This window comes from Procambarus clarkii, chromosome 5 (genome assembly GCF_040958095.1).
Source record: "Procambarus clarkii isolate CNS0578487 chromosome 5, FALCON_Pclarkii_2.0, whole genome shotgun sequence".
In the NCBI taxonomy this organism is placed as follows: Eukaryota; Metazoa; Arthropoda; class Malacostraca; order Decapoda; family Cambaridae; genus Procambarus; species Procambarus clarkii.
Genome location: NC_091154.1, coordinates 5,757,544 through 5,901,722, shown reverse-complemented (window position 1 = coordinate 5,901,722; position 144,179 = coordinate 5,757,544). Strand labels below are relative to the sequence as shown.

Genomic DNA, 144,179 nt, shown 5'->3' with positions numbered 1-144,179 from the left:
GGCCAATAGGCCTTCTGCAGTTACCTTTGTTCTTATGTTCTTATGTATTATTGATTCAAGTAACTTTCCCATGATGACCACAATAGACGTTAGGCTAATTGGTCGATAGTTTGACGCAAATGATCTATCTCCTTCCTTAAAAATTGGTATCACATTAGCAACTTTCCATAACTCTGGCACTCTGCCTAACTCTATTGATTTATTAAATATGGTAGACAGTGGCTCGGAAAGCTCCTCTTTGCATTCTTTAAGCACCCTGGCAAACACTTCATCCGGCCCTGGGGATTTGTTTGGTTTGAGTTTAACTATTTGTTTAATTACATCCTCCCTGGTAACTGCTAAACTAGTCAACCTGTCCTCGTTCCCACCCACATACTTGTTCGGCTGAAGGCATATTGTTAAGTTCCTCTTTAGTAAATACAGATATAAAATATTTATTAAAAATACTACTCATCATCATTATCTGTTATTTGACCTGTCTCAGTTTTTAATGGACCTATACTTTCCCTAATCTTTGTCCGGTATAACTGGAAAAACCCTTTAGGATTTGTCTTTGCTTGCTCTGCTATGCGAACTTCATAGTTTCTTTTTGCTTTCCTTATCTCTTTTTTAGTATTTCTAACCAGTTGAACGAATTTCTGTTCTAAACTGACTTCCCCATTCTTAATCCTTTTGTACCATGCTCTCTTTTTACCTATAAGGTTCTTCAGATCCTTTGTAATCCAATTTGGATCATTAGTATTCGATCTATTCAATTTATATGGTATACTACATTCATGGGCTTCGCTTAGAATATTTTTAAATTGGTTATATTTTGAGTCCACATCGAAAACCCCTTTTACGTCACCTATCGCTGGGTTCACGTCTAGCTCCAAGACCGGCCCACACCCCATACCCAAGACTTTCCAATCCATTTGACTCAATAAATTTCTTAGGTTATTGAAATTAGCTTCTCGAAAATCAGGTACTTTAACATAATTTTCTCCTACAGGTCTATTCCATTCTATGCTAAATCTGATTTCTTTAAGATCACTGTTCCCTAGCTCACTCCCTATTTCGATGTCCTTAATTTGTGTTCCCTGTTAGTTAACACTAAATCTAAAATATTATTTTCCCGCGTTGGTTCCTTTATGTGTTGTGTAAGAAAGCAATCGTCAATTAATTCTAGAAAATCTTCTGCTTCATTATTCCCTGTTTTGTTCAACCAGTTTATTCCACTAAAATTAAAGTCACCCATGACATAAATACTGTTAGATCTAGATGCTCTAGATATTTCATCCCATAGATGCTTTGCTTCCATTCTGTCTAAATTTGGCGGCCTATATATAACTCCTATTATAATATTATTTGCTTTTTCGTTTAATTCTATCCAAATAGTTTCTGTGTGTGGCTCAGTTTTGATTCCCTCTTTGAGACTACATTTCAAATTGTCTCTAACATATATGGCTACTCCACCTCCTCGTCTAATATATCTATCTGTGTGAAATAGTTTAAATCCATTTATTTGATATTCAGCTAATAGTTCTCTATTTTCTACATTCATCCACGTTTCGGTAAGCGCGATAATATCTCTTTTTTTCTGTGCAGACAAGAGCATTTAATTCGTTTATTTTATTTCTTAGACTTCTACTGTTGGTGTAATATACCCTAAGTGAATTGTTATTTTGAGGCCCTTCTCTTTCCCTGATCATTTTGCCAATTCCTTTCTCCCCCAAACACATACTTTTATTACCTCCTTCCTCCAAATCAATTCCCATACCAATATCACCTAACAGTTTAAACCCAAACAAACACCTCTAACCACTGGTTCCAACGAGTTCGCAACAGCAACAACCCCAGCCCTCGATAGATGCACCCCATCACGAGCATATATTTCATTTCTTCCATAGAAGTGTTCCCAGTTGTCTATGAAAGATATTGCATTAGATTTGCAATATCTTTCCAGCCGGCAATTGATGCCACATATGATCGGGATTCCTCCCTTGCTCCTTACTAATTCTATTGCTGTCTTGAATATCTGTATTAGTTCCTCACTCCTAACTCGCCCAACATCATTACCCCCTGCACTAATACAAATAATGGGTTTGTTCCCATTTCCTGTCATAATATCTTTCATGTTTCCAACATTATCACCAATTCCAGCTCCCGGGTAGCAAACCCTTAACCTGTTCCCCTTATCTCTGGCACAAAACGTTCTGTCTAAATACCTCACCTGGGAATCTCCCACAACCAAAATTCGCTTCGTCCCTCCCTTTTCCTTTAGATCACTTTGAGGGACCTGCACTTCAATGCTCCTCGTTGCTTTGCCTTTGCCTCCTTGTTGAACTACAGGTTCACCACAGCACTCTTCCTCTAACACATCAAATGCGTTAGAAGTCCTTAGGCTATTAGTTGTCGGTTTTGCCAAGGTCTTCTTAAGACCCCTGTTCTTTACAACTTGCCAAGTAAGTAATTATCAAAAGAAGGCACCAAACCGGGAAGGCTATGTAGCACCATCAATTGCGCAGAATAATCAAAGGGCGCTAAATATCACCAAGGATGCCAATACGAGAACAAAAACGCATAAGGCGAACGATATCAAAAGTATCCAAGTCACCAAGAATTCTATCGAGGGACAGGTGACCGCGAGGGACGGTCGGAAAACAAGACACACGCTCGTCCTGGAAGTCAGGACATTCATACAACTTGCCAAGACGAGGTCTTTTTAATACTGGTCGCCTCCTTTGTTTCTTCCTGATGTTGTTTCAGCTTATGATGCTGATGTTCTTATGATGCTTCAAATGAACAAATCCACAAGGGCCGTGAAAGGATTCGAACCTACGTTCGAATCAACGTGTATACCCGATCAATTCATTGGTCTGACGAACCAATGATCTTGTATTGGATTAGCGCATTCCTAGATCTCCACGGACCCCATTCCCAGATCTCCAGTACCAGATACACATAATGGTTCCAAAGAATCTATACTTACGGGCTCACCATAGCCCGTGCAACTTAAAACTTTTAGTTCCGAGTAACTGAATCTAAAACAACATTAATCTTATGTAAATTTGGGTCAGCCTCACTATCTTCCAGAGTATACTTGGGAGTAGACGGAGGGGCCTCCTTGTGTAATGAGCATTGCCCGGCGGAGTATTAGAGAACCTTAAACTTTCCCACAAATCATTTGCCACTGTGAACCAAACGTGTAAAAGTTAGGGCTACCCCTCTAAACGGTCATGCTTTTGGAAAAAGTGAAATTCTGAGGATCCTCAAGGACGGGTCCGGCATCACACCCAATGATATTAGTCAGGAAGGTGATGATATCTCTCTTCTTCCCAAGTGCGGAGGACCTAGAAAGACTCCTGGGCTACGATTTTCCACTTCGCGAAGAGCACCACCTCCATTTCAACTACCGTCTGTGGGAAAACTTGAATCGTGTAAATCATATAAATTGATACCATTTCAATAGCTACAAAGAACCACCACTTTGAGAATAATTGGAAAACAAGGGTAGAGCAAATGGTTAAATATTTTACTTCATGAACTAGTGTCCTATGGATGTTTTAATTAATATTACATTGAATATTATAGGGACTGTATTCTGAGTCATTCTGTATACTCACCCAAAATGGGGCATTACATGATTGACTCCTCATAGCATGAGTCAGTTTATTAAAGCTACGTAAATAAATAAGGAATATAAAGTGGAATTATTTTACATTTAAATAATTTCCACTGGAATGATTAATATCAACTAAATAAGGGAGTTCCAGTAAACAGTAATGTGCTACGAAAGTAAACTTATTAATAAGCAATTATCCTTAGTAAAGGAAGTGATAAACTGGACTGTTATAAATCCAACTAAATGTTGAAAGAATTCATGTTTCAGCCTGTCGTTCCTCATGTCGTCACTCTGACTAGGAAGAATCTGGCATTATGGACCTAGATTCACGAAGCTCCATGTATTTCTTCGTAAGTAGGTTTGCTACGAAGGTTCCTAAGTATGCCCTAAGAAGATGCTTAGGTGCAATTCACGTAGGTCCACTTAAGAAGATATTTGTTGGTTCACCTGCGTGCCGATAGAGGTCACTACTGTGTTTCGTTTGGCCAGTCAGAGAGCAGCAACATTCTTCATATTGAAGATTTAGCGCAGGCTTATCGGAGCTCTACTGCCTCCTATTTACGCCGGATTTTCTTTAAAAATTAGTATATTTCGAAGTAAAACAATGTTTTTTCAACTTCTACAGCCAGCACCGACATAGTAAACAAATATGTTACATTTGTTGTTTACCTACGTAATTCTACGATACTGTGTAACTAATAAATAAAATAAATAAAAATAAAAGATACTGTGTAGCTGTCCTTGTTGCTCGGAAGATGCACTGACAATTATTGTATATATTTACTGAATTTACCCAAGGGCCACTAACTATCTAGTGGCCTCGAAGAGGACAGAAAGTCGGCGGCTTGTTAAAGGGCCCGTCAATTGCCTTAATGATATTTTTTAGCTGGAATTTGGCATTTACGGCTTCAGCGGGTAGGCGGTTCTATGGGTTTATAGCCCTCTTGGTGGAAAAAACATCTGTTTTCAGTCCTACTTGAGAGAACATACTCTCCAACACTATATCTGTGATTGCCCTGTTATCAGTGACTTATAATCTTAATCGGCCACGGGGACTGCAAGAATAGTAATCATCCCCGCCGTAGGGGTTCCAATCGTCGCCGGACAGCAACTACACTTAAGCTGTAGCCGATTGTTACGACCCTAATGGGACGCAACCGGGTTCTTTTCTGATATTATTTTTTTTTTTTTTTTTTTTTTGATATATACAAGAGTTGTTACATTCTTGTACAGCCACTAGTACGCGTAGCGTTTCGGGCAAGTCCTTAATCCTATGGTCCCTGGAATACGATCCCCTGCCGCGAAGAATCGTTTTTTCATCCAAGTACACATTTTACTGTTGCGTTAAACAGAGGCTACAGTTAAGGAATTGCGCCCAGTAAATCCTCCCCGGCCAGGATACGAACCCATGACATAGCGCTCGCGGAACGCCAGGCGAGTGTCTTACCACTACACCACGGAGACTGTAAATTAGTTTTGGGTATCCGGCCCCAAGTTAGTAGAGGCTTTCAAGGGGTGAGCTAATGCAAGTAAAATAAACAGGGGGAGGTACATTAAATACACAAGATTATCACTTATCTCTACATGTATTATTTTCATGCATATATAAAATAAAAGTCACAAATGGGAAATATTACTACACAATATATATCTTCGTCTCCCTCTGAAGACGCTGAACACTTGGCGACGCTCACTCCGTGTAGTCTTGCCTGGTTTCCTATTCCGTGGCACCTCTGCAGGTACCAGGAAACCACGATGAATCTACCCTGGCCACAGGCCAGCCAAATCACAATTCCACCGGGTGCCCCGTCGTGAAGGCCCACAACCACAGTCCAGCCTGTAGCTGGCAGGTACCAATCAGCCTCGCTGTTAGGCTGATTGGTACTTCACGATGAATACTAGGGTTACGAGCCCTAGGCAGGAGCCTCGTGTAACTCACTGGTTACTCTCCTCGTTCGGCACCAGCCCTGGTTACGGCGAATCCCATCACTGCCACTCCTCAGGCAGACTGTTGAACACTCTGCGGTGCTCGTCCAGCGGCGGCTCACTGCTTCTGCTAAGCAGACTGGTGAAGAGACTTTGGCTGCCTTGGGTAGACTGATTCATCGTACATCACAGCCGTCCTAGGTTGACTCTCTAAAAGCAGACACGTCATCAGTACTGGGACACTACATGGGAACCACTAGGAAACATCACTTACTGGCTTAGACACAAACGTCCACCTTTTCGCTCCATAGATGGCGTTCACTGTCTAAGCGCCACCTCACCAGAGGTCAGCAGCGGCTACTTCACGAGCCGACTAGGACAGGATCCAGCACCTATCCCGTCATCACTAGATGGCGTTGTCCATGTTGTGGGGGTTTCGGGAGCGAACTCACAGATGGCATTGACTTCACTGCTCCGTGCTCTGGCGAGGAATGTTGGTCCGTAACACTGATATTGCTCATTGAATCAATTAAAAGCCGTTGTCAGCAGTGTCAACAGATCGCTGGCCGGGGCGCGCTGAAGCTCGTCAGGGTGGCGCCGAGTTTTAAGCAAGAGGTGTCAGAAAAGTTACCACAGGGATAACTGGCTTGTGGCGGCCAATTAAGCGTTCATAGCGACGTCGCTTTTTGATCCTTCGATGTCGGCTCTTCCTATCATTGTGAAGCAGAATTCACCAAGCGTTGGATTGTCCACCCACCAATAGGGAACGTGAGCTGGGTTTAGACCGTCGTGAGACAGGTTAGTTTTACCCTACTGTTACGCGAGTCGCTGAAAGGCTAGAGTTTGCTTTTGAGAAACTCAACACAGATTATTGAGATCGTAACATTATACTGTGGATATTGTCCACATATACACCGAGATTTCACTTTAGTCCACATATATGCGCTGAGAGTAGACTTTAATCCACATGGGTATTCTCAAGTAAATTATATGTGTAGGACAAGTGTCCTTACTAGCTGGAGAGTAAGTGTTGGGTACATCAATCGTCCAGCGGCAGGCGAACTTAGGAGTGCAATACTAAACCTTAAGGGGGCATATCAATGTAAAATTAAAAGTGGTTCAATTTGCTTATAAATTTTTTTATGAAATGGTTATAGAAAGGGATGCAGCTGGTCCAAGTTTCATCATCACACCCTAAACAGAAAAGGAGAAAAAAAATAAACAACGAATTATGCAACGAATTTTCAAATAGTTTCAGGGAACACATGTGTCAACTAAAATCATTTCTATAACACTCAGATATTAAATTAAGCACATAATAAAGGATTCTAGTGATCAGTTTTATCAAAAAAGTGTTTAGTGCAATAATATAATTTTTCAAAGTTACCCTTCTAAAAACATATGCAATATATGATATTTATAAATTTTTATAAAATCAACAAATAGACTTTGGACTAAAATGTCTACTAGATTCTGTAGAAGCACAAACGCTACATATAAGGTGTAATTTGCATGTAAATTGATTAATAAATGAAAGCTCTGAAGTAATTTGAAGGTGTAAATTACTTTCCAGAGTAAAATAAAGATCCAAGTTCGGCCACCTGTAGCTGAGCTTGACTTCGACAGATTTCGTTCATAATTGGCACCCTTGCAGATAGGCATCCATGGAGCAAGGTGTGCAAGTTTCATGCAAATACCTTGATAACAAACGAGAAAAAAATATTGGCCCCCCAAAAAAAAGAAAAAAAAAAAATAAATATAAATATATTGCACATACATATTACAATTATTACAAGAGTTTGTGCTTCTACAGCACATAGTAGACATTTTAGTTGACACATGTGTTCCCTGAGATTATTTGAGAATGTTGAACATTCGTTGTGTATTTTTTTTCTCCTTTTCTGTTTAGGGTGTGATGGTGAAACTTGGACCAGTTGCAGCCCTTTCTATAACCATTTCATAAAAAAATTTATAAGCAAATTGAACAACTTTTAATTTATAACGATTTAGAATGATATGCGCCCTTAAATACATTTTCTTCAATAAATCAAACATTTATTCCATCTAAATACAAAATTAATTTTAACAATTCTAAAAATTAACTTTAAAAATTCTATATTTAAAATAAATTGTGGTTTTGCTGGCACAGGTTAAACCCCATTTGTTATGTTGATTATCATTGGTATTATTTAAACCCTTATACAAAGGTATAATTGGATAAACAGTTTATATACATGCACATATTATAGGCCAAAGAAGTCCATTAAGCATAGTATACTGGGAAAATATTCCACAATGCGTAAATCAACTTGGAAAATCAAGGCACCATACAACTCGCATCACTCATCACACAGAACCCCATAGAGCACGAAAAATATACTATGGAACCATTCAAAAGGCATGGGAAACTTGGAAACATGTCTTGCATAAAAACGGAAAAATAGACATAACAATGACCACACTGGGACGCACCAAAGCTTTAAATACATAAATGATCTTTGCATCCACTGCTGTGTCTGGAGACATGTTGCCAGTGGTGACGGGATTTTCATGAGTCAATTTTATTTAACAGGCTTCTGACATATGTGTAGAAGCCACTACAACTCCTAAAGGTGTTACGGCATCACTTCATTGTTAATAGTAATTGGATTTTATTGGATTGATATGGTTTATTGTTTTCCATTACAATTGGGTCACCGTGTACTACACCATCAGTGGGTCGCTCCGAGCTGCGGAATCAACAGAGAAATTAGGAGCGGCGTCAGATTTTCCCCTTGGGTCTGCCAAGGGGAAAATCATTTGTAACAGGGTCCAAGATGAGGATCGTCATGGTAAGTGAGGATCGTGCAACGTAAGCGAGGATTGTCAGAGTGTAGGTAGCTATTACATATCAAAATAGGCGAGATAATTATAATGTTTATAATTTTTGCTGTTCATTGATTTTATTGATAAAAAAAATTACACAGAACTTATTGAAATTTAAGTGACAAAAGTTGAACAATATTATATATGAAACAGAAAACTTTCTTGCAGTGGCAAACACCAACGTCTACATCTTCTTTAATTGTTGACTTTTCCGTCATTTATATTATTCCATAACTGGGCGACTTTCCATGCAAGAATGTGGGCCTGGAGGTCGGGAAGGCGACTATGGGCGCCGGGGTCCAGAGGCCGCCCTCCATGCAAGAATGTGGGCCTGGAGGTCAGGAAGGCGACTATGGGAGCCGGGGTCCAGAGGCCGCCCTCCATGCAAGAATGTGGGCCTGGAGGTCGGGAAGGCGACTATGGGCGCCGGGGTTCAGAGGCCGCCGCGTGAAGGGGTCAGAGGGGGACTTCGCCAGCAGCAGGCGAACCAGCGTCGACTCGTCTATCACCATCTTGGAGGAATGCAGCAGTACCGGCGCCTCCATCACCGCCTGCGTCACGCTGTCTAGGAACTCCTCCGGGACCTCCCCCCATGACTCCTCACATGGTTCTGGGAAATGATGGAAGGAACAGCCGGAAACTGCTGCCTTCTTGTTAAGGGAAGACAGGTACTGTGCGTGGTTAAGTCGCAGAACCTGACAAACTAATCTACATTGTTCCTGTACTGATATTGTTTTGTAAATATCATCCAAGTTAGAGACGAACTTCATATATGTGTTTCTATGGTCATCTAGTACGATGGAGCCCAATGTAACAATACACAATGTAACCTCAACCAGGGAAGCTGCAGCGACCTGAGCCAGGCCGGGACGTCCATTAACCTCCATGGCCGGTGGTGTAATCACCAACAATGTATACATATCCAAAATGTCATTGAACAAATCGACAGCAAATTTTTCGATTTTATCGTCTTTATAGTCCTTGAGAGTCATCTCAGCCCTTGGTTTTAAGAGCTGCAATGGATGGTTGAAAAGGGATAATTCTGGTCCAACATTAATTCTCCTTACCTGGTCTATGGCTGCAGAAGCGACGGCATCAAGGTGCCCATATTTATTAAGTCGCTGTAACACCTTTAAAGTACAGAAAAATATAAAAAGCTCAGTATTCATATATTTCATATTCCTCACCAGTCCTGCAACTGCTTGTTTTCCCCAGGTGGCATCTTGCAAGAATGTCTCTGGCCAAACTTTGACTACGCAAATCATTTCCAGACGCAGGTGTGGGTTAGGGCAAACTTCCGGGTCGGAGAGCATTGTGAGTATCCAGGGCTTCAGGGCAGTAGACTCCAGTGCACTGAAATTCATGTTGGGTTTCTTATCTGCATTTCTTACTAGTTTTGTAATTTTCCAAAGGACATTTTCCCATTGTCCTGTCATCCTGACCAACTTCGTTTTCGTATTCATAGAAAGAGTTAATGCGCACAGCATTCCAAGCTCTGATTTGCTATCCCATAAGATCTTTGATTCGCTAATGTGCAAGCCATTAAGAATGTTTTTTGACTCCCGAATAAATTTAAAAACATTTTCCGGAGAAATATTTGACGAAAGGGCGATTGCCTCAGCTAAAATCAATTGTGGGAGACTTGGAAAATAATCAGCTAGTGTATTTTCTGTGGTATCCATTTTCTTGGAAAGTGTTACCAAGATTAACAGGGGATGCTTTAACGCACACTCAAAGAAATGTGAATAACTGAGCAACAGTTGTCAGCAAGAGATTCACTGATGAAGATTAAGCCACCCAAGAGGTGGGACGTTGTGGGATTCAGCTACTCAGAATCTAAAAGTTCCAAGTAGCACGGATGTGATGAGGTGACACCCATGTAGGTCTCTTATGTACTTTGTGAAGGTAAGGTGAAATCCCAGGAGAGTGAGGCGTATGTGCTGGCTGCTTGACGTTGTTCGTGGTTTTAGATTCAACTACTAGAACAAAAATTTGTTACATATTGAACACCTTTTGGATGAAGTACCTGAAGTCACTCTGCTTACCTCAACAGAACCAACCCATATTGGTGGAGGGAAGCTGGACCTCACTATTGTCTCCACCAGTATTTATGAGTTGTGTCAGTTGTTGCCGAGCTTAAAAAAAAGAGAGCTTGGTACAAAAGGATTAAGAATGGGGAAGTAAGGTTAGAACAGGAATTCATACAACTGGTTAGAAATGTTAAAAAAGAGATTAGGAAAGCAAAAAGAAACTATGAAGTTCGCATAGCAGGGCAAGCAAAGACAAATCCTAAAGGTTTTTTTTCAGTTATATCGAACTAAGACTAGGAAAAGGATAGGTCCATTAAAATCTGAGACAGGTCAAATAACGGATAATGACAAGGAGATGAGTAGTATTTTTTAACAAATATTTTATATCTGTATTTACTAAAGAGGAACTTAACAATATGCCTTCAGCCGAACAAGTCTATGTGGGTGGGGACGAGGACAGGTTGACGAGTTTAGCAGTTACCAGGGAGGATGTTCTTAAACAAATAGTAAAACTCAAACCAAACAAATCCCCAGGGCCGGATGAAGTGTTTGCCAGGGTGCTTAAAGAATGCAAAGAGGAGCTTTGTGACCCACTGTCAACCATATTTAATAAATCAATAGAGTCAGGCAGAGTGCCAGAGTTTTGGAAAGTTGCTAATGTGATACCAATTTTTAAGAAAGGAGATAGATCATTTGCGTCTAACTATCGACCAATTAGCCTAACGTCTATTGTGGGAAAGTTACTCGAATCTATAATAGCAAATAAAATTCGTCTTCATCTTGAAAAACATAAATTAATAATTGAGTCGCAACATGGTTTTATAAATGGCCGTTCATGTTTAACAAATTTGTTATCTTTTTATTCTAGCATTGTTGAGGCAGTTGATAGTGGTAAGGATTGCGATGTTGTATACCTTGACTTTAGCAAAGCTTTTGATACAGTGCCACATGAACGACTGATTAAAAAGTTAGAGTCTCATGGTATTGGGGGTGCTATATTAAGCTGGATTAGGGCATGGCTATACCAAAGGAAACAGAGAGTTAGTATAAATGGAGTCAAGTCAGAGTGGGAAAATGTTGTAAGTGGGGTGCCTCAGGGCTCTGTCCTGGGACCTCTGTTGTTTATAATATATATAAATGATTTAGATTCAGGTTTGAGTAGCAACATTTGCAAATTTGCCGATGATACGAAAATCGGTAGGGAAATTAATTCGGAGGAGGACTCACTATCACTTCAAGTTGATCTAGATAGGGTTTTGAAATGGTCGAAGGATTGGCAGATGCAGTTTAATGCTGATAAATGTAAAGTTCTGAGGTTAGGTAATGATGATAGAGTTACAAGATACGAGCTAGATGGTGTTGTGATTGCGAAGTCGGATTGCGAAAGGGATCTGGGAGTTATGATTAGTAAGAATTTAAAACAAAAGGATCAATGCATAAATGTTCGTAATAAGGCAAATCGGACACTTGGATTTATTAATCGCAGCGTTAGTAACAAGACACCTGGTGTGGTTCTCAAGCTATATCTTGCTCTAGTTAGGCCCCATTTAGATTATGCAGTTCAGTTTTGGTCGCCATATTATAGAATGGATATAAATTCACTTGAACGTGTCCAGCGTAGGATGACTAAGTTAATTCCCCAAATTAGAAATCTTTCATATGAAGAAAGATTAACAAAGCTTAAGTTGCATTCACTGGAAAGGCGAAGAGTTAGGGGTGACATGATAGAGGTTTACAAGTGGATGAATGGACATAACCGGGGGGATATTAATAGGGTATTAAAAGTATCAACACAGGACAGAACACGAAACAATGGATATAAATTGGATAAGTTTAGATTTAGGAAAGACTTGGGTAAATACTGGTTCAGTAACAGGGTTGTTGATTTGTGGAACCAATTGCCGCGTAACATTGTGGAGGTGGGGTCCCTCGATTGTTTCAAGCACGGGTTGGACAAGTATATGAGTGGGATTGGGTGGTTATAGAATAGGAGCTGCCTCGTATGGGCCAATAGGCCTTCTGCAGTTACCTTTGTTCTTATGTTCTTATGTTTTAGTTTTTCTAATTGTTTAATTACATCCTCCCTGGTAACTGCTAAACTAGTCAACCTGTCCTCATCCCCACCCACTTGTTCGGCTGAAGGCATATTGTTAAGTTCTTCTTTAGTAAATACAGATATAAAATATTTGTTAAAAATACTACTCATCTCCTTGTCAATATGCGTTATTTGACCTGTCTCAGATTTTAATGGACCTAACCTTTCCCTTGTCTTTAGGATTTGACTTTGCTTGCTCTGCTATGCGAACTTCATAGTTTTTTTTGCTTTCCTAATCTCTTTTTTAACATTTCTAACCAGTTGTATGAATTCCTGTTCTAAACTGACTTCCCCATTCTTAATCCTTTTGTACCACGCTCTCTTTTTACCTATAAGGTTCTTTAAATTATTTGTTATCCACTTTGGGTCATTAGTAGATTGATTTGTTGAATAGTAGATTTTTTCTACTCGCTAAGGTGCCAAATTGTCGGGCGTATTTAGATGATATCGTGCTGTTTGACAGTAATTGGGCTGACCACATAGCTAGGTTACGCCAGTTGTTTGCCATCTTGAAAAGGGCAAATCTTACCTTAAATGCTAAAAAGTGTCATTTTGGCCAAGGCACAGTGACGTACCTCGGTTATGAAGTGGGCCAAGGAAAAGTGTTACCTCGGCAAGATAAAATCAGTGCCATTCTGGAGTATCCAGTACTAAAGTCTAAAAAGGACGTTCAAAGATTTATCGGTATGTGTGCGTACTATCGACGTTTTTGTCAGAACTTTTCCAGTGTTGCCACTCCTCTCACAGACTTGTTGCGGAAAGCCGTTAAATTTAAGTGGTCATCAGACTGTGCAGAGGCATTTAAAAATTTGAAATTGATCTTAGCTTCCGCCCCAGTGCTTGCTAGTCCAAGGTTCGACCGACCGTTTAAAATTCATGTTGACGCGTCTGACTCGGGTGCTGGTGCAGTGTTGTTGCAAACTGGGGATGATCAGGTGGAACACCCAGTATATTATTACTCTGTGAAATTTGACAAGGCGCAACGCAATTATTCAGTGGTAGAAAAAGAGGCGTTGGCGCTAGTGTTAACATGTAAAAAGTTCGAAGTTTACCTCACAGGTAATATAGTGGAAGTGTACACGGACCATAACCCACTAGTCTTCCTGACTCAGATGAAGGGTAAGAATAAACGCATCCTCAGGTGGGCGTTGTACCTACAGGACTTCAATCTTTCCATTACCCACCTACCGGGCAGACTCAACGTGATAGCCGACGCTCTGTCCCGGTTGCCTGAATAACATTCATCTGAGCCACAGAAAGCCATTTACCAACCGTCATGCTTTAGTTAATTTTTTTTAGGTTCTCCTGTGACATTAAATATTCCGTGTCCAATTTATTTACTTCCCTGTTCTTTTATTTTTTTGTGTATGTTTTTTTTTCTTTCAGAGAACTCCTTTGTATTTTTTTTTTTGCAGAGAAATTGCTTTTGATTGATTTTTTGTTTTTGTCATATGTTTTTCTTTTTGTTCTCTGTATACTCTTACAAAAAAAAATATGACTACTATTCTAGTAGTCACATTTTTTTTTTCTCTGAAGGGGGGAGGAGTGTTACAACCCTGGGTTCTCCAGTGGAAACCAGAGGTCAAAATTGAGCTATTAAACTTCCTAGTAGTACAGTTGGCGCATTTCGAATGGCAATTGTTTGTATCTTCCCTGCCAGACGTAAGACTATTATTGTTTCTCAAAGAGCATTTAAAGACTGAGCTGGGGGTTGATTATTAAATAATAACATAGGCACCAACTTTGCTTACTAATACTTTCTAATCATTCATAAAGTAACAATACGTTGCATAGGGGAAGATCTTTAATGTGCTTAGCTGCACGATCAATTAGGCTCCTTCCGGCACCACGACATGAGGGAGGCAGCTGGTCGCTAGCTCGCTCTTCTCTCTGGCTGGTGTCGTGCGGATAAGACCTACTCTGTAGGTCTTATCCGCACCCCTACTCTCCTCCCTTCTCCTCTTACTTATTTCCCTTACCTGAAGTTCCTGTATCCTTAAGCTAAGTACGGGGCATTAGTAAGTGTACCTACTCTGGTAGTAACTATTGGTGAGACCTGGGGTTAGTATTTGCCAGTGTTTTGTTTACCCTAAGTGTTGTGTTTTGTATTAGGGTACCACATGAACATAAGAACATAAGAACAAAGGTAACTGCAGAAGGCCTATTGGCCCATACGAGGCAGCTCCTATTCTATAACCACCCAATCCCACTCATATACTTGTCCAACCCGTGCTTGAAACAATTGAGGGACCCCACCTCCACAATGTTACGCGGCAATTGGTTCCACAAATCAACAACCCTGTTACTGAACCAGTATTTACCCAAGTCTTTCCTAAATCTAAACTTATCCAATTTATACCCATTGTTTCGTGTTCTGTCCTGTGTTGATACTTTTAATACCCTACTAATATCCCCCCGGTTATGTCCATTCATCCACTTGTAAACCTCTATCATGTCACCCCTAACTCTTCGCCTTTCCAGTGAATGCAACTTAAGCTTTGTTAATCTTTCTTTATATGAAAGATTTCTAATTTGGGGAATTAACTTAGTCATCCTACGCTGGACACGTTCAAGTGAATTTATATCCATTCTATAATATGGCGACCAAAACTGAACTGCATAATCTAAATGGGGCCTAACTAGAGCAAGATATAGCTTGAGAACCACACCAGGTGTCTTGTTACTAACGCTGCGATTAATAAATCCAAGTGTCCGATTTGCCTTATTACGAACATTTATGCATTGATCCTTTTGTTTTAAATTCTTACTAATCATAACTCCCAGATCCCTTTCGCAATCCGACTTCGCAATCACAACGCAATCACAACACCATTTCAGAAAGTAAAGGAAGTACCTAAGCAAACATTAGTTGTGGGAGATTCCCAGATAAGGTATTTGGATAGAACGTTTTGTGCTAGAGATAGGGGGAACAGGTTAAGGGTTTGCTATCCCGGAGCTGGCATTGGTGATATTATAAACAACATGAATGATATTATGGCTGGTAATGGGAACAATCCCATTATTTGCATTAGCGTGGGAGGAAATGATGTTGGTCGAGTCAGGAGTGAGGAACTGATTCAGAGGTATAAAACAGCCATAGAGTTAGTTAGGAGCAAGGGAGGAATCCCGATCATATGTGGCATTCTTCCAAGAAAGGGAGTGGGAAATGAATGGATATCGAGGGCACTTGGTGTCAATTGCCGGCTGGAAAGATATTGCAAATCAAATGCAATATCTTTCATAGACAACTGGGAACACTTCTATGGAAGAAATGAAATGTATGCTCGTGATGGGGTGCATCTATCGAGAGCTGGGGTTGTTGCTGTTGCGAACTCGCTAGAAGAAGTGGTTAGAGGTGTTTGTTTGGGTTTAAACTGTTAGTAGATAGAGGTATGGGAATTGATTTGGAGGAAGGAGGTAATAAAAGTATGTGTTTGTGGGAGAAAGGAATTGGCAAAACGATCAGGGAAAGAGAAGGTCCGTAAAATAACAATTCACTTAGGGTATATTACACTAACAGTAGAAGTCTAAGAAATAAAATTAACGAATTAAATGCTCTTGTCTGCACAGAAAAAATAGATATTATTGCACTTACCGAAACGTGGATGAATGTAGAAAATAGAGAACTATTAGCTGAATATCAAATATATGGATTTAAACTATTTCACACAGATAGATATATTAGACGAGGAGGTGGAGTAGCCATATATGTTAGGGACAATTTGAAATGTAGTCTCAAAGAGGGAATCAAAACAGAGCCACACACAGAAACTATTTGGATTGAATTAAACGAAAAAGCTAATAATATTATAATAGGAGTAATATATAGGTCACCAAATTTAGACAGAATGGAAGCAAAGCATCTATGGGATGAAATATCTAGAGCATCTAGATCTAACAGTATTTATGTCATGGGTGACTTTAATTTTAGCGGAATAAACTGGTTGAACAAAACAGGGAATAGTGAAGCAGATGATTTTCTAGAATTAATTGACGATTGCTTTCTTACGCAACACATTAAGGAACCAACACGGGAAAATAATATTTTGGATTTAGTGTTAACTAACAGGGAAACGCAAATTAATGACATCGAAATAGGGAGTGAGCTAGGGAGCAGTGATCACAAAGAAATCAGATTTAGCATAGAATGGAATAGACCAGTAGGAGAAAATTCTGTTAAAGTGCCAGATTTTCGAAAAGCTGATTTTAATAGCCTAAGAAATTTTTTGGGTCAAATTGATTGGAAAGGCTTGGGTATGGGGTGTGGGCCGGTCTTGGAGCGAGACATGAACCCAGCGATTGGTGACTTAAATGGGGATTTCGATGTGGATTCAATATATAACTTATTTAAGAATATTCTAAACAAAGCACAGGAACGTAGTATACCATACAAATTGAATAGATCGTATACTAATGACCCAAAGTGGATAACAAAGAATTTGAAGAACCTTATAGGTAAAAAGAGAGCTTGGTACAAAAGGATTAAAAATGGGGAGGTCACTTTAGAACAGGAATTCGTACAACTGGTTAGAAATGTTAAAAAAGAGATAAGGAAAGCAAAAAGAAACTATGAAGTTCGCATAGCAGGGCAAGCAAAGACAAATCCTAAAGGGTTTTTTCAGTTATATCGTACTAAGACTAGGGAAAGGATAGGTCCATTAAAAACTGAGACAGGTCAAATAACAGATAGTGATGAAGAGATGAGTAGTATTTTTAATAAATATTTTGTATCTGTATTTACTAAAGAGGAACTTAACAATATGCCTTCAGCCGAACAAGTCTATGTGGGTGGGGACGAGGACAGGTTGACGAGTTTAGCAGTTACCAGGGAGGATGTTCTTAAACAAATAGTAAAACTCAAACCAAACAAATCCCCAGGGCCGGATGAAGTGTTTGCTAGGGTGCTTAAAGAATGCAAAGAGGAGCTTTGTGACCCACTGTCAACCATATTTAATAAATCAATAGAGTCAGGCAGAGTGCCAGAGTTTTGGAAAGTTGCTAATGTGATACCAGTTTTTAAGAAAGGAGATAGATCACTTGCGTCTAACTATCGACCAATTAGCCTAACGTCTATTGTGGGAAAGTTACTCGAATCTATAATAGCAAATAAAATTCGTCTTCATCTTGAAAAACATAAATTAATAATTGAGTCGCAACATGGTTTTATAAATGGCCGTTCATGTTTAACAAATTTGTTATCTTTTTATTCTAGCATTGTTGAGGCAGTTGATAGTGGTAAGGATTGCGATGTTGTATACCTTGACTTTAGCAAAGCTTTTGATACAGTGCCACATGAAAGACTGATTAAAAAAATAGAGTCTCATGGTATTGGGGGTGCTATATTAAGCTGGATTAGGGCATGGCTATACCAAAGGAAACAGAGAGTTAGTATAAATGGAATCAAGTCAGAGTGGGAAAATGTTGTAAGTGGAGTGCCTCAAGGCTCTGTCCTGGGACCTCTGTTGTTTATAATATATATAAATGATTTAGATTCAGGTTTGAGTAGCAACATTTGCAAATTTGCAGATGATACGAAAATCGGTAGGGAAATTAATTCGGAGGAGGACTCACTATCACTTCAAGTTGATCTAGATAGGGTTTTGAAATGGTCAAAGGATTGGCAGATGCAGTTTAATGCTGATAAATGTAAAGTTCTGAGGTTAGGTAATGATGATAGAGTTACAAGATACGAGCTAGATGGTGTTGTGATTGCGAAGTCGGATTGCGAAAGGGATCTGGGAGTTTTGATTAGTAAGAATTTAAAACAAAAGGATCAATGCATAAATGTTCGTAATAAGGCAAATCGGACACTTGGATTTATTAATCGCAGCGTTAGTAACAAGACACCTGGTGTGGTTCTCAAGCTATATCTTGCTCTAGTTAGGCCCCATTTAGATTATGCAGTTCAGTTTTGGTCGCCATATTATAGAATGGATATAAATTCACTTGAACGTGTCCAGCGTAGGATGACTAAGTTAATTCCCCAAATTAGAAATCTTTCATATGAAGAAAGATTAACAAAGCTTAAGTTGCATTCACTGGAAAGGCGAAGAGTTAGGGGTGACATGATAGAGGTTTACAAGTGGATGAATGGACATAACCGGGGGGATATTAATAGGGTATTAAAAGTATCAACACATAAGAACATAAGAACATAAGAACAAAGGCAACTGCAGAAGGCCTGTTGGCCCATACGAGGCAGCTCCTATTCTATAACCACCCAATCTCACTCATATACTTGTCCAACCCGTGCTTGAAACAATCGAGGGACCCCACCTCCACAATGTTACGCGGCAATTGGTTCCACAAATCAACAACCCTGTTACTGAACCAGTATTTACCCAAGTCTTTCCTAAATCTAAACTTATCCAATTTATACCCATTGTTTCGTGTTCTGTCCTGTGTTGATACTTTTAATACCCTATTAATATCCCCCCAGTTATGTCCATTCATCCACTTGTATACCTCTATCATGTCACCCCTAACTCTTCGCCTTTCCAGTGAATGCAACTTAAGCTTTGTTAATCTTTCTTCATATGAAAGATTTCTAATTTGGGGAATTAACTTAGTCATCCTACGCTGGACACGTTCAAGTGAATTTATATCCATTCTATAATATGGCGACCAAAACTGAACTGCATAATCTAAATGGGGCCTAACTAGAGCAAGATATAGCTGAAGAACCACACCAGGTGTCTTGTTACTAACGCTGCGATTAATAAATCCAAGTGTCCGATTTGCCTTATTACGAACATTTATGCATTGATCCTTTTGTTTTAAATTCTTACTAATCATAACTCCCAGATCCCTTTCGCAATCCGACTTCGCAATCACAACACCATCTAGCTCGTATCTTGTAACTCTATCATCCTTACCTAACCTCAGAACTTTACATTTATCAGCATTAAACTGCATCTGCCAATCCTTTGACCATTTCAAAACCCTATCTAGATCAACTTGAAGTGATAGTGAGTCCTCCTCCGAATTAATTTCCCTACCGATTTTCGTATCATCGGCAAATTTGCAAATGTTGCTACTCAAACCTGAATCTAAATCATTTATATATATTATAAACAACAGAGGTCCCAGGACAGAGCCTTGAGGCACTCCACTTACAACATATTTCCACTCTGACTTGATTCCATTTATACTAACTCTCTGTTTCCTTTGGTATAGCCATGCCCTAATCCAGCTTAATATAGCACCCCCAATACCATGAGACTCTATCTTTTTAATCAGTCTTTCATGTGGCACTGTATCAAAAGCTTTGCTAAAGTCAAGGTATACAACATCGCAATCCTTACCACTATCAACTGCCTCAACAATGCTAGAATAAAAAGATAACAAATTTGTTAAACATGAACGGCCATTTATAAAACCATGTTGCGACTCAATTATTAATTTATGTTTTTCAAGATGAAGACGAATTTTATTTGCTATTATGGATTCGAGTAACTTTCCCACAATAGACGTTAGGCTAATTGGTCGATAGTTAGACGCAAGTGATCTATCTCCTTTCTTAAAAACTGGTATCACATTAGCAACTTTCCAAAACTCTGGCACTCTGCCTGACTCTATTGATTTATTAAATATGGTTGACAGTGGGTCACAAAGCTCCTCTTTGCATTCTTTAAGCACCCTGGCAAACACTTCATCCGGCCCTGGGGCTTTGTTTGGTTTGAGTTTTACTATTTGTTTAAGAACATCCTCCCTGGTAACTGTTAAACTCGTCAACCTGTCCTCGTCCCCACCCACATAGACTTGTTCGGCTGAAGGCATATTGTTAAGTTCCTCTTTAGTAAATACAGATACAAAATATTTATTAAAAATACTACTCATCTCTTCATCACTATCTGTTATTTGACCTGTCTCAGTTTTTAATGGACCTATCCTTTCCCTAGTCTTAGTACGATATAACTGAAAAAACCCTTTAGGATTTGTCTTTGCTTGCCCTGCTATGCGAACTTCATAGGACAGAACTTCAACACAGGACAGAACACGAAACAATGGATATAAATTGGATAAGTTTAGATTTAGGAAAGACTTGGGTAAATACTGGTTCAGTAACAGGGTTGTTGATTTGTGGAACCAATTGCCGCGTAACATTGTGGAGGTGGGGTCCCTCGATTGTTTCAAGCACGGGTTGGACAAGTATATGAGTGGGATTGGGTGGTTATAGAATAGGAGCTGCCTCGTATGGGCCAATAGGCCTTCTGCAGTTACCTTTGTTCTTATGTTCTTATGTTCTTATCTAGCTCGTATCTTGTAACTCTATCATCATTACCTAACCTCAGAACTTTACATTTATCAGCATTAAACTGCATCTGCCAATCCTTTGACCATTTCAAAACCCTATCTAGATCAACTTGAAGTGATAGTGAGTCCTCCTCCGAATTAATTTCCCTACCGATTTTCGTATCATCGGCAAATTTGCAAATGTTGCTACTCAAACCTGAATCTAAATCATTTATATATATTATAAACAACAGAGGTCCCAGGACAGAGCCTTGAGGCACTCCACTTACAACATTTTCCCACTCTGACTTGATTCCATTTATACTAACTCTCTGTTTCCTTTGGTATAGCCATGCCCTAATCCAGCTTAATATAGCACCCCCAATACCATGAGACTCTATCTTTTTAATCAGTCTTTCATGTGGCACTGTATCAAAAGCTTTGCTAAAGTCAAGGTATACAACATCGCAATCCTTACCACTATCAACTGCCTCAACAATGCTAGAATAAAAAGATAACAAATTTGTTAAACATGAACGGCCATTTATAAAACCATGTTGCGACTCAATTATTAATTTATGTTTTTCAAGATGAAGACGAATTTTATTTGCTATTATAGATTCGAGTAACTTTCCCACAATAGACGTTAGGCTAATTGGTCGATAGTTAGACGCAAGTGATCTATCTCCTTTCTTAAAAACTGGTATCACATTAGCAACTTTCCAAAACTCTGGCACTCTGCCTGACTCTATTGATTTATTAAATATGGTTGACAGTGGGTCACAAAGCTCCTCTTTGCATTCTTTAAGCACCCTAGCAAACACTTCATCCGGCCCTGGGGATTTGTTTGGTTTGAGTTTTACTATTTGTTTAAGAACATCCTCCCTGGTAACTGCTAAACTCGTCAACCTCTTTGTCTTTGCTTGCCCTGCTATGCGAACTTCATAGTTCCTTTTTGCTTTCCTTATCTCTTTTTTAACATTTCTAACCAGTTGTACGAATTCCTGTTCTAAAGTGACCTCCCCATTTTTAATCCTTTTGTACCAAGCTCTCTTTTTACCTATAAGGTTCTTCAAATTCTTTGTTATCCACTTTGGGTCATTAGTATACGATCTATTCAATTTGTATGGTATACTACGTTCCTGTGCTTTGTTTAGAATATTCTTAAATAAGTTATATATTGAATCCACATCGAAATCCCCATTTAAGTCACCTAACGCTGGGTTCATGTCTCGCTCCAAGACCGGCCCACACCCCATACCCAAGCCTTTCCAATCAATTTGACCCAAAAAATTTCTTAGGCTATTAAAATCAGCTTTTCGAAAATCTGGCACTTTAACAGAATTTTCTCCTACTGGTCTATTCCATTCTATGCTAAATCTGATTTCTTTGTGATCACTGCTCCCTAGCTCACTCCCTATTTCGATGTCATTAATTTGCGTTTCCCTGTTAGTTAACACTAAATCTAAAATATTATTTTCCCGTGTTGGTTCCTTAATGTGTTGCGTAAGAAAGCAATCGTCAATTAATTCTAGAAAATCTTCTGCTTCACTATTCCCTGTTTTGTTCAACCAGTTTATTCCGTTAAAATTAAAGTCACCCATGACATAAATACTGTTAGATCTAGATGCTCTAGATATTTCATCCCATAGATGCTTTGCTTCCATTCTGTCTAAATTTGGTGGCCTATATATTACTCCTATTATAATATTATTAGCTTTTTCGTTTAATTCAATCCAAATAGTTTCTGTTTGTGGCTCTGTTTTGATTCCCTCTTTGAGACTACATTTCAAATTGTCCCTAACATATATGGCTACTCCACCTCCTCGTCTAATATATCTATCTGTGTGAAATAGTTTAAATCCATATATTTGATATTCAGCTAATAGTTCTCTATTTTCTACATTCATCCACGTTTCGGTAAGTGCAATAATATCTATTTTTTCTGTGCAGACAAGAGCATTTAATTCGTTAATTTTATTTCTTAGACTTCTACTGTTAGTGTAATATACCCTAAGTGAATTGTTATTTTGCGGACCTTCTCTTTCCCTGATCGTTTTGCCAATTCCTTTCTCCCACAAACACATACTTTTATTACCTCCTTCCTCCAAATCAATTCCCATACCTCTATCTACTAACAGTTTAAACCCAAACTTATGATAGAGTTACGTTCTTATGATAGAGTTACAAGATACGAGCTAGATGGTGTTGTGATTGCGAAGTCGGATTGCGAAAGGGATCTGGGAGTTATGATTAGTAAGAATTTAAAACAAAAGGATCAATGCATAAATGTTCGTAATAAGGCAAATCGGACACTTGGATTTATTAATCGCAGCGTTAGTAACAAGACACCTGGTGTGGTTCTCAAGCTATATCTTGCTCTAGTTAGGCCCCATTTAGATTATGCAGTTCAGTTTTGGTCGCCATATTATAGAATGGATATAAATTCACTTGAACGTGTCCAGCGTAGGATGACTAAGTTAATTCCCCAAATTAGAAATCTTTCATATGAAGAAAGATTAACAAAGCTTAAGTTGCATTCACTGGAAAGGCGAAGAGTTAGGGGCGACATGATAGAGGTTTACAAGTGGGTGAATGGACATAACAAGGGGGATATTAATAGGGTATTAAAAGTATCAACACAGGACAGAACACGAAATAATGGGTATAAATTGGATAAGTTTAGATTTAGGAAAGACTTGGGTAAATACTGGTTCAGTAACAGGGTTGTTGATTTGTGGAACCAATTGCCGCGTAACGTGGTGGAGGTGGGGTCCCTCGATTGTTTCAAGCGCGGGTTGGACAAGTATATGAGTGGGATTGGGTGGTTATAGAATAGGAGCTGCCTCGAATGGGCCAATAGGCCTTCTGCAGTTACCTTTGTTCTTATGTTCTTATGTTCTTATGTTCAAACAAACACCTCTAACCACTTCTTCTAGCGAGTTCGCAACAGCAACAACCCCAGCTCTCGATAGATGCACCCCATCACGAGCATACATTTCATTTCTTCCATAGAAGTGTTCCCAGTTGTCTATGAAAGATATTGCATTTGATTTGCAATATCTTTCCAGCCGGCAATTGACACCAAGTGCCCTCGATATCCATTCATTTCCCACTCCCTTTCTTGGAAGAATGCCACATATGATCGGGATTCCTCCCTTGCTCCTAACTAACTCTATGGCTGTTTTATACCTCTGAATCAGTTCCTCACTCCTGACTCGACCAACATCATTTCCTCCCACGCTAATGCAAATAATGGGATTGTTCCCATTACCAGCCATAATATCATTCATGTTGTTTATAATATCACCAATGCCAGCTCCGGGATAGCAAACCCTTAACCTGTTCCCCCTATCTCTAGCACAAAACGTTCTATCCAAATACCTTATCTGGGAATCTCCCACAACTAATGTTTGCTTAGGTACTTCCTTTACTTTCTGAGGGGCCTGCGCTTCCTTTCTCTTCGTTGCTTTCCCTTTTGCGCGATCCACAGTCTCTCCACAGCACTCGTCCTCCAAAACGTCAAATGAATTTGAAGTTGCTATGGCGTTTGAAGGCGGCTTTATCAAAGTCTTCTTAAGGCCCCTGTCTTTCGCAACTCTCCAAGACGAGGTCCCTTTACTGCTGGTCTCCTCCTTCGTTACTTCTCGTTGTTTTTTAAGCTGACGCACCTCCTCCCGCAGAGAGTCCAACTCTGTCTTCAGGGCTCCCACTAGAGTCACCAGGTCCTTCACTACAACTTCCATATTGCTATGATAATATAACAACACTCTATAACAACATGGTTTCACTACCCTAAGCTGCATCCAGCTTCAGTGCTTATCCAGTAGTACTTTACCCTAGCTTGTTATTAGTGTAAACCTTGTATCCTGTCTATGTGGACCAAGGCTTTTAACGTAAGATAGTTTGGTAAAGTTATTATTAGCATATTATTTGCATAGCAAAGCACCTATGGGATGAAATATCTAGAGCATCTAGATCTAACAGTATTTATGTCATGGGTGACTTTAATTTTAGCGGAATAAACTGGTTGAACAAAACAGGGAATAGTGAAGCAGAAGATTTTCTAGAATTAATTGACGATTGCTTTCTTACGCAACACATTAAGGAACCAACACGGGAAAATAATATTTTAGATTTAGTGTTAACTAACAGGGAAACGCAAATTAATGACATCGAAATAGGGAGTGAGCTAGGGAGCAGTGATCACAAAGAAATCAGATTTAGCATAGAATGGAATAGACCAGTAGGAGAAAATTCTGTTAAAGTGCCAGATTTTCGAAAAGCTGATTTTAATAGCCTAAGAAATTTTTTGGGTCAAATTGATTGGAAAGTCTTGGGTATGGGGTGTGGGCCGGTCTTGGAGCGAGACATGAACCCAGCGATAGGTGACTTAAATGGGGATTTCGATGTGGATTCAATATATAACTTATTTAAGAATATTCTAAACAAAGCACAGGAACGTAGTATACCATACAAATTGAATAGATCGAATACAAATGACCCAAAGTGGATAACAAAGAATTTGAAGAACCTTATAGGTAAAAAGAGAGCTTGGTACAAAAGGATTAAAAATGGGGAGGTCACTTTAGAACAGGAATTCGTACAACTGGTTAGAAATGTTAAAAAAGAGATAAGGAAAGCAAAAAGAAACTATGAAGTTCGCATAGCAGGGCAAGCAAAGACAAATCCTAAAGGGTTTTTTCAGTTATATCGTACTAAGACTAGGGAAAGGATAGGTCCATTAAAAACTGAGACAGGTCAAATAACAGATAGTGATGAAGAGATGAGTAGTATTTTTAATAAATATTTTGTATCTGTATTTACTAAAGAGGAACTTAACAATATGCCTTCAGCCGAACAAGTCTATGTGGGTGGGGACGAGGACAGGTTGACGAGTTTAACAGTTACCAGGGAGGATGTTCTTAAACAAATAGTAAAACTCAAACCAAACAAAGCCCCAGGGCCGGATGAAGTGTTTGCCAGGGTGCTTAAAGAATGCAAAGAGGAGCTTTGTGACCCACTGTCAACCATATTTAATAAATCAATAGAGTCAGGCAGAGTGCCAGAGTTTTGGAAAGTTGCTAATGTGATACCAGTTTTTAAGAAAGGAGATAGATCACTTGCGTCTAACTATCGACCAATTAGCCTAACGTCTATTGTGGGAAAGTTACTCGAATCCATAATAGCAAATAAAATTCGTCTTCATCTTGAAAAACATAAATTAATAATTGAGTCGCAACATGGTTTTATAAATGGCCGTTCATGTTTAACAAATTTGTTATCTTTTTATTCTAGCATTGTTGAGGCAGTTGATAGTGGTAAGGATTGCGATGTTGTATACCTTGACTTTAGCAAAGCTTTTGATACAGTGCCACATGAAAGACTGATTAAAAAGATAGAGTCTCATGGTATTGGGGGTGCTATATTAAGCTGGATTAGGGCATGGCTATACCAAAGGAAACAGAGAGTTAGTATAAATGGAATCAAGTCAGAATGGAAATATGTTGTAAGTGGAGTGCCTCAAGGCTCTGTCCTGGGACCTCTGTTGTTTATAATATATATAAATGATTTAGATTCAGGTTTGAGTAGCAACATTTGCAAATTTGCCGATGATACATAAGAACATAAGAACATAAGAACAAAGGTAACTGCAGAAGGCCTATTGGCCCATACGAGGCAGCTCCTATTCTATAACCACCCAATCCCACTCATATACTTGTCCAACCCGTGCTTGAAACAATCGAGGGACCCCACCTCCACAATGTTACGCGGCAATTGGTTCCACAAATCAACAACCCTGTTACTGAACCAGTATTTACCCAAGTCTTTCCTAAATCTAAACTTATCCAATTTATATCCATTGTTTCGTGTTCTGTCCTATGTTGATACTTTTAATACCCTATTAATATCCCCCCGGTTATGTCCATTCATCCACTTGTAAACCTCTATCATGTCACCCCTAACTCTTCGCCTTTCCAGTGAATGCAACTTAAGCTTTGTTAATCTTTCTTCATATGAAAGATTTCTAATTTGGGGAATTAACTTAGTCATCCTACGCTGGACACGTTCAAGTGAATTTATATCCATTCTATAATATGGCGACCAAAACTGAACTGCATAATCTAAATGAGGCCTAACTAGAGCAAGATATAGCTTGAGAACCACACCAGGTGTCTTGTTACTAACGCTGCGATTAATAAATCCAAGTGTCCGATTTGCCTTATTACGAACATTTATGCATTGATCCTTTTGTTTTAAATTCTTACTAATCATAACTCCCAGATCCCTTTCGCAATCCGACTTCGCAATCACAACACCATCTAGCTCGTATCTTGTAACTCTATCATCATTACCTAACCTCAGAACTTTACATTTATCAGCATTAAACTGCATCTGCCAATCCTTTGACCATTTCAAAACCCTATCTAGATCAACTTGAAGTGATAGTGAGTCCTCCTCCGAATTAATTTCCCTACCGATTTTCGTATCATCGGCAAATTTGCAAATGTTGCTACTCAAACCTGAATCTAAATCATTTATATATATTATAAACAACAGAGGTCCCAGGACAGAGCCTTGAGACACTCCACTTACAACATTTTCCCACTCTGACTTGATTCCATTTATACTAACTCTCTGTTTCCTTTGGTATAGCCATGCCCTAATCCAGCTTAATATAGCACCCCCAATACCATGAGACTCTATTTTTTTAATCAGTCTTTCATGTGGCACTGTATCAAAAGCTTTGCTAAAGTCAAGGTATACAACATCGCAATCCTTACCACTATCAACTGCCTCAACAATGCTAGAATAAAAAGATAACAAATTTGTTAAACATGAACGGCCATTTATAAAACCATGTTGCGACTCAATTATTAATTTATGTTTTTCAAGATGAAGACGAATTTTATTTGCTATTATAGATTCGAGTAACTTTCCCACAATAGACGTTAGGCTAATTGGTCGATAGTTAGACGCAAGTGATCTATCTCCTTTCTTAAAAACTGGTATCACATTAGCAACTTTCCAAAACTCTGGCACTCTGCCTGACTCTATTGATTTATTAAATATGGTTGACAGTGGGTCACAAAGCTCCTCTTTGCATTCTTTAAGCACCCTAGCAAACACTTCATCCGGCCCTGGGGATTTGTTTGGTTTGAGTTTTACTATTTGTTTAAGAACATCCTCCCTGGTAACTGCTAAACTCGTCAACCTGTCCTCGTCCCCACCCACATAGACTTGTTCGGCTGAAGGCATATTGTTAAGTTCCTCTTTAGTAAATACAGATACAAAATATTTATTAAAAATACTACTCATCTCTTCATCACTATCTGTTATTTGACCTGTCTCAGTTTTTAATGGACCTATCCTTTCCCTAGTCTTAGTACGATATAACTGAAAAAAACCTTTAGGATTTGTCTTTGCTTGCCCTGCTATGCGAACTTCATAGTTTCTTTTTGCTTTCCTTATCTCTTTTTTAACATTTCTAACCAGTTGTACGAATTCCTGTTCTAAAGTGACCTCCCCATTTTTAATACTTTTGTACCAAGCTCTCTTTTTACCTATAAGGTTCTTCAAATTCTTTGTTATCCACTTTGGGTCATTAGTATACGATCTATTCAATTTGTATGGTATACTACGTTCCTGTGCTTTGTTTAGAATATTCTTAAATAAGTTATATATTGAATCCACATCGAAATCCCCATTTAAGTCACCTATCGCTGGGTTCATGTCTCGCTCCAAGACCGGCCCACACCCCATACCCAAGCCTTTCCAATCAATTTGACCCAAAAAATTTCTTAGGCTATTAAAATCAGCTTTTCGAAAATCTGGCACTTTAACAGAATTTTCTCCTACTGGTCTATTCCATTCTATGCTAAATCTGATTTCTTTGTGATCACTGCTCCCTAGCTCACTCCCTATTTCGATGTCATTAATTTGCGTTTCCCTGTTAGTTAACACTAAATCTAAAATATTATTTTCCCGTGTTGGTTCCTTAATGTGTTGTGTAAGAAAGCAATCGTCAATTAATTCTAGAAAATCTTCTGCTTCACTATTCCCTGTTTTGTTCAACCAGTTTATTCCGCTAAAATTAAAGTCACCCATGACATAAATACTGTTAGATCTAGATGCTCTAGATATTTCATCCCATAGATGCTTTGCTTCCATTCTGTCTAAATTTGGTGGCCTATATATTACTCCTATTATAATATTATTAGCTTTTTCGTTTAATTCAATCCAAATAGTTTCTGTGTGTGGCTCTGTTTTGATTCCCTCTTTGAGACTACATTTCAAATTGTCCCTAACATATATGGCTACTCCACCTCCTCGTCTAATATATCTGTCTGTGTGAAATAGTTTAAATCCATATATTTGATATTCAGCTAATAGTTCTCTATTTTCTACATTCATCCACGTTTCGGTAAGTGCAATAATATCTATTTTTTCTGTGCAGACAAGAGCATTTAATTCGTTAATTTTATTTCTTAGACTTCTACTGTTAGTGTAATATACCCTAAGTGAATTGTTATTTTGCGGACCTTCTCTTTCCCTGATCGTTTTGCCAATTCCTTTCTCCCACAAACACATACTTTTATTACCTCCTTCCTCCAAATCAATTCCCATACCTCTATCTACTAACAGTTTAAACCCAAACAAACACCTCTAACCACTTCTTCTAGCGAGTTCGCAACAGCAACAACCCCAGCTCTCGATAGATGCACCCCATCACGAGCATACATTTCATTTCTTCCATAGAAGTGTTCCCAGTTGTCTATGAAAGATATTGCATTTGATTTGCAATATCTTTCCAGCCGGCAATTGACACCAAGTGCCCTCGATATCCATTCATTTCCCACTCCCTTTCTTGGAAGAATGCCACATATGATCGGGATTCCTCCCTTGCTCCTAACTAACTCTATGGCTGTTTTATACCTCATAATCAGTTCCTCACTCCTGACTCGACCAACATCATTTCCTCCCACGCTAATGCAAATAATGGGATTGTTCCCATTACCAGCCATAATATCATTCATGTTGTTTATAATATCACCAATGCCAGCTCCGGGATAGCAAACCCTTAACCTGTTCCCCCTATCTCTAGCACAAAACGTTCTATCCAAATACCTTATCTGGGAATCTCCCACAACTAATGTTTGCTTAGGTACTTCCTTTACTTTCTGAGGGGCCTGCGCTTCCTTTCTCTTCGTTGCTTTCCCTTTTGCGCGATCCACAGTCTCTCCACAGCACTCGTCCTCCAAAACGTCAAATGAATTTGAAGTTGCTATGGCGTTTGAAGGCGGCTTTATCAAAGTCTTCTTAACGCCCCTGTCTTTCGCAACTCTCCAAGACGAGGTCCCTTTACTGCTGGTCTCCTCCTTCGTTACTTCTCGTTGTTTTTTAAGCTGACGCACCTCCTCCCGCAGAGAGTCCAACTCTGTCCTCAGGGCTCACACCAGGTGTCTTGTTACTAACGCTGCGATTAATAAATCCGAGTGTCCGATTTGCCTTATTACGAACATTTATGCATTGATTCTTTTGTTTAAATTCTTACTAATCATAACTTCCAGATCCCTTTCGCAATCCGACTTTGCAATCTCAACACCATCTAGCTCGTTTCTTGTAACCCTATCATCATTACCTAACCTCAGAACTTTACATTTATCATCATTAAACTGCATTTGCCAATCCTTTGACCATTTGAAAACCCTATCTAGATCAACTTGAAGTGATAGTGAGTCCTCCTCCGAATTAATTTCCCTAACGATTTTCGTATCATCGGCAAATTTGCAAATGTTGGTACTCAAACCTGAATCTAAATCATTTATATATATTATAAACAATAGAGGCCCAGGACAGAGCCTTGAGGCACTCCACTTACAACATTTTCCCACTCTGCCTTGATTCCATTTATACTAACTCTCTGTTTCCTTTGGTATAGCCATGCCCTAATCCAGCTTAATATAGCACCCCCAATACATAAGAACATAAGAACAAAGGCAACTGCAGAAGGCCTATTGGCCCATACGAGGCAGCTCCTATTTATAACCACCCAATCCCACTCATATACATGTCCAACCCGTGCTTGAAACAATCGAGGGACCCCACCTCCACAATGTTACGCGGCAATTGGTTCCACAAATCAACAACCCTGTTACTGAACCAGTATTTACCCAAGTCTTTCCTAAATCTAAACTTATCCAATTTATACCCATTGTTTCGTGTTCTGTCTTGTGTTGATACTTTTAATACCGTATTTATATCCCCAATGTTATGTCCATTTACCCACTTGTAAACCTCTATCATGTCACCCCTAACTCTTCGCCTTTACAGTGAATGCAACTTAAGCTTTGTTAATCTTTCTTCATATGAAAGATTTCTAATTTGGGGGATTAACTTAGTCATCCTACGCTGGACACGTTCAAGTGAATTTATATCCATTCTATAATATGGCGACCAAAACTGAACTGCATAATCTAAACGGGGCCTAACTAGAGGAAGATATAGCTTGAGAACCACACAAGTGTCTTGTTACTAACGCTGCGATTAATAAATCCAAGTGTCCGATTTGCCTTATTACGAACATTTATGCATTGATCCTTTTGTTTTAAATTCTTACTAATCATAACTCCCAGATCCCTTTCACAATTCGACTTCGCAATCTCAGCACCATCTAGCTCGTATACCATGAGACTATCTTTTTAATCAGTCTTTCATGTGGCACTGTATCAAAAGCTTTGCTAAAGTCAAGGTACACAACATCACAATCCTTACCACTATCAACTGCCTCAACTATGCTAGAATAAAAAGATAACAAATTTGTTAAACATGAACGGCCATTTATAAAACCATGTTGCGACTCAATTATTAATTTATGTTTTTCAAGATGAAGACGAATTTTATTTGCTATTATAGATTCGAGTAACTTTCCCACAATAGACGTTAGGCTAATTGGTCGATAGTTAGACGCAAGTGATCTATCTCCTTTCTTAAAAACTGGTATCACATTAGCAACTTTCCAAAACTCTGGCACTCTGCCTGACTCTATTGATTTATTAAATATGGTTGACAGTGGGTCACAAAGCTCCTCTTTGCATTCTTTAAGCACCCTGGCAAACACTTCATCCGGCCCTGGGGATTTGTTTGGTTTGAGTTTTACTATTTGTTTAAGAACATCCTCCCTGGTAACTGCTAAACTCGTCAACCTGTCCTCATCCCCACCCACATAGACTTGTTCGGCTGAAGGCATATTGTTAAGTTCCTCTTTAGTAAATACAGATACAAAATATTTATTAAAAATACTACTTATCTCTTCATCACTATCTGTTATTTGACCTGTCTCAGTTTTTAATGGACCTATCCTTTATCTAGTCTTAGTACGATATAACTGAAAAAACCCTTTAGGATTTGTCTTTGCTTGCCCTGCTATGCGAACTTCATAGTTTCTTTTTGCTTTCCTTATCTCTTTTTTAACATTTCTAACCAGTTGTACGAATTCCTGTTCTAAAGTGACCTCCCCATTTTTAATCCTTTTGTACCAAGCTCTCTTTTTACCTATAAGGTTCTTCAAATTCTTTGTTATCCACTTTGGGTCATTAGTATTCGATCTATTCAATTTGTATGGTATACTACGTTCCTGTGCTTTGTTTAGAATATTCTTAAATAAGTTATATATTGAATCCACATCGAAATCCCCATTTAAGTCACCTATCGCTGGGTTCATGTCTCGCTCCAAGACCGGCCCACACCCCATACCCAAGACTTTCCAATCAATTTGACCCAAAAAATTTCTTAGGCTATTAAAATCAGCTTTTCGAAAATCTGGCACTTTAACAGAATTTTCTCCTACTGGTCTATTCCATTCTATGCTAAATCTTATTTCTTTGTGATCACTGTTCCCTAGCTCACTCCCTATTTCGATGTCATTAATTTGTGTTTCCCTGTTAGTTAACACTAAATCTAAAATATTATTTTCCTGTGTTGGTTCCTTAATGTGTTGCGTAAGAAAGCAATCGTCAATTAATTCTAGAAAATCTTCTGCTTCACTATTCCCTGTTTTGTTCAACCAGTTTATTCCGCTAAAATTAAAGTCACCCATGACATAAATACTGTTAGATTGGGGTATGGGGTGTGGGCCGGTCTTGGAGCGAGACATGAACCCAGCGATAGGTGACTTAAATGGGGATTTCGATGTGGATTCAATATATAACTTATTTAAGAATATTCTAAACAAAGCACAGGAACGTAGTATACCATACAAATTGAATAGATCGAATACTAATGACCCAAAGTGGATAACAAAGAATTTGAAGAACCTTATAGGTAAAAAGAGAGCTTAATTTTTTGGTACAAAAGGATTAAAAATGGGGAGGTCACTTTAGAACAGGAATTCGTACAACTGGTTAGAAATGTTAAAAAAGAGATAAGGAAAGCAAAAAGAAACTATGAAGTTTGCATAGCAGGGCAAGCAAAGACAAATCCTAATGGGTTTTTTCAGTTATATCGTACTAAGACTAGGGAAAGGATAGGTCCATTAAAAACTGAGACAGGTCAAATAACAGATAGTGATGAAGAGATGAGTAGTATTTTTAATAAATATTTTGTATCTGTATTTACTAAAGAGGAACTTAGCTGAAAGAACAACGAGAAGTAACGAAGGAGGAGACCAGCAGTAAAGGGACCTCGTCTTGGAGAGTTGTGAAAGACAGGGGCCTTAAGAAGACTTTGATAAAGCCGCCTTCAAACGCCATAGCAACCTCTAATTCATTTGACGTTTTGGAGGACGAGTGCTGTGGAGAGACTGTGGATCGCGCAAAAGGGAAAGCAACGAAGAGAAAGGAAGCGCAGGCCCCTCAGAAAGTAAAGGAAGTACCTAAGCAAACATTAGTTGTGGGAGATTCCCAGATAAGGTATTTGGATAGAACGTTTTGTGCTAGAGATAGGGGGAACAGGTTAAGGGTTTGCTATCCCGGAGCTGGCATTGGTGATATTATAAACAACATGAACGATATTATGGCTGGTAATGGGAACAATCCCATTATTTGCATTAGCGTGGGAGGAAATGATGTTGGTCGAGTTAGGAGTGAGGAACTGATTCAGAGGTATAAAACAGCCATAGAGTTAGTTAGGAGCAAGGGAGGAATCCCGATCATATGTGGCATTCTTCCAAGAAAGGGAGTGGGAAATGAATGGATATCGAGGGCACTTGGTGTCAATTGCCGGCTGGAAAGATATTGCAAATCAAATGCAATATCTTTCATAGACAACTGGGAACACTTCTATGGAAGAAATGAAATGTATGCTCGTGATGGGGTGCATCTATCGAGAGCTGGGGTTGTTGCTGTTGCGAACTCGTTAGAAGAAGTGGTTAGAGGTGTTTGTTTGGGTTTAAACTGTTAGTAGATAGAGGTATGGGAATTGATTTGGAGGAAGGAGGTAATAAAAGTATGTGTTTGTGGGAGAAAGGAATTGGCAAAGCGACCAGGGAAAGAGAAGGTCCGCAAAATAACAATTCACTTAGGGTATATTACACTAACAGTAGAAGTCTAAGAAATAAAATTAACGAATTAAATGCTCTTGTCTGCACAGAAAAAATAGATATTATTGCACTTACCGAAACGTGGATGAATGTAGAAAATAGAGAACTATTAGCTGAATATCAAATATATGGATTTAAACTATTTCACACAGATAGATATATTAGACGAGGAGGTGGAGTAGCCATATATGTTAGGGACAATTTGAAATGTAGTCTCAAAGAGGGAATCAAAACAGAGCCACACACAGAAACTATTTGGATTGAATTAAACGAAAAAGCTAATAATATTATAATAGGAGTTATATATAGGCCACCAAATTTAGACAGAATGGAAGCAAAGCATCTATGGGATGAAATATCTAGAGCATCTAGATCTAACAGTATTTATGTCATGGGTGACTTTAATTTAAGCGGAATAAACTGGTTGAACAAAACAGGGAATAGTGAAGCAGAAGATTTTCTAGAATTAATTGACGATTGCTTTCTTACGCAACACATTAAGGAACCAACACGGGAAAATAATATTTTAGATTTAGTGTTAACTAACAGGGAAACGCAAATTAATGACATCGAAATAGGGAGTGAGCTAGGGAGCAGTGATCACAAAGAAATCAGATTTAGCATAGAATGGAATAGACCAGTAGGAGAAAATTCTGTTAAAGTGCCAGATTTTCGTAAAGCTGATTTTAATAGCCTAAGAAATTTTTTGGGTCAAATTGATTGGAAAGTCTTGGGTATGGGGTGTGGGCCGGTCTTGGAGCGAGACATGAACCCAGCGATAGGTGACTTAAATGGGGATTTCGATGTGGATTCAATATATAACTTATTTAAGAATATTCTAAACAAAGCACAGGAACGTAGTATACCATACAAATTGAATAGATCGAATACTAATGACCCAAAGTGGATAACAAAGAATTTGAAGAACCTTATAGGTAAAAAGAGAGCTTAATTTTTTGGTACAAAAGGATTAAAAATGGGGAGGTCACTTTAGAACAGGAATTCGTACAACTGGTTAGAAATGTTAAAAAAGAGATAAGGAAAGCAAAAAGAAACTATGAAGTTTGCATAGCAGGGCAAGCAAAGACAAATCCTAATGGGTTTTTTCAGTTATATCGTACTAAGACTAGGGAAAGGATAGGTCCATTAAAAACTGAGACAGGTCAAATAACAGATAGTGATGAAGAGATGAGTAGTATTTTTAATTTTGTATCTGTATTTACTAAAGAGGAACTTAGCTGAAAGAACAACGAGAAGTAACGAAGGAGGAGACCAGCAGTAAAGGGACCTCGTCTTGGAGAGTTGTGAAAGACAGGGGCCTTAAGAAGACTTTGATAAAGCCGCCTTCAAACGCCATAGCAACCTCTAATTCATTTGACGTTTTGGAGGACGAGTGCTGTGGAGAGACTGTGGATCGCGCAAAAGGGAAAGCAACGAAGAGAAAGGAAGCGCAGGCCCCTCAGAGGGTAAAGGAAGTACCTAAGCAAACATTAGTTGTGGGAGATTCCCAGATAAGGTATTTGGATAGAACGTTTTGTGCTAGAGATAGGGGGAACAGGTTAAGGGTTTGCTATCCCGGAGCTGGCATTGGTGATATTATAAACAACATGAACGATATTATGGCTGGTAATGGGAACAATCCCATTATTTGCATTAGCGTGGGAGGAAATGATGTTGGTCGAGTTAGGAGTGAGGAACTGATTCAGAGGTATAAAACAGCCATAGAGTTAGTTAGGAGCAAGGGAGGAATCCCGATCATATGTGGCATTCTTCCAAGAAAGGGAGTGGGAAATGAATGGATATCGAGGGCACTTGGTGTCAATTGCCGGCTGGAAAGATATTGCAAATCAAATGCAATATCTTTCATAGACAACTGGGAACACTTCTATGGAAGAAATGAAATGTATGCTCGTGATGGGGTGCATCTATCGAGAGCTGGGGTTGTTGCTGTTGCGAACTCGTTAGAAGAAGTGGTTAGAGGTGTTTGTTTGGGTTTAAACTGTTAGTAGATAGAGGTATGGGAATTGATTTGGAGGAAGGAGGTAATAAAAGTATGTGTTTGTGGGAGAAAGGAATTGGCAAAGCGACCAGGGAAAGAGAAGGTCCGCAAAATAACAATTCACTTAGGGTATATTACACTAACAGTAGAAGTCTAAGAAATAAAATTAACGAATTAAATGCTCTTGTCTGCACAGAAAAAATAGATATTATTGCACTTACCGAAACGTGGATGAATGTAGAAAATAGAGAACTATTAGCTGAATATCAAATATATGGATTTAAACTATTTCACACAGATAGATATATTAGACGAGGAGGTGGAGTAGCCATATATGTTAGGGACAATTTGAAATGTAGTCTCAAAGAGGGAATCAAAACAGAGCCACACACAGAAACTATTTGGATTGAATTAAACGAAAAAGCTAATAATATTATAATAGGAGTTATATATAGGCCACCAAATTTAGACAGAATGGAAGCAAAGCATCTATGGGATGAAATATCTAGAGCATCTAGATCTAACAGTATTTATGTCATGGGTGACTTTAATTTAAGCGGAATAAACTGGTTGAACAAAACAGGGAATAGTGAAGCAGAAGATTTTCTAGAATTAATTGACGATTGCTTTCTTACGCAACACATTAAGGAACCAACACGGGAAAATAATATTTTAGATTTAGTGTTAACTAACAGGGAAACGCAAATTAATGACATCGAAATAGGGAGTGAGCTAGGGAGCAGTGATCACAAAGAAATCAGATTTAGCATAGAATGGAATAGACCAGTAGGAGAAAATTCTGTTAAAGTGCCAGATTTTCGTAAAGCTGATTTTAATAGCCTAAGAAATTTTTTGGGTCAAATTGATTGGAAAGTCTTGGGTATGGGGTGTGGGCCGGTCTTGGAGCGAGACATGAACCCAGCGATAGGTGACTTAAATGGGGATTTCGATGTGGATTCAATATATAACTTATTTAAGAATATTCTAAACAAAGCACAGGAACGTAGTATACCATACAAATTGAATAGATCGAATACTAATGACCCAAAGTGGATAACAAAGTATTTGAAGAACCTTATAGGTAAAAAGAGAGCTTGGTACAAAAGGATTAAAAATGGGGAGGTCACTTTAGAACAGGAATTCGTACAACTGGTTAGAAATGTTAAAAAAGAGATAAGGAAAGCAAAAAGAAACTATGAAGTTCGCATAGCAGGGCAAGCAAAGACAAATCCTAAAGGGTTTTTTCAGTTATATCGTACTAAGACTAGGGAAAGGATAGGTCCATTAAAAACTGAGACAGGTCAAATAACAGATAGTGATGAAGAGATGAGTAGTATTTTTAATAAATATTTTGTATCTGTATTTACTAAAGAGGAACTTAACAATATGCCTTCAGCCGAACAAGTCTATGTGGGTGGGGACGAGGACAGGTTGACGAGTTTAACAGTTACCAGGGAGGATGTTCTTAAACAAATAGTAAAACTCAAACCAAACAAATCCCCAGGGCCGGATGAAGTGTTTGCCAGGGTGCTTAAAGAATGCAAAGAGGAGCTTTGTGACCCACTGTCAACCATATTTAATAAATCAATAGAGTCAGGCAGAGTGCCAGAGTTTTGGAAAGTTGCTAATGTGATACCAGTTTTTAAGAAAGGAGATAGATCACTTGCGTCTAACTATCGACCAATTAGCCTAACGTCTATTGTGGGAAAGTTACTCGAATCTATAATAGCAAATAAAATTCGTCTTCATCTTGAAAAACATAAATTAATAATTGAGTCGCAACATGGTTTTATAAATGGCCGTTCATGTTTAACAAATTTGTTATCTTTTTATTCTAGCTTTGTTGAGGCAGTTGATAGTGGTAAGGATTGCAATGTTGTATACCTTGACTTTAGCAAAGCTTTTGATACAGTGCCACATGAAAGACTGATTAAAAAGATAGAGTCTCATGGTATTGGGGGTGCTATATTAAGCTGGATTAGGGCATGGCTATACCAAAGGAAACAGAGAGTTAGTATAAATGGAATCAAGTCAGAGTGGGAAAATGTTGTAAGTGGAGTGCCTCAAGGCTCTGTCCTGGGACCTCTGTTGTTTATAATATATATAAATGATTTAGATTCAGGTTTGAGTAACGAAAGCAACGAAGAGAAAGGAAGCGCAGGCCCCTCAGAAAGTAAAGGAAGTACCTAAGCAAACATTAGTTGTGGGAGATTCCCAGATAAGGTATTTGGATAGAACGTTTTGTGCTAGAGATAGGGGGAACAGGTTAAGGGTTTGCTATCCCGGAGCTGGCATTGGTGATATTATAAACAACATGAAAGATATTATGGCTGGTAATGGGAACAATCCCATTATTTGCATTAGCGTGGGAGGAAATGATGTTGGTCGAGTCAGGAGTGAGGAACTGATTCAGAGGTATAAAACAGCCATAGAGTTAGTTAGGAGCAAGGGAGGAATCCCGATCATATGTGGCATTCTTCCAAGAAAGGGAGTGGGAAATGAATGGATATCGAGGGCACTTGGTGTCAATTGCCGGCTGGAAAGATATTGCAAATCAAATGCAATATCTTTCATAGACAACTGGGAACACTTCTATGGAAGAAGTGAAATGTATGCTCGTGATGGGGTGCATCTATCGAGAGCTGGGGTTGTTGCTGTTGCGAACTCGCTAGAAGAAGTGGTTAGAGGTGTTTGTTTGGGTTTAAACTGTTAGTAGATAGAGGTATGGGAATTGATTTGGAGGAAGGAGGTAATAAAAGTATGTGTTTGTGGGAGAAAGGAATTGGCAAAACGATCAGGGAAAGAGAAGGTCCGCAAAATAACAATTCACTTAGGGTATATTACACTAACAGTAGAAGTCTAAGAAATAAAATTAACGAATTAAATGCTCTTGTCTGCACAGAAAAAATAGATATTATTGCACTTACCGAAACGTGGATGAATGTAGAAAATAGAGAACTATTAGCTGAATATCAAATATATGGATTTAAACTATTTCACACAGATAGATATATTAGACGAGGAGGTGGAGTAGCCATATATGTTAGGGACAATTTGAAATGTAGTCTCAAAAAGGGAATCAAAACAGAGCCACACACAGAAACTATTTGGATTGAATTAAACGAAAAAGCTAATAATATTATAATAGGAGTAATATATAGGCCACCAAATTTAGACAGAATGGAAGCAAAGCATCTATGGGATGAAATATCTAGAGCATCTAGATCTAACAGTATTTATGTCATGGGTGACTTTAATTTTAGCGGAATAAACTGGTTGAACAAAACAGGGAATAGTGAAGCAGAAGATTTTCTAGAATTAATTGACGATTGCTTTCTTACGCAACACATTAAGGAACCAACACGGGAAAATAATATTTTAGATTTAGTGTTAACTAACAGGGAAACGCAAATTAATGACATCGAAATAGGGAGTGAGCTAGGGAGCAGTGATCACAAAGAAATCAGATTTAGCATAGAATGGAATAGACCAGTAGGAGAAAATTCTGTTAAAGTGCCAGATTTTCGAAAAGCTGATTTTAATAGCCTAAGAAATTTTTTGAGTCAAATTGATTGGAAAGGCTTGGGTATGGGGTGTGGGCCGGTCTTGGAGCGAGACATGAACCCAGCGATAGGTGACTTAAATGGGGATTTCGATGTGGATTCAATATATAACTTATTTAAGAATATTCTAAACAAAGCACAGGAACGTAGTATACCATACAAATTGAATAGATCGTATACTAATGACCCAAAGTGGATAACAAAGAATTTGAAGAACCTTATAGGTAAAAAGAGAGCTTGGTACAAAAGGATTAAAAATGGGGAGGTCACTTTAGAACAGGAATTCGTACAACTGGTTAGAAATGTTAAAAAAGAGATAAGGAAAGCAAAAAGAAACTATGAAGTTCGCATAGCAGGGCAAGCAAAGACAAATCCTAAAGGGTTTTTTCAGTTATATCGTACTAAGACTAGGGAAAGGATAGGTCCATTAAAAACTGAGACAGGTCAAATAACAGATAGTGATGAAGAGATGAGTAGTATTTTTAATAAATATTTTGTATCTGTATTTACTAAAGAGGAACTTAACAATATGCCTTCAGCCGAACAAGTCTATGTGGGTGGGGACGAGGACAGGTTGACGAGTTTAGCAGTTACCAGGGAGGATGTTCTTAAACAAATAGTAAAACTCAAACCAAACAAATCCCCAGGGCCGGATGAAGTGTTTGCTAGGGTGCTTAAAGAATGCAAAGAGGAGCTTTGTGACCCACTGTCAACCATATTTAATAAATCAATACAGTCAGGCAGAGTGCCAGAGTTTTGGAAAGTTGCTAATGTGATACCAGTTTTTAAGAAAGGAGATAGATCACTTGCGTCTAACTATCGACCAATTAGCCTAACGTCTATTGTGGGAAAGTTACTCGAATCTATAATAGCAAATAAAATTCGTCTTCATCTTGAAAAACATAAATTAATAATTGAGTCGCAACATGGTTTTATAAATGGCCGTTCATGTTTAACAAATTTGTTATCTTTTTATTCTAGCATTGTTGAGGCAGTTGATAGTGGTAAGGATTGCGATGTTGTATACCTTGACTTTAGCAAAGCTTTTGATACAGTGCCACATGAAAGACTGATTAAAAAAATAGAGTCTCATGGTATTGGGGGTGCTATATTAAGCTGGATTAGGGCATGGCTATACCAAAGGAAACAGAGAGTTAGTATAAATGGAATCAAGTCAGAGTGGGAAAATGTTGTAAGTGGAGTGCCTCAAGGCTCTGTCCTGGGACCTCTGTTGTTTATAATATATATAAATGATTTAGATTTAGGTTTGAGTAGCAACATTTGCAAATTTGCCGATGATACGAAAATCGGTAGGGAAATTAATTCGGTGGAGGACTCACTATCACTTCAAGTTGATCTAGATAGGGTTTTGAAATGGTCAAAGGATTGGCAGATGCAGTTTAATGCTGATAAATGTAAAGTTCTGAGGTTAGGTAATGATGATAGAGTTACAAGATACGAGCTAGATGGTGTTGTGATTGCGAAGTCGGATTGCGAAAGGGATCTGGGAGTTATGATTAGTAAGAATTTAAAACAAAAGGATCAATGCATAAATGTTCGTAATAAGGCAAATCGGACACTTGGATTTATTAATCGCAGCGTTAGTAACAAGACACCTGGTGTGGTTCTCAAGCTATATCTTGCTCTAGTTAGGCCCCATTTAGATTATGCAGTTCAGTTTTGGTCGCCATATTATAGAATGGATATAAATTCACTTGAACGTGTCCAGCGTAGGATGACTAAGTTAATTCCCCAAATTAGAAATCTTTCATATGAAGAAAGATTAACAAAGCTTAAGTTGCATTCACTGGAGAGGCGAAGAGTTAGGGGCGACATGATAGAGGTTTACAAGTGGGTGAATGGACATGACAGGGGGGATATTAATAGGGTATTAGAAGTATCAACACAGGACAGAACACGAAACAATGGGTATAAATTGGATAAGTTTAGATTTAGGAAAGACTTGGGTAAATACTGGTTCAGTAACAGGGTTGTAGATTTGTGGAACCAATTGCCGCGTAACGTGGTGGAGGTGGGGTCCCTCGATTGTTTCAAGCGTGGGTTGGACAAGTATATGAGTGGGATTGGGTGGTTATAGAATAGGAGCTGCCTCGTATGGGCCAATAGGCCTTCTGCAGTTACCTTTGTTCTTATGTTCTTATGTTCTTATGAGTAGCAACATATGCAAATTTGCTGATGATACGAAAATCGGTAGGGAAATTAATTCGGAGGAGGATACACTATCACTTCAAGTTGATCTAGATAGGGTTTTGAAATGGTCAAAGGATTGGCAGATGCAGTTTAATGCTGATAAATGTAAAGTTCTGAGGTTAGGTAATGATGATAGAGTTACAAGATACGAGCTAGATGGTGTTGTGATTGCGAAGTCGGATTGCGGGGGGGATCTGGGAGTTATGATTAGTAAGAATTTAAAACAAAAGGATCAATGCATAAATGTTCGTAATAAGGCAAATCGGACACTTGGATTTATTAATCGCAGCGTTAGTAACAAGACACCTGGTGTGGTTCTCAAGCTATATCTTGCTCTAGTTAGGCCCCATTTAGATTATGCAGTTCAGTTTTGGTCGCCATATTATAGAATGGATATAAATTCACTTGAACGTGTCCAGCGTAGGATGACTAAGTTAATTCCCCAAATTAGAAATCTTTCATATGAAGAAAGATTAACAAAGCTTAAGTTGCATTCACTGGAAAGGCGAAGAGTTAGGGGTGACATGATAGAGGTTTACAAGTGGATGAATGGACATAACCGGGGGGATATTAATAGGGTATTAAAAGTATCAACACAGTACAGAACATGAAACAATGGGTATAAATTGGATAAGTTTAGATTTAGGAAAGACTTGGGTAAATACTGGTTCAGTAACAGGGTTGTTGATTTGTGGAACCAATTGCCGCGTAACATTGTGGAGGTGGGGTCCCTCGATTGTTTCAAGCACGGGTTGGACAAGTATATGAGTGGGATTGGGTGGTTATAGATTAGGAGCTGCCTCGTATGGGCCAATAGGCCTTCTGCAGTTACCTTTGTTCTTATGTTCTTATGTTCTTAACAATATGCCTTCAGCCGAACAAGTCTATGTGGGTGGGGACGAGGACAGGTTGACGAGTTTAGCAGTTACCAGGGAGGATGTTCTTAAACAAATAGTAAAACTTAAACCAAACAAATCCCCAGGGCCGGATGAAGTGTTTGCCAGGGTGCTTAAAGAATGCAAAGAGGAGCTTTGTGACCCACTGTCAACCATATTTAATAAATCAATAGAGTCAGGCAGAGTGCCAGAGTTTTGGAAAGTTGCTAATGTGATACCAGTTTTTAAGAAAGGAGATAGATCACTTGCGTCTAACTATCGACCAATTAGCCTAACGTCTATTGTGGGAAAGTTACTCGAATCTATAATAGCAAATAAAATTCGTCTTCATCTTGAAAAACATAAATTAATAATTGAGTCGCAACATGGTTTTATAAATGGCCGTTCATGTTTAACAAATTTGTTATCTTTTTATTCTAGCATTGTTGAGGCAGTTGATAGTGGTAAGGATTGCGATGTTGTATACCTTGACTTTAGCAAAGCTTTTGATACAGTGCCACATGAAAGACTGATTAAAAAGATAGAGTCTCATGGTATTGGGGGTGCTATATTAAGCTGGATTAGGGCATGGCTATACCAAAGGAAACAGAGAGTTAGTATAAATGGAATCAAGTCAGAGTGGGAAAATGTTGTAAGTGGAGTGCCTCAAGGCTCTGTCCTGGGACCTCTGTTGTTTATAATATATATAAATGATTTAGATTCAGGTTTGAGTAGCAACATTTGCAAATTTGCCGATGATACGAAAATCGGTAGGGAAATTAATTCGGAGGAGGACTCACTATCACTTCAAGTTGATCTAGATAGGGTTTTGAAATGGTCAAAGGATTGGCAGATGCAGTTTAATGCTGATAAATGTAAAGTTCTGAGGTTAGGTAATGATGATAGAGTTACAAGATACGAGCTAGATGGTGTTGTGATTGCGAAGTCTTCATCTTGACTCAATTATTAGATTGGAGGTGGGGTCCCTCGATTGTTTCAAGCACGGGTTGGACAAGTATATGAGTGGGATTGGGTGGTTATAGAATAGGAGCTGCCTCGTATGGGCCAATAGGCCTTCTGCAGTTACCTTTGTTCTTATGTTCTTATGTTCTTATGTAAGTCGGATTGCGAAAGGGATCTGGGAGTTATGATTAGTAAGAATTTAAAACAAAAGGATCAATGCATAAATGTTCGTAATAAGGCAAATCGGACACTTGGATTTATTAATCGCAGCGTTAGTAACAAGACACCTGGTGTGGTTCTCAAGCTATATCTTGCTCTAGTTAGGCCCCATTTAGATTATGCAGTTCAGTTTTGGTCGCCATATTATAGAATGGATATAAATTCACTTGAACGTGTCCAGCGTAGGATGACTAAGTTAATTCCCCAAATTAGAAATCTTTCATATGAAGAAAGATTAACAAAGCTTAAGTTGCATTCACTGGAAAGGCGAAGAGTTAGGGGTGACATGATAGAGGTTTACAAGTGGATGAATGGACATAACCGGGGGGATATTAATAGGGTATTAAAAGTATCAACACAGGACAGAACACGAAACAATGGATATAAATTGGATAAGTTTAGATTTAGGAAAGACTTGGGTAAATACTGGTTCAGTAACAGGGTTGTTGATTTGTGGAACCAATTGCCGCGTAACATTGTGGAGGTGGGGTCCCTCGATTGTTTCAAGCACGGGTTGGACAAGTATATGAGTGGGATTGGGTGGTTATAGAATAGGAGCTGCCTCGTATGGGCCAATAGGCCTTCTGCAGTTACCTTTGTTCTTATGTTCTTATGTTATGTTAAATGCTCTAGATATTTCATCCCATAGGTGCTTTGCTTCCATTCTGTCTAAATTTGGTGGCCTATATATAACTCCTATTATAATATTATTAGCTTTTTCGTTTAATTCTATCCAAATAGTTTCTGTGTGTGGCTCAGTTTTGATTCCCTCTTTGAGACTACATTTCAAATTGTCCCTAACATATATGGCTACTCCACCTCCTCGTCTAATATATCTATCTGTGTGAAATAGTTTAAATCCATTTATTTGATATTCAGCTAATAGTTCTCTATTTTCTACATTCATCCACGTTTCGGTAAATGCAATAATATCTATTTTTTCTGTGCAGACAAGAGCATTTAATTTGTAAATTTTATTTCTTAGACTTCTACTGTTAGTGTAATATACCCTAAGTGAATTGTTATTTTGAGGCCCTTCTCTTTCCCTGATCATTTTGCCAATTCCTTTCTCCCACAAACACATACTTTTATTACCTCCTTCCTCCAAATCAATTCCCATACCTCTATCTACTAACAGTTTAAACCCAAACAAACACCTCTAACCACTTCTTCCAACGAGTTCGCAACAGCAACAACCCCAGCTCTCGATAGATGCACCCCATCACGAGCATACATTTCATTTCTTCCATAGACGTGTTCCCAGTTGTCTATGAAAGTTATTGCTTTTGATTTGCAATATCTTTCCTGCCGGCAATTGACACCAAGTGCCCTCGATATCCATTCATTTCCCACTCCCTTTCTTGGAAGAATGCCACATATGATCGGGATTCCTCCCTTGCTCCTAATTAATTCTATGGCTGTTTTATACCTCTGAATCAGTTCCTCTCTCCTAACTCGACCAACATCATTTCCTCCCGCGCTAATGCAAATAACAGGATTGTTCTCATTTCCAGCCATAATATTATTCATGTTGTTTATAATATCACCAATACCAGCTCCGGGATAGCATACCCTTAACCTGTTCCCCCTATCTCTAGCACAAAACGTTCTATCCAAATACCTCACCTGGGAATCTCCCACAACTAAAGTTTGCTTAGGTACTTCCTTTACTCTCTGAGGGGCCTGCGCTTCCTTGCTTTCCCTTTTGCGTGATCCACAGTCTCACCACAGCACTCGTCCTCCATAACGGCAAATGAATTAGACGTTCTTAGGGCGTCTGTAGGCGGCTTTATCAAAGTCTTCTTAAGGCCCCTGTCCTTTACAACTTTCCAAGACGAGGTCTTTTTACTACTGGTCTCCTCCTTTGTTCCCTCTTGTTGCTGTTTCAGCTGTCGTACCTCCTCCCGTAAAGAATCCAACTCTGTCTTCAGAGCCCCAACCAGACTCATCAGTTCCCTCACCACAACTTCCATATTGAAGTATATTCAATCGGAGCTGCAGCTAACACAACCTCTCACTGTGACTGCAACTGAATTGGTGCAGTCACAAATCATATTGCATTTGATTTGCAATATCTTTGCAGCCGGCAATTGACACCAAGTGCCCTCGACAACCATTCATTCCCAACGCTCTTTCTCAGAAGAGTGCCACATATGATCGGGATTCCTCCCTTGATCCTAACTAATTCTATGGCTTTGTTAAATTTCTTTATCAGCTCCTCACTCCTAACTCGTCCAACATCATTACCGCCCCGCACTAATACAAATAATGGGGTTGTTCCCATTTCCCGTCATAATATCTTTCATGTCAACAATATCTCAAATTCCAGCTCCCGGACAGCAGACCCCTTAACCTGTTCCCCCTATCTCAGGCACAAAACGTCCTGTCTAAATACCTCACCCGGGAATCTCCCACAACCAAAATTTGTTTAGGTACCTCCTTAACTTTCTGAGCACTTTGAGGGGCCTGTGCTTCATTGCTCTTCGTTGATTTCCGTTTCGAGTGAACTGCAGGCTCACCACAGCACTCGTCTTCCAACACGGCAAATGAATTTGACGTCCTTAGGGCGCGTGTAGGCGGCCTTGTCAAGGTCTTCTTAAGACCCCTGTCCTTAACGACTTTCCACGATGAGGTCTTGTTAATATTGGTCTCCTCCTTCGTTTCTTCCCGATGTTTCAGCTGTCGTACCTCCTCCCGTAGGGAATCCATCTCTGCTCTCAGAGTTCCAACTAGATTCATCAATTCCTTCACTAATCCTTCCATTATTGCTATAATAATGTTACTACAATCGGAGCTCCAGCTAACACAACCTCTCACTTCGACTGCACCTGACAGACACCTGACAGATTGCTTTAATATTTTCACACAACGTTCCATTCGCATCCGAGCAGGATTTTATATACATACTATATAGATGGCACGTCTGTGACGTGAAAAAAACATTTTTTTTTTTTTAACTATGTTTTTTATGTGAGGGAAATCTTCGAAACCTCTTTACCAATTGCTTTGAAATTTTGACACAACGTTGCATTCGAAAAGGTGTGTGTTTTTATATACCTACTATATACATGCCTCACCTGTGACAGAAAAAAACATGTTCAAAAAGAAAAACAGTGCTGTCTGTTAAACGTAAGAGAAACACACGTAATCTCTGAAAGTTCTTCACTGATTGCTTTGAATTTTTGACACAACATTACATTCAAATATGCTGGTGCTTTTATATATCTACTATATAGATGCCTCACCTGTGACAGGAAAATCATGTTTTTTTTTTAAAAACAGCACCATCTGTTGCACGTAATAGCAACAAATGCTATACTAAATATGTTATGATTCGATGTCAGTGTTTCTGATTGCATTGAAAAATGGAATTTTCATAGATTTTGATTTATTTTCATTTTAATTTAATTATTTTGTGTGACATTGCATTGAAATTGAGCTGTGTTATTTATCATACCATCCATTTCGTAAGTATAAGTATAGTTGCCACACCTGTGACAGGTAAAAACATTCCTTCTTTTAAAGAAACAGCGCCATCTGTTGGACGTAAGAAAAACACACACTATACTAAATATGTTATGATTCCATTTCAAGGTTCCCGATTTCATTGATAAATTGAATATTCATAGATTTTTATTTATTTTTATTTAATTATTTTGTTTGACATTGCGTTGGAATTGAGCTGTGTTGTTTACCATACCGTTCATTTCGTGAGAATAGTTTATTTTTTTTATTTTTTCATTGTTTTTCATTTCTTTTTTTAACTGTTTTTCCTATATTTCAGTGATGGGAACATCAGATCATTTGAAATTCCCAATTTTCTGATGGGAAAAATCAGATCATTTGGGAATGTATCGACGCGGAATTGGGGAATGGTGGGAGGGGGGACGGGAGTTGGGGATGAGGGGACAGGAGAATGGAGAATGGCGGGGAGGACAAGGGGACAGGGGAGTGGTGGGGAGGACGAGGGGATTGTGGAGTGAGGAATGGTTAGGAGGACGAGGGGATGCTGGAAAAGACAAAGGGACGGGGGATGGGGAGTGAACGGAGGTGAAGACGAGGGGATGAGGGAGTGAGGAATGGTTGTGAGGACTGGGAGACAGGGGAAGAACGCGTGGCCGGGTACAGCTAGTTAATAATATAATTACACTATAGTTAATTACTAAAGTTACACTAAAACAAAAATGAGGTAGATTACTTAGAGATACACTCGGGTACACTGATTGATAAAATTTATACTAGAGGACACAGGCAAAGTCAATGTACAGTGGAACAAGGGAGTGTGGAGTATATATAAATTAGAGTAAAAAAACAAGAAAAAAGACATTAACAAAGATGACAATTTAAAAAAAAAGAAAAAATACTTTTTGAAGGAAAGGAAAGGCAGAGCTATAATACGCATTGGTAGTTAGATGAGACTATAATTTATACTCTGGTTATTCAGATGTTAACCCACAGTCATCCAGGAAAGAACTGCAGTGTACCTCAGTGGTTATTACATAAGCTTTTCCAGAGTCAGTCTTCTTAGCTATAATTTTACCATCTCGCACAAAGCAATATTTAATTGCAGGGGAAGTTTTGTATATTCCACGCAGTTTAAATAAGAGTTTTTGTCTGAACTTGGTCAGACATTCATTCACATAAACAGTTGGTTTACTAGAGACTGTGGCTCCGATAAGGTCTGGCTTGCGGGAGCTGCTATCTAATTTAACACGAATTTTCCTGTTATTTGTACCAGACGATTTGGTACCCACTCTTTAAGCTGATTTGATGTCACTTGCTTGGATTGAATAATTCATCTTATTCCGCAATTCCTGGATCACGATGGCAGCACAGTCTTCTCCGTCAGTTTCATGGGGAAAATCACGTGAAGAGATAACGACAGAATCAAGGAGCTTATGTTGGCCTGATTCGTCCTGGGTAACAGTGTGTTGCTGTTGTAGGGTGTTAAGATGGTTCTCAAACTTTTGTAACATTTCTTCCTGTTTCCTAGTGGTTTTTGCTGGTTTAAAGTCAGTAACTGTGTTCTTGAGAGAGCTTAATTCTTGTTCGAGGAGGTCGACTCTGGTAGAAAGATCTTGTTTATTCCTCAGCATGTCTATAGCTTTGTCTTGCAGGTTCATTATTATGGTTAACTGCTCTTGGATTACTGATATTTGGGCTTCATGTATTTGGGTTAATAACTTGAGCCATGGGTTATCAGCAAAGCGCTTGAAGTCAGAGCAAGGGAGGCAGCTCGTTTAAGTTTATCCATATGGTTACATAATTGTTGCATGGCCCGTATCGATGGCGTCGCTCCACCCAGCTAAGATGGTTTGTTTTTGTGGTCGAGGGAAGAGTCAGTACCCCCCCGAGGGGGAGACAGCTGCACTAATCCTGTTGCTAGCCAGGATAGTTGGGTTATTCCTGATAGGTGCGCTTTCTTTCTTAGTGGCCTTTACCGGACATCATATGGACTTTGATCATTTTAAGCCACATGAGCGCCTAGCATATACTTTTAACGACCCTAAGTTAAAGTCCGCACGCTAAGTATATATTTTTCTTAAGACGAGCTAATCTTTCGAAAATGGCCACGATTATTAAAAAAAATAGTTGTGTATATTTTTTCTGTCAATTATCTTAGTTTTTCCTCGTTGAAAACGGGGATGGAGCAACCTGTCCTCTTAAAAAGAACGTCGCTTTTGGCCGTTTTCCCGTATGGCCGAATTTGGACGTAATTTGAAAATGAAAATAAATTTGGGATTTTTTTTTTCAACAACAGTAAGTTAAGGGTCCTCTGATAGGTTAGGTGGGCAGGAAATTCTCATAAAGTTTCAAAACGTTATGAAAAACGTTAATTTAAAGTTTCCTCTCATAACCTCTGCGCATACGCCGGACGACTCAAATAGAAAACGGAACAGAACGTCACTTTCGTGAGTCGATTTCATTTTAAATTACGTCCAAATTTGGCCATAGCGCGCATACCAGCCAAAAGTGACGTTATTTTTAAGAGGACGGGTTGGATGGAGGGCTCCGTGAAGCTCTGTTTTCTCTAGAAGAGTATCTGGAGACAATGAAGGATTTATTTGGGGAGACTAATACAAATATAACTCTAGGCGTGTTCCTTTTTATCAGTTTTTTTTTTGTACCCTCTTATTGAAATCAATATCAACAGTGGGGGAACACTTTATTTCAGATACACACATCAGGAGGAGTTAGAAACAGATATATTTATTTACATAAACACACACGCACAGATACTTTCGTCATTAAAATACTAAAAAATAAAAAGTAACTACTATATTCCATTCACCTGTGTTATTTTTCTAATTTAATCTATTGAATATTCACCTTCTGGATCGTTCGTAGATAGGGGTCTCCTATCTAGGGGATAGGGAAATTTCATATGTTCACATGAGGCTATGGACTGTCCCAGGAAGACTGTCCCATTGTGGGAATGGACTATCACCCACCATTCATTTAGTCTTCAGGCCGTACCGAGTGACTCGTGCCCTAACCTAACACCTTAAAATCTTTTTTCAGGATTCCGCCCCTGGGAGCTGAGTCGGAACAACACTGCCCAATCGTTTCTGAAAAGTAATTCCTTTTTTGTCTCACTACTTGATTTTTTTATTTGTTGCCGCCGAAGGCGGCTAGTTTATTGTGCACCCCATACTCATCCTGTGAGCGGTAGCGCAAAAGCATTACAGAGGGCACAAAAGGTCTTTATCAGACCTCATCTTAGATTATTACATAAACAATTTCTTCTATCCTTCACACCTTATAGTTACAATGTCAGCTAGTTACAGAGAAAGTGCTATTACAAGAGCTACATATTCACAGTAAGTCATCATACATTAATGGTAGGTCTTATCGCTAATACATAATAGTTTGACCAATGGGGATATTACAGAGTCATAGGGGGAGCTTCTGTTTATTATTAGTCCTCACAAATACACTACTTGTTTCTTAATATCATGTGTCGTTTATCTTTATCTACACCCTACTGCTGTTAGCTTCCTCAACTGTATGAATTCCTGCTTCCTCATACCCTTAATCACTAGACCTACTAGAATCACTGATAGCACTGCCACGACTCTAGATCACATCTGGACAAATATAACCTCTCCGCTTACTTCAGGTATAATCACCGATAGCACTACAGACCATTACCCCACATTTCTCTTAACTAACATTAGCAAACCACCTCTTGAGTCAAGAGAGATACGTTTTAGACTACACAATGACACTGCTATAGACAATTTTATAACTGCTACTGATAATGTCAACTGGGAGTCCGAGTTAGGTAACATAGAGGACATCAACCTAGCAGTTCAATCTTTTCTTCAAAAAACTCTTAGCCTTTATAATACCCACTGTCCTATGCTTACAAAACAAGTCACAACCAAAAGGCTTAACAATCCCTGGCTTACAAAGGGAATACTTAAATCTATTAATAAAAAACATGACCTTGAGAAAAAGTATAGGTTAGGAATTGTCTCCAAAGAATTCTCAAAGAATTACTCATTATTGCTATCTAAGATAATTAGACGAGCCAAAACTAAATACTACGAAGATAAATTTACCCAAATAAAGAGCAACATTAAACAAACATGGAGAACAATTTCACAAATATTGGGATCAAAGAAGTCTTTAAATAACAAACCGACTCTCCTGTCTAATAACGATGGTCAGCTTTCAGCCTCTGATTCTGCTATTGAGTTCAATAGGTTCTTCTCTTCCATTGGTTCATCCCTTGCTAATGATATTCCATCTTCCAGTACTGACATTAAGGACTATCTTACAGGGAACTATCCCCAGTCTCTGTACCTAAAGCCTATTAATTCCATTGACGTCAATGAGATAATCCTTTCCCTTAAAACCAAGTCTGGTGCCCTTGAGGAGATACCAACTTTAATCTACAAAAAAGCCTCCAGATCTTTAGCCCCTGCTATTGCTTTGCTCTTCAACAAGTCACTTGAACTCCAAACCTTTCCAGATATTCTAAAAAAAGCGAGAGTAACGCCTGTCCACAAATGTGGTGATCTCACAGATGTTAACAACTACAGACCTATATCAATCCTGCCAAACTTGTCAAAAATTTTTGAAAAACTAATCTATAAGCAGCTTTACTCATATCTAGCCAAACTCAATATACTTAGCCCTTGCCAATATGGCTTCAGGCCCAAAAAAAGCACTAACGATGCACTTATTAGTATGCTTAACTCGATTCATACAGCTCTTGATAAAAATGAGTTCCCTGTTGGGTTATTTGTGGACCTGCGTAAAGCTTTCGATACTGTCAACCACCAAAACCTTCTTCTTAAATTACATCATTATGGTGTCAGAGGACACTCCCTACAATACCTCAAATCCTACCTTACTGACAGGCTCCAATGTGTTTCTGTGAATAATACAATTTCTCCCACCCTACCCATCAACATTGGTGTTCCCCAGGGCAGCATACCTGGCCTTCTCCTCTTTCTCATCTACATTAATGACCTTCCAAATGCCTCCCAACACCTCAAACCAATCCTATTTGCTGACGACACAACCTTCATTTACTCCAGTCCTGATCCCCCTTGCTCTAAATGCCACAGTAAATACTGAGCTAAATAAAGTCCATCTGTGGCTAACTGCCAACAAACTCATCCTTAACATTGACAAAACTTTCTATATTCTGTTTGGCAATAAATCCTCTAATCAAATAAATCTCAAAATAAACAATACCCAAATTTGTAACAAATTAGATGGCAAATTCCTTGGCATTCTCATTGACCACAAGCTGAATTTCCAGGGACACATTCTAAACATATCAAAAAAAGTTTCAAAAACTGTGGGCATTCTTTCTAAGATCAGATATTATGTACCACGCCCTGCCCTGGTGACTCTCTATTACTCCCTTATCTATCCATATCTCAACTATGGTATTTGTGCTTGGGGCTCTACTACCCAAAATTACTTACGTCCTCTAATTACTCAACACAAAGCTGCTATTAGGACAATATCCAATTCTGGCCCCAGACATCACTCGGTACCCCTACTCAAATCCCTGAATATGTTAGACATTAAGTCACTGCACATTCTCTCATGTGTACTATACATATATAAAACGCTAAACTGTAATGCCAATCCTGATCTCAAAAGCTTCATAGAAGGTTGTAACAGAACCCATGAGCACCACACCAGAAATAAATACAGTTTTGATATTCCTAGAGTACGACTTAATCAAACCAGAAATGCTCTACAAATCAAGGGGCCCAGAATGTGGAATGACCTTCCCAACCATGTTAAAGACAGTACCTCTCTCAACCAGTTTAAGTTAAAAACGAAGCTATACCTAATAAATTCCCTGTAACCTACCTTACCCCTCTATTGTCAACCCATGTATGTTTTTTGTTTTTTTTTGTTTTTCAAATCAACGCTGTTTTAATGTAATTTTCTGTAATAATTTGTAATTGTATTTGTGCTGTTTTTTCAACAATGTTCCCCCCTCTTTTACCTCTATTTTTATTTGTACTCAACGCATTTTTTTCTTTTTACCCATTAGTTTTAAGCTTTAGTCAGTAGTGTTTTTTCCTGCCCGAAACGCTTTGCGTAATAGTGGCTTTAGGCATTGTATGTACTAGCTCTTATCTATAAAGCCAACAAACTTTGTAAAATCTCTTTATGTATGTACCTTTGCCTAAATAAAAATTATTATTATTATTATTATTATTATTATTATTATTACTGGGAGCGAAATATGGATACAGTGCAAGGATTTCAGGTATTTTATCCTTAGAAGTAAGATAGGTTGCCATTTCATACAACGTGAGTTTAGATATATCTCTAAATGGCTCAATTTTACTACAGTTCAAGATAGTGTTCGAGTGTGTGTTCCTGTCTGTGTCCGCACACTTTACACTTTACTTCATCTAGATCCCTATACAAGCCGAACTGCCAGAGATACTTGTAGCCAAGTCTTATACGAGCTGTGACAACATCTGTTAGTCTACTGACTTTGTTACTTGCCCCATACACATGTTTTACTTCACACATTTCATTGTGATAAACAATGGACCTGCTAGTTCCAGTTTGCACTGTTCTGCTTTCTTCAAATTCATCCAAGAGTTCTCGCCTAATAACACTTTTAAGGGACCTATTTGATAACTCAAGATTCCGTTCAATACTGTCTATTTACTGCAGCCTTAGCAAGGGCGTCAACTTTATCATGTTCCTGCAGGCCAATGTGAGAAGGAATCTATAACATTTTGATATTTATCCCCTTTGTTAAGTATGCTTATATATCTATGTCTGGCTTCTGAGACAAGCACGTTATTACTTGATTACAAACTATTTATTGGTAATAGTGAGGAAAAGGAGTCGAAATAATTAAGCTGTCTACTTTAGTGTTGTCAATAACTTCGAGTGCTACCAGTATTGTTACCAACTCAGCTGGCATTGTGGACGCCCAGTTGCTAACTCTTTTATTCCTTTGAATTGTGTTGTAATCGGGCTGATGAGCAATAACAGCACTTCCTGCCCTCCCTGTAGCAGTATTGAGTGATCCGTCAGTGTATATGGTCAGTGCTATGCTGTTTTCAATTTGTATATTGTGTATGTATTCTATGGTGCTTAATTTAGCAGCAAGCTGAGCATGAGGGTTGTTTGTGATTAGTTTCTTGGTGGGGTATGCAGGGGTCAGGATGTCAAAAGGTACTATCTGCCCGGGTGGAAGGAAGTGCTATACTCTTTCATCTGTATATACATCGTGCAGTCCCATCATTTTAATATGAGTGGCTGTTCTCTGAATCCATTTAGACTCGCTGGTTCCAATACGTATGTGTTCTAACAATTCAACTGACACACTGTTGCTTTTGTTATCACGCAGAAGCTTTAGTCCCATCATAAGATTGATTTCAAATATTCTATCTTGAATGCTAGGTGTTACGGTATCGCCACCTTCTTTGGGCTATGGAGTGGCGATTTCGGCGCCATCTGTGGGTCGGCACCTCACTTCCAGTGATATTGCACGCTACGTGGACAGTGCCAATCTCTTGGTGGTGGCGTGGCAGCATTCAATGGCTCCTGTTTCCTGCCTTAATCAGAATGTGAGACCGACGTGGACGACCTCTGGCAAGTGGCATACCAAGACCAGCGCCACCTAGAGTGTGCAACGAGCATAATGTCAACTCCCAGGTGAAGGAGTGTTACCTCATGGTTTCCTCGGTGTACCGTCCATCTAACTGATGACGTTTTATGTCCACAGAAGTGATGCATGAAGGTGACAGTACTGAGGAGGGCAGTTTATCTTGGACAGTCCACGTAATCTTAGCTTGGCCCTGGAAGAAGACTAAGTAAGCCGCCGTCGATCTGAGCAGTGTGTTAGCTGTTAATGTACGCAGTGTTGGTATAGATCGGCGCATGCGGGGTTGGCTTGGAAGAGTTGTAGACGACAGTGAGGTGCCTATTGTGAAGCACTGCTAGCAAGCTGCTAGAGGCTTCTGCCAGGGGTGTTTGCTACCCCCTGTATGTGGTTGTTTGAGACTCCTGCCAGTATGTTGCTGAAGTCCTCCGCCAGTGAGGAACTGGAGAGCGAAAGTGGGGTGTAGGCACCTCGTGATACTGTGTCGGTGGACTGACCCACGTAAAAGGTAAATTCACCAGTGTTTGTCAGTACGAGTGGACAAGGTACTGAACGGTGGAATCACTGGAGTTGATAAACACTACAAACGCATTTGTGTCCTGCGTGAAAGTGACACTCTTGTATATAAGTGTAGTTATAATCTATTTAATCTAATATATATTTTAATGGTGAAGGTGAATATATTATAGAAGGGAATCGTGTTCTGTTTATCCCCCCCCCCTCCTTATTCTTTATTGCACTAACCAGCCAGTTCTTGAAGGCTTACTACCGACTTGGGGTATGATACTATAAAAGAAGTTACAACATCAAGAACCAAGTTACTGGTCCATAGTGGCCGTAACACTAGGTATATTTGATTATTTCCGCATATTGAGAACTTTAGTAGTTATAGGACAACCAAGTATAATTCTGAATGTTTCATTTTGCATTTCTTCCAGTCTATCAATACATTTGCCATTTTGCAGGACTAAACCTTGTGCATGATAGTCTTTCAGAGACCTTATATATGCTAAGTACATAATTTTTTGCTATTCTAATATTAACACCATATTTAGGGCTGTACCCCACTACAGTTCTGAGAGCCTTGTGTCTGTCTCTACATTGTTGATGTAACTTATTGACTTCAGTTGAGGTACAAGGGACAGAGGCACCAAGGTATTTTAAAGAAGAGACATAGTCTATTGGTATGTTATCTATCTTTAGTTTTCGTGGTCCACTTTTGCTATTACCAATTTGTGTTTTAAATATCTTAGTTTTAGCAGCGTTGATTGGAGAACCAAGCTGTATGTAGACAAATTAAGATTGTTTGCATTTCGTGGTGGGTTTTAGTATGTACAAGGATGTCATCTGCATAGCTGATAGTGATGTTTGCCGGACTAGTTGGGATTGATTATAGTAAGGCATTAATTAGAACATTAAACAAGGTAGGACTTAGTACTCCTCCTTGTGGGGTGCCAAGATGCATTCATCTAGCCTTGGAACAGTGCAGAGGACTTCCGGTTGGTAAGATAGCCCCGTATCTATTGTAATAATTGTCCATCTATATCCATTCTTGCTAGCCAATGTGGTAAGGATCTCATGGAAAAGGTGGGAATTTTCTTGACTGGCCTGAATGAACTGTTTACTGTAAAATAATATTAAAAGTGCCGAAGATATGTTGGAAAAATATTCACTGGATGCAGATAAGCCAATTAATAGCATGGTGGCAAAAATTCACTTGAAAAGTGGGGCTTCACCTAAATTTTTCAATGCAGGAACAGTGTCGTTTCATTACAAGCAACTCGTAGAATCAGCCCTGGAAAGGCACGTGGCAGAAGGCATTTTAGAGCCAATTACACATAGTGAGTGGGCAGCCCCAATTGTCCAAGTGTTGAAGGCAGATCGGATATCCACGAGAATCTGTGCGAATTTTCAATTAAATAACCGCATTCATTGTGAGAAATACCCTTTACCTTAGATGAGTTGTTGTCAGTGGTCTGCAAGGGGGGCAATCTTTTCTAAGATTGACCTGAAAGATGCTTACTTGCAAATTCCTGAAGAGGAGGAGAGCCAGATATTGTTAGTGATTAATACCCACAAGGGGCTATTTAAGTATAAAAGACTTCCGTTTGGACTCTCCTCGTCTCCAGCAATTTCTCAGAGATTCATGTCCCAGTTGTTAGTAAACATTGAGAGTGTGGCTAGTTTTTAGATGACATTATTGTATGTGGGGAGAATGAGAAAGTGCATGATACTAGATTGGTTTTTTTAACTCTCCTGCAAGAGCACAATGTGAAGATTAATAAGGGTAAAACAACATTGAAGACCAAGGCCATTGAATACCTGGGGTATCATATTTCAGGTAAGGGCTTTACTCCTTCTCACAAAAATGTAGCTGCTATAGTAGAGGACCTAGCCCCAACTGAAGTACAGTCTTTTGTGGGGATGGTTACATATTTTTGTAAGTTCGTGAACAACGTTTCAACAAAATTAGCGCCCTTGTATGAATTGTTGAAAAAAGGGGCTAGAATTAAGTGGGCAACAAGAAAGGAAAATGCATTCAGGAATATTAAGCAGGAGTTGAACAATTTTCAAATGCTCACTAATTTTACTGGTAAACTCCATTTAAAACTAGAGGTAGATGCATATGTGGGACTGAGCACAGAGGACAGGAGGGAGACCTTGTGGGACTGAGCACAGAGAACGGTACCTAGACCTTGTGGGACTGAGCACTGAGGACTGGACGAAGACCTTGTGGGACTGAGCACTGAGGACTGGACGAAGACCTTGTGGGACTGAGGACTGGACGAAGACCTTGTGGGACTGAGTACAGAGAACGGTACCTAGACCTTGTGGGACTGAGCACTGAGGACTGGACGAAGACCTCGTGGGACTGAGCACAGAGAACGGTACCTAGACCTCGTGGAACTGAGCACAGAGGTCAGGACGGAGACCTCGTGGGACTGAGCACAGAGAACGGCACCTAGACCTCGTGGGACTGAGCACAGAGAACGGCACCTAGACCTCGTGGGACTGAGCACAGAGAACAGTACCTAGATCACGTGGAACTGAGCACAGAGGTCAGGACGGAGACCTCATGGGACTGAGCACAGAGAACGGCACCTAGACCTTGTGGGACTGAGCATGGAGGACAGGACGGGACCTTGTGGGTTGTGTATTATTACAGGAAGTAGATGGCCAGGAAAAAGTAGTCTATTTTGCTAACAAGACATTATCTCTTGCGGAACAGAATTATTCTCAGTTAGATAAAGAAGCCTTAGCTTTGGTATATGTTGTAAAAAAAACTGAGGTATTTTCTGCTGGGAAGGAAATTTCTTGCTGGAACAGACCATAAACCCCTGCTAGGATTGTTTGGCAGAGGTAAACAAATTCTAGTTTATGCCAATGCTAGAATTCAAAGATGGGCAGTACTACTCTCTCAGTTTGAGTATAATTTAGAGTTTAAGCCAGGCAAGGATAATGTAGTAGCTGATGCATTAAGTAGATTGCCTGTGACAGAAGAATTAAATTCCAGTATTCCAGTGGAGTATGTTAACCTGGTGGAATCTATATCTTTTGAGGATATTTCATTCCAGACTATTAGGAAGGCAACGGGTAGAGATCCTAAATTAAGTCTGTTGATGTCAAATATGGTTGGAATAATAATTTATTATTGTCAGAGTATCCTGCAGTAAAAAACGGCATCTGCAGAGTATCTGCCAGAAATGTCTTTGGCAGTTTTTTATCGTATCTATTACATGTAAAAAAAATAGGTGAGAATAGGCTATTAATAAATTGTAGCTATCATTGATTTATTGATTAGAAGAACAAATTGATTTGAAGAACAATTTAGATAAAAAAACTAGTCATAAGTTCATCTAATATTCCCATCTCACAGGATGCTTAATCATATATGATATATTATATCATATATTATTAGTCATATAATAAACATTTGAATTTAAATATATGGAATCGGGGGAGAAAATACCAGCCTATTTAGTCAAATTTAATTTTTTTTGCATTGAGACGAATTTTCTCTCCTGATTTTACCTATGAGTTTGTTAATTTTTTTAAATTTATGAATTTTTCTAGTTCAATTTATTATTTTCTAGCTCGAAGATCATATTCAACCTCTTTTTCATTTTCTGTTAATGGTTTATTGTCCTCTTGCCCCTGGTCCTCTTGCCCCTCTTGGGGAGTGCTCTCTGCACCAGTTTGTTCCATTTCCTCTATTGAAAAGAAAAGAAAAAAAAAGATATGTGCAAGGCCAGAAAACCTAAATTAAGTTACTTAATTTAAATTAAATAAAATTACTTACGTAAATCCTTGAATATGTTACATTTGGTCACTGCACATCATCTCAAGTTTACTTATTCTCTCTATACAAAACTGAACTGTAATGTCAATCTTGACCTCAAAAGCTTCCTAGAAGGTTGTAACAGAACCCATGAGCACCACACCAGAAACAAATACCTTTTTGATATTCCAAGAGTACGACTTAACCAAACTAGAAATGCTCTACTCCATGTAACCTGCCTTACCCCCCTAAATGTCAACTCATGTCTTGCTATTTTCAAACAACACTGTTGAACTTGAATAACTGCTGACATCTGCCATGCATAGTTTTGTAGAAAAACATGTATAACACAAATTATAGTCTGTTTATTAGTTAAAATTACTTCTGGTGTTTTTCTCTTGCAATTACTTTATTTTCCCCTTTTTCATGCTCTTTGAATTCATGCTTTTTATCTCAATTAGTTTTAAGTCTTAGTGTTTAAGTGTTTTCCCCACACCTTGCCAGAAACGCTGTTCGTATTAGTGGCTTTAGGCATAGTATGTACTAGCTCCATCTTGAAATCCAACATTTTGTCTGTAACTCTTCATACATCTTCCATGTATGTTCTTTTACCTGAGTAAACATTATTACTGAATAAGCATTATGTAAAATACGCACAAGTAAAGCACTTATTAGTATAAGGGTCCCAGTAGTACAGTTGGGTTCGTTCTCGACTCACAATCAAGAATTCTGGGTTCGATTCCCGGGTGGGTCAGAAATTGTTGGGCGCATTTCCTATCACCTAATGCCTATGTTCACCTAACAGTAAGTGGGTACCCAGGAGTTATAGTCAGCTTGTTGTGGGGTTGTATCCTGGGTGGGGTGAGGGGGGGGGGCTTGGAATCATCTTTATAAGCCTAACGTGTATAATTACACTCTTACAATGAATTATTATTATTATTAATAGTTATAATTAATTTTGTCAGGGACAGGCAGCTTGTATATAGGCTTATATATATATTTATTTAGGTCCAAGGTTAAACTACTGACCCTCGCCAGCATTCCACAAGAAGCTGACTAGGTACCTGATCGACCTATTTATTGACTCGTAGGTGATAGGAAACTTGCTCGACTATTCTGTCCCGCCTGGATTCGAATCCGAGATTCCCAACTGAGAGTCAAGCACAAACCCAACTGTACTACCAAGACCCCCCTGGACGCTGGACATACCGTCATCGTTGTTGATGACGATGACCACTTCATCAGGTATGTCCTCCTCTTCGTCCCAGTCGCACAGTTCGACTTGAAGATCATCATCCTGATCGTAGTCTTCAGTCTGGTTGTTATTTGGGTCGGACATTTTTCCTGTAATACATTCAGAGGATGACTTTAAATGTCTTAACAGACAAATTTTGTAAATAATGAAGTTATATCTTCATTCATTAATTAAAAATCTTCACCTCTTGGGGAGGGGGGAAATAAAAGATTGAAATTGAAATAAGTTTTTTGATGTAAAATACACACAAAGGGATGAGGTAGCTCAAGCTATTCTCACCCCGTTCAGTACAACGTGTTCATACATACATAGACACACATCACAAACAATAAACATATTACCGAACATTCTGAGTGATAAACATATACATTTCTTCCTTTACACAAGTAGTATGTTACCAGACGTACACACAAATACTTGTATGACCTAGGTATAGTGACAATTTGCAATAGACATTCAGACAATTCAACAAAAGGTTACAATCTTGGTGCATAAAAGATGGATCTGAGAACGTGTTATACCCAGCATGACTGCATAGAGATACGATGGTAGAGATGATAACTAAACTGAGATTGACTAGTGAGAGGAAGAAGAGGTCAGGAGGTATATGGTGTCATCAAGCTGATGTAAAAAAAAAATAATTCTAAAAATTATGGTTGGCCGAAAGAAAAAACTAAGTCTCTGCAAAAATAATAATAATAATAATAATAATAATTCTATCTGTTGTGAGCTATGATCCCAAACAGTAATTGTGTTGATGTATTGGAACTGTTTAAAGTATTGCTTGGAAGCGATTGTCTTGGTAAACGTCAAAGAGTTGACTTTGATGCTCGAAGATGTCTTAGAAACACAGAAATCACAATAGCGTGATGCATCAAATGAACAAATCCATAAGGGCCGTGACGGAAAAACCCTGGTTTGTGTCTCGGAGAGGCTGCAGGACCCGCGGTAGGTCAGGATGATTTCCTGGTTGCAATTCTATTAACCATGTCGTAGCTCAGTCGATTAAGGCAGCGTCTGTTCTTAGATAGGGTTTTTTGTTCTTAGATAGGGTTTTGAAATGGTCAAATGATTGGCAAATGCAGTTTGATGCTGATAAATGTAAAGTTCTGAGGCTAGGTAATGAGTTACAAGATGCGAGCTAGATGGTGTTGAGATTGCGAAAGGGATCTGGGAGTTATGATTAGTAAGAACATAAGAACAAAGGCAACTGCAGAAGGCCTATTGGCCCATACGAGGCAGCTCCTATTCTATAACCACCCAATCCCACTCATATACTTGTCCAACCCGCGCTTGAAACAATAGAGGGACCCCACCTCCACCACGTTACGCGGCAATTGGTTCCACAAATCTACAACCCTGTTACTGAACCAGTATTTACCCAAGTCTTTCCTAAATCTAAACTTATCCAATTTATACCCATTGTTTCGTGTTCTGTCCTGTGTTGATACTTTTAATACCCTATTAATATCCCCCTTGTTATGTCCATTCACCCACTTGTAAACCTCTATCATGTCGCCCCTAACTCTTCGCCTTTCCAGTGAATGCAACTTAAGCTTTGTTAATCTTTCTTCATATGAAAGATTTCTAATTTGGGGAATTAACTTAGTCATCCTACGCTGGACACGTTCAAGTGAATTTATATCCATTCTATAATATGGCGACCAAAACTGAACTGCATAATCTAAATGGGGCCTAACAAGAGCAAGATATAGCTTGAGAACCACACCAGGTGTCTTGTTACTAACGCTGCGATTAATAAATCCAAGTGTCCGATTTGCCTTATTACGAACATTTATGCATTGATCCTTTTGTTTTAAATTCTTACTAATCATAACTCCCAGATCCCTTTCGCAATCCGACTTCGCAATCACAACACCATCTAGCTCGTATCTTGTAACTCTATCATCAGAGTGCCAGAGTTTTGGAAAGTTGCTAATGTGATACCAGTTTTTAAGAAAGGAGATAGATCACTTGCGTCTAACTATCGACCAATTAGCCTAACGTCTATTGTGGGAAAGTTACTCGAATCTATAATAGCAAATAAAATTCGTCTTCATCTTGAAAAACATAAATTAATAATTGAGTCGCAACATGGTTTTATAAATGGCCGTTCATGTTTAACAAATTTGTTATCCTTTTATTCTAGCATTGTTGAGGCAGTTGATAGTGGTAAGGATTGCGATGTTGTATACCTTGACTTTAGCAAAGCTTTTGATACAGTGCCACATGAAAGACTGATTAAAAAAATAGAGTCTCATGGTATTGGGGGTGCTATATTAAGCTGGATTAGGGCATGGCTATACCAAAGGAAACAGAGAGTTAGTATAAATGGAATCAAGTCAGAGTGGGAAAATGTTGTAAGTGGAGTGCCTCAAGGCTCTGTCCTGGGACCTCTGTTGTTTATAATATATATAAATGATTTAGATTCAGGTTTGAGTAGCAACATTTGCAAATTTGCCGATGATACGAAAATCGGTAGGGAAATTAATTCGGAGGAGGACTCACTATCACTTCAAGTTGATCTAGATAGGGTTTTGAAATGGTCAAAGGATTGGCAGATGCAGTTTAATGCTGATAAATGTAAAGTTCTGAGGTTAGGTAATGATGATAGAGTTACAAGATACGAGCTAGATGGTGTTGTGATTGCGAAGTCGGATTGCGAAAGGGATCTGGGAGTTATGATTAGTAAGAATTTAAAACAAAAGGATCAATGCATAAATGTTCGTAATAAGGCAAATCGGACACTTGGATTTATTAATCGCAGCGTTAGTAACAAGACACCTGGTGTGGTTCTCAAGCTATATCTTGCTCTAGTTAGGCCCCATTTAGATTATGCAGTTCAGTTTTGGTCGCCATATTATAGAATGGATATAAATTCACTTGAACGTGTCCAGCGTAGGATGACTAAGTTAATTCCCCAAATTAGAAATCTTTCATATGAAGAAAGATTAACAAAGCTTAAGTTGCATTCACTGGAAAGGCGAAGAGTTAGGGGTGACATGATAGAGGTTTACAAGTGGATGAATGGACATAACCGGGGGGATATTAATAGGGTATTAAAAGTATCAACACAGGACAGAACACGAAACAATGGATATAAATTGGATAAGTTTAGATTTAGGAAAGACTTGGGTAAATACTGGTTCAGTAACAGGGTTGTTGATTTGTGGAACCAATTGCCGCGTAACATTGTGGAGGTGGGGTCCCTCGATTGTTTCAAGCACGGGTTGGACAAGTATATGAGTGGGATTGGGTGGTTATAGAATAGGAGCTGCCTCGTATGGGCCAATAGGCCTTCTGCAGTTACCTTTGTTCCTATGTTCTTATGTTCTTATTTCAAAACCCTATCTAGATCAACTTGAAGTGATAGTGAGTCCTCCTCCGAATTAATTTCCCTACCGATTTTCGTATCATCGGCAAATTTGCAAATGTTGCTACTCAAACCTGAATCTAAATCATTTATATATATTATAAACAACAGAGGTCCCAGGACAGAGCCTTGAGGCACTCCACTTACAACATTTTCCCACTCTGACTTGATTCCATTTATACTAACTCTCTGTTTCCTTTGGTATAGCCATGCCCTAATCCAGCTTAATATAGCACCCCCAATACCATGAGACTCTATTTTTTTAATCAGTCTTTCATGTGGCACTGTATCAAAAGCTTTGCTAAAGTCAAGGTATACAACATCGCAATCCTTACCACTATCAACTGCCTCAACAATGCTAGAATAAAAAGATAACAAATTTGTTAAACATGAACGGCCATTTATAAAACCATGTTGCGACTCAATTATTAATTTATGTTTTTCAAGATGAAGACGAATTTTATTTGCTATTATAGATTCGAGTAACTTTCCCACAATAGACGTTAGGCTAATTGGTCGATAGTTAGACGCAAGTGATCTATCTCCTTTCTTAAAAACTGGTATCACATTAGCAACTTTCCAAAACTCTGGCACTCTGCCTGACTCTATTGATTTATTAAATATGGTTGACAGTGGGTCACAAAGCTCCTCTTTGCATTCTTTAAGCACCCTAGCAAACACTTCATCCGGCCCTGGGGATTTGTTTGGTTTGAGTTTTACTATTTGTTTAAGAACATCCTCCCTGGTAACTGCTAAACTCGTCAACCTGTCCTCGTCCCCACCCACATAGACTTGTTCGGCTGAAGGCATATTGTTAAGTTCCTCTTTAGTAAATACAGATACAAAATATTTATTAAAAATACTACTCATCTCTTCATCACTATCTGTTATTTGGTCAAAGGTCAAATGAAATGGTCAAAGGATTGGCAGATGCAGTTTAATGCTGATAAATGTAAAGTTCTGAGGTTAGGTAATGATGATAGAGTTACAAGATACGAGCTAGATGGTGTTGTGATTGCGAAGTCGGATTGCGAAAGGGATCTGGGAGTTATGATTAGTAAGAATTTAAAACAAAAGGATCAATGCATAAATGTTCGTAATAAGGCAAATCGGACACTTGGATTTATTAATCGCAGCGTTAGTAACAAGACACCTGGTGTGGTTCTCAAGCTATATCTTGCTCTAGTTAGGCCCCATTTAGATTATGCAGTTCAGTTTTGGTCGCCATATTATAGAATGGATATAAATTCACTTGAACGTGTCCAGCGTAGGATGACTAAGTTAATTCCCCAAATTAGAAATCTTTCATATGAAGAAAGATTAACAAAGCTTAAGTTGCATTCACTGGAAAGGCGAAGAGTTAGGGGTGACATGATAGAGGTTTACAAGTGGATGAATGGACATAACCGGGGGGATATTAATAGGGTATTAAAAGTATCAACACAGGACAGAACACGAAACAATGGATATATATTGGATAAGTTTAGATTTAGGAAAGACTTGGGTAAATACTGGTTCAGTAACAGGGTTGTTGATTTGTGGAACCAATTGCCGCGTAACATTGTGGAGGTGGGGTCCCTCGATTGTTTCAAGCACGGGTTGGACAAGTATATGAGTGGGATTGGGTGGTTATAGAATAGGAGCTGCCTCGTATGGGCCAATAGGCCTTCTGCAGTTACCTTTGTTCTTATGTTCTTATGTTCTTATGTTCTTATTTGACCTGTCTCAGTTTTTAATGGACCTATCCTTTCCCTTGTCTTAGTACGATATAACTGAAAAAACCCTTTAGGATTTGTCTTTGCTTGCCCTGCTATGCGAACTTCATAGTTTCTTTTTGCTTTCCTTATCTCTTTTTTAACATTTCTAACCAGTTGTACGAATTCCAAGTGAATTCAAGTGAATTTATATCCATTCTATAATATGGCGACCAAAACTGAACTGCAAAATCTAAATGGGGCCTAACTAGAGCAAGATATAGCTTGAGAACCACATAAGAACATAAGAACATAAGAACAAAGGTAACTGCAGAAGGCCTATTGGCCCATACGAGGCAGCTCCTATTCTATAACCACCCAATCCCACTCATATACTTGTCCAACCCGCGCTTGAAACAATCGAGGGACCCCACCTCCACCACGTTACGCGGCAATTGGTTCCACAAATCTACAACCCTGTTACTGAACCAGTATTTACCCAAGTCTTTCCTAAATCTAATCTTATCCAATTTATACCCATTGTTTCGTGTTCTGTCCTGTGTTGATACTTTTAATACCCTATTAATATCCCCCTTGTTATGTCCATTCACCCACTTGTAAACCTCTATCATGTCGCCCCTAACTCTTCGCCTTTCCAGTGAATGCAACTTAAGCTTTGTTAATCTTTCTTCATATGAAAGATTTCTAATTTGGGGAATTAACTTAGTCATCCTACGCTGGACACGTTCAAGTGAATTTATATCCATTCTATAATATGGCGACCAAAACTGAACTGCATAATCTAAATGGGGCCTAACAAGAGCAAGATATAGCTTGAGAACCACACCAGGTGTCTTGTTACTAACGCTGCGATTAATAAATCCAAGTGTCCGATTTGCCTTATTACGAACATTTATGCATTGATCCTTTTGTTTTAAATTCTTACTAATCATAACTCCCAGATCCCTTTCGCAATCCGACTTCGCAATCACAACACCATCTAGCTCGTATCTTGTAACTCTATCATCAGAGTGCCAGAGTTTTGGAAAGTTGCTAATGTGATACCAGTTTTTAAGAAAGGAGATAGATCACTTGCGTCTAACTATCGACCAATTAGCCTAACGTCTATTGTGGGAAAGTTACTCGAATCTATAATAGCAAATAAAATTCGTCTTCATCTTGAAAAACATAAATTAATAATTGAGTCGCAACATGGTTTTATAAATGGCCGTTCATGTTTAACAAATTTGTTATCCTTTTATTCTAGCATTGTTGAGGCAGTTGATAGTGGTAAGGATTGCGATGTTGTATACCTTGACTTTAGCAAAGCTTTTGATACAGTGCCACATGAAAGACTGATTAAAAAAATAGAGTCTCATGGTATTGGGGGTGCTATATTAAGCTGGATTAGGGCATGGCTATACCAAAGGAAACAGAGAGTTAGTATAAATGGAATCAAGTCAGAGTGGGAAAATGTTGTAAGTGGAGTGCCTCAAGGCTCTGTCCTGGGACCTCTGTTGTTTATAATATATATAAATGATTTAGATTCAGGTTTGAGTAGCAACATTTGCAAATTTGCCGATGATACGAAAATCGGTAGGGAAATTAATTCGGAGGAGGACTCGCTATCACTTCAAGTTGATCTAGATAGGGTTTTGAAATGGTCAAAGGATTGGCAGATGCAGTTTAATGCTGATAAATGTAAAGTTCTGAGGTTAGGTAATGATGATAGAGTTACAAGATACGAGCTAGATGGTGTTGTGATTGCGAAGTCGGATTGCGAAAGGGATCTGGGAGTTATGATTAGTAAGAATTTAAAACAAAAGGATCAATGCATAAATGTTCGTAATAAGGCAAATCGGACACTTGGATTTATTAATCGCAGCGTTAGTAACAAGACACCTGGTGTGGTTCTCAAGCTATATCTTGCTCTAGTTAGGCCCCATTTAGATTATGCAGTTCAGTTTTGGTCGCCATATTATAGAATGGATATAAATTCACTTGAACGTGTCCAGCGTAGGATGACTAAGTTAATTCCCCAAATTAGAAATCTTTCATATGAAGAAAGATTAACAAAGCTTAAGTTGCATTCACTGGAAAGGCGAAGAGTTAGGGGTGACATGATAGAGGTTTACAAGTGGATGAATGGACATAACCGGGGGGATATTAATAGGGTATTAAAAGTATCAACACAGGACAGAACACGAAACAATGGATATAAATTGGATAAGTTTAGATTTAGGAAAGACTTGGGTAAATACTGGTTCAGTAACAGGGTTGTTGATTTGTGGAACCAATTGCCGCGTAACATTGTGGAGGTGGGGTCCCTCGATTGTTTCAAGCACGGGTTGGACAAGTATATGAGTGGGATTGGGTGGTTATAGAATAGGAGCTGCCTCGTATGGGCCAATAGGCCTTCTGCAGTTACCTTTGTTCTTATGTTCTTATGTTCTTATTACCTAACCTCAGAACTTTACATTTATCAGCATTAAACTGCATCTGCCAATCCTTTGACCATTTCAAAACCCTATCTAGATCAACTTGAAGTGATAGTGAGTCCTCCTCCGAATTAATTTCCCTACCGATTTTCGTATCATCGGCAAATTTGCAAATGTTGCTACTCAAACCTGAATCTAAATCATTTATATATATTATAAACAACAGAGGTCCCAGGACAGAGCCTTGAGGCACTCCACTTACAACATTTTCCCACTCTGACTTGATTCCATTTATACTAACTCTCTGTTTCCTTTGGTATAGCCATGCCCTAATCCAGTTTAATATAGCACCCCCAATACCATGAGCCTCTATCTTTTTAATCAGTCTTTCAAGTGGCACTGTATCAAAAGCTTTGCTAAAGTCAAGGTACACAACGTCACAATCCTTACCACTATCAACTGCCTCAACTATGCTAGAATAAAAAGATAACAAATTTGTTAAACATGAACGGCCATTTGTAAAACCATGTTGCGACTCAATTAAAAAACGAAAAAGCTAATAATATTATAATAGGAGTAATATATAGGCCACCAAATTTAGACAGAATGGAAGCAAAGCATCTATGGGATGAAATATCTAGAGCATCTAGATCTAACAGTATTTATGTCATGGGTGACTTTAATTTTAGCGGAATAAACTGGTTGAACAAAACAGGGAATAGTGAAGCAGAAGATTTTCTAGAATTAATTGACGATTGCTTTCTTACGCAACACATTAAGGAACCAACACGGGAAAATAATATTTTAGATTTAGTGTTAACTAACAGGGAAACGCAAATTAATGACATCGAAATAGGGAGTGAGCTAGGGAGCAGTGATCACAAAGAAATCAGATTTAGCATAGAATGGAATAGACCAGTAGGAGAAAATTCTGTTAAAGTGCCAGATTTTCGAAAAGCTGATTTTAATAGCCTAAGAAATTTTTTGGGTCAAATTGATTGGAAAGGCTTGGGTATGGGGTGTGGGCCGGTCTTGGAGCGAGACATGAACCCAGCGATAGGTGACTTAAATGGGGATTTCGATGTGGATTCAATATATAACTTATTTAAAAATATTCTAAACAAAGCACAGGAACGTAGTATACCATACAAATTGAATAGATCGTATACTAATGACCCAAAGTGGATAACAAAGAATTTGAAGAACCTTATAGGTAAAAAGAGAGCTTGGTACAAAAGGATTAAAAATGGGGAGGTCACTTTAGAACAGGAATTCGTACAACTGGTTAGAAATGTTAAAAAAGAGATAAGGAAAGCAAAAAGAAACTATGAAGTTCGCATAGCAGGGCAAGCAAAGACAAATCCTAAAGGGTTTTTTCAGTTATATCGTACTAAGACTAGGGAAAGGATAGGTCCATTAAAAACTGAGACAGGTCAAATAACAGATAGTGATGAAGAGATGAGTAGTATTTTTAATAAATATTTTGTATCTGTATTTACTAAAGAGGAACTTAACAATATGCCTTCAGCCGAACAAGTCTATGTGGGTGGGGACGAGGACAGGTTGACGAGTTTAGCAGTTACCAGGGAGGATGTTCTTAAACAAATAGTAAAACTCTAACCAAACAAATCCCCAGGGCCGGATGAAGTGTTTGCTAGGGTGCTTAAAGAATGCAAAGAGGAGCTTTGTGACCCACTGTCAACCATATTTAATAAATCAATAGAGTCAGGCAGAGTGCCAGAGTTTTGGAAAGTTGCTAATGTGATACCAGTTTTTAAGAAAGGAGATAGATCACTTGCGTCTAACTATCGACCAATTAGCCTAACGTCTATTGTGGGAAAGTTACTCGAATCTATAATAGCAAATAAAATTCGTCTTCATCTTGAAAAACATAAATTAATAATTGAGTCGCAACATGGTTTTATAAATGGCCGTTCATGTTTAACAAATTTGTTATCTTTTTATTCTAGCATTGTTGAGGCAGTTGATAGTGGTAAGGATTGCGATGTTGTATACCTTGACTTTAGCAAAGCTTTTGATACAGTGCCACATGAAAGACTGATTAAAAAAATAGAGTCTCATGGTATTGGGGGTGCTATATTAAGCTGGATTAGGGCATGGCTATACCAAAGGAAACAGAGAGTTAGTATAAATGGAATCAAGTCAGAGTGGGAAAATGTTGTAAGTGGAGTGCCTCAAGGCTCTGTCCTGGGACCTATGTTGTTTATAATATATATAAATGATTTAGATTCAGGTTTGAGTAGCAACATTTGCAAATTTGCCGATGATACGAAAATCGGTAGGGAAATTAATTCGGAGGAGGACTCACTATCACTTCAAGTTGATCTAGATAGGGTTTTGAAATGGTCAAAGGATTGGTAGATGCAGTTTAATGCTGATAAATGTAAAGTTCTGAGGTTAGGTAATAAGAAAATAAGAACATAAGAACAAAGGTAACTGCAGAAGGCCTATTGGCCCATACGAGGCAGTTCCTATTCTATAACCACCCAATCCCACTCATATACTTGTCCAACCCGCGCTTGAAACAATCGAGGGACCCCACCTCCACCACGTTACGCGGCAATTGGTTCCACAAATCTACAACCCTGTTACTGAACCAGTATTTACCCAAGTCTTTCCTAAATCTAAACTTATCCAATTTATACCCATTGTTTCGTGTTCTGTCCTGTGTTGATACTTTTAATACCCTATTAATATCCCCCTTGTTATACATCCATCGTATACAAATGTATATACAAATGTATACAAATGTTATACATCCATCGTATACATCCATCGTCCATTCACCCACTTGTAAACCTCTATCATGTCGCCCCTAACTCTTCGCCTTTCCAGTGAATGCAACTTAAGCTTTGTTAATCTTTCTTCATATGAAAGATTTCTAATTTGGGGAATTAACTTAGTCATCCTACGCTGGACACGTTCAAGTGAATTTATATCCATTCTATAATATGGCGACCAAAACTGAACTGCATAATCTAAATGGGGCCTAACTAGAGCAAGATATAGCTTGAGAACCACACCAGGTGTCTTGTTACTAACGCTGCGATTAATAAATCCAAGTGTCCGATTTGCCTTATTACGAACATTTATGCATTGATCCTTTTGTTTTAAATTCTTACTAATCATAACTCCCAGATCCCTTTCGCAATCCGACTTCGCAATCACAACACCATCTAGCTCGTATCTTGTAACTCTATCATCATTACCTAACCTCAGAACTTTACATTTATCAGCATTAAACTGCATCTGCCAATCCTTTGACCATTTCAAAACCCTATCTAGATCAACTTGAAGTGATAGTGAGTCCTCCTCCGAATTAATTTCCCTACCGATTTTCGTATCATCGGCAAATTTGCAAATGTTGCTACTCAAACCTGAATCTAAATCATTTATATATATTATAAACAACAGAGGTCCCAGGACAGAGCCTTGAGGCACTCCACTTACAACATTTTCCCACTCTGACTTGATTCCATTTATACTAACTCTCTGTTTCCTTTGGTATAGCCATGCCCTAATCCAGCTTAATATAGCACCCCCAATACCATGAGACTCTATTTTTTTAATCAGTCTTTCATGTGGCACTGTATCAAAAGCTTTGCTAAAGTCAAGGTATACAACATCGCAATCCTTACCACTATCAACTGCCTCAACAATGCTAGAATAAAAAGATAACAAATTTGTTAAACATGAACGGCCATTTATAAAACCATGTTGCGACTCAATTATTAATTTATGTTTTTCAAGATGAAGACGAATTTTATTTGCTATTATAGATTCGAGTAACTTTCCCACAATAGACGTTAGGCTAATTGGTAGATAGTTAGACACAAGTGATCTATCTCCTTTCTTAAAAACTGGTATCACATTAGCAACTTTCCAAAACTCTGGCACTCTGCCTGACTCTATTGATTTATTAAATATGGTTGACAGTGGGTCACAAAGCTCCTCTTTGCATTCTTTAAGCACCCTAGCAAACACTTCATCCGGCCCTGGGGATTTGTTTGGTTTGAGTTTTACTATTTGTTTAAGAACATCCTCCCTGGTAACTGCTAAACTCGTCAACCTGTCCTCGTCCCCACCCACATAGACTTGTTCGGCTGAAGGCATATTGTTAAGTTCCTCTTTAGTAAATACAGATACAAAATATTTATTAAAAATACTACTCATCTCTTCATCACTATCTGTTATTTGACCTGTCTCAGTTTTTAATGGACCTATCCTTTCCCTAGTCTTAGTACGATATAACTGAAAAAACCCTTTAGGATTTGTCTTTGCTTGCCCTGCTATGCGAACTTCATAGTTTCTTTTTGCTTTCCTTATCTCTTTTTTAACATTTCTAACCAGTTGTACGAATTCCTGTTCTAAAGTGACCTCCCCATTTTTAATCCTTTTGTACCAAGCTCTCTTTTTACCTATAAGGTTCTTCAAATTCTTTGTTATCCACTTTGGGTCATTAGTATACGATCTATTCAATTTGTATGGTATACTGCGTTCCTGTGCTTTGTTTAGAATATTCTTAAATAAGTTATATATTGAATCCACATCGAAATCCCCATTTAAGTCACCTATCGCTGGGTTCATGTCTCGCTCCAAGACCGGCCCACACCCCATACCCAAGCCTTTCCAATCAATTTGACCCAAAAAATTTCTTAGGCTATTAAAATCAGCTTTTCGAAAATCTGGCACTTTAACAGAATTTTCTCCTACTGGTCTATTCCATTCTATGCTAAATCTGATTTCTTTGTGATCACTGCTCCCTAGCTCACTCCCTATTTCGATGTCATTAATTTGCGCTTCCCTGTTAGTTAACACTAAATCTAAAATATTATTTTCCCGTGTTGGTTCCTTAATGTGTTGCGTAAGAAAGCAATCGTCAATTAATTCTAGAAAATCTTCTGCTTCACTATTCCCTGTTTTGTTCAACCAGTTTATTCCGCTAAAATTAAAGTCACCCATGACATAAATACTGTTAGATCTAGATGCTCTAGATATTTCATCCCATAGATGCTTTGCTTCCATTCTGTCTAAATTTGGTGGCCTATATATTACTCCTATTATAATATTATTAGCTTTTTCGTTTAATTCAATCCAAATAGTTTCTGTGTGTGGCTCTGTTTTGATTCCCTCTTTGAGACTGCATTTCAAATTGTCCCTAACATATATGGCTACTCCACCTCCTCGTCTAATATATCTATCTGTGTGAAATAGTTTAAATCCAAATATTTGATATTCAGCTAATAGTTCTCTATTTTCTACATTCATCCACGTTTCGGTAAGTGCAATAATATCTATTTTTTCTGTGCAGACAAGAGCATTTAATTCGTTAATTTTATTTCTTAGACTTCTACTGTTAGTGTAATATACCCTAAGTGAATTGTTATTTTGCGGACCTTCTCTTTCCCTGATCGTTTTGCCAATTCCTTTCTCCCACAAACACATACTTTTATTACCTCCTTCCTCCAAATCAATTCCCATACCTCTATCTACTAACAGTTTAAACCCAAACAAACACCTCTAACCACTTCTTCTAGCGAGTTCGCAACAGCAACAACCCCAGCTCTCGATAGATGCACCCCATCACGAGCATACATTTCATTTCTTCCATAGAAGTGTTCCCAGTTATCTATGAAAGATATTGCATTTGATTTGCAATATCTTTCCAGCCGGCAATTGACACCAAGTGCCCTCGATATCCATTCATTTCCCACACCCTTTCTTGGAAGAATGCCACATATGATCGGGATTCCTCCCTTGCTCCTAACTAACTCTATGGCTGTTTTATACCTCTGAATCAGTTCCTCACTCCTGACTCGACCAACATCATTTCCTCCCACGCTAATGCAAATAATGGGATTGTTCCCATTACCAGCCATAATATCATTCATGTTGTTTATAATATCACCAATGCCAGCTCCGGGATAGCAAACCCTTAACCTGTTCCCCCTATCTCTAGCACAAAACGTTCTATCCAAATACCTTATCTGGGAATCTCCCACAACTAATGTTTGCTTAGGTACTTCCTTTACTTTCTGAATGATGATAGAGTTACAAGATACGAGCTAGATGGTGTTGTGATTGCGAAGTCGGATTGCGAAAGGGATCTGGGAGTTATGATTAGTAAGAATTTAAAACAAAAGGATCAATGCATAAATGTTCGTAATAAGGCAAATCGGACACTTGGATTTATTAATCGCAGCGTTAGTAACAAGACACCTGGTGTGGTTCTCAAGCTATATCTTGCTCTAGTTAGGCCCCATTTAGATTATGCAGTTCAGTTTTGGTCGCCATATTATAGAATGGATATAAATTCACTTGAACGTGTCCAGCGTAGGATGACTAAGTTAATTCCCCAAATTAGAAATCTTTCATATGAAGAAAGATTAACAAAGCTTAAGTTGCATTCACTGGAAAGGCGAAGAGTTAGGGGTGACATGATAGAGGTTTACAAGTGGATGAAAGGACATAACCGGGGGGATATTAATAGGGTATTAAAAGTATCAACACAGGACAGAACACGAAACAATGGATATAAATTGGATAAGTTTAGATTTAGGAAAGACTTGGGTAAATACTGGTTCAGTAACAGGGTTGTTGATTTGTGGAACCAATTGCCGCGTAACATTGTGGAGGTGGGGTCCCTCGATTGTTTCAAGCACGGGTTGGACAAGTATATGAGTGGGATTGGGTGGTTATAGAATAGGAGCTGCCTCGTATGGGCCAATAGGCCTTCTGCAGTTACCTTTGTTCTTATGTTCTTATGTAATTATTAATTTATGTTTTTCAAGATGAAGACGAATTTTATTTGCTATTATAGATTCGAGTAACTTTCCCACAATAGACGTTAGGCTAATTGGTCGATAGTTAGACGCAAGTGATCTATCTCCTTTCTTAAAAACTGGTATCACATTAGCAACTTTCCAAAACTCTGGCACTCTGCCTGACTCTATTGATTTATTAAATATGGTTGACAGTGGGTCACAAAGCTCCTCTTTGCATTCTTTAAGCACCCTGGCAAACACTTCATCCGGCCCTGGGGATTTGTTTGGTTTGAGTTTTACTATTTGTTTAAGAACATCCTCCCTGGTAACTGTTAAACTCGTCAACCTGTCCTCGTCCCCACCCACATAGACTTGTTCGGCTGAAGGCATATTGTTAAGTTCCTCTTTAGTAAATACAGATACAAAATATTTATTAAAAATACTACTCATCTCTTCATCACTATCTGTTATTTGACCTGTCTCAGTTTTTAATGGACCTATCCTTTCCCTAGTCTTAGTACGATATAACTGAAAAAACCCTTTAGGATTTGTCTTTGCTTGCCCTGCTATGCGAACTTCATAGTTTCTTTTTGCTTTCCGTATCTCTTTTTTAACATTTCTAACCAGTTGTACGAATTCCTGTTCTAAAGTGACCTCCCCATTTTTAATCCTTTTGTACCAAGCTCTCTTTTTACCTATAAGGTTCTTCAAATTCTTTGTTATCCACTTTGGGTCATTAGTATTCGATCTATTCGATCTATTCATAAATTAATAATTGAGTCGCAACATGGTTTTATAAATGGCCGTTCATGTTTAACAAATTTGTTATCTTTTTATTCTAGCATTGTTGAGGCAGTTGATAGTGGTAAGGATTGCGATGTTGTATACCTTGACTTTAGCAAAGCTTTTGATGCAGTGCCACATGAAAGACTGATTAAAAAAATAGAGTCTCATGGTATTGGGGGTGCTATATTAAGCTGGATTAGGGCATGGCTATACCAAAGGAAACAGAGAGTTAGTATAAATGGAATCAAGTCAGAGTGGGAAAATGTTGTAAGTGGAGTGCCTCAAGGCTCTGTCCTGGGCCCTCTGTTGTTTATAATATATATAAATGATTTAGATTCAGGTTTGAGTAGCAACATTTGCAAATTTGCCGATGATACGAAAATCGGTAGGGAAATTAATTCGGAGGAGGACTCACTATCACTTCAAGTTGATCTAGATAGGGTTTTGAAATGGTCAAAGGATTGGCAGATGCAGTTTAATGCTGATAAATGTAAAGTTCTGAGGTTAGGTAATGATGATAGAGTTACAAGATACGAGCTAGATGGTGTTGTGATTGCGAAGTCGGATTGCGAAAGGGATCTGGGAGTTATGATTAGTAAGAATTTAAAACAAAAGGATCAATGCATAAATGTTCGTAATAAGGCAAATCGGACACTTGGATTTATTAATCGCAGCGTTAGTAACAAGACACCTGGTGTGGTTCTCAAGCTATATCTTGCTCTAGTTAGGCCCCATTTAGATTATGCAGTTCAGTTTTGGTCGCCATATTATAGAATGGATATAAATTCACTTGAACGTGTCCAGCGTAGGATGACTAAGTTAATTCCCCAAATTAGAAATCTTTCATATGAAGAAAGATTAACAAAGCTTAAGTTGCATTCACTGGAAAGGCGAAGAGTTAGGGGTGACATGATAGAGGTTTACAAGTGGATGAATGGACATAACCGGGGGGATATTAATAGGGTATTAAAAGTATCAACACAGGACAGAACACGAAACAATGGATATAAATTGCATAAGTTTAGATTTAGGAAAGACTTGGGTAAATACTGGTTCAGTAACAGGGTTGTTGATTTGTGGAACCAATTGCCGCGTAACATTGTGGAGGTGGGGTCCCTCGATTGTTTCAAGCACGGGTTGGACAAGTATATGAGTGGGATTGGGTGGTTATAGAATAGGAGCTGCCTCGTATGGGCCAATAGGCCTTCTGCAGTTACCTTTGTTCTTATGTTCTTATTCAATTTGTATGGTATACTACGTTCCTGTGCTTTGTTTAGAATATTCTTAAATCAGTTATATATTGAATTCACATCGAAATCCCCATTTACGTCACCTATCGCTGGGTTCATGTCTCGCTCCAAGACCGGTCCCCACCCCATACCCAAGTCTTTCCAATCAATTTGACCCAAAGAATTTCTTAGGCTATTAAAATCAGCTTTTCGAAAATCTGGCACTTTAACAGAATTTTCTCCTACAGGTCTATTCCATTCTATGCTAAATCTGATTTCTTTGTGATCACTGTTCCCTAGCTCACTCCCTATTTCGATGTCATTAATTTGTGTTTCCCTGTTAGTTAACACTAAATCTAAAATATTATTTTCCCGTGTTGGTTCCTTAATGTGTTGCGTAAGAAAGCTATCGTCAATTAATTCTAGAAAATCTTCTGCTTCACTATTCTCTGTTTTGTTCAACCAGTTTATTCCACTAAAATTAAAGTCACCCATGACGTAAATACTGTTAATTAAGAATTTAAAACAAAAGGATCAATGCATGAATGTTCGTAATAAGGCGAATAGGACACTGGGATTTATTAATCGAAGTGTTAGTAACAAGACACCTGGTGTGGTTCTTAAGCTATATCTTGCTCTGGTTAGGCCCCATTTAGATTATGCAGTTCAGTTTTGGTCGCCGTATTATAGAATGGATATAAATTCACTTGAACGTGTCCAACATAGGATGACTAAGTTAATTCCCCAAATTAGAAATCTTTCATATGAAGAACATAAGAACATAAGAACAAAGGTAACTGCAGAAGGCCTATTGGCCCATACGAGGCAGCTCCTATTCTATAACCACCCAATCCCACTCATATACTTGTCCAACCCGTGCTTGAAACAATCGAGGGACCCCACCTCCACAATGTTACGCGGCAATTGGTTCCACAAATCAACAACCCTGTTACTGAACCAGTATTTACCCAAGTCTTTCCTAAATCTAAACTTATCCAATTTATATCCATTGTTTCGTGTTCTGTCCTGTGTTGATACTTTTAATACCCTATTAATATCCCCCCGGTTATGTCCATTCATCCACTTGTAAACCTCTATCATGTCACCCCTAACTCTTCGCCTTTCCAGTGAATGCAACTTAAGCCTTGTTAATCTTTCTTCATATGAAAGATTTCTAATTTGGGGAATTAAATTAGTCATCCTACGCTGGACACGTTCAAGTGAATTTATATCCATTCTATAATATGGCGACCAAAACTGAACTGCATAATCTAAATGGGGCCTAACTAGAGCAAGATATAGCTTGAGAACCACACCAGGTGTCTTGTTACTAACGCTGCGATTAATAAATCCAAGTGTCCGATTTGCCTTATTACGAACATTTATGCATTGATCCTTTTGTTTTAAATTCTTACTAATCATAACTCCCAGATCCCTTTCGCAATCCGACTTCGCAATCACAACACCATCTAGCTCGTATCTTGTAACTCTATCATCATTAGCTCTATCATCATGGTGACTCTAGTGGGAGCCCTGAGGACAGAGTTGGACTCTCTGCGGGAGGAGGTGCGTCAGCTCAAAAAACAACGAGAAGTAACGAAGGAGGAGACCAGCAGTAAAGGGACCTCGTCTTGGAGAGTTGTGAAAGACAGGGGCCTTAAGAAGACTTTGATAAAGCCGCCTTCAAACGCCATAGCAACTTCTAATTCATTTGACGTTTTGGAGGACGAGTGCTGTGGAGAGACTGTGGATCGCGCAAAAGGGAAAGCAACGAAGAGAAAGGAAGCGCAGGCCCCTCAGAAAGTAAAGGGAGTACCTAAGCAAACATTAGTTGTGGGAGATTCCCAGATAAGGTATTTGGATAGAACGTTTTGTGCTAGAGATAGGGGGAACAGGTTAAGGGTTTGCTATCCCGGAGCTGGCATTGGTGATATTATAAACAACATGAATGATATTATGGCTGGTAATGGGAACAATCCCATTATTTGCATTAGCGTGGGAGGAAATGATGTTGGTCGAGTTAGGAGTGAGGAACTGATTCAGAGGTATAAAACAGCCATAGAGTTAGTTAGGAGCAAGGGAGGAATCCCGATCATATGTGGCATTCTTCCAAGAAAGGGAGTGGGAAATGAATGGATATCGAGGGCACTTGGTGTCAATTGCCGGCTGGAAAGATATTGCAAATCAAATGCAATATCTTTCATAGACAACTGGGAACACTTCTATGGAAGAAATGAAATGTATGCTCGTGATGGGGTGCATCTATCGAGAGCTGGGGTTGTTGCTGTTGCGAACTCGTTAGAAGAAGTGGTTAGAGGTGTTTGTTTGGGTTTAAACTGTTAGTAGATAGAGGTATGGGAATTGATTTGGAGGAAGGAGGTAATAAAAGTATGTGTTTGTGGGAGAAAGGAATTGGCAAAACGATCAGGGAAAGAGAAGGTCCGCAAAATAACAATTCACTTAGGGTATATTACACTAACAGTAGAAGTCTAAGAAATAAAATTAACGAATTAAATGCTCTTGTCTGCACAGAAAAAATAGATATTATTGCACTTACCGAAACGTGGATGAATGTAGAAAATAGAGAACTATTAGCTGAATATCAAATATATGGATTTAAACTATTTCACACAGATAGATATATTAGACGAGGAGGTGGAGTAGCCATATATGTTAGGGACAATTTGAAATGTAGTCTCAAAGAGGGAATCAAAACAGAGCCACACACAGAAACTATTTGGATTGAATTAAACGAAAAAGCTAATAATATTATAATAGGAGTAATATATAGGCCACCAAATTTAGACAGAATGGAAGCAAAGCATCTATGGGATGAAATATCTAGAGCATCTAGATCTAACAGTATTTATGTCATGGGTGACTTTAATTTTAGCGGAATAAACTGGTTGAACGAAACAGGGAATAGTGAAGCAGAAGATTTTCTAGAATTAATTGACGATTGCTTTCTTACGCAACACATTAAGGAACCGGACACTTGGATTTATTAATCGCAGCGTTAGTAACAAGACACCTGGTGTGGTTCTCAAGCTATATCTTGCTCTAGTTAGGCCCCATTTAGATTATGCAGTTCAGTTTTGGTCGCCATATTATAGAATGGATATAAATTCACTTGAACGTGTCCAGCGTAGGATGACTAAGTTAATTCCCCAAATTAGAAATCTTTCATATGAAGAAAGATTAACAAAGCTTAAGTTGCATTCACTGGAAAGGCGAAGAGTTAGGGGTGACATGATAGAGGTTTACAAGTGGATGAATGGACATAACCGGGGGGATATTAATAGGGTATTAAAAGTATCAACACAGGACAGAACACGAAACAATGGGTATAAATTGGATAAGTTTAGATTTAGGAAAGACTTGGGTAAATACTGGTTCAGTAACAGGGTTGTTGATTTGTGGAACCAATTGCCGCGTAACATTGTGGAGGTGGGGTCCCTCGATTGTTTCAAGCACGGGTTGGACAAGTATATGAGTGGGATTGGGTGGTTATAGAATAGGAGCTGCCTCGTATGGGCCAATAGGCCTTCTGCAGTTACCTTTGTTCTTATGTTCTTATGTTCTTAACCAACACGGGAAAATAATATTTTAGATTTAGTGTTAACTAACAGGGAAACGCAAATTAATGACATCGAAATAGGGAGTGAGCTAGGGAGCAGTGATCACAAAGAAATCAGATTTAGCATAGAATGGAATAGACCAGTAGGAGAAAATTCTGTTAAAGTGCCAGATTTTCGAAAAGCTGATTTTAATAGCCTAAGAAATTTTTTGGGTCAAATTGATTGGAAAGTCTTGGGTATGGGGTGTGGGCCGGTCTTGGAGCGAGACATGAACCCAGCGATAGGTGACTTAAATGGGGATTTCGATGTGGACTCAATATATAACTTATTTAAGAATATTCTAAACAAAGCACAGGAACGTAGTATACCATACAAATTGAATAGATCGAATACTAATGACCCAAAGTGGATAACAAAGAATTTGAAGAACCTTATAGGTAAAAAGAGAGCTTGGTACAAAAGGATTAAAAATGGGGAGGTCACTTTAGAACAGGAATTCGTACAACTGGTTAGAAATGTTAAAAAAGAGATAAGGAAAGCAAAAAGAAACTATGAAGTTCGCATAGCAGGGCAAGCAAAGACAAATCCTAAAGGGTTTTTTCAGTTATATCGTACTAAGACTAGGGAAAGGATAGGTCCATTAAAAACTGAGACAGGTCAAATAACAGATAGTGATGAAGAGATGAGTAGTATTTTTAATAAATATTTTGTATCTGTATTTACTAAAGAGGAACTTAACAATATGCCTTCAGCCGAACAAGTCTATGTGGGTGGGGACGAGGACAGGTTGACGAGTTTAGCAGTTACCAGGGAGGATGTTCTTAAACAAATAGTAAAACTCAAACCAAACAAATCCCCAGGGCCGGATGAAGTGTTTGCCAGGGTGCTTAAAGAATGCAAAGAGGAGCTTTGTGACCCACTGTCAACCATATTTAATAAATCAATAGAGTCAGGCAGAGTGCCAGAGTTTTGGAAAGTTGCTAATGTGATACCAGTTTTTAAGAAAGGAGATAGATCACTTGCGTCTAACTATCGACCAATTAGCCTAACGTCTATTGTGGGAAAGTTACTCGAATCTATAATAGCAAATAAAATTCGTCTTCATCTTGAAAAACATAAATTAATAATTGAGTCGCAACATGGTTTTATAAATGGCCGTTCATGTTTAACAAATTTGTTATCTTTTTATTCTAGCATTGTTGAGGCAGTTGATAGTGGTAAGGATTGCGATGTTGTATACCTTGACTTTAGCAAAGCTTTTGATACAGTGCCACATGAAAGACTGATTAAAAAAATAGAGTCTCATGGTATTGGGGGTGCTATATTAAGCTGGATTAGGGCATGGCTATACCAAAGGAAACAGAGAGTTAGTATAAATGGAATCAAGTCAGAGTGGGAAAATGTTGTAAGTGGAGTGCCTCAAGGCTCTGTCCTGGGACCTCTGTTGTTTATAATATATATAAATGATTTAGATTCAGGTTTGAGTAGCAACATTTGCAAATTTGCCGATGATACGAAAATCGGTAGGGAAATTAATTCGGAGGAGGACTCACTATCACTTCAAGTTGATCTAGATAGGGTTTTGAAATGGTCAAAGGATTGGCAGATGCAGTTTAATGCTGATAAATGTAAAGTTCTGAGGTTAGGTAATGATGATAGAGTTACAAGATACGAGCTAGATGGTGTTGTGATTGCGAAGTCGGATTGCGAAAGGGATCTGGGAGTTATGATTAGTAAGAATTTAAAACAAAAGGATCAATGCATAAATGTTCGTAATAAGGCAAATCGGACACTTGGATTTATTAATCGCAGCGTTAGTAACAAGACACCTGGTGTGGTTCTCAAGCTATATCTTGCTCTAGTTAGGCCCCATTTAGATTATGCAGTTCAGTTTTGGTCGCCATATTATAGAATGGATATAAATTCACTTGAACGTGTCCAGCGTAGGATGACTAAGTTAATTCCCCAAATTAGAAATCTTTCATATGAAGAAAGATTAACAAAGCTTAAGTTGCATTCACTGGAAAGGCGAAGAGTTAGGGGTGACATGATAGAGGTTTACAAGTGGATGAATGGACATAACCGGGGGGATATTAATAGGGTATTAAAAGTATCAACACAGGACAGAACACGAAACAATGGATATAAATTGGATAAGTTTAGATTTAGGAAAGACTTGGGTAAATACTGGTTCAGTAACAGGGTTGTTGATTTGTGGAACCAATTGCCGCGTAACATTGTGGAGGTGGGGTCCCTCGATTGTTTCAAGCACGGGTTGGACAAGTATATGAGTGGGATTGGGTGGTTATAGAATAGGAGCTGCCTCGTATGGGCCAATAGGCCTTCTGCAGTTACCTTTGTTCTTATGTTCTTATGTTCTTATTACCTAACCTCAGAACTTTACATTTATCAGCATTAAACTGCATCTGCCAATCCTTTGACCATTTCAAAACCCTATCTAGATCAACTTGAAGTGATAGTGAGTCCTCCGAATTAATTTCCCTACCGATTTTCGTATCATCGGCAAATTTGCAAATGTTGCTACTCAAACCTGAATCTAAATCATTTATATATATTATAAACAACAGAGGTCCCAGGACAGAGCCTTGAGGCACTCCACTTACAACATTTTCCCACTCTGACTTGATTCCATTTATACTAACTCTCTGTTTCCTTTGGTATAGCCATGCCCTAATCCAGCTTAATATAGCACCCCCAATACCATGAGACTCTATTTTTTTAATCAGTCTTTCATGTGGCACTGTATCAAAAGCTTTGCTAAAGTCAAGGTATACAACATCGCAATTCTTACCACTATCAACTGCCTCAACAATGCTAGAATAAAAAGATAACAAATTTGTTAAACATGAACGGCCATTTATAAAACCATGTTGCGACTCAATTATTAATTTATGTTTTTCAAGATGAAGATGAATTTTATTTGCTATTATAGATTCGAGTAACTTTCCCACAATAGATGTTAGGCTAATTGGTCGATAGTTAGACGCAAGTGATCTATCTCCTTTCTTAAAAACTGGTATCACATTAGCAACTTTCCAAAACTCTGGCACTCTGCCTGACTCTATTGATTTATTAAATATGGTTGACAGTGGGTCACAAAGCTCCTCTTTGCATTCTTTAAGCACCCTAGCAAACACTTCATCCGGCCCTGGGGATTTGTTTGGTTTGAGTTTTACTATTTGTTTAAGAACATCCTCCCTGGTAACTGCTAAACTCGTCAACCTGTCCTCGTCCCCACCCACATAGACTTGTTCGGCTGAAGGCATATTGTTAAGTTCTTCTTTATAAATCCAAGTGTCCGATTTGCCTTATTACGAACATTTATGCATTGATCCTTTTGTTTTAAATTCTTACTAATCATAACTCCCAGATCCCTTTCGCAATCCGACTTCGCAATCACAACACCATCTAGCTCGTATCTTGTAACTCTATCATCATTACCTAACCTCAGAACTTTACATTTATCAGCATTAAACTGCATCTGCCAATCCTTTGACCATTTCAAAACCCTATGTAGATCAACTTGAAGTGATAGTGAGTCCTCCTCCGAATTAATTTCCCTACCGATTTTCGTATCATCGGCAAATTTGCAAATGTTTGGTATAGCCATGCCCTAATCCAGCTTAATATAGCACCCCCAATACCATGAGACTATCTTTTTAATCAGTCTTTCATGTGGCACTGTATCAAAAGCTTTGCTAAAGTCAAGGTACACAACAACACAATCCTTACCACTATCAACTGCCTCAACTATGCTAGAATAAAAAGATAACAAATTTGTTAAACATGAACGGCCATTTATAAAACCATGTTGAGACTCAATTATTAATTTATGTTTTTCAAGATGAAGACGAATTTCATTTGCTATTATAGATTCGAGTAACTTTCCCACAATAGACGTTAGGCTAATTGGTCGATAGTTAGATCTCCTTTCTTAAAAACTGGTATCACATTAACAACTTTCCAAAACTCTGGCACTCTGCCTGACTCTATTGATTTATTAAATATGGTTGACAGTGGGTCACAAAGCTCCTCTTTGCATTCTTTAAGCAAACTGGCAAACACTTCATCCGGCCCTGGGGATTTGTTTGGTTTGAGTTTTACTATTTGTTTAAGAACATCCTCCCTGGTAACTTCTAAACTCGTCAACCTGTCCTCGTCCCCACCCACATAGACTTGTTCGGCTGAAGGCATATTGTTAAGTTCCTCTTTAAGAACATAAGAACATAAGAACAAAGGTAACTGCAGAAGGCCTATTGGCCCATACGAGGCAGCTCCTATTCTATAACCACCCAATCCCACTCATAAGAACATAAGAACAAAGGTAACTGCAGAAGGCCTATTGGCCCATACGAGGCAGCTCCTATTCTATAACCACCCAATCCCACTCATATACTTGTCCAACCCGTGCTTGAAACAATCGAGGGACCCCACCTCCACAATGTTACGCGGCAATTGGTTCCACAAATCAACAACCCTGTTACTGAACCAGTATTTACCCAAGTCTTTCCTAAATCTAAACTTATCCAATTTATACCCATTGTTTCGTGTTCTGTCCTGTGTTGATACTTTTAATACCCTATTAATATCCCCCCGGTTATGTCCATTCATCCACTTGTAAACCTCTATCATGTCACCCCTAACTCTTCGCCTTTCCAGTGAATGCAACTTAAGCTTTGTTAATCTTTCTTCATATGAAAGATTTCTAATTTGGGGAATTAACTTAGTCATCCTACGCTGGACACGTTCAAGTGAATTTATATCCATTCTATAATATGGCGACCAAAACTGAACTGCATAATCTAAATGGGGCCTAACTAGAGCAAGATATAGCTTGAGAACCACACCAGGTGTCTTGTTACTAACGCTGCGATTAATAAATCCAAGTGTCCGATTTGCCTTATTACGAACATTTATGCATTGATCCTTTTGTTTTAAATTCTTACTAATCATAACTCCCAGATCCCTTTCGCAATCCGACTTCGCAATCACAACACCATCTAGCTCGTATCTTGTAACTCTATCATCATTACCTAACCTCAGAACTTTACATTTATCAGCATTAAACTGCATCTGCCAATCCTTTGACCATCTCAAAACCCTATCTAGATCAACTTGAAGTGATAGTGAGTCCTCCTCCGAATTAATTTCCCTACCGATTTTCGTATCATCGGCAAATTTGCAAATGTTGCTACTCAAACCTGAATCTAAATCATTTATATATATTATAAACAACAGAGGTCCCAGGACAGAGCCTTGAGGCACTCCACTTACAACATTTTCCCACTCTGACTTGATTCCATTTATACTAACTCTCTGTTTCCTTTGGTATAGCCATGCCCTAATCCAGCTTAATATAGCACCCCCAATACCATGAGACTCTATCTTTTTAATCAGTCTTTCATGTGGCACTGTATCAAAAGCTTTGCTAAAGTCAAGGTATACAACATCGCAATCCTTACCACTATCAACTGCCTCAACAATGCTAGAATAAAAGATAACAAATTTGTTAAACATGAACGGCCATTTATAAAACCATGTTGCGACTCAATTATTAATTTATGTTTTTCAAGATGAAGACGAATTTTATTTGCTATTATAGATTCAAGTAACTTTCCCACAATAGACGTTAGGCTAATTGGTCGATAGTTAGACGCAAGTGATCTATCTCCTTTCTTAAAAACTGGTATCACATTAGCAACTTTCCAAAACTCTGGCACTCTGCCTGACTCTATTGATTTATTAAATATGGTTGACAGTGGGTCACAAAGCTCCTCTTTGCATTCTTTAAGCACCCTGGCAAACACTTCATCCGGCCCTGGGGATTTGTTTGGTTTGAGTTTTACTATTTGTTTAAGAACATCCTCCCTGGTAACTGCTAAACTCGTCAACCTGTCCTCGTCCCCACCCACATAGACTTGTTCGGCTGAAGGCATATTGTTAAGTTCCTCTTTAGTAAATACAGATACAAAATATTTATTAAAAATACTACTCATCTCTTCATCACTATCTGTTATTTGACCTGTCTCAGTTTTTAATGGACCTATCCTTTCCCTAGTCTTAGTACGATATAACTGAAAAAAAAGATTAACAAAGCTTAAGTTGCATTCACTGGAAAGGCGAAGAGTTAGGGATGACATGATAGAGGTTTACAAGTGGATGAATGGACATAACAGGGGGGATATTAATAGGGTATAAAAAATATCAACACAAGACAGAACACGAAACAATGGGTATAAATTGGATAAGTTTAGATTTAGGAAAGACTTGGGTAAATACTGGTTCAGTAACAGGGTTGTTGATTTGTGGAACCAATTGCCGCGTAACGTGGTGGAGGTGGTGTCCCTCGATTGTTTCAAGCGCGGGTTGGACAAGTATTTGAGTGGGATTGGGTGGTTATAGAATAGGAGCTGCCTCGTATGGGCCAATAGGCCTTCTACAGTTACCTTTTTTCTTATGTTCTTATGTCTGGGATCCTCTCGGACGTAGGTTCGAACCCTTGTCACGGCCCTTGTGGATTTGTTCATGTCTTAGAAAGTTTGCTTTATGCTCGAAGATAGCTTAGAGAACAACTCTAAGAACAAACTTTGTTCTTTGTTGGTCTGACTTTGTTGGGTGAGTTAGGAGTGAGGAACTAATACAGAGATTCAGGACAGCCATTGAATTAGTTAGGAGCAAGGGAGGAATCCCGATCATATGTGGCATTCTTCCAAGAAAGGGAGTGGGAAATGATTGGATGTCGAGGGCACTTGGTGTCAATTGCCGGCTGGAAAGATATTGCAAATCAAATGCAATATCTTTCATAGACAACTGGAAACACTTCTATGGAAGAAATGAAATGTATGCTCGTGATGGGGTGCATCTATCGAGGGCTGGGGTTGTTGCTGTTGCGAACTCGTTGGAAGAAGTGGTTAGAGGTGTTTGTTTGGGTTTAAACTGTTAGTAGATAGAGGTATGGGAACTGATTTGGAGGAAGGAGATAATAAAAGTATGTGTTTGGAGGAGAAAGGAATTGGCAAAATTATTAGGGAAAGACAAGGGCCTCAAAATAACAATTCACTTAGGGTATTTAAAAAGATAGAGTCTCATGGTATTGGGGGTGCTATATTAGGCTGGATTAGGGCATGGCTATACCAAAGGAAACAAAGAGTTAGTATAAATGGAGTCAAGTCAGAGTGGGAAAATGCTGTAAGTGGAGTGCCTCAAGGCTCTGTCCTGGGACCTCTGTTGTTCATAATATATATAAATGATTTAGATTCAGGTTTGAGTAGCAACATTTGCAAATTTGCCGATGATACGAAAATCGGTAGGGAAATTAATTCGGAGGAGGACTCACTATCACTTCAAGTTGATCTAGATAGGGTTTTGAAATGGTCAAAGGATTGGCAAATGCAGTTTAATGCTGATAAATGTAAAGTTCTGAGGCTAGGTAATGATGATAGAGTTACAAGATACGAGCTAGATGGTGTTGAGATTGCGAAGTCGGATTGCGAAAGGGATCTGGGAGTTATGATTAGTAAGAATTTAAAACAAAAGGATCAATGCATAAATGTTCGTAATAAGGCAAATCGGACACTTGGATTTATTAATCACAGCGTTAGTAACAAGACACCTGGTGTGGTTCTCAAGCTATATCTTGCTCTAGTTAGGCCCCATTTAGATTATGCAGTTCAGTTTTGGTCGCCATATTATAGAATGGATATAAATTCACTTGAACGTGTCCAGCGTAGGATGACTAAGTTAATTCCCCAAATTAGAAATCTTTCATATGAAGAAAGATTAACAAAGCTTAAGTTGCATTCACTGGAAAGGCGAAGAGTTAGGGGTGACATGATAGAGGTTTACAAGTGGGTGAATGGACATAACAAAGGGGATATTAATAGGGTATTAAAAGTATCAACACAAGACAGAACACGAAACAATGGGTATAAATTGGATAAGTTTAGATTTAGGAAAGACTTGGGTAAATACTGGTTCAGTAACAGATTTGTTGATTTGTGGAACCAATTGTAATGATGATAGAGTTACAAGATACGAGCTAGATGGTGTTGAGATTGCGATGTCGGATTGCGAAAGGGGTCTGGGAGTTATGATTAGTAAGAATATAAAACAAAAGGATCAATGCATAAATGTTCGTAATAAGGCAAATCGGACACTTGGATTTATTAATCGCAGCGTTAGTAACAAGACTCCTGGTGTGGTTCTCAAGCTATATCTTGCTCTAGTTAGGCCCCATTTAGATTATGCAGTTCAGTTTTGGTCGCCATATTATAGAATGGATATAAATTCACTTGAACGTGTCCAGCGTAGGATGATTAAGGTAATTCCCCAAATTAGAAATCTTTCATATGAAGAAAGATTAATTAAGCTTAAGTTGCATTCACTGGAAAGGCGAAGAGTTAGGGGTGACATGATAAAGGTTTACAAGTGGGTGAATAGACATAACAAAGGGGATATTAATAGGGTATTGAAAGTATTAACACAAGACAGAACACGAAAGAATGGATATAAATTGGATAAGTTTAGATTTAGGAAAGACTTGGGTAAATACTGGTTCAGTAACAGGGTTGTTGATTTGTGGAACCAATTACCGCATAACGTGCTGGAGGTGGGGTCCCTCGATTGTGTCAAGCGCGGGTTGGACAAGTATATGAGTGGGATTGGGTGGTTATAAATAGGAGCTGCCTCGTATGGGTCAATAGGCCTTCTGCAGTTGCCTTTGTTCTTATGTTTCTTCTTATGTTTCTTAATTGTCGCGTAACATTGTGGAGGTGGGGTCCCTCGATTGTTTCAAGCGCGGGTTGGACATGTATATGAGTGGGATTGGGTGGTTATAAATAGGAGCTGCCTTATAGTTTCTGCTGCTGCTCATAGTTTCTTTTTGCTTTCCTAATCTCTTTTTTAACATTTCTAACCCATTGTATGAATTCCTGTTCTAACCTGACTTCCCAGTGAGAGTGAGAGGTTGTGTTAATCGGAGCTCCTGAGTGTTGTTATATTATCATAGCAAATATGGAAGTTGTAGTGAAGGACCTGGTGACTCTAGTGGGAGCCCTGAGGACAGAGTTGGACTCTCTGCGGGAGGAGGTGCGTCAGCTTAAAGAACAACGAGAAGTAACGAAGGAGGAGACCAGCAGTAAAGGGACCTCGTCTTGGAGAGTTGCGAAAGACAGGGGCCTTAAGAAGACTTTGATAAAGCCGCCTTCAAACGCCATAGCAACTTCAAATTCATTTGACGTTTTGGAGGACGAGTGCTGTGGAGAGACTGTGGATCGCGCAAAAGGGAAAGCAACGAAGAGAAAGGAAGCGCAGGCCCCTCAGAAAGTAAAGGAAGTACCTAAGCAAACATTAGTTGTGGGAGATTCCCAGATAAGGTATTTGGATAGAACGTTTTGTGCTAGAGATAGGGGGAACAGGTTAAGGGTTTGCTATCCCGGAGCTGGCATTGGTGATATTATAAACAACATGAATGATATTATGGCTGGTAATGGGAACAATCCCATTATTTGCATTAGCGTGGGAGGAAATGATGTTGGTCGAGTCAGGAGTGAGGAACTGATTCAGAGGTATAAAACAGCCATAGAGTTAGTTAGGAGCAAGGGAGGAATCCCGATCATATGTGGCATTCTTCCAAGAAAGGGAGTGGGAAATGAATGGATATCGAGGGCACTTGGTGTCAATTGCCGGCTGGAAAGATATTGCAAATCAAATGCAATATCTTTCATAGACAACTGGGAACACTTCTATGGAAGAAATGAAATGTATGCTCGTGATGGGGTGCATCTATCGAGAGCTGGGGTTGTTGCTGTTGCGAACTCGCTAGAAGAAGTGGTTAGAGGTGTTTGTTTGGGTTTAAACTGTTAGTAGATAGAGGTATGGGAATTGATTTGGAGGAAGGAGGTAATAAAAGTATGTGTTTGTGGGAGAAAGGAATTGGCAAAACGATCAGGGAAAGAGAAGGTCCGCAAAATAACAATTCACTTAGGGTATATTGCTAGGGTGCTTAAAGAATGCAAAGAGGAGCTTTGTGACCCACTGTCAACCATATTTAATAAATCAATAGAGTCAGGCAGAGTGCCAGAGTTTTGGAAAGTTGCTAATGTGATACCAGTTTTTAAGAAAGGAGATAGATCACTTGCGTCTAACTATCGACCAATTAGCCTAACGTCTATTGTGGGAAAGTTACTCGAATCTATAATAGCAAATAAAATTCGTCTTCATCTTGAAAAACATAAATTAATAATTGAGTCGCAACATGGTTTTATAAATGGCCGTTCATGTTTAACAAATTTGTTATCTTTTTATTCTAGCATTGTTGAGGCAGTTGATAGTGGTAAGGATTGCGATGTTGTATACCTTGACTTTAGCAAAGCTTTTGATACAGTGCCACATGAAAGACTGATTAAAAAAATAGAGTCTCATTGTGTTGGGGGTGCTATATTAAGCTGGATTAGGGCATGGCTATACCAAAGGAAACAGAGAGTTAGTATAAATGGAATCAAGTCAGAGTGGGAAAATGTTGTAAGTGGAGTGCCTCAAGGCTCTGTCCTGGGACCTCTGTTGTTTATAATATATATAAATGATTTAGATTCAGGTTTGAGTAGCAACATTTGCAAATTTGCCGATGATACGAAAATCGGTAGGGAAATTAATTCGGAGGAGGACTCACTATCACTTCAAGTTGATCTAGATAGGGTTTTGAAATGGTCAAAGGATTGGCAGATGCAGTTTAATGCTGATAAATGTAAAGTTCTGAGGTTAGGTAATGATGATAGAGTTACAAGATACGAGCTAGATGGTGTTGTGATTGCGAAGTCGGATTGCGAAAGGGATCTGGGAGTTATGATTAGTAAGAATTTAAAACAAAAGGATCAATGCATAAATGTTCGTAATAAGGCAAATCGGACACTTGGATTTATTAATCGCAGCGTTAGTAACAAGACACCTGGTGTGGTTCTCAAGCTATATCTTGCTCTAGTTAGGCCCCATTTAGATTATGCAGTTCAGTTTTGGTCGCCATATTATAGAATGGATATAAATTCACTTGAACGTGTCCAGCGTAGGATGACTAAGTTAATTCCCCAAATTAGAAATCTTTCATATGAAGAAAGATTAACAAAGCTTAAGTTGCATTCACTGGAAAGGCGAAGAGTTAGGGGTGACATGATAGAGGTTTACAAGTGGATGAATGGACATAACCGGGGGGATATTAATAGGGTATTAAAAGTATCAACACAGGACAGAACACGAAACAATGGATATAAATTAGATAAGTTTAGATTTAGGAAAGACTTGGGTAAATACTGGTTCAGTAACAGGGTTGTTGATTTGTGGAACCAATTGCCGCGTAACATTGTGGAGGTGGGGTCCCTCGATTGTTTCAAGCACGGGTTGGACAAGTATATGAGTGGGATTGGGTGGTTATAGAATAGGAGCTGCCTCGTATGGGCCAATAGGCCTTCTGCAGTTACCTTTGTTCTTATGTTCTTATGTTCTTATTACACTAACAGTAGAAGTCTAAGAAATAAAATTAACGAATTAAATGCTCTTGTCTGCACAGAAAAAATAGATATTATTGCACTTACCGAAACGTGGATGAATGTAGAAAATAGAGAACTATTAGCTGAATATCAAATATATGGATTTAAACTATTTCACACAGATAGATATATTAGACGAGGAGGTGGAGTAGCCATATATGTTAGGGACAATTTGAAATGCAGTCTCAAAGAGGGAATCAAAACAGAGCCACACACAGAAACTATTTGGATTGAATTAAACGAAAAAGCTAATAATATTATAATAGGAGTAATATATAGGCCACCAAATTTAGACAGAATGGAAGCAAAGCATCTATGGGATGAAATATCTAGAGCATCTAGATCTAACAGTATTTATGTCATGGGTGACTTTAATTTTAGCGGAATAAACTGGTTGAACAAAACAGGGAATAGTGAAGCAGAAGATTTTCTAGAATTAATTGACGATTGCTTTCTTACGCAACACATTAAGGAACCAACACGGGAAAATAATATTTTAGATTTAGTGTTAACTAACAGGGAAACGCAAATTAATGACATCGAAATAGGGAGTGAGCTAGGGAGCAGTGATCACAAAGAAATCAGATTTAGCATAGAATGGAATAGACCAGTAGGAGAAAATTCTGTTAAAGTGCCAGATTTTCGAAAAGCTGATTTTAATAGCCTAAGAAATTTTTTGGGTCAAATTGATTGGAAAGGCTTGGGTATGGGGTGTGGGCCGGTCTTGGAGCGAGACATGAACCCAGCGATAGGTGACTTAAATGGGGATTTCGATGTGGATTCAATATATAACTTATTTAAGAATATTCTAAACAAAGCACAGGAACGTAGTATACCATACAAATTGAATAGATCGTATACTAATGACCCAAAGTGGATAACAAAGAATTTGAAGAACCTTATAGGTAAAAAGAGAGCTTGGTACAAAAGGATTAAAAATGGGGAGGTCACTTTAGAACAGGAATTCGTACAACTGGTTAGAAATGTTAAAAAAGAGATAAGGAAAGCAAAAAGAAACTATGAAGTTCGCATAGCAGGGCAAGCAAAGACAAATCCTAAAGGGTTTTTTCAGTTATATCGTACTAAGACTAGGGAAAGGATAGGTCCATTAAAAACTGAGACAGGTCAAATAACAGATAGTGATGAAGAGATGAGTAGTATTTTTAATAAATATTTTGTATCTGTATTTACTAAAGAGGAACTTAACAATATGCCTTCAGCCGAACAAGTCTATGTGGGTGGGGACGAGGACAGGTTGACGAGTTTAGCAGTTACCAGGGAGGATGTTCTTAAACAAATAGTAAAACTCAAACCAAACAAATCCCCAGGGCCGGATGAAGTGTTTGCTAGGGTGCTTAAAGAATGCAAAGAGGAGCTTTGTGACCCACTGTCAACCATATTTAATAAATCAATAGAGTCAGGCAGAGTGCCAGAGTTTTGGAAAGTTGCTAATGTGATACCAGTTTTTAAGAAAGGAGATAGATCACTTGCGTCTAACTATCGACCAATTAGCCTAACGTCTATTGTGGGAAAGTTACTCGAATCTATAATAGCAAATAAAATTCGTCTTCATCTTGAAAAACATAAATTAATAATTGAGTCGCAACATGGTTTTATAAATGGCCGTTCATGTTTAACAAATTTGTTATCTTTTTATTCTAGCATTGTTGAGGCAGTTGATAGTGGTAAGGATTGCGATGTTGTGTACCTTGACTTTAGCAAAGCTTTTGATACAGTGCCACATGAAAGACTGATTAAAAAAATAGAGTCTCATGGTATTGGGGGTGCTATATTAAGCTGGATTAGGGCATGGCTATACCAAAGGAAACAGAGAGTTAGTATAAATGGAATCAAGTCAGAGTGGGAAAATGTTGTAAGTGGAGTGCCTCAAGGCTCTGTCCTGGGACCTCTGTTGTTTATAATATATATAAATGATTTAGATTCAGGTTTGAGTAGCAACATTTGCAAATTTGCCGATGATACGAAAATCGGTAGGGAAATTAATTCGGAGGAGGACTCACTATCACTTCAAGTTGATCTAGATAGGGTTTTGAAATGGTCAAAGGATTGGCAGATGCAGTTTAATGCTGATAAATGTAAAGTTCTGAGGTTAGGTAATGATGATAGAGTTACAAGATACGAGCTAGATGGTGTTGTGATTGCGAAGTCGGATTGCGAAAGGGATCTGGGAGTTATGATTAGTAAGAATTTAAAACAAAAGGATCAATGCATAAATGTTCGTAATAAGGCAAATCGGACACTTGGATTTATTAATCGCAGCGTTAGTAACAAGACACCTGGTGTGGTTCTCAAGCTATATCTTGCTCTAGTTAGGCCCCATTTAGATTATGCAGTTCAGTTTTGGTCGCCATATTATAGAATGGATATAAATTCACTTGAACGTGTCCAGCGTAGGATGACTAAGTTAATTCCCCAAATTAGAAATCTTTCATATGAAGAAAGATTAACAAAGCTTAAGTTGCATTCACTGGAAAGGCGAAGAGTTAGGGGTGACATGATAGAGGTTTACAAGTGGATGAATGGACATAACCGGGGGGATATTAATAGGGTATTAAAAGTATCAACACAGGACAGAACACGAAACAATGGATATAAATTGGATAAGTTTAGATTTAGGAAAGACTTGGGTAAATACTGGTTCAGTAACAGGGTTGTTGATTTGTGGAACCAATTGCCGCGTAACATTGTGGAGGTGGGGTCCCTCGATTGTTTCAAGCACGGGTTGGACAAGTATATGAGTGGGATTGGGTGGTTATAGAATAGGAGCTGCCTCGTATGGGCCAATAGGCCTTCTGCAGTTACCTTTGTTCTTATGTTCTTATGTTCCCCATTCTTAATCCTTTTGTACCAAGCTCTCTTTTTACCTATAAGGTTCTTTAAATTATTTATTATCCACTTTGCGTCATTAGTATACGATCTATTCAATTTGTATGGTATACTACGTTCCTGTGCTTTGTTTAGAATATTCTTAAATAAGTTATATATTGAATCCACATCGAAATCCCCTTTTACGTCACCTATCGCTGGGTTCATGTCTCGCTTTAAGACCGGCCGACACCCCATACCCAAGACTTTCCAATCTATTTGACCCAAAAAATTTCTTAGGCTATTAAAATCAGCTTTTCGAAAATCTGGCACTTTAACAGAATTTTCTCCTACAGGTCTATTCCATTCTATGCTAAATCTGATTTCTTTGTGATCACTGTTCCCTAGCTCACTCCCTATTTCGATGTCATTAATTTGTGTTTCCCTGTTAGTTAACACTAAATCTAAAATATTATTTTCCCGCGTTGGTTCCTTTATGTGTTGCGTAAGAAAGCAATCGTCAATTAATTCTAGAAAATCTTCTGCTTCACTATTCCCTGTTTTGTTCACCAGTTTATTCCACTAAAATTAAAGTCACCCATGACATAAATACTTTTAGATCTAGATGCTCTAGATATTTCATTCCATAGATGCTTTGCTTCCATTCTGTCTAAATTTGGTGGCCTATATATAACTCCTATTATAATATTATTTGCTTTTTCGTTTAATTCTATCCAAATAGTTTCTGTGTGTGGCTCAGTTTTGATTCCCTCTTTGAGACTACATTTCAACTTGTCCCTAACATATATGGCTACTCCCCCTCCTCGTCTAATATATCTATCTGAGTGAAATAGTTTAAATCCATTTATCTGATATTCAGCTAATAGTTCTCTATTGTCTACGTTCATCCACGTTTCGGTAAGTGCAATAATATCTATTTTTTCTGTGCAGACAAGAGCATTTAATTCATTAAATTTATTTCTTAGACTTCTACTGTTAGTGTAATATATCCTAAGTGAATTGTTATTTTGAGGCCCTTCTCTTTCCCTGATTATTTTGCCAATTCTTTTCTCCCACGAACACATACTTTTATTACCTCCTCCCTCCAAATCAATTCCCATACCACTATCTACTAACAGTTTAAACCCAAACAAACACCTCTAACCACTGGTTCCAACGAGTTCGCAACAGCAACAACCCCAGCCCTCGATAGATGCACCCCATCTATCGAGAGCTGCATACATTTCTGCATACATTTCATTTCTTCCATAGAAGTTTTCCCAGTTGTCTATGAAAGATATTGCATTTGATTTGCAATATCTTTCCAGCCGGCAATTGACACCAAGTGCCCTCGATATCCATTCATTTCCCACTCCCTTTCTTGGAAGAATGCCACATATGCCACCCCCTCTCCAGGCTCCCCTTCCCTCCCAAATTCCCCCTGTCAACCCACCCCAGTCTACCCTGCATACCCCAACCCGTGACCTCCCACCACATGCCCCTCCAGCTCCCCCATCACATATCCCAACTAACCTATCAACCTCGGACCCCCTCAGCCGCATCACGACAGACCCCCTCTCGTGATGCGGGGGGTCTGTCCCCGCATCACGAGGAGGGGTCTGTCCCCGCATCACGAGGGGGGGGTCTGTCCCCGCGTGTCCCCAGGTTTGGAACAATCTGTTCCAGATTGTTCCAAACCTCTCACACCCCAGACTCCCCCAGGTCCTCCTTCCTAGGCTTACCTATCCCAGACATCCCTTGCCCCCCAACTCCAGTGGAATCAATAGAAACTGAGAAGGGACAGAAAAGAGTCAGCTTCAAGGTCATGTACACGAACATAGATGGGATTACAAACAAGGCAAGTGAACTTAGGGAAAGAACACAAGAAGTAGACCCCAGATGTAATTGGACTCACAGAAACAAAACTCTCAGGAATCATAACGAATGTGGTGTTTCCCCAGGACTACACTGTAATAAGGAAAGAGGGGGAAGGAAGGGGAATAAGCGGAGTGGCTCTACTGATGAGAAAGGAATGGAGTTTCGAGGAGATGGTTATTATGGGCTGTGAAGAGTTCAGTGACTTCATAACAGGCACCATGATGATGGGAGGACCAAGAGTAGTAGTAGCAGTGATATATAACCCACCACCAAATGATAGACGACCCAGGCAAGATTATGACAGAAACAATATGGCAGTTAACATTACCATGGAGAGAGCAGCCGCTGCTGCCTGTAGAAACCGATCCCATCTGCTCATCATGTTTTGAGTGATAGTGGACCCCTTGGAAGGATAGACTGGGAAAACAGAGAACTACGTGGAGGTGAGGAAACGTGGAGAGCGGAATTGCTAGAGGTGACGACTAGAAACTTTTTAAGTCAGCATGTCAAGGGTCCCACGAGAATGAGAGGCAATGATGAACCAGCAAGACTTGACCTAGTATTCACTCTGAACGATTCAGACATAAGGGAAAATGGTTTTGTAGCCCCAGTGGGTATGAGTGATCACAATGTACTGTTGTTTGAATATCTGGTCAAAGAAGGGTTAATGTACTCAAGGAAGGGACCAGAAAACAAGAGGGCGGCATTCCGGAAGAGAAACTATGAGGAGATGAGAAAAATCCTAACTTAAATAGCTTGGGAAACAGTGCTCAGAGGAAAGACGGTTCAAGACATGATGGACATGATCACACGGAAGTGTAAGGAGGCAACTGACAAGTTCGTCCCAGTCCAAAAGGAAAACAATGAAATGGAGATGAGAAGAAACCCAAGGTTTAATCAGAGTTGCCAGCTAGCAAAGCAACTAAGTAAAAAGGCGTGGAGAAACTATAGGAATAACAGAACACTAGAGAGCAGAGAAAGGTACCAGAGCGCCAGGAATGAATACGTCAGGGTGAGAAGAGAAGTAGAGAGGCAATATGAAAATGACATAGTGAGCAAGGCAAAGACTTAACCCAAACTGCTGCATTGCCACATCAAGAGGAAAACAACAGTGAAAGAACAGGTAATGAAACTGAGGAGAGGGGCAGAAAGAGTCACTACAAACAACAAGGAAGTGTGTGTGTAGAACTCAATAAGAAATTCCAGGAAGTCTTCACCTCAGAGCAAAGAGAAGTCCCGGAGATAACGAAGGGAATATCAACCCAGACACCACTAGAGGAGTTTGTGATTATCAGTGGGGAGGTGAGGAAGCATCTGCTAGATTTGGACATGACAAAGGCTATAGGCCCAGATGGAATCTCACCATGGATTCTAAAGGAAGGAGCAGAAGCTCTGTGCCTACCACTCTCCATGGTGTACAACAAGTCACTGGTAACAGGTGAACTGCCAAAAATTTGGAAGACAGCCAAAGTAGTCTCAATATATAAGAAGGGTGATAGGCAGGAGTCACTGAACTACAGGCCAGTGTCCCTAACTTGCATTCCAAGCAAGACGACGGAAAAGACTGTGCGAAAAAAGCTAGTGAAACATCTGGAGCAAAAGAACTTTGTAACATAACATCAACATGGGGTTCAGAGATGGCAGATCATGCCTAACAGGATTAATTGAGTTCTATAACCAGGCAACACAAATCAGGCAAGAGAGAGAGGGCTGGGCAGACTGCATATATCTGGACTGCCAGAAAGCTTTTGGCACAGTACCACATAAGAGACTAGTGCACAAACTGGAGACGCAGGCAGGAGTGAAAGGGAAGGTATTCCACTGGATACAGGAGTACCTAAGCAACAGGACACAGCGAGTCGCCGTGAGGGGTGAGGTCTCGGAGTGGCGGGGAGTCACCAGTGGAGTCCCACAGGGATCAGTCCTTGGACCTATACTGTTTCTCATATACGTAATTAATGATCTCCCAGAAGGAATTGACTCGTTCCTCTCGATGTTTGCTGATGATGCAAAAATTATGAGGAGGATCAGGACAGAGGAGGATAGTATGAGGCTACAAGGCGACCTAGTCAAACTGAAGGAATGGTCCGACAAATGGCTACTAAAGTTCAACCCAAGTAAATGTAAGGTAATGAAACTAGGAGGAGGAACTAGGAGGCCAGTCACTGGATACCGAATGGGAGATGAAGTCCTTCACGAAACGGACAGAGAGAAAGATCTGGGAGTTGATATCACGCCAAACCTGTCTCCCGAAACCCACATCAAAATAATAACATCAGCGGCCTATGCGAGGCTGACTAACATCAGAACTGCTTTCAAAAACCTGTGTAAGGAATCCTTCAGAATCTTGTATACCACATAAGTAAGACCAATCCTGGAGTATGCAGCTCCAGCATGGTGTCCGTATCTAGTCAAGCACAAGACGAAGCTGGAAAAAGTTCAGAAGTGTGCCAAAAGGCTAGTCCCAGAACTAAGAGGCATGAGTTATGAGGACAGACTACGTGAACTGCACCTCACGTCGCTGAAAGACAGAAGAGCTAGGGGAGACATGATCACCACATACAAAATTCTCATGGGAATTGACAGGGTGGACAAGGATGGATTATTTAACACGGGTGGCACACGCACTAGGGGACACAGGTGGAAGCTGAGTACCCAAATGAACAACAGAGACATTAGAAAGAACTTTTTCAGTGTCAGAGTAGTTAGTAAATGGAATGCACTTGGAAGTGATGTGGTGGAGGCTGACTCCATACACTGTTTCATATGTAGATATGATAGAGCCCAGTAGGCTCAGGAATCTGTACACCTGTTGATTGACGGTTGAGAGGCGGGACCAAAGAGCCAGAGCTCAACCCCCGCAAGCACAATTAGGTGAGTACATATATACATCCATCCATCCATACATACATACATACATACATACATACATACATACATACATACATACATACATACATACATACATACATACATACACTGAAGTATGTATGTATGAAGAATGTATAGTATGAACTATTTTATGGTATGTATGCATACATACATACATACATACATACATACATACATACATACATACATACATACATACATACACACACACACATACATACATACATACATACATACATACATACATACATACATACATACATACATACATACATACATACATACATACATAAATACGTGTGCCACACACAATATACATCCATCTTTTCAGCCATACATATGTACCTCCAGCAATACATACATGCATACGTACAAACTTACATATGTATGTATGTATTCACCTAGTACTCACCTAGTTGTGCTTGCGGGGGTTGAGCTCTGGCTCTTTGGTCCCGCCTCTCAACTGTCAATCAACTGGTGTACAGGTTCCTGAGCCTATTGGGCTCTATCATATCTACACTTGAAACTGTGTATGGAGTCAGCCTCCACCACATCACTTCCTAATGTATGTATGTATGTATGTATGTATGTATGTATGTATGTATGTATGTATGTATGTATGTATGTATGTATGTATGTATGTATGAATATATGTATGTATGTATGTATGTATGTATGTATGTATGTATGTATGTATGTATGTATGTATGTATGTATGTATGTATGTATGTATGTACCCACCAAATTGTACTCACCTAATTGTGCTTGCGGGGGTTGAGCTCTGGCTCTTTGGTCCTGCCTGTCAACCGTCAATTAACTGGTGTACAGGTTCCTGAGCCTATTGGGCTCTATGATATCTACACTTGAAACTGTGTATGGAGTCAGCCTCCACCACATCACTTCCTAATGCATTCCATTTGTCAACCACTCTGACACTAAAAAAGTTCGTTCTAATATCTCTGTGGCTCATTTGGGCACTCAGTTTCCACCTGTGTCCCTTAGTGCGTGTTCCCCTTGTGTTAAATAGCCTGTCTTTATCTACCCTATCAATTCCTCTGAGAATCTTGAATGTGGTGGTCATGTCCCCCCTAACTCTTCTGTCTTCCAGCGAAGTGAGGTTTAATTCCCGTAGCCTCTCCTTGTAGCTCATACCTCTCAGCTCGGGTACTAGTCTGGTGGCAAACCTTGGAACCTTTTCCAGTTTAGTCTTATCCTTGACTAGATATGGACTCCATGCTGGGGCTGCATACTCCAGGATTGGCCTGACATATGTGGTATACAAAGTTCTGAATGATTCTTTACACAAGTTTCTGAATGCCGTTCTTATGTTGGCCAGCCTGGCATATGCCGCTGTTGTTATCCTCTTGATATGGGTTGCAGGGGACAGGTCTGTATGTATGTATGTATGTATGTATGTATGTATGTATGTATGTATGTATGTATGTATGTATGTATGTACTCACCTAATTGTACTCACCTAATTGTGCTTGCGGGGGTTGAGCTCTGGCTCTTTGGTCCCGCCTCTCAACCGTCAATCAACTGGTGTACAGATTCCTGAGCCTATTGGGCTCTATCATATCTACATTTGAAACTGTGAATGGAGTCAGCCTCCACCACATCACTTCCTAATGCATTCCATTTGCTAACTACTCTGACACTGAAAAAGTTCTTTCTAACGTCTCTGTGGCTCATTTGGGTACTCAGCTTCCACCTGTGTCCCCTTGTTCGCGTCCCACCAGTGTTGAAAAGTTCGTCCTTGTTTACCCGGTCGATTCCCCTGAGGATTTTGTAGGTTGTGATCATGTCCCCCCTTACTCTTCTGTCTTCCAGTGTCGTGAGGTGCATTTCCCGCAGCCTTTCCTCATAACTCATGCCTCTTAGTTCTGGGACTAGTCTAGTAGCATACCTTTGGACTTTTTCCAGCTTCGTCTTGTGCTTGACAAGGTACGGGCTCCATGCTGGGGCCGCATACTCCAGGATTGGTCTTACATATGTGGTGTACAAGATTCTGAATGATTCCTTACACAGGTTCCTGAACGCCGTTCTGATGTTAGCCAGCCTCGCATATGCCGCAGACGTTATTCTCTTTATGTGGGCTTCAGGAGACAGGTTTGGTGTGATATCAACTCCTAGATCTTTCTCTCTGTCTGTTTCATTAAGTACTTCATCTCCTATTCTGTATCCTGTGCCTGGCCTCGTGTTTCCACTGCCTAGTTTCATTACTTTGCATTTACTCGGGTTGAACTTCAACAGCCATTTGTTGGACCATTCACTCAGTCTATCCAGGTCATCTTGTAGCCTCCTACTATCATCCTCTGTTTCAATCCTCCTCATAATTTTTGCATCGTCGGCAAACATTGAGAGGAACGAATCTATGTATGTATGTATGTATGTATGTATGTATGTATGTATGTATGTATGTATGTACTCACCTATTTGTGTTTGCGGGGGTTGAGCTCTGGCTCTTTGGTCCCGCCTCTCAACTGTCACTCAACTGATGTACAGGTTCCTGACCCTACGGGGCTCTATCATATCTACATTGTAAACTGTGTATGGAGTCAGCCTCCACCACATCACTGCCTAATGCATTCCACCTGTTAACCACTCTGACACTGAAAAAGTTCTCTCTAACGTCTCTGTGGCTCATGTGGGTACTCAGTTTCCACCTGTGTCCCCTTGTTCGCGTCCCACCAGTGTTGAATAGTTTATCCTTGTTTACCCGGTCGATTCCCCTGAGGATTTTGTAGGTTGTAATCATGTATGATGTATGTATGTATACATACATACATGTGTATGAATGTATGTATTCATACACACATACATACATACACTAGAGGCACTAGTCATTGCAAAGGCAAGTCGAATGGATTGGTGATCAGGTGTTTTATCACCAATCCAAATGATTGACTGAAATTATAGTAATTTGGAGATGAGTCTAAACTCACCTGTGTGGGCGGATGCGGAGTTCCTCTGGGTGTGATGGTTGTGATAAGACTGGATTGACCCCAGTGTAGAATGTAGCGATGGGTCGAATATTTTGCAACTTTTGTGCATTTTTCCACGCGCCAGCCTTAATGGCTGATTAAGGGCTTCGACGCCAGCATTGTCTCCTCAGGTGCCTGTGGTGGTACCTGCCTTGAGCCACAGTGTACAAGCCAGGTACCACAGGCACTGGTACTGATGACAGCTCCTATTTACTGGTACTTTGAGGTACTCCACGCGTGGCATTTCTCCAGTCCGCTCACTACACTTGTCAATGATAAGGTCTGTAATCAAGGGGTGTTTCCTGTTGCCACTTTTTTAGTACATTGGAACTATGTTAGTTTGTTCCATATATATCTGCCAGGGTTCCTGTACACAGAGATGCCTGAAAAATGAATTGAGAAGGTTTTTCAGGAAGCTTGAAAAATCAGTTGAATAGTGCACGTGTATATAATCTTTATATAATATATATTTCATTAACCACCAAAATTTGATACCCCCATTGTGTTCAGCGTAGGTATATAAACCAACTATAGTATATATAATGACAAGCTATACAATACCACATTAATTTAAGAGCACCCGAGATAAATAGGAGGAATGGTTTTATTCCTAAAGTCATAATCTGGTGCAGATGTTTTAAAGGCGTTGAGTCCACACCGGGTGAGGCGTTGAGTCCACACCGGCTGAGGCGTTGAGTCCACACCGGCTGAGGCGTTGAGTCCACACCGGCTGAGGCGTTGAGTCCACACCGGCTGAGGCGTTGAGTCCACACCGGCTGAGGCGTTGAGTCCACACCGGCTGAGGCGTTGAGTCCACACCGGCTGAGGCGTTGAGTCCACACCGGCTGAGGCGTTGAGTCCACACCGGCTGAGGCGTTGAGTCCACACCGGCTGAGGCGTTGAGTCCACACCGGCTGAGGCGTTGAGTCCACACCGGCTGAGGCGTTGAGTCCACACCGGCTGAGGCGTTGAGTCCACACCGGCTGAGGTGCCAGCAGATTGAGGCAGCACATTCTCAGACCCTTCAGCGCCCCACTCCTCTACGTGGCATTCATTGTCAAGTGACATTGACATTGAACTGACTTTGACACTGAATGTCACCAGCGTAAACATTATTGTGTGATAGTTATATGTTTACATAATAATAAGTATTAGAGGTAAGCGCATAATATGTAATATTAATTAATAAAAACTAAGTCAGAAGACACACGCCTGTCTGTATATGTCTTTTGTGTTAAAGTATTTTATGGCTTTGGGCGAAAACAAACACCATAGGAGGTATAACTTGTATTAATGTAAATTATTAATAATAAAAATTTGCAACTGCAAGTTGTAGCCTATTGCGAGCACGTGCAGCCTATGGTGTACACGTGCAGCCTATGGTGTACACGTGCAGCCTATGGTGTACACGTGCAGCCTATGGTGTACACGTGCAGCCTATGGTGTACACGTGCAGCCTATGGTGTACACGTGCAGGGATACATGTTAAGCGGCCTTATTAACTATACTTGTAGCACTTTTTAACGTAAATACGGGCACATGCACCCCAACAAACAAGTACTCACCTAGTTGTGCTTGCGGGGGCTGAGCTTTGTCTCTTTGGTCCCGCCTCTCAATCGTCAATCAACTGGTGTACAGGTTCCTGAGCCTATTGGGCTCTATCATACCTTTATTTGAAACTGTGTATGGAGTCAGCCTCCACCACATTACTGCCTAATGCATTCCATTTATTAACTACTCTGACACTGAAATTTTGTTATAGTTTAGTACGTAACTAAAGTATACAAGGTTAGAGAAGTCATCCCAGAAAAATATGATGGACATAACAATGATGATGAAGGAGGCATATCACCTATGCACGAGTAATCCTAAATAATTAACAACTAATTACTTTATAATTACCCAGTTACACATGTGTCTGAGATTACATTACATGTGCAAATGCTGAGACAAGCTAAATGCATACAGAAACACTGAAAGAGTATGTATGATGAATCTGTATACATTAGTACAAAGATTCAGATTAAAGGAAGTCATAGCGAGCAACATATGAGTCGAAACATTATAAAGTTGTGCTGGATGATGGGGGGGGGGGGGGGGCGTGGCCGGCTAAGCCCCCCTACACCCAAGCCCCCACCCACACACACACGCCAGGCCGGATGGAGCGGAGCCGCGCTCATGTACCTGAGGTAACTGGGGTTTACAACTGTTCTGTCTACAAGAAAGAGAATAAATCAATATATATTTTACATATATAATATATAAAATATTATAATATATAAAATAAAATTTAATATATAAAATATATTTTACAAGAAGATACATTGGGCTGAGAGAGAACATAACATTCGTGGTCTTAGATTCTTGTAAAGCCACTAACATGCATACCTATCCGGGCAGGTCTTTAATATAATAATAATAATACTAGTAATTTGTTTACTAGAAGGTACAATGGGTTTTGAGATTACATTCAATTCAACTTCTTTCTTTATTATGCACCCCATACCCATCCCGTGGGCGGTGGTGTAAAGGGTTACAGAGGCACATAATCGGTTCAGGAACTGAACCCTCTAGTTCATTTAGCTAAGCAAATAACAATCTTTTGACGCTAGTTACACAATTATTAATGTTATATATACTCGTTTCTGTACTTATATATACATGTACATATATATATATATATATATATATATATATATATATATATATATATATATATATATATATATATATATATACACAAATACATATGTATACACATATACATATATATATATATATATATATATATATATATATATATATATATATATATATATATATGTCGTACCTAGTAGCCAGAACTCACTTTTTGGCCTACTATTCAAGGCCCGATTTGCCTAATAAGCCTAGTTTTCATGAATTAATGTTTTTTCGACAACCTAACCTACCTAACGTTTTTGGCTACCTAACCTAACCTAACCTATAAAGATAGGTTAGGTTAGGTTAGGTAGGGTTGGTTAGGTTCGGTCATATATCTACGTTAACTTTAACTCCAATAAAAAAAATTGACCTCATACATAATGAAATGGGTAGCTTTATCATTTCATAAGAAAAAAATTAGAGAAAATATATTAATTCAGTAAAACTTGGCTTATTAGGCAAATCGGGCCTTGCATAGTAGGCTGAGAAGTGAGTTCTGGCTACTAGGTACGACATATATATATATATATATATATATATATATATATATATATATATATATATATATATATGTCGTACCTAATAGCCAGAACGCACTTCTCAGCCTACTATTCATGGCCCGATTTGCCTAATAAGCCAAGTTTTCATGAATTAATGTTTTTTCGTCTACCTAACCTACCTAACCTAACCTAACCTAGCTTTTTTTGGCTACCTAACCTAACCTTACCTATAAATATAGGTTAGGTTAGGTTAGGTAGGGTTGGTTAGGTTCGGTCATATATCTACGTTAATTTTAACTCCAATAAAAAAAAATTGACCTCATACATAGAGAAAAGGGTTGCTTTATCATTTCATAAGAAAAAAATTATAGTAAATATATTAATTCAGGAAAACTAGGCTTATTAGGCAAATCGGGCCTTGAATAGTAGGCTGAGAAGTGAGTTCTGGCTACTAGGTACGACATATATATATATATATATATATATATATATATATATATATATATATATATATATATATATATATATATATATATATATATATATATATATATATATACAGTCATCTACACAAATACACACATCAATAATCTTTAGTATCACAAGTCATTCAACAAGAGGCTCACAACAGTCACTTTACATCTATAGTGGGTTACACAGTTACTAGTCTTGCTCCACACCCACCCAACTGGGCGGCAGCTTTACAGTCATGTGCTCCACACCCACCCAACTGGGCGGCAGCTTTACAGTCATGTGCTCCACACCCACCCAACTGGGCGGCAGCTTTACAGTCAGGTGCTCCACACCCACCCAACTGGGCGGCAGCTTTACAGTCATGTGCATGCCTTACCTACAGTAAGCAAATTTTGGATACTTCGCTAAGATTTCGGGCAGCACATCATTATGAATGAAGTACTTACACATTTCTTGGACACTATTGATGGTGTTATCTCTGAATTCCGCGATTTTTTCACATTCCATTATATAATGACGCAAAGTATGCGAATAGTTTTGCTGACAGAGTTTACATTTAGTCAAATCTACATCAGCAGATGTTACAAACTCCCAGAGGTACTTGTAGCCGAGCCTAAGCCTAGCAGTGGTAACATCTAGAAGTCTGCTAACATTATTGGATGACCCATAGACGTGCGGTTCTTCCTGCATAATAGAATGATGATAGATGGAGGAACTGGTGTGAATTTCACTTTGCCTCAAGTCTACCAGATTTTATTGATGTTCCTGGGATATTGCTGCCCTCAGGCTGCTCAAAGGCAGTCCAAGTTGGTAATCAACTCCCTTTTTACGAGCAAAAGTAACTCATCAGTTCTATCATGCATTCGGAGACCAATATGAGAAGGAATCCACAGGTGACAATTTCTGATTCCATCATTGATTATTTCATTATATCTGAGTCTAGCTTCAGAGATAAGCACGTCACAGTTATGCCTTGGGGAGCTGAGGGCAGTCAAGGATTACAAGGAGTCACTGACAATTAACGTGTCAACTTTGGATTCATATACGCGCTCGAGTTCAAGGATTATGGCAACCAATTCTGTTTGAAGAGTGGAGGCCCAGTTACTTAGACGCGCTCCACACTCATGGGAGAAGGAACCATCTCTCCCTGTCACAACAACTGCACTTCCAGCTGCACTACGGGACTGATGCAAGGATCCATCAGTGTAAATAATCTGGGAAAGGGAGCGCTCTCTGACTAAAGTATCAATTTGTCTTAAGGCATTGTACTTTGCTTCTTGTCGAAGCAAGGCTTGTTCTTTCATCAGTTTCTTGGGTGGGAAAGGAAGGAACAGTAATTTGGAAAGGAGTGATCTCCCATGGGGCAGGAAAGTGTTGTTGTTGTCTCTCTTGGTGGAGGTGATGAAAGTTATACATACTGAGCACATTGGCAGTTACGGCAATCCATTTGAAGGGATGCTGACCTTCAAGGAAGAAGGCTTGGAGGGCTTCAGTGCAGGGGTTAGGGTGGGTTAGCCTAAGCATCTTGATACCAATTAAAGCATTAATATCAGTGATACGATCACTTACACATGAAATATTCAGTTCCTTCCTCATGTTTAGTAATTTAGTTGTACGAGGGCATCCGAGGATAATCCTCATGGCTTCGTTTTGCATCTTTTCCAGCCCTCCAAGCATTCTCTCAGGCACTAGAGCAAGCATGGGTGCAGCATAATCAATCAGAGATCAAATATATGAGAGATACATCATTTTGACAATTCTCACATTTGCGCAATAGCTTGGAAGATAGCCTTCCACAGCCTTGAAAGCACGAAGCCTCTCTCTACATTGGCGACCCAGTCTGGCTACAACATTGTGGTACAGTGGAACCTCAAGACCAAGGTATTTGTATCTGGTAACATAGTCGAGCAGAGAGCCATCATGCAACTGCATTTTGCGAACGGCCCCACCCCGTCTGGGTGGGCGTCGGTTCAGGATCTTTGTTTTCTCTACTGAGATGACTAAGCCTAGTTCCTGACATGTGTGCAATACAGAGTTCAGAACATTTTGGGTGTTGGTATACCCATTGGTGTGGATAAGTATATCATCCGCATATCTAATGATGTGTTCGCTTGGGCTCCTAGTTACTGAGTTTAAAAGTGCATTGATTAACACATTGAACAGAGTAGGACTGAGGACACCTCCCTGGATGGTTTTGTTAGTGGACTTAACCTGCATACTTCCCTGGGCAAAGCCTGGAAAGGCATAAACAAAATTATTGGTAAAAATAGTAGACAAGTTTCACACCCAAACCCGCTACAGAAAGCAAATCAGTTAATTGCAAAATGGGCTCAGGTTTCCAGCCTTGGAATGTTACCAGCTAGCACTAGGGAGAAATTGCAGGCGAGGTCCACAGACAGAAATTCTCTCATAAATTTCATGTTGAGCAAGCAACATGATGAATGTGATGTTCCATATACAGATTGTGAATTGGATGCAGCCCTCTCCAGGGGCAGTAGCACTGCTCCTGGTGAGGACGGTATCACCTATGATATTCTAAGACTCCTACATCGTGTACCCGGTAACCCATTATTAGAATTGTTTAATGCCAGCTATGTCACTGGGCAGTTGCCAGTATCATGGACCACCAGTCTTACGGTACCTGTACCAAATGCCAGCTATGTCACTGGGCAGTTGCCAGTATCATGGACCACCAGTCTTACGGTACCTGTACCAAAGCCTGGCCAACCTGATGCTTTCCGTCCCATCTCACTGACCAGTTGCATGTGCAAAACCTTTGAGAGAATGGTGCTTAATAGATTATTGTATAGAGTTAAAGAGCACATGTCACCTGATATCAATGGTTTCACACATGGTAAAAGTGTACACAACTGTATCACAACCTTTCTTACTGTTCATGGAGATAAAAGGCACAAGTACACAACATTTCTTGATTTAAAAAATGCCTTTGATATTGCTAATAGGGAAGTGATTATGTATGAATTAGCGAGAATGGATATAGGGGGACATTTATTACAATGGATACGAGGCTATCTTACCAACCGGAAGTCCTCTGCACTGTTCCAAGGCTACAAGAGTGAAACTAAAGTAATGCAACTAGGCACCCCACAAGGAGGAGTACTTAGTCCTACCTTGTTTAATGTTCTAATTAATGCTTTACTAAAATCAATCCCAACTAGTCCGGCAAAAATCACTATCAGCTATGCAGATGACATCCTTGTGCATACTAAAACCCACCGCGAAATGCAAACAGTCTTAAATTGTATACATACAGCTTGTGAGAGCCTTGGTCTTGTAATCAACGCTGCTAAAACTAAGGTATTTAACAGACAAATTGGCAACCGCAAAAGTGGACCACGAAAACTTAAGATAGACAACATACCAATAGACTATGTCTCTTCTTTCAAATAACTTGGTGCCTCTGTCCCTTGTACCTCAACTGCAGTCAATAAGTTACATCAACAATGTAGAGACAGACTCAAGGCTCTCAGAACTGTAGTGGGGTACAGCCCGAAATATGGTGTTAATATTAGAATAGCAAGAATGATGTATTTAGCGTATATAAGGTCTCTGATAGACTATCATGCACCAGCTTTGGTCCTGCAGAATGGCAAAAGTATTGATAGACTGGAAAAAATGCAAAATGAAGCACTCAGAATTATACTTGGCTGTCCTATAACTACCAAAGTTCTCAACATGCGGAAAGAATTAAATATACTTAGCATTCGAGATAGAATATTTGAAATTAATCTTATGATGGGACTAAAGCTTCTGCGTGATAACAAAAACAACATTGTGTCAGTTGCACTGTTAGAACACATACGAAATGGAACTAACGAGTCTAAATGGATTCAAAGAACAGCCACAGATATTAAAATGATGGGACTGCACGATGTATATACAGATGAAAGAGTACAGCACTTCCTTCCACCCTGGCAGATAGTACCTTTTGACATCCTGACCCCTGCATACCCCACCAAGAAACTAATCGCAAGCAACCCTCATGCTCAGCTTGCTGCTAAATTAAGCACCATAGAACATATTCACAATATACAAGCTGAAAACAACATTGCACAGACCATATACACTGACGAATCACTCAATACAGCTACAGGGAGGGCAGGAAGTGCTGTTATTGCTCATCAGCCCGATGGCAGCACAATTCAAAGAAATATCCGAATTAGTAACTGGGCGTCCACAATGCAAGCCGAGTTGGTAGCGATACTGGTAGCACTCGAAATTATTGACAACACTGAAGTAGACAGCTTAATTATTTCTGACTCCCTTTCCTCACTACGAGCAATAAACAGTTTGCAATCAAGTAATAACGTGCTTGTCTTGGAAGCTAGATGTAGATATATAAGAATACTTAGCAAGAGGGTAAATATAAAAATGTTGTGGATTCCTTCTCACATTGGCCTGCAGGAACATGACAAAGTTGACGCCCTTGCTAAGGCTGCAGTAAATAAAGACAGTATTGAATGGAATCTTGAGTTATCAAATAGGTCCCTTAAAAGTGTCATTAGACGAGAACTCCTAGATGGATTTGAAGAAAGTAGAACAGTGCAAACTGGAACTAGTAGGTCCATTGTTCATCACAATGTAATGTGTGAAGTAAAACATGTGTATGGGGCAAGTAACAAAGTCAGTAGACTAACAGATGTTGTCACAGCTCGTATAAGACTTGGCTACAAGTATCTCTGGCAGTTCGGCTTGTATAGGGATCTAGATGAAGTAAAGTGTAAAGTGTGTGGACATAGGCAGGGACACACACTCGAACACTATATCTTGGATTGTTGTAAAATTGAGCCTTTTAGAGATAAATCTAAGCTCACTCTGTATGATATGGCAACCTATCTTATTACCATGGATAAGTTACCTGAAATCCTTGCACTGTACCCACATTTTGCTTCCAGTAGATGAACGACATATGAGATTCAGAAACAAGTAGTGTATTGTGAGGACTAATAATAAACAGAAGCTCCCCTATGACTCTGTAATATCCCCTTTGGCCAAACTATTATGTATTAACGACAAGACTACCATTAATGTATGATGACTTACTGTAAATATGTAGCTCTTGTAATAGCACTTTCTCTGTAACTAGCTGACATTGTATCTATAAGGTGTGAAGGATTGAAGAAATTGTTTATGTAATAATCTAAGATGAGGTCTGATAAAGACCTTTTGTGCCCTCTGTAATGCTTTTGCGCTACCGCTCACAGGATGAGTATGGGGTGCACAATAAACTAGCCGCCTTCGGCGGCAACAATTCAAAATTCATTGTAGAGTATTTGCGCGGTATACTGGGCTTATTAGACTTCTTTGGCCTATAATGTGGGTCCCTACATAAGTTGTTTACTTTGTTACACCCTTGTATAAGGGTTATAAAAATAACAATGATAATCAACATAACAAGTGAGTTACGAACTGCGCCAACAAATCACAATTTATTTTTACCATTTTTTTATCTAAGCCTACAATGGTTATGTAAAATCTACTTAAAACTTTGGTAGTATAAAATTATTTTATTAAAATTCATTAGAATTCTTTAAATTCATTTTGTACTTTTATAAAGTAAATATTTTAATTTACAGTAAAATTATATTTAAAGTTTAGTGTTGTACCCAACCTTAGTTCGTCAACTTACTTACTCAAGGTAACTCAAGATACTTAAGAGTACCCATGTGAACTAAAGTAAACTCTCGGTATATATATATGGACACTATCCACAGTGTATGTGGGACAATATCCATAGGATATATGTGGACAATATCCACAGTATAATGTTAAGAATAATCTGTGTTGAGTTTCCCGAAAGGAAACTTCTCCCTCTGGGCGTCTCAGGGCGCAACCCTGACGAGTTTCAGCAGGCCCCGGCCAGCGATCTACTGACAATTTTGACAACAGCTCTTAATTCATCCAAAATTAGTAATATTAGTTACAGTTTATCAAGTATTACTTAAGTGTATCTGCAGTCCCCCGTGGCAGCAGAGGAGAAACCAGTCCCCGGTTTCAAGTTCAACAAGCCACAATAATGTACGACTACAGGATGAACAACCCAGCGGGTTTTCTTCCTTTTGGGGAGTGTTGTACATGCTGCTATGGCGATATGTCCACTCACAAGATGAGTGGCGCTGCCCAATAAACTCGCCCCTCTGGGCAAAATTAAAAATAAAATTTAATGTACGACTGAAAACAGGAGATGCTTTTTGATGATCTGGGTAACCGCCTACCCATTAAACCACTTACCCGCCCAAACCGTAAAAGCCAAAACTCTGTTGGGTTTTAAAATACAATTTTTTTATTTTTTTTTTATTTTTACATGCAAGCAAGCTTATAAGTACAATAAAAGGAAACAATTACATCATAAAACAGAACAAAAAGACAAAAGCACAAACGGGCAAAACAAAGGAACAAAAGTACTAAACACAATAATGCCGGCCGGAAGGTCCGATCACAAAACAACAATAATTACAAACAGAATACAATAATTAAGTGAAACACAACAGAATACAAAACAGAAATAACACCAAAACCTGAAACATACAGAACAAGGTTACCAGCACCGCTCACACACACGGAGAGGCACCAACATACAGAACAAGGCTACCAGCACCGCTCACACACACGGAGAGGCACCAACATACAGAACAAGGCTGCCAGCACCGCACACACACACGGAGAGGCACCAACATACAGAACAAGGCTGCCAGCACCGCACACACACACGGAGAGGCACCAACATAAAAACAAAAAAGTAAATAATAAATAATTAACAATACAACAACATAATTATACAATAAACAAACGGAAAACCTCAACGGCAAAACACGACAAAAAGCATAAACCGAGACCAGGTCACGCCAACAGCCTGAAGGGCACTCAACACCACACAAACAAGCGCACAAACAGCATCATAAAACCAAAGAACCACAAAGCATAACATAAGAACATGACACCCACAACCAGACACACACAAACCAAACCCCGGACCGCACAGGAACCGGACACACACACACACAAGCCACACAAAATACCCACAACCACAAACCGGAGCACGCAGGAACCGGGAAACAAACCCGCCCCACCCACTCACACACACCCGACCCGCACCCCACACCCATGCACACTAATGGAAACAACCCACAATACACAAAGGAATCACGAGTGAGGAACACATTCCTCAGAGACAAGACCATACGTCTCCGCAGCCCAGGGATACCGTCGCTTGTAGGCCTCCCAAATCAAATATTCCCTGTCGGTAGGGGGACAATCCCCCTGCCGCCGCGGGCCCTTCATAAACTCGGGAACCACCAGATCAGGTGGAAACGGCCACTCCTTAAGCTCACTGACACAAGTCGCATAACGAGGCTGGGGAGCGCAACCCACGTCCTTCGAGGTAGCAGACGACACCGCTGAAGCGTACGAGGGCTGCCGAGACAGCCGCGTCGCCGTACGCACAGGAGCAGGGGACAATCGACGAGATGGCAACTCCACCGAGACCGCAGGAGACACTGAAGAGATGGCCGGAGACGGAAGAGGCGTCGAGACCGCAGCCGATGAAACGGGGACCGAGGAAGGGGTTACAGAACCCCCAGAACGAGCAGTCTTTTTCAACACCATCACCAGGCCACCCCGCTCACCGCGAACCTCGGCAGGGGAAACCACCCCCCATGAAGAACCGGAGCCATCCGATGCAGGAACCTCAGTCACCATATCTGCAGTGGAGGCCGAAACACTGGCACGGGCATCCTCAGGCAAATGCACCTCCGCCGTCACCGTAGTACGCAACATAACCGGAGCCACCCCTCCGTCGCCGGCAGATTCACAAGCGACGAAGTCACCAACATCTGTCCATGCTGAAGACGAACGCCGAGAACGCTTAGGCTCTGGCCGCACATCATCAGACCCGGAGGCAGACTCCGAGACACGTGCAACACAAGCAGGGCGAACCGACGCACGTCGCAGAACGGCAGCATCCTTAACCACATGGGGCATCAGGCCAGGCACAGGAGGAAGCGCCGGATCCACCCCATCAGCCAGCACAGCCGGAACAGACGGCGAGGGTGCAGGGACAGGGTCAGACACAGCAGAGGACAAACTGGAAGACGGGGGAATCGAGCAGCAGGCAGTCTGAAGAACCCCAGGGACACTAGTCGGAGCAGGACGATCACCCTGCGACGCCACAACCTCTTTAGGAGAGCCGACAACAACAGGGGGCGCACCAGGCGGCACAACAGGTGACACAGGGGGCACATCCGGGGCTGAAGAGACGTCCACATCCACTGAATCCTCCTCCACAGGAAGCGGCGGAAAATCCACCTCACTGAAGAGGTTCACGGGTGCAACGGCAGGCGCAGAACAGTCAGCAGCCTAATGGCCCAAGAGGCCACAACGATAACACGTCTGAGGCTGGCGGGCGTAAAATACCCAAACGTTGTAGCCCATAAGCCGCACAGAGATCGGAATATCTTCCCGGAGCCTCATGCCCAGGGTGCGAATGTTGGTCCTCACACCCTTAAGTGGACTGGAAGACACCACGTTCACCCGCACACTAATCACTGCGCCATACCGGCCGAAGTACCGCCGTAGCAGACTCTCTGGAACCTCCAACGGAGCCCCATGCACACTGACGTACGTGAGGGCACCACTCCGATCAGATAGTGACACAGTGCCCGCACCATCCGGCAGGGGAAATGTCCGCCCCTCGTAACGACGGAGAAACTCGCGATACGCCAATTCCTCGGTAAACTTCAATATCGCTCGACGAGCCGTCACCAGCTCGACACCATAAATCTCTATCACAGGGACATGAAGCACCTCACACACCAGCGCTATCTCTGGGTACCCAGCCCGGCCGGAAAATTCGAGGCCCACAGACTGAACCCGCAGTACAGGGGGAGGGGGATCCCCATCGTTAACTCCACGTCAGCACAGGCAGGCAGAGACACACCCGCCCTCAACCGGCCAAATTGGTAAACACTACCAACAGCTGGAGCGCCGATTCACCACGTCCTTTCCCTACCGAAGCTAGGGCTAGACTCCAAAATACAAGTAGAAACGACCATCACGGTAAATTGGGGAACCTTAGACAAGCTAAACCATTTACCGTGTAACATAATAGAAGTAGGATCTCATGATTAGTAAAAATTTAAAACCAAAAATTCAATGCATAAATGCACGTAATAAGGCAAACAGGGCACTGGGATTTAGTAATCGAAGCGTTTCGGGCAGGTCCCTGGAATACGATCCCCGCCGCGAAGAATCATTGTTACAACCAAGTACACATTTTACTGTTGAGTTAAACAGAGGCTACAGTTAAGGATTTGCGCCCAGTAAATCCTCCACGGCTAGGATAGGAACCCATGACAAAGCGCTCGCGGAATGCCTGGCGAGTGTCTTACCACTACACCACGTTAGTTACAAGACACCTGATATTGTTCTTCAGCTATATCTTGCTCTGGTTAGGCATCATTTACGGATGGTGCCTAACTGATAATGACAAACTGATTATTTAACTGATAATGACAAAGAGATGTATAATATTTTTAATAAATATTTTATATCTGTATTTACGAAAGAGAAACTTAACAACGAAACATCAAGTACAATGCAGAAAGTCATTCTCTCTTCATAAAACTGGGGCTCGTCTAGAGGGTAACACTCCCCCTCCTGTCAATGTCAGCTGGGCAGCCCCCCTCACCGTGTGGATGCTTAGTACTTGTTTCTTTGGCGTGAAGCGCCTGATTCTTTAAATTCGCATGGAACACTATGTTTGTAATCGACACAATATTTCTATAATGGCAATAGAACGCAATGAATCACCACACTGATCTCAAGTTCAATAACTCATTTCTACAGCACTTAACATAATATTTCACTATAATGGAGTTACACTGTACTTAATGATAATAAATGCAATCAGTTCCGGTACTGACCTTAGATTCAGTAATTCCTTTCGCAGGCGATAATACAATTAATCACTGCACACACGGAAATGTTATTCAACACACCAACATATACATATATAGAGATAAATTCATCAATATCAATAATAATAGGATAAATACTGGGCACACAGCCTAACATCAATAACTGGTACACTTATATATATATTCTCTGACATAAGTTATCATATTAATGTCACATGAAAGAAATCATCAACGACACAGTAAACTCTTCAATGATTCCAGGTGCTTGCACACACCACATATATAAATATCGTGAGAGCTTTCACAGCCTCACTCTCGACAACTGTGTCCAGCCGTGACATAGACATTGGTGAGCCTTGCTTACGACATGAAAGATACACTGGCTAAATATATAGCTGACTAAAGGGGAATTGGGAGGGAAACTAGAATCACCTACTTCCACCTCTATGATGTGGACTCGCCCTCCCGTGAGAGTCGAATTGTAGCTCCTGGTCCCGGCTCTCGCCTCGTTGTAGGGAACGCCCCCACACACACACTGATGCGTTCTCCAGGAACCCAATCAACGTCCCACAATAAACGCGTCGTCTCCGTGCTCTGTTCTCCGCAGGTCCGTGCTCCTCCACAACGTTTTGCAGGGATGGAGTCGGTCTCCCGGCCGTCGACTTCTCCTCACAACTACGGCTGCCAACCTACTTCTCGGCTGCAGTCGTCCTGATTCCCAATTAGTTTTCTTCTTTCACTACTTCCCAGTGGATTGGCCCAGACGCTACGTTGTCACTGTGAAGCTATCAAACGTCCATGACGTCACTGTCTAGTCTTCACTCTTGCACAGTACCTGTCCCTGGAGCACTTGATGCTCAATATTCCGTCGATTCCCTCTTTGGTCCACACATGGAATGAAGGAAGACCTCTTAGCATACTTGCAGACTACGGGTGACGCGTAAAATCCACGGGAGCGGGGTACAACTGTCAAATCTGACAGGACCAACCTTCGCACATCCGTCCACCTTGACGTGTCGTGTCAGACTGGTTCCCTCATGGAGGATCGGACCAGTCACTACGTCATCACTGGTGAAGCTATCAGACGTCCCAGACGCCACTGTCTAGACTCCACTCTTGCACAACACCTGTCCCTGGAGCACTTGCTGCTCATTATTCCGTCAATTCCCTCTTTGGTCCAACACATGAACGAAGGAAGACCCCACAGGTGCTGGCAAACCGCCAGTGATGCGTAATTCCTCCGGAGATGGGGGATCCTGTCAAACTGACAGGGCCCAAAGCCGCACGTCCGACCACCTTGACGTGCTGTCTCAGACTGGTGGCGCCACAGAGGCGCGATCTCCGGATCCCCCTGCCTTCCTGACGTCATACTTGCCAGGGGCGGTTTTCATTGGCTCCCTGTGCCACGTCGCTGTCGGTGACCAATCTGGTGCCACTGACGTCACACAGTTTTGGCGGCAAAACGGAGGGGCCAGCGCCATATTGGCGTCCTAAAGGGCCTAAACCACAGGCCAAATTACTCGTCTTTTACGAATTGCTCGCCACCGCGAGAAGACTACACTCTCCCACATACGTCAAATTGTTGCCCGCAACGTAGAGAACGCTCGGGTAAAGTGGATATGACTCTTACAGCAGGCGTGGGAGAAATATAAGGGGGGGGGGAACACCGTCACAATATATATATATATATATATATATATATATATATATATATATATATATATATGTGTGTGTGTGTGTGTGTGTGTGTGTGTGTGTGTGTGTGTGTGTGTGTGTGTGTGTGTGTGTGTGTGTGTGTGTGTGTGTGTGTATGTATATGTATGTGTATAAAGTATATGTGGAAACTGATCAGAATTACATTTCACCTTTGTAAATGCACATTAAAGATACTATGTAAAAGACACATCGACCACTTTATGTAGGGCAGACATAACTCTGTGTATCTTTGTATTTATGTCTGTGGGTTAGATTAGCATTTTAAAAGCACTACAATCACCTTCTGTGGTTGATTGTTCAATAAATCCCTGAACTTTATGTTTAACAGATCTCTCCCCCTGTCTATGGAGGACAGAAGAAAATGGATGTATGGTCAGCAATGCTGGTTAGCATTGAAAATGCGTGGCCACGTCTGTGGCAGAAAATAATAATAATAATAATAATAATTATAATAATAATAATAATAATAATAATAATAATAAAAACTTCAAAGTTGTTCCTGAGATCAGATGTAACACAAATAAGGGGCAACGGTTTCAAACTCAACAAGCCACAATGTAGGACAGAAAACAGGAGATGCTTAAAACCCATGGAACCGCCTACCCGCCAAAGCTTTAAATGCCTCAATTAACCCGAGGGCCACCAACACTAGTGGCCTCGATGAGGACAGGAAGCCGATGGCTTGTCGAACCTAGCCGATTAGCTGAACCTTTTGCAAATACTCCTCATCCAGTAACAGCTGCAACACAACCTGATAGGGTACCAATCCTTGCTCCAGCTGAGCTCAACCCTGACGGAGACGTGATTGACATTAACTTCATTATTATTGATGCAATCAACCTCGACAAATTGCCGGCCCAAAGACAACATGAGACTTCGTTGAAACAACCCAGACCAGAAGGATCTGAAGCTTGAGAGGTCTAAACGACCCAGGTGATGGTTCATAGAAGCAGAGACAATGCTTCACTATGGCGACATTACCCTAATTCACCCAGATATCAACGACTCAACCTACTCTGAGAAGTACCCGGGCAACGACACACGGAGTATGACAGCGCGAAGTCAGGCTCAGAAGGCGACAAAGAAGACTCAGAAGCAGCCAGAGAAGACTCAACAAGAGCCTTAACACCAGCACCTGAGCGGCAGTAACTTCACCTCAGAGCATCTCAGAGACAGTGCAACCCTCTCACCATCCAAGAAAATTACTCACCATAGCCTGCACGGCAACTCAACTCACAATCCGGCCCCTACTCCTCCTATTCCATCCTCATTCTGTTTCCAGAAATCTCAAGTCCTCCAGCTTTGGCAAAACCTCTGGTCACAAAAAAAAATAAAGTTCATAAATAGTAGTCTGATACGTAACAGGTCAAGCCTCACTTGGGCGGGGCCGTGGAAGAATTCTCAGGACATCTTCTAAGTACAATATATCTCTTTTTACCCAAAAAGGGTTTAGAAAAATAACCTAATTAACTTCAGCGTTGATAGATTACCTTGGAGAACACACGATGATATTACAATTATTTTTATATATGAAAATTCAAGAAATACTTATATAAACTTGATCCTATTTATTGTATAAATTAATCCCTAACTGTATCAAATATATTTTAAAAAATGTTAATATACAAAATTACTGCTGAAAACATTTTATTTTTTAATTTTATTATGTATAATATATATTTTTCATTTTGTTTGGGTTGTGAAAAAATAAAAATAAGTACCTTACAAAAATAGTCTGAAAGATGGCGATATATATATTTATACATATATGCCTAAAGGCTCACAGAAACAACAATGCAAGAGACCTAAATGTTGCATCTATAGGGTCATAGAAAGTCCGCCTTTCCTTCACCTAAAATCTTTTATATCTTGACCAATAAAATAAATAACCGAAAGGGCTCGCAGAAAACGGAGCCTTATTGTTTAAGGTAAACTTAAGTATCTGAACAAATAAATTTTTTTGAGAGAAATAATATAATTTAATAAGTTTAATTAAATAATGCATTTAATTATATCATAAATTTCGCTGAATAATAAGTGTGGCGGCCACCTCCCAGGCCCCTGGCCCAAGCACTCCCGCAGTCTCCACCACCCTTACAGGGTCTGGTAGCCGAGTGGACGTGCAGGACTTAATTATGTGGCCCGGGTTCGATTCCCGGACTAGGCAGAAACAAATGGACAAAAGTTTCATTCACCCTGATGCCCCTCTTACCTAGCAATAAATAGGTACCTGGGAGTTAGACAGCTGTTACGAAGATTGACAGTTGAGAGGCTGGCCGAAAGAGCAGAGCTCAACCCCCGCAAGCACAAGTAGGTGAGTACCCTGTTCCCTGGTCCATATAGTCCAGTCGCCCGTCAACAGCCTGCATGGCTTACTGTGCCCGGGCCATACAGTAGCGGCAAGTATGGCCATACAGTAGCGGTGAGTATGGTCATACAGTAGCGGCAAGTATGGCCATACAGTAAACTACTATACTGTTGCTAGTAGTCCTAGCAACAGTATAGTATAGTTTATTAACATAATAATTTATAAAAGCAACGGTAACCTAACATAACACGGAGAAATATAGTATTAATTATAGGACTTGCATAAACGTGTGCCAATTAGCGGCGTGCAAGAACGTGTACTTGTACATCTCTGATCACTCAAGTTGTTACTGCTGCTGCCGTCTGCTGAACTAATATAAATGTCTCCTATTGACACAGCCAAATCAAGTTGTTAAACAATTAGAAGGCAGATTAGATTCAGATTCAGATGTTTATTCAGGTAAGGTATATACATACAAGTGATGTTACATTAATGGATTGATATATAGATAGAGCTAGTACATACAATGCCTAAAGCCACTATTACGCAATGCGTTTCGGGCAAGGCTTATTAAATATTCTGTAACTCCACATTACTTAACACCAAACTGGAGACGAATGAGTATAATTTACTCTCCACAATTTTATTACAATATTAAATTACAAGAATTTAAGAACTTGTATTTAATGTGATGGGAAAATGTAGGTGTAATGCAGTCCTCCCAATGGCTGGTGTAAGTGCCGATCACATTAGTAAAAAAAAAAAAAAAAAAAGTCGACTGCTTGGCTGTTGTCTCCTGTGGTCAAGTAAAAGGGAAAAAACACACAAAACAAATCTTATAAACAATGAAACTTTAATTAACTTTAAATAAATATAAACAAAGATAATCCCTTGGCTATGTACAGTGCGAATTAAACAAATACAAAGACAAAACACAATATAAAATAAAATAATTGTTACGTTACTCTACAATGAAAAAGACAACAAATGAGTAAAAGGTGCTGAGAATATTGGCTGGCTGAAAACCTCCACTAATACACAGAGCGTATGCTAGATAGAAGTATCAGCCTTGAGAGCACAGAATATTCTAAAGCCAACTGCTAGTGCACGCTTAGTCATAGGCTATGCTGATGGCGCTGAAGTCGAGTGGAGTCGCTGATTCACCAATGGGAATCGTGCTGGCTGGAAGTGGTAGTTTGGTGATCAACGAGGGTGGTGCGCTGACAGCGAGGGGGGTTTGGAGAGCGCGTGTAGGGTATGTATACCCCCTGCAGAAACGTATTCTACTATGTATATACTACTCTTGAATGTAGTATTTTGATGTTATAGACGTACTGAAGTAACATGATGTAGGAAAGAGCAGGCTAAATCTTTCTTGAAAGAGATTATCGTCACAATATAAATAAATGAATAAATACCTAATATAATAAATTGTTAGAGTAAATCAGTAGGAACCATTGAGAATGATTGTAGAGCTCGGGTTCGAACCCTACTCAATGGTTCATATTGATATTCTCAGTGATACATCAAGTTGATGTGCTTTCTTTGCACATTAAATTGTGTGTATTGGTGTTAGGCTTAACGCCTATAGTCCCTGCAGAGGGTTATTAAGGCATCAACAACTTTCTGACCAACAACAAGAATATTTTAGTCCTCGACAGTTTCCAGGACTAAAGTTTACTCATTGTATATATTAAACCCGGTTGTACAGTCCGGTTTGTTCCATAATCGAGAATTCTCGGTTCGTATGCCTAGCGGGACAGAAATGGCTGAGCACATTTCTTATCACCTAATGCCCCTGTGTATGAATATACCAGCTGGCTTCCTGTCCCCCAGCACAATTAATTACTATAAAAATAATGTGTCTTTGTTGCCTAAAGGGCATTTAAAAATTTTTAGTAATCAGTTAAGCCTTTTTTCTTATTTATAATTATTTAATGTTCAGGACAATATCATTAATTCTATATTTAAAATATGAAAATACTAGGACAATTATATAAATATTTTAAAATTTGAAAAAAATAGCCAAAAATTTATGCACCAGTAACAAACTAAATAAATACAATTATTGTTTATAACTAAATAAAACTTTTAATTGTTTATTGGTGCTAGTATGGTGGTGTTGACAACCTCGATATATTAGCGAGTCTCTTGAGTTAAGGCCTCGACAATGCTACTACATGGATAACTATAGAAATAATGAAATAAGTAGTGTACCACATCAAATTGTTTAGATGTGTGATAATGGTATGATAGACAGAATACTTAGGAGCTACAAGCACTTGGCCCCAAGAATGTAACACTAATATGCTGTGTTTACTATATTAACCTGCAATGTTAAATGTGATTCTTGTTCAGTGATTTGTGGATTTGTGCGCCCCTTGAGGGACTTGAAGTAGAGGAGGGAATGAATAGCCTAAGATACTCTATTCCTTTGAGACGTATTTTATTGTCTCAATAAACGTTCTTGAACTGCTACTACGATGCTTCCTCTCACGGGGAAATATGTCCGTTGCCCAACTGAAATTTGATGAGTGGAAATGAAGTAAAAAGTGAATTAAATTAATTTTAATAAATTTAATAATTTACGTCTCCGTGGTATAGTGGTAAGACACTCGCCTGGCGTTCCGCGAGCGCTTTGTCATGGGTTCGTATCCTGGCCGGGGAGGATTTACTGGGCGCAAATCCTTAACTGTAGCCTCTGTTTAACGTAACAGTAAAATGTGTACTTGGTTGTAACAACGATTCTTCGCGGCGGGGATCGTATTCCAGGGACCTGCCCGAAACGCTACGCGTACTAGTGGCTGTACAAGAATGTAACAACTCTTGTATATATCTCAAAAAAAAAAAAAATAAAAATCGGGATAAACGTGTATTGACTTTCCAGTTTTCTGTACTTGTTCGATTTTGCAGTTTCCCTGTGGTTGGCCGCCCCACCTGCTGGATCAGCACCGAGATGTATATAGATGTCAGTGAGGGTGGATACACCAAGATACAGCCCCACTTATGTGCCAGGTAAGTCCACTACGGACTCACCACAGCCCGTGCTACTTGGAACTTTTTATTCCGAGTAACTGAATCTAAAACAACAACAACAGTGGATATACATTAGACTCCACACCAGCTATTTGCCCCTCTTCCAGGGAAATATTGTGATGCCATCTAGGCGAAGTGCGGGCTCGTCCCGGTTTTGGGCTGTTAGGTTGCGAGGTTCTCTCTCTGCTGGGCACGAAGCTGAGGCAAGGCTCCTCTTGGAGGAGCGAGGGAGGGAGGGGTCGTTGATTACCTCACTTTAACTGCAAGTTTTTATTCTGTATTTTAATGTTCTGCAATACCTATTCTGCATTTTTAGTATTATTCCAGCATTTTAATGTTACCTCTTATTTAACTGGCATATTAATAATATGCTTCGTATTAAACCACAATTATCTGCAATATTATTGATCAGTTCGTAGAGTTACATCTCATTTATTCGCAGTATTTTTCTGCGAAACATTTATTATTACCTTTCATTAACCACAGTATTAATTATCATCGCCTCGCTTCATTTGTTTAAGCTGCCGTCCATCATGCATTTGATTTCAGTTTATTGATGCTGTTATCGATGTTTTGTTTTGTTGGTTTCTGGTACTTCCCACGGTCCAGGGTTTCTGGTACTTCCCGCGGTCCAGGGTTTCTGGTACTTCCCACGGTCCAGGGTTTCTGGTACTTCCCACGGTCCAGGGTTTCTGGTACTTCCCACGGTCCAGGGTTTCTGGTACTTCCCACGGTCCAGGGTTTCTGGTACTTTCCACGGTCTGAGGTTTCTGGTACTTTCCACGGTCCAGGGTTTCTGGTACTTCCCACGGTCTGAGGTTTCTGGTACTTCCCACGGTCTGAGGTTTCTGGTACTTCCCACGGTCTGAGGTTTCTGGTACTTCCCACGGTCTGAGGTTTCTGGTACTTCCCACGGTCTGAGGTTTCTGGTACTTCCCACGGTCCAGGGTTTCTGGTACTTCCCACGGTCTGAGGTTTCTGGTACTTCCCACGGTCCAGGGTTTCTGGTACTTCCCACGGTCCAGGGTTTCTGGTACTTCCCACGGTCTGAGGTTTCTGGTACTTCCCACGGTCTGAGGTTTCTGGTACTACCCACTTTCTGAGGTTTCTGGTACTTCCCACGGTCTGAGGTTTCTGGTACTTCCCACGATCCAGGGTTTCTGGTACTTCCCACGGTCTGAGGTTTCTGGTACTTCCCACGGTCTGAGGTTTCTGGTACTTCCCACGGTCCAGGGTTTCTGGTACTTCCCACGGTCCAGGGTTTCTGGTACTTCCCACGGTCTGAGGTTTCTGGTACTTCCCACGGTCTGAGGTTTCTGGTACTTCCCACGGTCTGAGGTTTCTGGTACTTCCCACGGTCTGAGGTTTCTGGTACTTCCCACGGTCCAGGGTTTCTGGTACTTCCCACAGTCTGAGGTTTCTGGTACTTTCCACGGTCTGAGGTTTCTGGTACTTCCCACGGTCTGAGGTTTCTGGTACTTTCAACGGTCTGAGGTTTCTGGTACTTCCCACGGTCCACGGTTTCTGGTACTTCCCACGGTCCAGGGTTTCTGGTACTTCCCACGGTCCAGGGTTTCTGGTACTTCCCACGGTCCAGGGTTTCTGGTACTTCCCACGGTCTGAGGTTTCTGGTACTTCCCGCGGTCCAGGGTTTCTGGTACTTCCCACGGTCCAGGGTTTCTGGTACTTCCCACGGTCCAGGGTTTCTGGTACTTCCCACGGTCTGAGGTTTCTGGTACTTCCCACGGTCCAGGGTTTCTGGTACTTCCCACGGTCCAGGGTTTCTGGTACTTCCCACGGTCCAGGGTTTCTGGTACTTCTCACGGTCCACGGTTTCTGGTACTTCCCACGGTCCACGGTTTCTGGTATTTCCCACGGTCCAGGGTTTCTGGTACTTCCCACGGTCCAGGGTTTCTGGTACTTCCCACGGTCCAGGGTTTCTGGTACTTCCCACGGTCCAGGGTTTCTGGTACTTCCCACGGTCCATGTTTTCTGGTACTTCCCACGGTCCAGGGTTTCTGGTACTTCCCACGGTCCAGGGTTTCTGGTACTTCCCACGGTCCAGGGTTTCTGGTACTTCCCACGGTCCAGGGTTTCTGGTACTTTCCCCGGTCTGAGGTTTCTGGTACTTTCCACGGTCCAGGGTTTCTGGTACTTCCCACGGTCTGAGGTTTCTGGTACTTCCCACGGTCTGAGGTTTGGGTACTTCCCACGGTCTGAGGTTTCTGGTACTTCCCACGGTCTGAGGTTTCTGGTACTTCCCACGGTCCAGGGTTTCTGGTACTTCCCACGGTCTGAGGTTTCTGGTACTTCCCACGGTCCAGGGTTTCTGGTACTTCCCACGGTCCAGGGTTTCTGGTACTTCCCACGGTCTGAGGTTTCTGGTACTTCCCACGGTCTGAGGTTTCTGGTACTACCCACTTTCTGAGGTTTCTGGTACTTCCCACGGTCTGAGGTTTCTGGTACTTCCCACGATCCAGGGTTTCTGGTACTTCCCACGGTCTGAGGTTTCTGGTACTTCCCACGGTCTGAGGTTTCTGGTACTTCCCACGGTCCAGGGTTTCTGGTACTTCCCACGGTCCAGGGTTTCTGGTACTTCCCACGGTCTGAGGTTTCTGGTACTTCCCACGGTCTGAGGTTTCTGGTACTTCCCACGGTCTGAGGTTTCTGGTACTTCCCACGGTCTGAGGTTTCTGGTACTTCCCACGGTCCAGGGTTTCTGGTACTTCCCACAGTCTGAGGTTTCTGGTACTTTCCACGGTCTGAGGTTTCTGGTACTTCCCACGGTCTGAGGTTTCTGGTACTTTCAACGGTCTGAGGTTTCTGGTACTTCCCACGGTCCACGGTTTCTGGTACTTCCCACGGTCCAGGGTTTCTGGTACTTCCCACGGTCCAGGGTTTCTGGTACTTCCCACGGTCCAGGGTTTCTGGTACTTCCCACGGTCTGAGGTTTCTGGTACTTCCCGCGGTCCAGGGTTTCTGGTACTTCCCACGGTCCAGGGTTTCTGGTACTTCCCACGGTCCAGGGTTTCTGGTACTTCCCACGGTCTGAGGTTTCTGGTACTTCCCACGGTCCAGGGTTTCTGGTACTTCCCACGGTCCAGGGTTTCTGGTACTTCCCACGGTCCAGGGTTTCTGGTACTTCTCACGGTCCACGGTTTCTGGTACTTCCCACGGTCCACGGTTTCTGGTACTTCCCACGGTCCAGGGTTTCTGGTACTTCCCACGGTCCAGGGTTTCTGGTACTTCCCACGGTCCAGGGTTTCTGGTACTTCCCACGGTCCAGGGTTTCTGGTACTTCCCACGGTCCAGGGTTTCTGGTACTTCCCACGGTCCAGGGTTTCTGGTACTTCCCACGGTCCAGGGTTTCTGGTACTTCCCACGGTCCACGGTTTCTGGTACTTCCCACGATCCACGGTTTCTGGTACTTCCCACGGTCCACGGTTTCTGGTACTTCCCACGGTCCAGGGTTTCTGGTACTTCCCACGGTCCAGGGTTTCTCGTACTTCCCACGGTCCAGGGTTTCTGGTACTTCCCACGGTCCAGGGTTTCTGGTACTTCCCACGGTCCAGGGTTTCTGGTACTTCCCACGGTCCAGGGTTTCTGGTACTTCCCACGGTCCAGGGTTTCTGGTACTTCCCACGGTCCACGGTTTCTGGTACTTCCCACGGTCCACGGTTTCTGGTACTTCCCACGGTCCACGGTTTTTGGTACTTCCCACGGTCCAGGGTTTCTCGTACTTCCCACGGTCCAGGGTTTCTGGTACTTCCCACGGTCCAGGGTTTCTGGTACTTCCCACGGTCCAGGGTTTCTGGTACTTCCCACGGTCCAGGGTTTCTGGTACTTCCCACGGTCCAGGGTTTCTGGTACTTCCCACGGTCCACGGTTTCTGGTATTTCCCACGGTCCACGGTTTCTGGTACTTCCCACGGTCCACGGTTTTTGGTACTTCCCACGGTCCAGGGTTTCTAGTACTTCCCACGGTCCAGGGTTTCTGGTACTTCCCACGGTCCAGGGGTTCCATCCATTCTCCCTTCCAGCGCCACTTTTTAGGGCATCCGCTTCTTTTCATTGTCGCGAATCTGGACGTCTTTGAAGGGTTAATGCCGAAGCTTTTATAGGACTTATATTCAAAATTAGTAAATTTAGCAACTTGGAACGTATGTGCGAACTTTTGTAAATGCTATTACTAATCTTTGCAAATATATTTGGCTAGCAATAACGTATCTTAATGAGTAAATATACTCTTCGCCTCCCTCCCACAGCCGCCTTACTTCGCCTCTTAAGGCAGCTAATTCTGTACGAGTGGCACACACCTCCTTAGCACGTACCTCTTCCCCGCTTACTTGGACCCCTCCCCGCCAAACACACATCGAAACTACGACGTTGGTACAACGTTCGAACAAGTTTTAACACTTCCTGACCAGTTATAACAACCAATATAGCAAGTTGTAACAACGTTCTAATACGTCATAAACACGTTAAGCCAAGATGTAACAACTTTATTAAAAGTTGTAACAAGCGGAAAATAGAGACAGTTTCGGTTTGAGTTTCCAGGGTCAGGCACGGAGCCTGGGTGCCGTGTCGTAGGGCCATAGCCGCACAACCTGGACATGCTGCTTCTCACTTTTGTTATGCCCTGCTACGGGTCTACCTTATTCAAACTTTCGCTATGTACTCTGCTTGGTAAGCCCTATGCAGACATTTACTCCATGCCGGCCTGCCCGAAAGGACAGAGCCCTGTCTGTCTGGCTCCCTTACCCTCACCTCATCACTCTTACAGAAACGATGGAGCGGTGTCACTCGTGCCCCATTGTTCGTGTTCCATCTGTGTTATACTACCTTAATCGCCCCTGTCAATTCCTCTGAGAATTTCATAGATAGGGATCATGTCTCCCCCTAGATCTTCTGTTTTCAAGTTTTACGAACTTTAAACTCACACTATATCCGGTGCTAGCCTATCCCTAATACATGTTCCTAAGCTATACAACTTTACCATTGGAATCATTGCTATCATCTTATATCATGGTTGTTATAATGAACGCATATTTTACTACATTATACCATGAAATAATCCTCAAATTATGTTACAATGTTCTTGTTGATGACCCTCAAATCTTAATTTAATGTACCTACTAATGTTGACCAGACCACACACTAGAAATTGAAGGGACGACGACGTTTCGTTATGCCCTGCTACGGGCATACCCTCACCTCATCATGCCCCATTGGACAATCGACTTGAGAATGGTCCAGGACGGACCGAAACGTCGTCGTCCCTTCAATTTCTAGTGTGTGGTCTGGTCAACATACTTCAGCCACGTTATTGTGACTCATCGCCTGCGTACCTACTAATCTTTGTAAAATTTTCTTACAATGTACCTGTTAAAAAAAATCAATTTTGCTAGAAATTACCTGGTTAAAATTATCTGTTGGATTAAGGACTTGCCCGAAACGCCATGCGTGCTAATGGCTTTACAAGAATAGAAAACCATAAATGCTCTGTACTCTCATAAATGCAATGTACCTTCTTGTATATAAATAAATTTATATAAATAAAAATGGAAATGTTCGTTTGTGCATAACCGCTAATCTCCGAAAGTTCTTCACCGATTGCTTTGAAATTTTCACACATCGTTCCCTTTGCATCCGAGCTGGTTTTTATATACATACTATATAGATATCACATCTGTGACTAAAAAAAAGCCATGCTTTTTCTGAAAACTGTTTTTTTCATCTTCGAAATCTTCGAAACCTCTTTACTGATTGCCTTGAAATGTTGACACAACGTTGCATTCGAATAGGCGCGTCTTTTTATATATCTACTCTATACATGCCTCACCTGTGACAGGAAAAAAACATGCTGTGTTTGAAAAACAGCGCCATCTGTTAGATGTAAGAGCAACATACGCTGTAATCTCCAAAAGTTCTTCACCAATTGCTTTGAAATTTTGACACAACGTTGCATTCGAATAGACGCGTCTTTTTATATACCTACTATATAGATGCCACACCTGTGACAGGTAAAAACATGCGTTTTGAAAAACAGCGCCATCTGTTGCACATAAGACCAACACATGCTATCCTAAATATGTTACGATTCCATTTCAATGTTTCCGATTTCATTGATAAATTGAATTTTCATAAATTTCGATTTATTTTAATTTTTATTTAATTATTTTGTGTATACATTGCCTTGGAATTGAGCTGTGTTGTTTACCATACAGTTCATTTCGTGAGTATAGTTTACTTTTTTATTTTTTCATTATTTTTCATTTCGTTTTTTGAACTGTTTTTCTTATATTTCAGTGATGGGAACATCTGGGGCCAGATTCATGAAGCAGTTACGCAAGTCCTTACGAACATGTACATCGTTCCTCAATCTTTGACGGCTTTGGTTACATTTATTAAACAGTTTTCAAGCATGAAAACTTGCCAATCAACTGTTGTTATTGTTATAAACAGTCTCTTGGTTCTTCGGAGCTCATTAACTGTTTAATAATTGTAAACCAAGCTGCCAAAGATTGAGAAATGATGTACAGGTTCGTAAGTGTTTGCATAACTTCTTTGAGAATCTAGCCCCAGATCATTTGATGTTCTCAATTTTCTGATGGGAACATCAGATCATTTGATCATCAGACGAGGGAGTGGGGAATGGTGGGAAGGACGAGGGGAATGGAGAATGGTTGGGAGGACAAGAGGATAGGGATCGAGTGGGAGATAGTGGAGAGGACGAGGCTACAGGAGAAGGGGGGAGTGGTTAGGAGGACGAGGGGATGCTGGAATGGAGGATAAAGGGGAGGAAAAACGAACGAGGGAGTGAGGAATGGATGGGAGGACGAGGGGGACGGAGGAGGGGGGAATGGTGGGGAGGACTGGGAGACAGAAAGGTTGCTGTGGCTTAGCAATGCACATGCGTTGCTGAGCCACAGCAACGCGTGGTCGGGTACAGCTAGTAAATAAACAAATAAGGGTCAGTTCCAGAATTCTTTCCTCTCATCATCATCAACCATCAATCAAATATAGGTCAAGATACCCTAATGGGTAAGCGTGGAAGTGGGGATAGGGGAAGAATTAGTAGGGGTGAGAGGAAGGGTTTTCAGTATGAGGTAAAGAGCCAGGGCTAGACCCAGCTGCATGGCGTTAAAACGTTATGACCAGACTAGGCAATGGAGGCAAGGAATAGGATCTCTGTGACAACATTTCGTCTTTCTGAGCACCCACGGAGACAGCAGCCCTCAGCTGGGTGTGCCCTGGAGGCTCGCACCAGTTGTGGTCTTGGATTTGCTAATCAGCATCGTGCCCCGCCCAGAGTCATTAGTAAACGGGAGCTAACAGGTCCCCCCCTAAAGAGCGGGCTTTCCTCTCAGCTCGTGGTCCATCCTGGCCAGCGAGTAGTAGGGCCGCTGGGATGTTATTGTTGCTTAGATTCAGCAACTCGGAACAAAGAGGTTTTCTTAGGTAGCACGGACTATGGTGGGTCTGTGGTGGGCTGGCCCGGCAGAGGAGCGTGGCTGTAACTCTGTCATTAATAGTGTCAAGTTTCCTAAGCCTTTAGGCTCTTGCCAATTAATTTTTCGAATGTGGCCGGAGTCGGCCTCCACCTCTCACTGTCTATTGCACTCCCTCTATGCCGACTCGACTCCCCCTGTCTTTCTTTTTATTGACTCGTGCTTGCATGGGTACTCAGTCCCATCTCTCCTTAGATTGATTAGTTTTTATAAGGTCCCCCTCCATCACGTCTCGCAGGGTTAGGTGGTGATGGTCAGGGTAGGTGGTGATAAATTGTTATATCTATTTTTAATAATATTTTACACATTAAAATTTGTTTAACAATTAAATTTATAATCATAAATTGATACTCAGTCATGCCAACATTTTGCAATTTTTGCTAAATTTGAGAAAATTTGTATACAATTTTCAAGGATTTTCATATTTGAAATTTAAATTGATAACTCATGATAAAGTATGAATAAAACTTGGAGTAAATAGTTTAAATTTATTTTAATATCTTTTTTTAGGCAACCTTATCGAAGTATTTAACAATATAATCACATTGTCTTAAGTAAAGCAAGAAATAATCTGCTATTGTTGATACGTTTTGAAGATGAGACAAACATAAGCAGTAAATGTTTTTTTTTATTTATTTATATATACAAAAGTTGTTACATTCTTGTACAGCCACCAGCACGTACAGTGTTTCGGGCAGGTCCTTAATCCTATGTTTCCCGGAATGCGACCCGCCAAATCGTTTAACAACCAGGTACCCATTTTACTCTTGAGTGAACAGAGGCAACAGTTAAGGATTGACGCCCAGTAAATCCTCCTCGGCCAGGATACGAACCCAGGCCAAAGCGCTCGCTAAACGCCAGGCGACTCTCTTAATAATTATTCCAATACACCACAGGGCCTGCAACTGTTTGGTTCTAATCATTATTAATTATCAAGATCTTTATTTACAAAATTAATTACCATTTTGCAAATCTGAGTAATTCAATTAAGTTTTATTAGAGTGAGGATAACGCTCGTATTCACTGTCACTCAAGACAGAAGATCATACACAACACAATAATTCCGCCCCCAGCACGGGCAAATGAATGTTTCAAACATATAAAATGCAGCCTATTTTTAGTAGGTTTTTAAATAACTTAAAAAGTAAATTTTTCTTTCAATTAATTTTATATCTTTAAACTCTTGAAGAATTTTTAAAATTTATTGCAACTTTTGGACGAGTTAGGAAGAATTTATATAAGAGTTTCAAATATTGTTATATTTTATATATAAATTTATAACTTTCACGTGGTTCATTTGAACATTTGAAGCCGAATGCTACATTCTTGATTGTATTTTTGGTGCCCATTGGGCATATCGACACATATATTGCATATTATTTAGTGCTAAACATTTTCAGTTGTTACTTTGTTAATTAGATTACAAACAACTTGTCAAGACTATTATTTGTGTAAGAACTTTATTTTGTAGTGTCAATACGTGACATATTAGTTAAGCATACAGCAACAACCTCTGTGATCAAAGAGATATTCATATACACTTGTTTTTATCTTTATTTTAATACAAGAAGATACATTGGGTTTGTGAGAATATATAACATTGACGGTATTACATTCTTGCATAGCGTTTCGGGCAGGTTCTTAATCTAACAGATAATCATAAAATTGAAGCAAAATTTAAATAATAATATTAGGTACGTCCTCACAGATACCACAGTAACGTGATTTATCAAATGAACAAATCCACAAGGGCCATAATGAGGGTTCGAACCTATATACCGGATGTTCCCAGACGCGCACTGGTCAACTGTACCACGACATGGTAACACAAGAACATTGAAGGAAAATTTAAAGCGTATTAGTAGGCACATTGTAGTAAAATTTGAAGATTATTAATAGGTACATTGAAGCATAATTTGAGGACTATTAATGGAAACATTGTAGCAAAATTTGCGTATTTTTTAAATTTTCATAATGATGTGCTGCCCGAAATCTTAGCGAAGTATCCAAAATTTGCTTACTGTAGGTAATGCATGCACATGACTGTAAAGCTGCCGCCCAGTTGGGTGGGTGTGGAGCACATGACTGTAAAGCTGCCGCCCAGTTGGGTGGGTGTGCAGCACATGACTAAAGCTGCCGCCCAGTTGGGTGGGTGTGCAGCACATGACTGTAAAGCTGCCGCCCAGTTGGGTGGGTGTGGAGCACATGACTGTAAAGCTGCCGCCCAGTTGGGTGGGTGTGCAGCACATGACTGTAAAGCTGCCGCCCAGTTGGGTGGGTGTGGAGCACATGACTGTAAAGCTGCCGCGCAGTTGGGTGGGTGTGGAGCACATGACTGTAAAGCTGCCGCGCAGTTGGGTGGGTGTGGAGCAAGAATAGTAACTGTGTGACTCACCATAGATGTAAAGTGCCTTGTATAGTGACTGTTGTGGGCCTCTTGTTGAATCACTTGTGACAAAAGATTATTGATGTGCGTATTTGTGTAGGTGATTAAATATGTATGTGTATGTATATATGTATACGTATATATATATATGTACATGTAAATATACGTATATATATGTACATGAATGTATGAGTATGTGTACATGTATATATAACAATAATAATTTTGTAACTAGCGTCAAAGATTGTTATTTGCTTAGCTAAACGAACTAGAGGGTTCAGTTCCTGAACCGATTATGTGCCTCTGTAATCATTTACACCTCCGCCAACGGGATGGGTATGGGGTGCATAATAAAGAAAGAAAATGAAAAATGAATGGTAAATCACGTTACCGTGATATCTGTGAGGACGTACCTAATATTATTATTTAAATTTTGCTTCAATTTTATGATTATCTGTTAGATTAAGAACCTGCCCGAAACGCTATGCAAGAATGTAACACCGTCAATGTTATATATTCTCACAAACCCAATGTATCTTCTTGTATTAAAATAAAGATAAAAACAAGTGTATATGAATATCTCTTTGATCACAGAGGTTGTTGCTGTATGCTGAACTAATTTGTCACGTATTGACACTACAAAATAAAGTTCTTAAACAAATAATAGTCTTATCAAATTGTTTGTAGTCCAATTAGCAAAGTAACAACTGAATATTTTAACGCTTAATAATTTTACAACTTATGCGTTTATATGCCCAACGGGCACTAAAAATAAAATCAAGATTGTAGTACTCGACTTCGACTGGTGATATGAACCACGTGAAAGCTATAAATTTAAATCTAAAATATAAAAATATAAAAATATAGGAAGTTCTTATATAAATTCTTCCTAATTCATTTAAAAGTTGCCACAAATTTGTAAAATTCTTCAAGACTTTATAGACATAAAATTAATTGAAAGAAAGATTTACTTTTTAAGCTATTTAAAAACCTACTAAAAATAGGCTGCATTTTATATGTTTGAAACATTCATTTGCCCGTGCTGGGGACGGAATTATTGTGTTGTGTATGATCTTCTGTCTTGAGTGACAGTGAATACGAGCGTTATCCTCACTCTAATAAGACCTAATTGAATTACTCAGATTTGCAAAATGGTAATTAATTTTGTAAATAAAGATCTTGATAATTAATAATGATTAGAACCAAACAGTTGCAGGCCCCGAGGTGTATTGGAATAATTATTAAAACAGTCGCCTGGCGTTTAGCGAGCGCTTTGGCCTGGGTTCGTATCCTGGCCGAGGAGGATTTACTGGGCGTCAACCCTTAACTGTTGCCTCTGTTCACTCAAGAGTAAAATGGGTACCTGGTTGTTAAACGATTTGGCGGGTCGCATTCCGGGAAACATAGGATTAAGGACCTGCCCGAAACACTGTACGTGCTGGTGGCTGTACAAGAATGTAACAACTTTTGTATATATAAATAAATAAAAAAAAAACATTTACTGCTTATGTTTGTCTCACCTTCAAAACGTATCAACAATAGCAGATTATTTCTTGCTTTACTTAAGACAATGTGATTATATTGTTAAATACTTTGATAAGGTTGCCTAAAAAAGATATTAAAATAAATTTAAACTATTAACTCCAAGTTTTATTCATACTTTATCATGAGTTATCAATTTAAATTTCAAATATGAAAATCCTTGAAAATTGTATACAAATTTTCTCAAATTTAGCAAAAATTACAAAATGTTGGCATGACTGAGTATCAATTTATGATTATAAATTTAATTGTTAAACAAATTTTAATGTGTAAAATATTATTAAAAATAGATATTATAACAATTTATCACCACCTACCCTGACCTTCACCACCTAACCCTGCGAGACGTGATGGAGGGGGACCTTATAAAAACTAATCAATCTAAGGAGAGATGGGACTGAGTACCCATGCAAGCACGAGTCAATAAAAAGAAAGACAGGGGGAGTCGAGTCGGCATAGAGGGAGTGCAATAGACAGTGAGAGGTGGAGGCCGACTCCGGCCACATTCGAAAAATTAATTGGCAAGAGCCTAAAGGCTTAGGAAACTTGACACCATTAATGACAGAGTTACAGCCACGCTCCTCTGCCGGGCCAGCCCACCACAGACCCACCATAGTCCGTGCTACCTAAGAAAACCTCTTTGTTCCAAGTAGCTGAATCTAAGCAACAATAACATCCCAGCGGCCCTACTACTCGCTGGCCAGGATGGACCACGAGCTGAGTGGAAAGCCCGCTTTTTAGGGGGGGACCTGTTAGCTCCCGTTTACTAATGACTCTGGGCGGGGCACGCTGCTGATTAGCAAATCCAAGACCACAACTGGTGCGAGCCTCCAGGGCACACCCAGCTGAGGGCTGCTATCTCCGTGGACGCGCCGAAAGACGAAATATTGTCGCAAAAATCCGATTCCTTGCCTCCATTGCCTAGTCTGGTCATAACGTTTTAACGCCATGCAGCTGGGTCTAGCCCTGGCACTTTACCTCATACTGAAAACCCTTCCTCTCACCCCCACTAATTCTTCCCCTATCCCCACTTCCACGCTCACCCTATAGGGTATCTTGACCTATATTTGATTGATGGTTGATGATGATGAGAGGAAAGAATTCTGGAACTGACCCTTATTTGTTTATTTACTAGCTGTACCCGACCACGCGTTGCTGTGGCTCAGCAACGCATGTGCGTTGCTGAGCCACAGCAACCTTTCTGTCTCCCAGTCCTCCCCACCATTCCCCCCTCCTCTGTCCCCCCTTCTCCTGTAGCCTCGTCCTCTCCACTATCTCCCACTCGATCCCTATCCTCTTGTCCTCCCAACCATTCTCCATTCCCCTCGTCCTTCCCACCATTCCCCACTCCCTCGTCTGATGATCAAATGATCTGATGTTCCCATCAGAAAATTGAGAACATCAAATGATCTGGGGCTAGATTCTCAAAGAAGTTATGCAAACACTTACGAACCTGTACATCATTTCTCAATCTTTGGCAGCTTGGTTTACAATTATTAAACAGTTAATGAGCTCCGAAGAACTAAGAGACTGTTTATAACAATAACAACAGTTGATTGGCAAGTTTTCATGCTTGAAAACTGTTTAATAAATGTAACCAAAGCCGTCAAAGATTGAGGAACGATGTACATGTTCGTAAGGACTTGCGTAACTGCTTCATGAATCTGGCCCCAGATGTTCCCATCACTGAAATATAAGAAAAACAGTTCAAAAAACGAAATGAAAAATAATGAAAAAATAAAAAAGTAAATTATACTCACGAAATGAACGGTATGGTAAACAACACAGCTCAATTCCAAGGCAATGTACACACAAAATAATTAAATAAAAATTAAAATAAATCGAAATTTATGAAAATTCAATTTATCAATGAAATCGTAAACATTGAAATGGAATCGTAACATATTTAGTATATCATGTGTGGGTTTTATGTGCAAAAGATGGCGCTGTTTTTCAAAACGCATGTTTTTACCTGTCACAGGTGTGGCATCTATATAGTAGGTATATAAAAAGACGCGCCTATTCGAATGCAACGTTGTGTCAAAATTTCAAAGCAATTGGTGAAGAACTTTCGGAAATTACAGCGTGTGTTGCTCTTACATCTAACAGATGGCGCTGTTTTTCAAACAAAGCATTTTTTTCCTGTCACAGGTGAGGCATGTATAGAGTAGATATATAAAAAGACGCGCCTATTCGAATGCAACGTTGTGTCAACATTTCAAGGCAATCAGTAAAGAGGTTTCGAAGATTTCGAAGATGAAAAAAACAGTTTTCAGAAAAAGCATGGCTTTTTTTTAGTCACAGATGTGATATCTATATAGTATGTATATAAAAACTTGCTCGGATGCAAAGGGAACGATGTGTGAAAATTTCAAAGCAATCGGTGAAGAACTTTCGGAGATTAGCGGTTATGCACAAACGAACATTTCCATTTTTATTTATATAAATTTATTTATATACAAGAAGGTACATTGCATTTATGAGAGTACAGAGCATTTATGGTTTTATATTCTTGTAAACAGTCTAAGTGGTGTAGTGGTAAGACACTCGCCTGGCGTTCCGCGAGCGCTATGTCATAGGTTCGTATCCTGGCCAGGGAGGATTTACTGGGCGCAATTCCTTAACTGTAGCCTCTGTTTAACTCAACAGTAAAATGTGTACTTGGATGAAAAAACGATTCTTCGCGGCGGGGATCGTATTCCAGGGACCTGCCCGAAACGCTACGCGTACTAGTGGCTCTACAAGAATGTAACAACTCTTGTATATATCTCAAAAAAAAAAAAAAAAAAAAAAAAAAAGCCATTAGCACGCATGGCGTTTCGGGCAAGTCCTTAATCCAACAGATAATTTTAACCAGGTAATTTCTAGCAAAATTGAATTTTTTTTTAACAGGTACATTGTAAGAAAATTTTACAAAGATTAGTAGGTACATTAAATTAAGATTTGAGGGTCATCAACAGGAACATTGTAACATAATTTGAGGATTATTTCATGGTATAATGTAGTAAAATATGCGTTCATTATAACAACCATGATATAAGATGATAGCAATGATTCCAATGGTAAAGTTGTATAGCTTAGGAACATGTATTAGGGATAGGCTAGCACCGGATATAGTGTGAGTTTAAAGTTCGTAAAACTTGAAAACAGAAGATCTAGGGGAAGACATGATCCCTATCTATGAAATTCTCAGAGGAATTGACAGGGGCGATTAAGGTAGTATAACACAGATGGAACACGAACAATGGGGCATGAGTGACACCGCTCCATCGTTTCTGTAAGAGTGATGAGGTGAGGGTAAGGGAGCCAGACAGACAGGGCGCTGTCCTTTCGGGCAGGCCGGCATGGAGTAAATGTCTGCATACAGCTTACGAAGCAGAGTACATAGCGAAAGTTTGAATAAGGTAGACCCGTAGCAGGGCATAACAAAAGTGAGAAGCAGCATGTCCAGGTTGAGCGGCTAGGGCGCCCGCTCTACGACACGGCACCCAGGCTCCGTGCCTGATCCTGGAAACTCAAACCAAAACTGTCTCTATTTTCCGCTTGTTACAACTTGTAATAAAGTTGTTACATCTTGGCTTAACGTGTTTATGACGTATTAGAACGTTGTTACAACTTGCTATATTGGTTGTTATAACTGGTCAGGAAGTGTTAAAACTTGTTCGAACGTTGTACCAACGTCGTAGTTTCGATGTGTGTTTGGCGGGGAGGGGCCCAAGTAAGCGGGGAAGAGGTACGTGCTAAGGAGGTGTGTGCCACTCGTACAGAATTAGCTGCCTTAAGAGGCGAAGTAAGGCGGCTGCGGGAGGGAGGCGAAGAGTATATTTACTCATTAAGATACGTTATTGCTAGCCAAATATATTTGCAAAGATTAGTAATAGCATTTACAAAAGTTCGCACATACGTTCCAAGTTGCTAAATTTACTAATTTTGAATATAAGTCCTATAAAAGCTTCGGCATTAACCCTTCAAAGACGTCCAGATTCGCGACAATGAAAAGAAGCGGATGCCCTAAAAAGTGGCGCTGGAAGGGAGAATGGCTGGAACCCCTGGACCGTGGGAAGTACCAGAAACCCTGGACCGTGGGAAGTACCAGAAACCCTGGACCGTGGAAAGTACCAGAAACCCTGGACCGTGGGAAGTACCAGAAACCCTGGACCGTGGGAAGTACCAGAAACCTCAGACCGTGGGAAGTACCAGAAACCCTGGACCGTGGGAAGTACCAGAAACCTCAGACCGTGGGAAGTACCAGAAACCCTGGACCGTGGGAAGTACCAGAAACCCTGGACCGTGGGAAGTACCAGAAACCCTGGACCGTGGGAAGTACCAGAAACCCTGGACCGTGGGAAGTACCAGAAACCCTGGACCGTGGAAAGTACCAGAAACCCTGGACCGTGGGAAGTACCAGAAACCCTGGACCGTGGGAAGTACCAGAAACCCTGGACCGTGGGAAGTACCAGAAACCCTGGACCGTGGAAAGTACCAGAAACCCTGGACCGTGGGAAGTACCAGAAACCCTGGACCGTGGGAAGTACCAGAAACCTCAGACCGTGGGAAGTACCAGAAACCCTGGACCGTGGGAAGTACCAGAAACCTCAGACCGTGGGAAGTACCAGAAACCCTGGACCGTGGGAAGTACCAGAAACCCTGGACAGTGGGAAGTACCAGAAACCCTGGACCGTGGGAAGTACCAGAAACCCTGGACCGTGGGAAGTACCAGAAACCTCAGACCGCGGGAAGTACCAGAAACCTCAGACCGCGGGAAGTACCAGAAACCTCAGACCGTGGGAAGTACCAGAAACCCTGGACCGTGGGAAGTACCAGAAACCCTGGACCGTGGGAAGTACCAGAAACCCTGGACCGTGGGAAGTACCAGAAACCTCAGACCGCGGGAAGTACCAGAAACCTCAGACCGCGGGAAGTACCAGAAACCTCAGACCGTGGGAAGTACCAGAAACCCTGGACCGTGGGAAGTACCAGAAACCTCAGACCGCGGGAAGTACCAGAAACCTCAGACCGCGGGAAGTACCAGAAACCTCAGACCGTGGGAAGTACCAGAAACCCTGGACCGTGGGAAGTACCAGAAACCCTGGACCGTGGGAAGTACCAGAAACCCTGGACCGTGGAAAGTACCAGAAACCCTGGACCGTGGGAAGTACCAGAAACCCTGGACCGTGGGAAGTACCAGAAACCCTGGACCGTGGGAAGTACCAGAAACCCTGGACCGTGGAAAGTACCAGAAACACTGGACCGTGGGAAGTACCAGAAACCCTGGACCGTGGGAAGTACCAGAAACCTCAGACCGTGGGAAGTACCAGAAACCCTGGACCGTGGGAAGTACCAGAAACCTCAGACCGTGGGAAGTACCAGAAACCCTGGACCGTGGGAAGTACCAGAAACCCTGGACCGTGGGAAGTACCAGAAACCCTGGACCGTGGGAAGTACCAGAAACCCTGGACCGTGGGAAGTACCAGAAACCCTGGACCGTGGGAAGTACCAGAAACCCTGGACCGTGGGAAGTACCAGAAACCCTGGACCGTGGGAAGTACCAGAAACCCTGGACCGTGGGAAGTACCAGAAACCCTGGACCGTGGGAAGTACCAGAAACCCTGGACCGTGGGAAGTACCAGAAACCCTGGACCGTGGGAAGTACCAGAAAACCTGGACCGTGGGAAGTACCAGAAACCCTGGACCGTGGGAAGTACCAGAAACCCTGGACCGTGGGAAGTACCAGAAACCCTGGACCGTGGGAAGTACCAGAAACCTTGGACCGTGGGAAGTACCAGAAACCCTGGACCGTGGGAAGTCCCAGAAACCATGGACCGTGGGAAGTACCAAAAACCCTGGACCGTGGGAAGTACCAGAAACCCTGGACCGTGGGAAGTACCAGAAACCCTGGACCGTGGGAAGTACCAGAAACCAACAAAACAAAACATCGATAACAGCATCAATAAACTGAAATCAAATGCATGATGGACGGCAGCTTAAACAAGTGAAGCGAGGCGATGATAATTAATACTGTGGTTAATGAAAGGTAATAATAAATGTTTTGCAGAAAAATACTGCGAATAAATGATGTGTAACTCTACGAACTGATCAATAATATTGCAGATAATTGTGGTTTAATACGAAGCATATTATTAATATGCCAGTTAAATAAGAGGTAACATTAAAATGCTGGAATAATACTAAAAATGCAGAATAGGTATTGCAGAACATTAAAATACAGAATAAAAACTTGCAGTTAAAGTGAGGTAATCAACGACCCCTCCCTCCCTCGCTCCTCCAAGAGGAGCCGTGCCTCAGCTTCGTGCCCAGCAGAGAGAGAACCTCGCAACCTAGCAGCCCAAAACCGGGACGAGCCCGCACTTCGCCTAGATGGCATCACAATATTTCCCTGGAAGAGGGGCAAATAGCTGGTGTGGGGTCTAATGTATATCCACTGTTGTTGTTTTAGATTCAGTTTCTCGGAATAAAAAGTTCCAAGTAGCACGGGCTGTGGTGAGTCCGTAGTGGACTTACCTGGCACATAAGTGGGGCTGTATCTTGGTGTATCCACCCTCACTGACATCTATATACATCTCGGTGCTGATCCAGCAGGTGGGGTGGCCAACCACAGGGAAACTGCAAAATCGAACAAGTACAGGCAACTGGAAAGTCAATACACGTTTATCCCATTTTTTTTTTGAGATATATACAAGAGTTGTTACATTCTTGTACAGCCACTAGTACGCGTAGCGTTTCGGGCAGGTCCCTGGAATACGATCCCCGCCGCGAAGAATCGTTGTTACAACCAAGTACACATTTTACTGTTGAGTTAAACAGAGGCTACAGTTAAGGATTTGCGCCCAGTAAATCCTCCACGGCCAGGATACGAACCCATGACAAAGCGCTCGCGGAACGCCAGGCAAGTGTCGTAACACTACACCACGGAGACTGGTAAATTAAATTTATTAAATTTAATTCACTTTTTACTTCATTTCCACTCATCAAATTTCAGTTGGGCAACGGACATATTTCCCCGTGAGAGGAAGCATCGTAGTAGCAGTTCAAGAACGTTTATTGAGACAATAAAATACGTCTCAAAGGAATAGAGTATCTTAGGCTATTCATTCCCTCCTCTACTTCAAGTCCCTCAAGGGGCGCACAAATCCACAAATCACTGAACAAGAATCACATTTAACATTGCAGGTTAATATAGTAAACACAGCATATTAGTGTTACATTCTTGGGGCCAAGTGCTTGTAGCTCCTAAGTATTCTGTCTATCATACCATTATCACACATCTAAACAATTTGATGTGGTACACTACTTATTTCATTATTTCTATAGTTATCCATGTAGTAGCATTGTCGAGGCCTTAACTCAAGAGACTCGCTAATATATCGAGGTTGTCAACACCACCATACTAGCACCAATAAACAATTAAAAGTTTTATTTAGTTATAAACAATAATTGTATTTATTTAGTTTGTTACTGGTGCATAAATTTTTGGCTATTTTTTTCAAATTTTAAAATATTTATATAATTGTCCTAGTATTTTCATATTTTAAATATAGAATTAATGATATTGTCCTGAACATTAAATAATTATAAATAAGAAAAAAGGCTTAACTGATTACTAAAAATTTTTAAATGCCCTTTAGGCAACAAAGACACATTTTTATAGTAATTAATTGTGCTGGGGGACAGGAAGCCAGCTGGTATATTCATACACAGGGGCATTAGGTGATAAGAAATGTGCTCAGCCATTTCTGTCCCGCTAGGCATACGAACCGAGAATTCTCGATTATGGAACAAACCGGACTGTACAACCGGGTTTAATATATACAATGAGTAAACTTTAGTCCTGGAAGCTGTCGAGGACTAAAATATTCTTGTTGTTGGTCAGAAAGTTGTTGATGCCTTAATAACCCTCTGCAGGGACTATAGGCGTTAAGCCTAACACCAATACACACAATTTAATGTGTAAAGAATGCACATCAACTTGATGTATCACTGAGAATATCAATATGAACCATTGAGTAGGGTTCGAACCCGAGCTCTACAATCATTCTCAATGGCTCCTACTGATTTACTCTAACAATTTATTATATTAGGTATTTATTCATTTATTTATATTGTGACGATAATCTCTTTCAAGAAAGATTTGGCCTGCTCTTTCCTACATCATGTTACTTCAGTACGTCTATAACATCAAAATACTACATTCAAGAGTAGTATATACATAGTAGAATACGTTTCTGCAGGGGGTATACATACCCTACACGCGCTCTCCAAACCCCCCTCGCTGTCAGCGCACCACCCTCGTTGATCACCAAACTACCACTTCCAGCCAGCACGATTCCCATTGGTGAATCAGCGACTCCACTCGACTTCAGCGCCATCAGCATAGCCTATGACTAAGCGTGCACTAGCAGTTGGCTTTAGAATATTCTGTGCTCTCAAGGCTGATACTTCTATCTAGTATACGCTCTGTGTATTAGTGGAGGTTTTCAGCCAGCCAATATTCTCAGCACCTTTTACTCATTTGTTGTCTTTTTCATTGTAGAGTAACGTAACAATTTTATTTTATATTGTGTTTTGTCTTTGTATTTGTTTAATTCGCACTGTACATAGCCAAGGGATTATCTTTGTTTATATTTATTTAAAGTCAATTAAAGTTTCATTGTTTATAAGATTTGTTTCGTGTGTTTTTCCCTTTTACTTGACCACAGGAGACAACAGCCAAGCAGTCGACTTTTTTTTCTTTTTTTTTTTTTTACTAATGTGATTGGCATTTACACCAGCCATTGGGAGGACTGCATTACACCTACATTTTCCCATCACATTAAATACAAGTTCTTAAATTCTTGTAATTTAATATTGTAATAAAATTGTGGAGTAAATTATACTCATTCGTCTCCAGTTTGGTGTTAGGTAATGTGGAGTTACAGAATATTTAATAAGCCTTCTAATTGTTTAACTTGATTTGGCTGTGTCAATAGGAGACATTTATATTAGTTCAGCAGACGGCAGCAGCAGTAACAACTTGAGTGATCAGAGATATACAAGTACACGTTCTTGCAAGCCGCTAATTGGCACACGTTTACGCAAGTCCTAATTAATACTATATTGCTCAATGTTATGTTAGGTTACCGTTGCTTTTCTAAACTATTATGATGTTAATAAACTATACTGTTGCTAGGACTACTAGCAACAGTATAGTAGTTTACTGTATGGCCATGCTTGCCGCTACTGTATGGCCATACTTGCCGCTACTGTATGGCCATACTTGCCGCTACTGTATGGCCATACTTG

The 144,179-nt window shown here is 40.1% G+C and overlaps 2 protein-coding genes across 3 annotated transcripts; one reads left to right on the top strand and one right to left on the bottom strand.

Annotated features, from left to right (window-relative positions):
* Positions 1 to 59,026: 59,026 nt before the first annotated feature.
* LOC123761771 (uncharacterized protein DDB_G0283697-like) lies at positions 59,027 to 117,687 on the bottom strand. 2 transcript variants are annotated; one of them, XM_069338875.1, is made up of 4 exons: positions 116,818 to 117,687; positions 102,752 to 103,173; positions 60,721 to 60,855; positions 59,027 to 59,443 (listed from the first exon to the last, which is right to left on the bottom strand). In XM_069338875.1, the coding sequence occupies exons 2-4, from the start codon at positions 102,858 to 102,860 to the stop codon at positions 59,316 to 59,318; spliced, it is 372 nt and encodes a 123-aa protein (XP_069194976.1). In that variant the 5' UTR covers positions 102,861 to 103,173; positions 116,818 to 117,687; the 3' UTR covers positions 59,027 to 59,315. The 2 variants fall into 2 exon arrangements, with proteins under 2 accessions (XP_069194976.1, XP_069194982.1); XM_069338881.1 differs by lacking the exon at positions 102,752 to 103,173.
* Positions 117,688 to 138,871: 21,184 nt separating this feature from the next.
* LOC123748010 (uncharacterized) lies at positions 138,872 to 140,821 on the top strand. The gene has a single exon (XM_069305352.1). It carries the CDS (start codon positions 138,872 to 138,874, stop codon positions 140,819 to 140,821), a length of 1,950 nt encoding a protein of 649 aa, XP_069161453.1.
* The last annotated feature ends 3,358 nt before the right edge of the window (positions 140,822 to 144,179 follow it).

Coding starts and splice junctions, on each gene's coding strand:
- LOC123761771 (XM_069338875.1), bottom strand. CDS start 102,860: ATGCACAAAAGTTGCAAAATATTCGACCCATCGCTACATTCTACACTG. Junction 60,856..102,751: donor CTCCGCATCCGCCCACACAG/GTGAGTTTAGAC, acceptor AATGTATTACAG/GAAAAATGTCCGACCCAAAT. Junction 59,444..60,720: donor CGTCATCAACAACGATGACG/GTATGTCCAGCG, acceptor TCTTTTCAATAG/AGGAAATGGAACAAACTGGT.
- LOC123748010 (XM_069305352.1), top strand. CDS start 138,872: ATGAAAAGAAGCGGATGCCCTAAAAAGTGGCGCTGGAAGGGAGAATGG.